Source organism: Dendropsophus ebraccatus, chromosome 15, assembly GCF_027789765.1.
Source record: "Dendropsophus ebraccatus isolate aDenEbr1 chromosome 15, aDenEbr1.pat, whole genome shotgun sequence".
Classification (NCBI taxonomy): domain Eukaryota; kingdom Metazoa; phylum Chordata; class Amphibia; order Anura; family Hylidae; genus Dendropsophus; species Dendropsophus ebraccatus.
In genome coordinates, this window is record NC_091468.1 from 1,826,807 (window position 1) to 1,970,985 (window position 144,179).

The 144,179-nt window shown below is 50.5% G+C and overlaps 2 protein-coding genes across 2 annotated transcripts; both read left to right on the top strand.

Annotated features, from left to right (window-relative positions):
* The first annotated feature begins 701 nt into the window (after window positions 1-701).
* Window positions 702-67,113, top strand: LOC138774495 (solute carrier family 22 member 7-like). Its single transcript, XM_069955416.1, has 10 exons — window positions 702-1,179; window positions 2,075-2,178; window positions 6,220-6,256; window positions 6,871-7,022; window positions 7,158-7,281; window positions 32,906-33,009; window positions 63,460-63,674; window positions 64,991-65,093; window positions 65,526-65,732; window positions 66,327-67,113. Exons 1-10 carry the CDS (start codon window positions 799-801, stop codon window positions 67,111-67,113), a joined length of 2,214 nt encoding a protein of 737 aa, XP_069811517.1. The 5' UTR covers window positions 702-798.
* A 31,864-nt stretch (window positions 67,114-98,977) lies between these two features.
* Window positions 98,978-113,960, top strand: LOC138773949 (solute carrier family 22 member 7-like). Its single transcript, XM_069954451.1, has 9 exons — window positions 98,978-99,608; window positions 103,538-103,641; window positions 105,927-106,081; window positions 107,096-107,264; window positions 108,180-108,303; window positions 110,504-110,616; window positions 110,700-110,914; window positions 112,049-112,157; window positions 112,746-113,960. The coding sequence occupies exons 1-9, from the start codon at window positions 99,180-99,182 to the stop codon at window positions 112,987-112,989; spliced, it is 1,662 nt and encodes a 553-aa protein (XP_069810552.1). The 5' UTR covers window positions 98,978-99,179; the 3' UTR covers window positions 112,990-113,960.
* Window positions 113,961-144,179: the final 30,219 nt, after the last annotated feature.

The following is a 144,179-nucleotide window of genomic DNA, read 5'->3' on the forward strand; positions in this document are numbered from 1 at the left end:
CCTCCTCAGTGTTCTCCTGGTTCTTGGTGACATTATTGATGATACCTTCCTCCTCAGTGTTCTCCTGGTTCTTGGTGACATTATTGATGATACGTTCCTCCTCAGAGTTCTCCTGGTTCTTGGTGACATTATTGATGATACCTTCCTCCTCAGTGTTCTCCTGGTTCTTGGTGACATTATTGATGATACGTTCCTCCTCAGTGTTCTCCTGGTTCTTGGTGACATTATTGATGATACGTTCCTCCTCAGTGTTCTCCTGGTTCTGATGGCGCTGAGGTGTCGTGATTCACATCTTTGTGACTCCATGGATAACAATTTCCTCATTGGTGTTCTCCTGGTTCTGATGAGGCGTTGTGATTCATGTCTTGGTGACTTTATTGATAATACGTTCCTCCACTTATCACTTCGTTCTTTCCTGGCAGACACTAGCCAGATCTGGCACCGGCAGACTCCTAATTGCTGTTTTACTACAGCTGTTCTCATGACCCTTTTGAGAACAGGTCTGAGGGGCGGATGATGAGAGTCTTTATTAAACGTTAATGAGCGTCTCTGATTGCTTGATGACATCGGTCATGGTGTGGTCACTCATTAACTACTTGATGAACAATGAGTTTTCTGTGCACTTGATGAATGTCTCATGATCCATCACTGGGGGACGCCAACAGTGGAGGGCAGGCAGCAGAGATTAATAGAGGGGCGTCTCAGACAACCCACCCAGCCACCAGTCCGGGCTTCGAGCCTCTGTCTCCTCCACCATCTGTTCTTGGTCACTTGAATTTCATCATCACAGTCATCAGGATGAGATTTGAGGATGTCCTCTCAGAAGTTGGAGTTTTTGGGAAATTCCAGATTTTGTCCCTTACAATCCTCTGCCTGCCAAGAGTCATCCTCCCACTCCACTTCTTACTGCACATCTTCATCTCTGCTGTGCCCCCCCATCACTGCCGCATCCCTGAGCGCAGGAACCCCGGAAACCTCAGCAAGGCGGACCTTGTCCTCATCAACCTCCCCCGAGAGCCTGATGGTGCCTTCAGCTCCTGTGAGATGTTCTCCGAGCCGCAGCCTCACCTGCTCCACAACAGATCCCAAAGGGCCATGGTGAACAGATCCTGGGTGCAGAGCTGTGATCAGGGCTGGGACTATGACCGCACTACATTCTACTCCACCACCGTCACCCAGGTACAGCATGACCGCACTACATTCTACTCCACCACCGACATACAGACAGAGCATGACCGCACTACATTCTACTCCACCACCGTCACCCAGGTACAGCATGACCGCACTACATTCTACTCCACCACCGTCACCCAGGTACAGCATGACCGCACTACATTCTACTCCACCACCGTCACCCAGGTACAGCATGACCGCACTACATTCTACTCCACCACCGTCACCCAGGTACAGCATGACCGCACTACATTCTACTCCACCACCGTCACCCAGGTACAGCATGACCGCACTACATTCTACTCCACCACCGTCACCCAGGTACAGCATGACCGCACTACATTCTACTCCACCACCGTCACCCAGGAACAGCATGACCGCACTACATTCTACTCCACCACCGTCACCCAGGTACAGCATGACCGCACTACATTCTACTCCACCACTGTCACCCAGGTACAGCATGACCGCACTACATTCTACTCCACCACCGTCACCCAGGAACAGCATGACCGCACTACATTCTACTCCACCACCGTCACCCAGGTACAGCATGACCGCACTACATTCTACTCCACCACTGTCACCCAGGTACAGCATGACCGCACTACATTCTACTCCACCACCGACATACAGACAGAGCATGACCGCACTATATTCTACTCCACCACCGTCACCCAGGTACAGCATGACCACACTACATTCTACTCCACCACCGTCAGACAGACAGAGCATGACCACACTATATCCTACTCCACCACCGTCACACAGGTACAGCATGACCGCACTACATTCTACTCCACCGTCACACAGGTACAGCATGACCGCACTATATTGTACTCCATCAGGAGGACCCCAGGAATTGAAGGAGTTGTTCAGACTCTTCCTCTGACTTTTACAGTGGGATCTGGTGTGTGACCGGAAGTGGATGAACCAGGCAGCTGCCACTTTCTTCTTCATGGGCCTCACAACTGGATCCCTCATCTGTGGATTCCTCTCAGACAGGTATGCTGTGAACCTTGGTATCTGTTTGAGGAGTCTCGTGACCTACACACCTGTTCTGTGATGTTATGTGATCTGCACACCTGTTCTGTGATGTTATGTGATCTGCACACCTGTACTGTGATGTTATGTGATCTGCACACCTGTTCTGTGATGTTATGTGATCTGCACACCTGTACTGTGATGTTATGTGATCTGCACACCTGTACTGTGATGTTATGTGATCTGCACACCTGTTCTGTGATGTTATGTGATCTGCACACCTGTTCTGTGATGTTATGTGATCTGCACAGGAGCACTTGTGTCTATAGAGATGTCCACCATAGATGTGTTACAACCGCTCCTTACCCAGGATTGTGTCTGTAGAGAGGTCCACCATAGATGTGTTACAGTCCTGGGTAAGGAGCGGTTGTGTCTGTAGAGAGGTCCACCATATATGTGTAACAGTGCCGGGTCAGGAGCGGTTGTGTCTATACAGAGGTCCACCATAGATGTGTTCTAGTCCTATGTAAGGAGCGGTTGTGTCTATAGAGATGTCCACCATAGATGTGTTACAGTCTTAGGTGATGAGCGGTTGTGTCTATAGAGAGGTCTACCATAGATGTGTTACAGTCCTGGGTAAGGAGCGGTTGTGTCTGTAGAGATGTCCACCATAGATGTGTTACAGTGCCGGGTCAGGAGCGGTTGTGTCTATAGAGAGGTCCACCATAGATGTGTTACAGTGCCGTGTCAAGAGCGGTTGTGTCTATAGAAATGTTTCCATAGAAATGTCCACCATAGATGTGTTACAGTCCTGGGTAAGGAGCGGTTGTGTCTATAGAGATGTCCACCATAGATGTGTTACAGTCCTGGGTAAGGAGCGGTTGTGTCTATAGAGAGGTCTACCATAGATGTGTTACAACCGCTCCTTACCCAGGATTGTGTCTGTAGAGAGGTCCACCATAGATGTGTTACAATCCTGGGTAAGGAGCGGTTGTGTCTGTAGAGATGTCCACCATAGATGTGTAACAGTGCCGGGTCAGGAGCGGTTGTGTCTATTCAGAGGTCCACCATAGATGTGTAACAGTGCCGGGTCAGGAGCGGTTGTGTCTATAGAGAGGTCCACCATAGCAGCGTTACAGTGCCGGGTCAGGAGCGGTTGTGTCTGTAGAGATGTCCACCATAGATGTGTTACAACCGCTCCTGACCCGGCACTGTTACACATCTATGATGGACCTCTCTACAGACACAACCGCTCCTGACCCAGCACTGTAACACATCTATGGTGGACATCTCTACAGACACAACCGCTCCTGACCCGGCACTGTGTCTGTAGAGATGTCCACCATAGCAGCGTTACAGTGCCGGGTCAGGAGCGGTTGTGTCTGTAGAGAGGTCCACCATAGATCTGTTACAGTCCCCAGTCAGGAGCGGTTGTGTCTGTAGAGATGTCCACCATAGATGTGTTACAGTCCCCAGTCAGGAGCGGTTGTGTCTGTAGAGATGTCCACCATAGCAGCGTTACAGTGCCGGGTCAGGAGCAGTTGTGTCTGTAGAGATGTCCATCATAGATCTGTTACAGTCCCCAGTCAGGAGCGGTTGTGTCTGTAGAGATGTCCACCATAGATGTGTTACAGTCCCCAGTCAGGAGCGGTTGTGTCTGTAGAGATGTCCACCATAGCAGGGTTACAGTGCCGGGTCAGGAGCAGTTGTGTCTGTAGAGATGTCCATCATAGATGTGTTACAGTCCCCAGTCAGGAGCAGTTGCGTCGGTAGAGAGGTCCACCATAGATGTGTTACAGTCTTAAATGCAGAAAATGCAACAGCTCACCACAACAGCAAGATACAGACCCACCACAGACATGAAAATAGTTAAAAGCAGCCGTTGGTTGTGCCCTCCACATGTCTCACCCAGGTGGTGCAATTATTTTTGCAGGTATTAGACAGATCTTGCATGCCCAGAGCATAGGCGTATTACACGCCATGGAGAGGCCATTACAGTGTAGGGTCTGCCTCGATATGAGTCCACCTTATTGTGGTGAGGCAGTTTACGCTGCTTGCAAATAGTAACCAAGAGAATTTTTTTTTGGCAGTTGGAGGGGCTGCTTTTAACTATTTTCATGTCTGTGGTGGGTCTGTATCTTGCTGTTGTGGTGAGCTGTTGTATTTTTCAGTGTTTTTGTGTTTGCAATTTTAGCCATGGCAACATGCTCCGGCCTAGTGTGAACGGTGTTCTAGGAGAGCTGACCAATTTTTTCTTTTTTTCTGTGTTACAGTCTTAGGTGAGAAGCAGTCGTGTTTGTAGAGATGTCCCCCATAGATGTGTTATAGTGTCAGGTCAGGAGCGGTTGTGTCTGTAGAGATGTCCACCATAGATGTGTTACAATCCTGGGTAAGGAGCGGTTGTGTCTGTAGAGATGTCCACCATAGATGTGTTACAATCCTGGGTAAGGAGCGGTTGTGTCTATAGAGATGTCCACCATAGATGTGTTACAGTCTTAGGTAAGGAGCGGTTGTGTCTATAGAGAGGTCCACCATAGATGTGTTACAGTCCTGGGTAAGGAGCGGTTGTGTCTGTAGAGAGGTCCACCATAGATGTGTTACAGTCCTGGGTAAGGAGCGGTTGTGTCTGTAGAGATGTCCACCATAGATGTGTTACAGTCCTGGGTAAGGAGCGGTTGTGTCTGTAGAGAGGTCCACCATAGATGTGTTACAGTCCTGGGTAAGGAGCGGTTGTGTCTGTAGAGAGGTCCACCATAGATGTGTTACAGTCCTGGGTAAAGAACAGTTGTGTCTGTAGAGATGTCCACCATAGATATGTTACAGTCCTGGGTAAAGAACAGTTGTGTCTGTAGAGATGTCCACCATAGATATGTTACAGTCCTAGGTAAAGAACAGTTGTGTCTGTAGAGATGTCCACCATAGATGTGTTACAGTCTTAGGTAAGGAGCGGTTGTGTCTATAGAGATGTCCACCATAGATGTGTTACAGTCTTGGGTAAGGAGCGGTTGTGTCTATAGAGAGGTCCACCATAGATGTGTTACAGTCCTGGGTAAGGAGCGGTTGTGTCTGTAGAGATGTCCACCATAGATGTGTTACAGTCCTGGGTAAGGAGCGGTTGTGTCTATAGAGAGGTCCACCATAGATGTGTTACAGTGCCGGGTCAGGAGCGGTTGTGTCTATAGAGAGGTCCACCATAGATGTGTTACAGTCTTGGGTAAGGAGCGGTTGTGTCTATAGAGATGTCCACCATAGATGTGTTACAGTCCTGGGTAAAGAACAGTTGTGTCTGTAGAGATGTCCACCATAGATATGTTACAGTCCTGGGTAAAGAACAGTTGTGTCTGTAGAGATGTCCACCATAGATATGTTACAGTCCTAGGTAAAGAACAGTTGTGTCTGTAGAGATGTCCACCATAGATGTGTTACAATCCTGGGTAAGGAGCGGTTGTGTCTATAGAGATGTCCACCATAGATGTGTTACAGTCTTGGGTAAGGAGCGGTTGTGTCTATAGAGATGTCCACCATAGATGTGTTACAGTCTTGGGTAAGGAGCGGTTGTGTCTATAGAGAGGTCCACCATAGATGTGTTACAGTCCTGGGTAAGGAGCGGTTGTGTCTGTAGAGATGTCCACCATAGATGTGTTACAGTCCTGGGTAAGGAGCGGTTGTGTCTATAGAGAGGTCCACCATAGATATGTTACAGTGCCGGGTCAGGAGCGGTTGTGTCTATAGAGAGGTCCACCATAGATGTGTTACAGTCTTGGGTAAGGAGCGGTTGTGTCTATAGAGATGTCCACCATAGATGTGTTACAGTCCTGGGTAAGGAGCGGTTGTGTCTGTAGAGATGTCCACCATAGATGTGTTACAGTCCTGGGTAAGGAGCGGTTGTGTCTATAGAGAGGTCCACCATAGATATGTTACAGTGCCGGGTCAGGAGCGGTTGTGTCTATAGAGAGGTCCACCATAGATGTGTTACAGTCTTAGGTGAGGAGCAGTTGCGTCTGTAGAGATGTCCGCAATGTCCGCTGCCATCAGATTCTGTGATGCTTTTTTCTTCTCCAGGTTCGGACGAAGAAGGATTCTACTGCTTTCCTTCCTGGTGAGCACGGTGTTCGGGGTGATGTCCGCCCTTGCCGTCTCCTATGTCATGTTCTGCATCTGTCGTATGATCTGCGGTGTGGGTCTCATGGGGATGACACTGATCTCCATTACCTTGGGTGCGTTACTGGGTATATGTATATATGGTACAGCGGAGTCATCCATAGGAGCGCCACTCAGCCTGGGGGGGGGGGGGTGGTAACCAGTTTGGGGAATCCATGGAGGCTGCTGCTGGTCCACCAATCTGTGTTCTCTCTCCACCTATGAGCAAAGAGAGAAATGGACTGAGCACTGGCAATAAATGACTGAGGGGTGCTCAGTAAGTGACAGAAGAACACTGTGTATGTGTATGTAAGGTAACCCCCACATCGACTGGTTAATGAAGAGTCAATGCTTTACAAAAATACACAAAGCAAGACCTAAAAACAATAAAAAAAGAACCTAATAAAAGACTGGATGGGACCGGCTGAGGTAGCAGACGGACCCGGACATCTACTGTATGAGACGCCTCTTGGGCTTCACCGTATAATGGTCCTTATAGGTGGGGGGCGGTGGGCTTCTCATTGCCCTGATCACCCCGCTGTATAACGTATTCGGACTGAATGTCTCCCACAGCCCTGGAGTGGACGGACGTCTCTCATCGCACTTTCTGCGGCACGGACGGCCGGGTACATGTTTCTCGCCTTGTTGGCGTACCTCATAAGGGACTGGCGTTGGCTCCTGCTGGCCACCACCTCACCGTGTCTACTCGCTATTGCCACCTGGTGGTGAGTGTGCAGTGCTGTTATCACTTACAATAAATGATCATTTCCCTGCAGAGCAACAGAGAGACATGGAGTGGTGACATGGGAGTGAGTCCTGCTCTATGTACCTTCCCTCATAGTACCTTCTATTCTCTGTAGGTGGGTCCCTGAGTCTGCTCGCTGGCTCCTTACCAAGCACGACGCCGGTGCAGCTCACAGGTACCTGTCCAGGTGTGCCACTATGAATGGGAGACCAGAGTTTAACCAGAAAATTTCACCAGAGGTAATAACCCAACCATCATTGTCTACTCACACTAGAGAGCGACCATGGCACTGCTAATGTGTCTAGCTGCCAGGCCATCAACATGACATGATCTCTATGTGACATGGAAGGAAGACTGACTGTTCTCTACTGCCTGCTGGTGGAAGTGTCCGTCCCTTTAACAAAACATCAGCCAAAAATAAATCTCCAAAAAAAAGAGCACTGCTAGCACAACCCCCCAGTGTCCCCCTTATAGAGGAAGCCAGGCATGTAAGACTCCCTACACTAGACTGGTGGTAAAACAGGACCCCCAAAGGGCGACAAAAGCCCTCAAGGGGGCCCAAGAGAGTTGGTTGCAGAGGAGTATAGCTGCCCCAAGGAGGCTGATGTTCTTAAAATGCCCAAACACATTAATGTGGCGGCCTGAGGAAGTGTGTGTGTGTGTGTGTGTGTGTGGGGGGGGGGGGGGGGGGGGGGGGAGGTCGCTCAGTGGCAGAGAGGTCACAGATGTCACGGGTGGTTTGGAGGATACAGATTATGCCAGTTATCCCCAGAGTTACAACAATTGGTTGTAGAGGGGCTACCCGGTCGATGATAGGCAGATGGTCCCCCAGGTTAATGGCACCGGGACTCATGGAGCACCATATAACAAGTAACGTCTCTGAACTTCCTCCAAGTAGTGGCAAAGATCTTACACAACTCCAATAATATTCCCGGTAATTGCAGATGGCACTGTAGTAGTTAACTGGTGTGGAGGGTAGTCACATGAGTAGTTCCTGGGGTGGAGAATGACCAGATAAGACACAAAGGAAGACTAAAGATGGGGGTCCGGCCTGACCACAAAGCCCGGTACAGCAAAGACACCCTAGAATTTGTTCTCCTCTCCAATTTGTCGTTGTAGAAGAAAGAAATAAGTCCCTGAGGTGAAATGGCGGCACTGGTTCAGCTGGGACGGTGGTGTGGTAGCTGAGTGGGTCTAGGGTCACTTGGGCACTTGTCATGGTAGCCTGGAGTGGTGTCGGACCCACCCCGGACAGTTGGCACAGCAGCACCACAGTACGGAGGAGGTAACCCAAGTGTACAGGTGTGTGTAGGTGCAGGTGTGCAAGGAGGAAGCCAGAGTCTAGTGCATTGCCAAAAGTAGGACAGTTTACTGGAGGTAACCGTAGTGCAATACAAGAAAACGAGTAGCCGGATACAGTCCAGTGCAATACAATCGGTACAGCTGGTAATAACTTAGGTGCTCACAGTTGAGGTAGAGGGCAGGTGCTTGAAGTAGTGAGTGCTTACAGTAGAGTGAGAGAGGAGAGGAGTTGCCAGAGGGGCCCTTCCCAATGTAGTAGTGTGCTCTGCCAGAACAGTTGGAGTGAAAAAAAGAGTTGGAAGAGAATACTCATACTCACAGATCACTTGTTAGTCCCTGACCGCCCTATGCACCTTATGTGGATGAGAACCTAATTATTGGAGGTAGGGGAGCCAGAAGGCACCAAAATTATCAATACAAATTGGGATGAGCGTTGACAAAAAATAAGTTGAGCCCTCCAAAATGGAGTTTAGGCCCTTGAGTTGAGCCCTCCAAAAATAGTTAGACAAGTTATAATTAAAACTTTCAAAAATATTACTTTGATGCCATTGAGGTGAGCCCTTTTAAAAGGTATTTTGATGCTCTTGAGGTGAGCACTTGAAAAAATGAGTTTGACTACATTACTTTTTAGGCCCTTAAGCTGAGCCCAATAAACATTTTGAGGCCCTTGAGGTAAGCACTCAAAAATTCCATGGATGGCCCTTGAGGTGAACACCCAGAAAAATTCTATGCTTGGCCCTTGAGATAAGCCCCCTTCTAAAATTAGCTTGAGGCAAAATCTCTCATATATTTCATAAGGCAATGGAAATCCAGCCTGGAATTTGTGGGAGCAGTCATCCCACCCAGACTGCTCCAGTGAAAGACCGCCCAAATCAGTTGTGCAAACAGCCATATTATTATTATTATTTTTGTCAGTAACCTAGGTTTACTGACAAAAGCTACCAGTTCACTTCAACAAGGCCAGGCACCTCGGTGACATGAATCTGTCATATACTGTGATACTTGTACTCAAGGTCCTTGAGTTGACCCTTTTAAAAGCGAAGTTATAGGCCCTTGAAGTGAGCCCTCCAAAAATTACTTTCGAGGCCCTAGAGGTAAGCCTTTTAACCCTTTAAGGACATGGCCCATTTTCGTTTTTACGTTTTCGTTTTTCCCTCCTTGTGTATATAAGGCCATACATACATACATAGCACTTGCATTTTTCCACCTAGAGACCCACATCAGCCCTTATCCTTATTTTTTGCGTCACTAATTGTACTTTGCAATTACAGGCTGAATTTTTGCATAAAGTACACTGTGAAACCAGAAAAAAATTCAAAGTGTGGTGAAATTGAAAAAAAAAACGCATTTCTTTTATTTGGGGGAAATGTGTTTTTACGCCATTCGCCCTGGGGTAAAACTGACTTGTTATGCATGTTCCTCAAGTCGTTACGATTAAAACGATATATAACATGTATAACTTATATTGTATCTGATGGCCTGTAAAAAATTCAAACCGTTGTTAACCAATATACGTTCCTTAAAATCGCTCCATTCCCAGGCTTATAGCGCTTTTACCCTTTGGTCTATGGGGCTGTGTGAGGTGTCATTTTTTGCGCCATGATGTGATCTTTCTATCGGTACCTTGATTGCACATATACGTCTTTTTGATCGCTTTTTATTACATTTTTTCTGGATTTGATGCGACCAAAAATGCGCAATTTTGCACTTTGGGATTTTTTTGCGCTGACGCCGTTTACCGTACGAGATCAGGAATGTGATTAATTAATAGTTCGGGCGATTACGCACGCGGCGATAGCAAACATGTTTATTTATTTATTTGTTTACTTTTATTTAAAACCTGGGAAAAGGGGGGTGATTCAGACTTTTATTAGGGGAGGGGGCTTTTTACTATAAACAACACTTTATTTATTTTTTTTACACATATACTAGAAGCCCCCCTGGGGTTAGGGTTATTCCCCCCCTGGGGTTAGGGTTATTCCCCTGGGGTTAGGGTTATTCCCCCTGGGGGACTTCTAGTATATACACTGTGATCTCTCATTGAGATCTCTGCAGCATAGATATGCTGCAGAGATCCATGAGATCGGCACTCGTTTGCTTTCGGCTGCTGCAGCCGAAAACGAACGAGTGCCGAGCCGAGGACGGCGCCATCTTGGACGCGTCCCCGGCCGGAATCAGTAACGGAGATCGCTCCTCCGGGACAAGGTCCCGGAGGAGCGATCTCCCCCACTAGACACCAGGGAAACGTTGCCTCCGGTAATCGGAGGCAGCTGTCAACTTTGACAGCTGCCTCCGATTAGCTAATTAGCGGGCACGGCGATCCGACCGTGCCCGCTAATAGCAGCGGTCCCGGGCTACTCGCGGCACCCGGGATCGCGGCACTTCAAAGCGGGGCCGCCGCGTGGCCCCGCTTTGAAGTGCAAGTGAGGACATAGGACGTACCGGTACGTCATATGTCCTTAAGAGGTTAAAAGTGCCCCCGTTTTCGTTCCAATCCCTTCACACTAGCCTTATGCATTGTATCTGTACAACGGTTTTTAATTGTGCACAGCTTGCAAAAGAGTAGTAATAAACTTCTATTTTTCGGCTTAGCACACAAGGAGAATACCATCTCTATGACGTATTAGAAGAATGCCCTACAGCAGGCGACAGGCATTAGACTTTATAATGTGGCACACAGCATGCAGAACAGTAGCGCCACAGTTATATTTTTGGCCTTGGCACACAAGAAGTACACAGCCATATACCCTATACTGACAGATACACTGCTGCCTATTCCTCACAGTGCACTCCAGCTGCCTGACTGATCACACTGATGTGCTGATAGCTGGTGTAATAGCTGTGTGTGTGATCAGTCTCTGCTATGTATAATTTTAGCCCTAACAAGGGCTTTTGGGGGTCCGTCCTGCCTAATATCACCTAACACCTGACTGTCCTTGCTACACACTGTCTCCCTAACCCCTGACTGTCCCTGCTACACACTGTCTCCCTAACCCCTGACTGTTCCTGCTTCACAGTCTCCCTTACCCCTGACTGTTCCTGCTACACAGTCTCCCTTACCCCTGACTGTTCCTGCTACACAGTCTCCCTTACCCCTGACTGTCCCTGCTCCACACTGTCTCCCTAACACCTGACTGTCTCTGCTACACACTGTCTCCCTAACACCTGACTGTCCCTGCTACACACTGTCTCCCAAACACCTGACTGTCCCTGCTACACACTGTCTCCCTAACACCTGAGTGTCCCTGCTACACACTGTCTTCCTATCTAACACCTGACTGTCCTTGCTACACACTGTCTTCCTAACCCGACTGTCCCTGTTACACACTGTCTCCTTAACCCCTGACTGTCCCTGCTACACACTGTGTCCCTTACCCCTGACTGTCCCTGCTCCACACTCTCTCCCTAACACCTGTCTCTGCTACACACTGTCTTCCTGTCTAACACCTGACTGTCCTTGCTACACACTGTCTCCCTAACCCCTGACTGTCCCTGCTCCACACTCTCTCCCTAACACCTGTCTCTGCTACACACTGTCTTCCTGTCTAACACCTGACTGTCCTTGCTACACACTGTCTCCCTAACCCCTGACTTGTCCCTGCTACACACTGTGTCCCTTACCCCTGACTGTCCCTGCTCCACACTCTCTCCCTAACACCTGTCTCTGCTACACACTGTCTTCCTGTCTAACACCTGACTGTCCTTGCTACACACTGTCTCCCTAACCCCTGACTGTCCCTGCTCCACACTCTCTCCCTAACACCTGTCTCTGCTACACACTGTCTTCCTGTCTAACACCTGACTGTCCTTGCTACACACTGTCTCCCTAACCCCTGACTTGTCCCTGCTACACACTGTCTCCGTCTAACACCTGACTGTCCCTGCTACACAGTCTCCCTGTCTAACACCTGACTGTCCCTGCTACACACTGTCTCCATAACACCTGACTGTCCCTGCTACACACTGTCTCCCTGTCTAACACCTGACTATTCCTTGTCAGCAACTTACCTGACCGCGCTCCAGCGACGTCTGTCCCGGCTGGAGCGCAGCCGGAGCCGCCGGCCAGAGCCGAGTGACGTCACGGAGACCCGACGGCGTCCCTAGCAACAGGGGACGCCGTGGGGTCACGTGACTGCCGGCCGGCCGACACTCAGCTGAGCTGACTTGTTACTCTGCCTGCAGTGCTGCAGCTGCTATGTGAGTGTTATCAGGAGGCCGGACCAATCAGCTCTGGTCCAGGACTCCTGCCACAGGTATTTAGTTCAGCTCTAGCCAGCACAACTTCGCTGGCTATTAGATTAGTTCTAGTCCCAGCTCCCCCTGTCCTATTCCTGTGAATCCCCGCCCTAATTCCTTTTTGCCTGACTTATTCGTGTTCTGACCTCCGCCTGACTTTTGACTATCCCTTGTGTTACTGATTCTGTACTTTGTTGCTCGTGTGGTTTGACCCGGATTGTTCCATTACTCTTTATTGTGTCTGTCTGTTCGTATTATTCTGTGTGTTCACTTACGTAGCGTAGGGAACGTCTTTGTGGTTGTCCGCGACCGCCTAGGGTCGATTGAGGCAAGTAGGCAGGTGACAGTGGGTGGGTGGGTTCAGACCTAGGGCCCACTGTCTTGTCGTGTCTGTATCACCTGATTCCTGACAGAATAGCCAGCCCCATACTGTCACTTGCCTTAACAGGACCGCCATGACTAACATTGTGGACCAGATGCAGAGGCTTAATACCATGGTCCAGGAGCTGGCGGTTAGGGTCCAAGACCAAGAGACGGCACCCCGACAGCTTACCGTGACCTCCCCAGTACCCCCAGAACCACCTGTTCAACTCCCGGACAAATTTTCTGGAGACAGGAGGAAGTTCCATGCCTTTAGGGAGGGGTGCAAATTGTTTTTTAGATTGCGCCCCCAATCCTCAGGAGATGAGACCCAGCGGGTGGGCATTGTTATGTCCCTTCTCCAGGGTCCTCCTCAGGAGTGGGCCTTTTCCCTACCTTCTCACTCGCCTGATTTGCTGACTACTGACCATTTTTTTGGTGCGCTGGGGTTATTATATGACGATCCTGACAGTGCCTCTAACGCAGAACGTCAGTTAACAAGCTTGAGACAGGGCCGTCGTCCAGTGGAAGAGTACTGCTCTGAGTTCAGACAGTGGAGCGGTCTCTCCACATGGAACGACTCTGTGCTCCGGTACCAGTTTCGTGTGGGTCTTTGTGACCGCCTGAAAGATATGTTAGTAGCGTACCCCACTCCTGAGTCACTGGAGGATAGTATGACCTTGGCCATCCGGGTTGACCGCAGACTGAGGGACCGACAGAAGGAAAGGAGTACCCCCGATCATTCCAGGTCCTCGAGCTCCCCACCTTCCCATCCCGTTTTTCCATCACCCGTAGAACCTATGCAGGTAGACGTCACTGATGCTAAAATCAGGCGAGCCCATCGGATGCAGAACAATCTGTGTTTCTACAGTGGGAAGACCGGTCACCAACTTTGACAATGCCCTTCTAGACCAAGCTCATCGCCGGGAAACTCCAGCGCCTGAGAGATTATCAAGGGGATCTCTCAGGCGCACAGGTACCCTTTAAAAATAAATTGTTATTACCTATCTGCTTGTCCGTGGGAAATAAAACTATAAATGGATATGCCCAGATCGATTCTGGATCCTCTGCTAATTTTATTAACTCCACGTTCTTTTCCAGTCTAGAGGTATGTCCCATTCTGCTTCAGCGTCCTGTAAACGTCCCAGGAGCTGATTCTGCGCCCTTTGTGCAAGGTGAAGTACGTTATGTCACCCCTTGTCTAGAGGTCAAGGTGGGCTCAATTCATGTTGAGAGACTTGATTTCCTTCTCATGCACAATTTGTCATCTGATGTGATATTGGGATTGCCTTGGTTGGAGACACACAACCCTGTGTTTGATTGGTCCAGCAGAGAACTTGTAAGATGGGGTTCAGCATGTGGGTCTCACTGTGTTACTGTTGCTTTGGCGGAATGTTCTCCAGGTAAGGAGGAGATTCCGGAATTTTTATGTGATTTTGCCGATGTCTTTGATGAAAGGGCTGTGGAGGGTCTCCCGCCTCACCGACCATATGATTGTTCTATTGATTTAGTTCCCGGTGTTAAATACCCTCGAGGGCGAATTTTTAACCTGTCCTGTCCTGAGAGAGAAGCCATGCGGGAATACATTAAGGACAGTTTACGTAAAGGTCACATACGCCCCTCCTCTTCTCCTATGGGGGCCGGATTCTTTTTTGTTGGTAAAAAGGATGGGGGTCTCCGGCCCTGTATTGACTACAGGGAACTAAACAAAATTACTGTAAAAGATCAGCATCCATTGCCATTGATACCTGATCTTTTTAATCAAATAAGTGGGGCTAAGTGGTTCTCAAAAATTGACCTCCGGGGAGCATATCATTTAATTTGTATCAAGGAAGGAGACGAATGTAAAACCGCATTTAATACCCCAGAGGGCCACTTTGAGTACCTGGTCATGCCCTTTGGGCTATGTAATGCCCCAGCAGTATTCCAGAGGTTTGTGAATGATGTTTTTCGTGAATATCTAGGACGTTTTTTGGTCTTATATCTGGATGATATTTTAATCTTTTCCCCTGATTGGGATTCGCATGTTAAGCACGAACGTACAGTGATGGAGCTTTTGAGACAACACAGTCTATGCGCCAAATTATCGAAATGTCATTTTGGTATCCAAGAGATTTCCTTTTTAGGTTACAACATAACCCCCAACTCCTTTAGTATGGATCCTATTAAAGTAGCGGCCATCGAAAAATGGGAAAGACCTAACAATATAAAAGCCCTTCAAAGGTTTCTGGGCTTTGCAAACTACTACAGAAAATTCATTAAGGTGTTCTCCCTCATTGCCAAACCCCTCACTGACCTGACTAGAAAGGGGGCGGATCTGGTACATTGGTCTCCCGAAGCCATGAGGGCATTTGATACTCTTAGACACTGTTTTTTAAAAGCTCCAGTACTGGTTCACCCAGATTTTGAGCGACCATTTGTGGTAGAGGTGGACGCATCCAAGGTGGGGGTTGGAGTAGTACTGACTCAAGGGTCAAGTACCCTGATCAATCTCCGACCCGTTGCGTTCTTCTCGAGAAAATTTTCTCCAGCTGAGTGCAACTATGATATTGGCAATAGAGAGCTATTGGCCATCAAGATGGCCTTTGATGAGTGGCGGCATTTTTTAGAAGGCGCTAAACATAAGGTTACTGTACTGACTGACCATAAAAACTTGGTCTACCTCGATACAGCTAAGCGTCTCTCTCCACGTCAGGCCAGATGGGCTCTATTTTTTTACTAGATTTTACTTTGAGATCACTTACCGACCTGGTTCTCGTAATATCAGGGCTGATGCTCTCTCCCGCAGCTTTAGCCCTGAAGATATCCCCGAAAGCCGGTGTGGTGGTGTCAGTGTTACAACCAGATCTGGTGACCCTTATTGCAGAGTCCCAAGATGTGGGCCCACCTAACACTCCCGAGTCTCTCCTGTTTGTGCCGCCGAATCTTCGCCTCCGTGTGTTGGAAGAAATTCATAGCTCTGTTTTGGCTGGTCATCCGGGTATTGCGGGCACTAAATATTTGCTCTCTCGCCACTTCTGGTGGCAATCCTGGGCCCGAGATGTCAAGGCATTTGTTGAGGCCTGCGAAATCTGTGCTCGGTCCAAGGTTCCTTGTAGGCCACCGGAGGGACTTCTTCATTCTCTGCCGGTCCCTACGAGACCTTGGGCGCACTTGTCTATGGATTTTATCACTGATTTACCTGTATCTAAGGGAAAGACGGTCATTTGGGTGGTGGTGGATCGCTTTTCTAAAATGTGCCCCCTTATTCCGCTGCGCAAACTCCCCAGTGCTCGCTTGCTAGCTACCTTGTTCATTAACCATATCCTACGACTGCATGGGGTTCCGGAAGACATTGTCTCAGATAGAGGTGTCCAGTTTGTTGCTGGTTTCTGGAGGGAATTTTGTGGTAAACTAGGTATCTCATTGTCCTTCTCTTCTGCGTTCCATCCCCAGACCAATGGGCAGACTGAGATGGTCAACCAGTCATTAGAACAGTTTTTAAGGTGTTTTGTATCTGATAACCAGAACAAATGGCGTGACTTCATTTTTCTCGCCGAATTTGCGATCAATAATCACGAACAACGTTTCATTAAAATGTTGCCGTTCTTCTGCAATTATGGCTTTAACCCCAGATACTCCTCGGTTCACTCCGCCGACTCTCTAAATCCTTCAGCTGAAGCCATATTCTCTAAACTGTGCACAGTTTGGGCCCAAGCTCATCAGAACTTGGTCAAAGCCCAAAACTCCTACCAAAAATTTTCTAACAAAAGACGCATATCTGGCCACCATTATACAGTAGGTGATAAGGTCTGGCTAGCTACTAAGAATCTTAAATTGAGGGTACAGTCAGGGAAGCTGGCCCCTAAATACATTGGGCCATATACCATTATAGAGGTTATAAATCCTGTTACGTTCAGACTCAAACTTCCTACGGCGTTAAAAATCCATTCTGTATTTCACAAAGCATTGTTGAAAAAATATATTCCACCTGTCTCTCCATCACCTCCTGCTCCAATCGTCATTCAGGGGGAGTTGGAGTATGAGGTGGAGAGAATTCTGGACTCCCGCTGGGTTCAGGGTTCATTACAATATTTGGTCCACTGGAGGGGCTACGGACCAGAAGAGCGTACCTGGGTGGCGACCAGGGACATGCATGCCCCTCATCTAGTCAGACGATAGCATACTCGGAACCCGTCCAAACCTGGTCCATGTAATAAGGGTCCTGAGGCCCCTCCTGAAGGGGGGGGGGTAATGTCAGCAACTTACCTGACCGCGCTCCAGTGACGTCTGCTCGTGTGGTTTGACCCGAATTGTTCCATTACTCTTTATTGTGTCTGTCTGTTCGTATTGTTCTGTGTGTTCACTTACGTAGCGTAGGGAACGTCTTCGTGGTTGTCCGCGACCATCTAGGGTCGATTGAGGCAAGTAGGCAGGTGACAGTGGGTGGGTTCAGACCTAGGGCCCACTGTCTTGTCGTGTCTGTATCACCTGATTCCTGACATCCCTGCTACACACTGTCTCCCTAACACCTGACTGTCCCTGCTACACAGTCTCCCTAACACCTGACTGTCCCTGCTACACACTGTCTCCCTAACACCTGACTGTCCCTGCTACACACTGTCTCCCTAACACCTGACTGTCCCTGCTACACACTGTCTCCCTAACACCTGACTGTCCCTGCTACACACTGTCTCCCTAACACCTGACTGTCCCTGCTACACACTGTCTCCCTAACACCTGACTGTCCCTGCTACACACTGTCTCCCTAACACCTGACTGTCCCTGCTACACACTGTCTCCCTAACACCTGACTGTCCCTGCTACACACTGTCTGTCTAAAGGCCCTACTACTACGGAGTGATTATCAGCCGTATTTGGCCGCTGCGGCCGATAATTGTCCCGTGGAATAAAAGCCAACGATCAGCCAACATCATTCATGTTGGCTGATCGTGCAGTCGTTTGTCTTTCAAGCATATTGAAAAACAAAAGACTGATACAGCAACGATCTGCTGCCGTCGCTCTGTGGAATATGAGCGGCGGCAGAAGACTGCTGCTGTATGCTATGGGCTGGCCGGACGATCTAGCTCCCCTCACCCCAACCTACCCCGCCCCCCCCCCCCTGGACTCACCGGCTTGCTGCTGCCGTGTGGAATAGTGGCGACCAGTGCCGCCATCAGGGCATTACTACTGGTACAGCTGTCAGGGGCCCCAGCTCAAATAAGGATCCAGGGGGGCCCGGCCATCCAGCCTCCCTGCATACAGGCTCCTGACGGCTGTACCGCACAGGCTGGAAGCAGTAGACACCGGGCCCCCTCCCCCACCCCTCACTATCTCCTCTTCCTGCTTTCACTTGTGCTGGGATGTCGGAGAAGGAGGGGGAGGGGCGGGGAGCCGCTGTGTGAGGAGAGGGACTGCAGCACTGGGACCTGGAGCTTCCCTGGTCAGAGTAAGGGTGGTATTACACGGGCCGATGGGGGCCCGATAATACCTGTAAACAAGCAGCGATCTGCTAAATCGCTGCTCGTTTACTGGACCTATTACACGGCCCGATAATCGTTAAACAAGGGCTGCAAGGACATCGTTACCGATGTCCTTGCAGCCCTTGCATAACGATATACATAACCCATCCACGTTCCAGGGCTGCTGCTGCGGTCTTCTTCTCCCCGGGTCCCGCGCGCTGTAACGTCAGAGTGGCCTGTCAGCTGATAGGCCACTCAGTCAATCACAGTCAATCACCGCGGCCTGTGATTGGCCGGACGGCCTGTCAGCTGACAGGCCACTCTGACGTTACAGCGCGCGGGACCCGGGGAGAAGAAGACCGCAGCAGCAGCCCTGGAACGTGGATGGGTAATGTATATCGTTAGTCGCCGCCCGCGCACCGCTACGTGTCTAAACCTATATCAACGATCAGCCAATGATCGTTGTCATCGGCTGATCGTTGTATTTATTACATGGAGCGATGATCGGGCCAATTCGGACGATTATCGTTCCATGTAATAGTACCCTTAGTGTGTGTCTGTGTGTTTACATATACATGTGTGCTGGTGTCTGTGTGTTTATATAAACATGTGTGCGGGTGTCTGTATACATGTGTGCTGATCTATGTGTGTGTATACATGTGTGCTGGTGTACAGTGTGTATACATGTGTGCTGGTGTCTGTATACATGTGTGCTGGTGCCTGTATACATGTGTGCTGGTGTCTGTGTGTTTATATAAACATGTGTGCGGGTGTCTGTATACATGTGTGCTGATCTATGTGTGTGTATACATGTGTGCTGGCATCTGTGTGTATACATGTGTGCTGGTGTCTGTATGTGTGTATACATGTGTGCTGGTGCCTGTATACATGTGTGCTGGTGTCTGTGTATGCATGTGTGCTGGTGTCTGTCTGTATACATGTGTGCTGGTGTCTGTATGTGTGTATACATGTGTGCTGGTGCTGTATACATGTGTGCTGGTATCTGTGTGTATACATGTGTGCTGGTATCTGTGTGTATACATGTGTGCTGGTGTCTGTGTATACATGTGTGCTGGTATCTGTGTGTATACATGTGTGCTGGTATCTGTGTGTATACATGTGTGCTGGTGTCTGTGTGTTTACATGTGTGCTGGTATCTGTGTGTATACATGTGTGCTGGTGTCTGTATACATGTGTATTGGTGCCTGTATACATGTGTGCTGGTGTCTGTATGTGTGTATACATGTGTGCTGGTGTCTATATACATGTGTGCTGGTGTCTGTATGTGTGTATACATGTGTGCTGGTGTCTGTATGTGTGTATACATGTGTGCTGGTGTCTGTATACATGTGTGCTGGTGTCTGTATACATGTTTGCTGGTGTCTGTATACATGTGTGCTGGTGTCTGTATGTGTCTATATATGTGTGCTGGTGTCTGTATACATGTGTTCTGGTGTCTGTCTGTATACATGTGTGCTGGTGTCTGTATATACATGTGTGCTGGTGTCTGTATACGTGTGTGCTGGTGTCTGTATACGTGTGTGCTGGTGTCTGTATACATATGTATACACACATGTATAGACACCAGCACACATGTATACAGACACCAGCACACATGTATACAGACACCAGCACACATGTATATACAGACACCAGCACACATGTATACAGACAGACACCAGAACACATGTATACAGACACCAGAACACATGTATACAGACACCAGCACACATGTATACACACATACAGACACCAGCACACATGTATACAGACACCAGCACACATGTATACAGACACCAGCACACATGTATACAGACACCAGCACACATGTATACAGACACCAGCACACATGTATACAGACACCAGCACACATGTATACAGACACCAGCACACATGTATACAGACACCAGCACACATGTATACAGACACCAGCACACATGTATACAGACACCAGCACACATGTATAGAGACACCAGCACACATGTATACAGACACCAGCACACATGTATACAGACACCAGCACACATGTATACAGACACCAGCACACATGTATACACACATACAGACACCAGCACACATGTATACAGACACCAGCACACATGTATACACACATGTATAGACACCAGCACACATGTATACAGTCACCAGCACACATGTATACAGACACCAGCACACATGTATACAGACACCAGCACACATGTATACAGACACCAGCACACATGTATACACACATGTATAGATACCAGCACTCATGTATACACACATGTATAGACACCAGCACACGAGTGCTGGTATCTATACATGTGTGTATACATGTGTGCTGGTGTCTGTATACATGTGTGCTGGTGTCTGTATACATGTTTGCTGGTGTCTGTATACATGTGTGCTGGTGTCTGTATGTGTGTATACATGTGTGCTGGTGTCTGTATACATGTGTTCTGGTGTCTGTCTGTATACATAAGTGCTGGTGTCTATACATGTGTGCTGGTGTCTGTATATACATGTGTGCTGGTGTCTGTATATACATGTGTGCTGGTGTCTGTATATACATGTGTGCTGGTGTCTGTATACATGTGTGCTGGTGTCTGTATACATGTGTGCTGGTGTCTATACATGTGTGTATACATGTGTGCTGGTGTCTATACATGTGTGTATACATGTGTGCTGGTGTCTGTATACATGTGTGCTGGTGTCTGTATACATGTGTGCTGGTGTCTGTATGTGTGTATACATGTGTTCTGGTGTCTGTATACATGTGTTCTGGTGTCTGTATACATGTGTGCTGGTGTCTATACATGTGTGCTGGTGTCTATACATGTGTGCTGGTGTCTGTATACATGTGTGCTGGTGTCTGTATACATGTGTGCTGGTGTCTGTATGTGTGTATACATGTGTGCTGGTGTCTGTATACATGTGTTCTGGTGTCTGTCTGTATACATGTGTGCTGGTGTCTGTATACATGTGTGCTGGTGTCTATACATGTGTGTATACATGTGTGCTGGTGTCTGTATACATGTGTGCTGGTGTCTGTATACATGTGTGCTGGTGTCTGTATGTGTGTATACATGTGTTCTGGTGTCTGTATACATGTAAGCTGGTGTCTGTATACATGTGTGCTGGTGTCTATACATGTGTGTATACATGTGTGCTGGTGTCTGTATACATGTAAGCTGGTGTCTGTATGTCTGTATACATGTGTGCTGGTGTCTATACATGTGTGCTGGTGTCTATACATGTGTGCTGGTGTCTGTATACATGTGTGCTGGTGTGTATACATGTGTGTATACATGTGTGCTGGTGTCTGTATACATGTGTTCTGGTGTCTGTATATATGTGTGCTGGTGTCTGTATACATGTGTGCTGGTGTCTGTATGTGTGTATACATGTGTTCTGGTGTCTGTATACATGTGTGCTGGTGTCTATACATGTGTCTATACATGTGTGCTGGTGTTTGTATACATGTGTGCTGGTGTGTATACATGTGTGTATACATGTGTGCTGGTGTCTGTATACATGTGTGCTGGTGTCTGTATATACATGTGTGCTGGTGTCTGTATATACGTGTGTGCTGGTGTGTATACATGTGTGTATACATGTGTGCTGGTGTCAGTATACATGTGTTCTGGTGTCTGTCTGTATACATGTGTGCTGGTGTCTGTATATACATGTGTTCTGGTGTCTGTATATACATGTGTGCTGGTGTCTGTATATACATGTGTGCTGGTGTCTGTATATACATGTGTGCTGGTGTCTATACATGTGCTGGTGTCTGTATACATGTGTTCTGGTGTCTGTATGTGTGTATACATGTGTGCTGGTGTCTGTATACATGTGTGCTGGTGTCTGTATGTGTGTATACATGTGTGCTGGTGTCTGTATACATGTGTGCTGGTGTCTATACATGTGTATACATGTGTGCTGGTGTCTGTATATACATGTGTGCTGGTGTCTGTATACATGTGTGCTGGTGTCTGTATGTGTGTATACATGTGTGCTGGTGTCTGTATATACATGTGTGCTGGTGTCTGTATACATGTGTGCTAGTGTCTATACATGTGTGTATACATGTGTGCTGGTGTCTGTATACATGTGTGCTGGTGTCTGTATACATGTGTGCTGGTGTCTATACATGTGTGCTGGTGTCTATACATGTGTGCTGGTGTCTGTATACATGTGCTGGTGTCTGTATACATGTGTGCTGGTGTCTGTATGTGTGTATATATGTGTGCTGGTGTCTGTATACATGTGTTCTGGTGTCTGTCTGTATACATGTGTGCTGGTGTCTATACATGTGTGTATACATGTGTGCTGGTGTCTGTATACATGTGTGCTGGTGTCTGTATACATGTGTGCTGGTGTCTGTATACATGTGTGCTGGTGTCTGTATACATGTGTGCTGGTGTCTGTATGTGTGTATACATGTGTTCTGGTGTCTGTATACATGTGTTCTGGTGTCTGTATACATGTGTGCTGGTGTCTATACATGTGTGTATACATGTGTGCTGGTGTCTGTATACATGTGAGCTGGTGTCTGTATGTGTGTATACATGTGTGCTGGTGTCTATACATGTGTGCTGGTGTCTATACATGTGTGCTGGTGTCTGTATACATGAGTGCTGGTGTGTATACATGTGTGCATACATGTGTGCTGGTGTCTGTATACATGTGTGCTGGTGTCTGTATATACATGTGTGCTGGTGTCTGTATATACATGTGTGCTAGTGTGTATACATGTGTGTATACATGTGTGCTGGTGTCTGTATACATGTGTTCTGGTGTCTGTCTGTATACATGTGTGCTGGTGTCTGTATATACATGTGTTCTGGTGTCTGTATATACATGTGTGCTGGTGTCTGTATATACATGTGTGCTGGTGTCTATACATGTGCTGGTGTCTGTATACATGTGTGCTGGTGTCTGTATGTGTGTAAACATGTGTGCTGGTGTCTGTATACATGTGTGCTGGTGTCTGTATACATGTGTGCTGGTGTCTATACATGTGTATACATGTGTGCTGGTGTCTGTATACATGTGTGCTGGTGTCTGTATACATGCGTGCTGGTGTCTGTATGTGTGTATACATGTGTGCTGGTGTCTGTATATACATGTGTGCTGGTGTCTGTATATACATGTGTGCTGGTGTCTGTATATACATGTGTGCTGGTGTCTGTATACATGTGTGCTGGTGTCTGTATACATGTGTGTATACATGTGTGCTGGTGTCTGTATACATGTGTGCTGGTGTCTATACATGTGTGCTGGTGTCCATACATGTGTGCTGGTGTCTGTATACATGTGTGCTGGTGTCTGTATGTGTGTATACATGTGTGCTGGTGTCTGTATACATGTGTGCTGGTGTCTGTATACATGTGTGCTGGTGTCTGTATACATGTGTGCTGGTGTCTATACATGTGTATACATGTGTGCTGGTGTCTGTATACATGTGTGCTGGTGTCTGTATACATGTGTGCTGGTGTCTGTATGTGTGTATACATGTGTGCTGGTGTCTGTATATACATGTGTGCTGGTGTCTGTATATACATGTGTGCTGGTGTCTGTATACATGTGTGCTGGTGTCTGTATACATGTGTGTATACATGTGTGCTGGTGTCTGTATACATGTGTGCTGGTGTCTGTATACATGTGTGCTGGTGTCTATACATGTGTGCTGGTGTCTATACATGTGTGCTGGTGTCTGTATACATGTGTGCTGGTGTCTGTATGTGTGTATACATGTGTGCTGGTGTCTGTATACATGTGTGCTGGTGTCTGTATACATGTGTGCTGGTGTCTGTATACATGTGTGCTGGTGTCTATACATGTGTATACATGTGTGCTGGTGTCTGTATACTTGTGTGCTGGTGTCTGTATACATGTGTGCTGGTGTCTGTATGTGTGTATACATATGTGCTGGTGTCTGTATATACATGTGTGCTGGTGTCTGTATACATGTGTGCTGGTGTCTGTATACATGTGTGCTGGTGTCTATACATGTGTGTATACATGTGTGCTTGTGTGTATACATGTGTGCTGGTGTCTGTATACATGTGTACTGTTGTGTGTATACATGTGTGCTGGTGTCTGTATACATGTGTTCTGGTGTCTGTCTGTATACATGTGTGCTGGTGTCTGTATATACATGTGTATCCAATTAGATGTTTTAGGACCCAGATACTGTACAATGAAGGACTAGACAATTAATGAAAAAGTAGAAGAATATTTATTATACTTAGCTTCGGTGATAAAGATGAGTTCAGGTCAGTCTGGGGAGCCTCGTCCACAAGGTCATGTGGCCCAGAAGTCGAATCAGCAGTCTGGCTGGACACAGCACTCTGGTAGCAGTTCTGTTCCAGTTGAGGCTGCTGACTGCACCCAACTAGGAGTTTTTATACTATTTTTTGCTTGGGGCAGGGGACTAACACATAACCATTTTTGGAAGTGGTAAAGTTTCCCAGGACTGACCATCTGGATAACTTGAGCAAAATAGATCCTGGTATTTAGACAGTTGTTACACCACCAACTGCATCCTCCAGTGTTGATGCTACTGGGGAGGTTCACAGCTGTTTGACACGAACATATTGACCATTACAAAAGGGAATGAGTATACATATGGGTTCCCACACACACAACTATAATGAGTTTCACACACATAGCCATACAAGGCCAGCTAATCTATACATATATACGATACACAGATATAAAGCAGTAATCAATAGATATAGGTAGGTCTGAATAAATATATATATATACACATGCATCCAAACAAAACATGTATCCAAACTGAAAAGAGACATTACAATTATGTCTCCCTGTTACAACATGTGTGCTGGTGTTTGTATAAACGTGTGCTGGTGTCTGCATACATGTGTGCTGGTGTCTGTATGTGTGTATACATGTGTACTGGTGTCTGTATGCATGTGTGCTGGTGTCTGTATGTGTGTATACATGTGTGCTGGTGTCTGTATATACATGTGTGCTGGTGTTTGTATAAACAGGTGTGCTGGTGTCTGTATACATGTGTGCTGGTGTCTATACATATGTGTATACATGTGTGCTGGTGTCTATACATGTGTGTATACATGTGTGCTGGTGTCTGTATACATGTGTGCTGGTGTCTATACATGTGTGCTGGTGTCTGTATGTGTGTATACATGTGTGCTGGTGTCTGTCTGTATACTTGTGTGCTGGTGTCTGTATACTTGTGTGCTGATGTCTGTACATGTGTGCTGGTGCCTGTATACATGTGTGCTGGTGTCTTTATACATGTGTGCTGGTGTCTTTATACATGTGTGCTGGTGTCTTTATACATGTGTGCTGGTGTCTGTATACATGTGTGCTGGTGTCTGTATACATGTGTGCTGGTGTCTGTATACATGTGTGCTGGTATCTGTGTGTATACATGTGTGCTGGGGTCTGTATGTCTGCTGGTCTGATGTGTATACATGTGTGCTGGTGTGTGTATACATGTGTGCTGGTGTCTGTATACATGTGTATTGGTGCTTGTATTCATGTGTGCTGGTGTCTGTATGTGTGTATACATGTGTGCTGGTGCCTGTATACATGTGTGCTTGTGTGTGTATACATGTGTGCTGGTGTCTGTATGTGTGTATACATGTGTGCTGGTGTCTGTATACATGTGTGCTGGTGTCTGTGTACATGTGTATTGGTGCCTGTATTCATGTTTGCTGGTGTCTGTATGTGTGTATACATGTGTGCTGGTGCCTGTATACATGTGTGCTGGTGTCTGTATACATGTGTGCTGGTGCCTGTATGTGTGTGTATACATGTGTGCTGGTTTCTGTATGTGTGTATACATGTGTGCTGGTGTCTGTATACATGTGTGCTGGTGTCTGTATGTGTGTATACATGTGTTCTGGTGTCTGTATACATGTGTGCTGGTGTCTGTATACATGTGTGCTAGTGCCTGTATACATGTGTGCTGGTGCCTGTATGTGTGTGTATACATTTGTGCTGGTGCCTGTATACATGTGTGCTGGTGTCTGTATGTGTGTATACATGTGTGCTGATGTCTGTGTGTGAGATTAATTCTACAGAACTGGCTCATATACCCCATTTTCCCCAGTGGCTTAAAATGTAACCTCTGTTATACAGTTATAAAATTGTAAAAACTAAATGTGAACAAGGTGCAATTTAAATGTCACCATACAGACACTTACTTGTATAGCTGCCTCTTGTGCTCTGTATGCAGTGCATTATATTCACCCCTGCAACGTACAATTTATAGCGTGTCTACAAGCCCATTTTAAACCACTGGGGAAAATGGGGTATATGAGCCAGTTCTTTAGAATTGATCTGAACCAAATTATACCTCCCAGCAAGGCGTGGGTCGAATACACAATTTTTTTTTTTATTAATGTGCTACACACTGTCTCCCTGTCTAATACCTGACTGTCCCTGCTACACACTGTCTCCCTATCTAACACCTGACTGTCCCTGCTACTGTGGTGAGAGCCCCCTATGATGTTATGTTGGAAGATTGGCTGATCACTTGCTAGATGGTGAAGTGTGACGCCACTCCAGTGGTGGTTGGCCGAGATACAGCCGGACCTTAAGATGTTACTTTGTGACGCCAGTGCCGGTTAGCCACACAGGTGTAATGGCACGCCTGCTTTTATTTTATAAGGCCGGTTGTACCTTTTTCCCCTGTGGTCAGTGTCCTGCCGGACTGCTACGGGGTCCCTTGGGTTTGTGAGCGGTGTGTTTATCCTCCCGGACTATTGGAACTGTCACACACAGAATAGGGAAATGTCCCAAGGATGTGATGTGTACTGTGTCGGTGTGGGGTGAAGAATCACAGAGTCTCTTTACCATAAATAAACTTGGTTTAACTTGAAAGATACTTGTCTGCAGCAAGTTATACAGCTTTAGTTTGACAAGATAGGTTACACTTGATAGTTCCCTTGATAAAGCACTTGATAAGACACTTGATAACACTGGTAGACATATACTTGACAATACATCGACAGATCTGCAATAGGAATGTAGTAGAGAGCACATTCGTGCCGACTGAGTAGAGTGTTTAGAGATACAAAGAAGCAGAGAGGAGGATTGACCTTGTAAGTCTTCACACCACCTAATGCCCACTAAATTTGGGAGACCCGTACTAGAGAGTGACACAAGGCCCAGACCCTGTTACCTGGGGTGAGCGGAATGCTGAGGATTTCCTGATGACAACCACACTGCGAGATAAAGTTCATAGGCCTTAGCAACTTTGTTCTATCTGGATCAGTTCCTAGCTTACTGCTGTCTGTGGATACTGTCCTGCTCTGTGACTCTCCTAGTCCTTGGCATGGGCTGAGTTTGTCTCTGACTTGTCCTCTCTTGAATGGAGTCTAACAATGCATAGAGAAGAAATTTGTTAGCTGTGTCCTGTCTTGTGTCCTACCTATACTGGCTCTAGTAGGGTGAGGGAACTTGGCAGAGGATCAGGGCCCGGAGAGGACCACTGTAGAGAGCTGTCTATCCTGTATCCTTCCTCTACAATGTCCAACACGAAAGACCTATGCACCTCCTCTACCCATGTCACTTCCTTTATCAGCGTATCTAAAGTGCGCTGTGAGTGGGTGTAGAGTGCAATAGAAGAAGAAAAGAGAGAGATAATAGGAGAGAAGAACAGATCCATGTCACACAACAATAACCCTTCACATACTTCAGCCGTGCAGCATCTGAGTACATACACACAATACAGTGACATCTAGTGGCAAAACTTTATCACTACCTTCATCACCACCTTTACACAATAAGTACAGACTTTTTCAAAGGGTGTAACCAACAGCAACACCCGTGCTGGAACATCACGCTACACACTGTCTCCCTGTCTAACACCTGACTACCTGACTGTCCCTGCTACACACTGCCTCCCTGTCTAACACCTGACTGTCCCTGCTACACACTGCCTCCCTGTTTAACACCTGACTGTCCCTGCTACACACTCGCACTTTCTAACGTCTCTGTTAGGAACCGGACAGCAGGACAAGACAAGACAGTGAGCCCTAAGCTTAGCCCCGCCCACTGTCCTCTACCTACTTGCCACAATCCGCCCTAAGATGGCGGCAAGCAACTTGGCGGGGTCCCTGCACTGGCTAGGTGGGACACACAGACAAGACAGACAGACAAAACACAATGAAGAATAGTCAACAGTCCGGGTAACAACAATCGGGCAGCACAGTACAAAATCACAATCCAATAAACGTAGTCAAAGTCCAGGCAATATGGTCAAAGGCCGGCGGCAAGCAAGGGAGGTCAAGGAATAAGGCAAAGATCAGGGATAGCAAATACACAGAACACACAAGCGGGCAGAGACTGAGTCAGAGATAGCAAATACACAGAAGATACAAGCGGGCAGAGACTGAGTCAGAGATAGCAAATACACAGAAGATACAAGCGGGCAGAGACTGAGTCAGAGATAGCAAATACACAGAAGATACAAGCGGGCAGAGACTGAGTCAGAGATAGCAAATACACAGAAGATACAAGCGGGCAGAGACTAAGTCAGAGATAGCAAATACACAGAAGATACAAGCGGGCAGAGACTGAGTCAGAGATAGCAAATACACAGAAGATACAAGCGGGCAGAGACTGAGTCAGAGATAGCAAATACACAGAAGATACAAGCGGGCAGAGACTGAGTCAGAGATAGCAAATACACACAAGATACAAGCGGGCAGAGACTGAGTCAGAGATAGCAAATACACACAAGATACAAGCGGGCAGAGACTGAGTCAGAGATAGCAAATACACAGAAGATACAAGCGGGCAGAGACTGAGTCAGAGATAGCAAATACACAGAAGATACAAGCGGGCAGAGACTGAGTCAGAGATAGCAAATACACAGAAGATACAAGCGGGCAGAGACTGAGTCAGAGATAGCAAATACACAGAAAATACAAGCGGGCAGAGACTAATGGTCCTTTTACACAGAACGATTGATCGTTTGTTTTTGCACGATAACGGTCGAATTCGAACGATAATCATACGTGTAAACGCAGCGAACGATCAAACAACGAGCAAAAAATCGTTCATTTTGATTTTTTAACATGTTCTCAAATCATCGTTGATCGTTCAGTGTAAACATTCTTTCAGCGATTTCACCTATGTGTGAGATAGGCTTAAACGATCGCATAGCGAATTTTCCGTACGATGTATTGTTCCGTCTAAACGCTGATCGTTCTAAAAAAAAAAATCGTTCATTCAAAATCATTAATCGTGCGATCGGGCGAATTATCGCTCCGTGTAAACGCACCATAAGTCAATAACCAGCAATAAGTGCACAGACTGAGGTAGTTATATAGGAGGCCAGGGCTCTGGTCCAGAATGTAATTGGACCAACCCCCTGATCTCCAAGCACAGACAGCTGAGAACAAGACAGATGACTGGCAGGATGACCTGTCAGAACACAGATTAACCCTGACATGGCCAGACAGAACTCAGCAGGTGAAGTCGGGTGTGTCTCCCAAAGAGAGCAAATAAACCAGTGTTCAGACACAGCAAAACAAAACACAGAACAGAATAAGAGAATATCAGCGCACAGCACGAGCCGAGGGACGCATAACGCTCCGCAAAGATACCATCCTGACAGCCTCCCTATCTAACACCTGACTGTCCCTGCTACACACTGTCTCCCTCTCAGCCAATGAATGCAGATGCTTTCCTATCACTTCCTGTGTGGTCCCCCCCCCCCCCCCCCCCCCGGAATAGTTATTGGTTAAAAAAACACGAGGGAAGGTGGGGGAATAAAACTGTGTTTTTGATTGAATATCTACTCGTAGTACTCGCTCATCACTAATATAGTCGGTCACTTCCCAGACTGGAAGGTTCTATCCGTACCTAATGTCTCCTGGGCCCTGATGCAAGAGGTGAACTTTGCCCCCCCCCCCCCCCTTTCACAACCAAGTGATGCTACATATATATATACACCCCAAGACAGATATTACCAATAACACCAGCATAAAGGAAGAGAAGATATTATCACCATACATATTACCGCCATACTGTTACTAAGAAAATCCTGTATACTGAGACCAATATTGCCAATATTACCTGTATAAAAGAAGGAAATATTACCGCCACAACCACAACCATCACCACCATATTGTTACTGACCAAATCCTGTATACTGAGACCAATAAAACACAATACCAGATAACAAGTAACAAGTAATATCACCACACACTGACTAACACCACCGCTGCTACTGACTAACACCACCACATACTGACTAACACCACCGCTGCTACTGAATAACATCCACTGTACACAGATCACTATCACCTCATACAGTCATATAGAGGTGGACGCAGCTGTACACAGGTTCTATACACCATATACATTACAGTGCAGTTATATCAGGTGACTCACAGGGGGCGTCTTCTCTGATCTGAGTTCTTCCCTTTTCATCTTCTCCATCTGCCCTGGGCCGTTATGAGAACTTCTCGGAGCCACAAATCCACAGAATCTGCCAGACAGACATATTAGGCTCCTCACACTGGCATCATCTCTATACACACTGCACATCTGTACTGTCCCCTTTACACCCTCATTTAGTGGGTAGGCTGACTGTGTTGTCCCCCTTATAGATAGCCCCCTCTCCCCCCCTAATAGATGGCCTACAGGGTGGAGGGGTATATGTGGGAGGTTGGGGTATAATGTACAGGGTGGAGGAGTATATGTGGGAGGTTGGGGTATAATGTACAGGGTGGAGGGGTATATGTGGGGCGTTGGGGTATAATGTACAGGGTGGAGGGTATATGTGGGGTGTTGGGGTATAATGTACAGGGTGGAGGGGTATATGTGGGGCGTTGGGGTATAATGTACAGGGTGGAGGGTATATGTGGGGCGTTGGGGTATAATGTACAGGGTGGGGGGTATATGTGGGAGGTTGGGGTATAATGTACAGGGTGGAGGGGTATATGTGGGAGGTTGGGGTATAATGTACAGGGTGGAGGGGTATATGTGGGGCGTTGGGGTATAATGTACAGGGTGGAGGGGTATATGTGGGGCGTTGGGGTATAATGTACAGGGTGGAGGCGTATATGTGGGAGGTTGGGGTATAATGTACAGGGTGGAGGGGTATATGTGGGGCGTTGGGGTATAATGTACAGGGTGGAGGGTATATGTGGGGCGTTGGGGTATAATGTACAGGGTGGAGGGTATATGTGGGGCGTTGGGGTATAATGTACAGGGTGGAGGGTATATGGGAGGCGTTGGGGTATAATGTACAGGGTGGAGGGTATATGTGGGGCGTTGGGGTATAATGTACAGGGTGGAGGGTATATGTGGGGTGTTGGGGTATAATGTACAGGGTGGAGGGGTACATGTGGGGCATTGGGGTATAATGTACAGGGTGGGGAGGTATATGGGAGGCGTTGGGGTATAATGTACAGGGTGGAGGGTATATGGGAGGCGTTGGGGTATAATGTACAGGGTGGAGGGTATATGTGGGGCATTGGGGTATAATGTACAGGGTGGGGAGGTATATGGGAGGCGTTGGGGTATAATGTACAGGGTGGAGGGTATATGGGAGGCGTTGGGGTATAATGTACAGGGTGGAGGGTATATGTGGGGCGTTGGGGTATAATGTACAGGGTGGAGGGTATATGTGGGGTGTTGGGGTATAATGTACAGGGTGGAGGGGTACATGTGGGGCATTGGGGTATAATGTACAGGGTGGGGAGGTATATGTGGGGCATTGGGGTATAATGTACAGGGTGGAGGGGTAAATGTGGGGCGTTGGGGTGTAATGTACAGGGTGGAGGGTATATGTGGGGCGTTGGGGTATAATGTACAGGGTGGAGGGTATATGTGGGAGGTTGGGGTATAATGTACAGGGTGGAGGGTATATGTGGGGCGTTGGAGTATAATGTACAGGGTGGAGGGTATATGTGGGGCGTTGGAGTATAATGTACAGGGTGGAGGGTATATGTGGGGCGTTGGGGTATAATGTACAGGGTGGAGGGTATATGTGGGGCGTTGGGGTATAATGTACAGGGTGGGGGGTATATGTGGGAGGTTGGGGTATAATGTACAGGGTGGGGGGTATATGTGGGAGGTTGGGGTATAATGTACAGGGTGGAGGGTATATGTGGGGCGTTGGAGTATAATGTACAGGGTGGAGGGTATATGTGGGGCGTTGGGGTATAATGTACAGGGTGGGGGGTATATGTGGGAGGTTGGGGTATAATGTACAGGGTGGAGGGTATATGTGGGGCGTTGGGGTATAATGTACAGGGTGGAGGGTATATGTGGGGCGTTGGGGTATAATGTACAGGGTGGGGGGTATATGTGGGAGGTTGGGGTATAATGTACAGGGTGGAGGGTATATGTGGGGCGTTGGAGTATAATGTACAGGGTGGAGGGTATATGTGGGGCGTTGGGGTATAATGTACAGGGTGGAGGGTATATGTGGGAGGTTGGGGTATAATGTACAGGGTGGAGGGTATATGTGGGAGGTTGGGGTATAATGTACAGGGTGGAGGATACTTATTATGTCCCCTTTATGCTCCAGGTTCTGCAGAAGACAATCTCAGTGGGAAGCAGGAAGTATAATTTCTGGGATTTGGTGAGGACCCGACAGCTGAGGAAGAACACCCTGTGTCTGGGGGTCATGTGGTAGGACGCCCTTCATGGTGCACCTGGTTATTGCTTCACTGGGGGGGCAAAGAGGGAATAGCAGGGTTTAAGGCAGCTGTTGCAAAACTACAATTCCCATCATGCCTGAACAACCAAAGGTATGGCTTTGGCTGCCAAGGCATGATGGGAGTTGTAGTTTTGCAACAGCTGGAGTGTCAAGGTTAGCCATCACTGGTTTAAGATGTCCATCAGAAGCCTCAAGGCAGAGAGAATCATACAGTTACAGCTGCACAGTCCTCTCTATCCCCTCCCTGCACTTATCTCTAAGATCATAGAGAGAACTGTGTGGTCATACAGTTACAGCTGCTCTCTGCTCCTCCTGCTCCCACCTGTTCTCTCTGCTCCTCCTGCTCCCAACTGTTCTCTCTGCTCCTCCTGCTCCCGCCTGTTCTCTCTGCTCCTCCTGCTCCCGTCTGTTCTCTCTGCTCCTCCTGCTCCCGTCTGTTCTCTCTGCTCCTCCTGCTCCCGTCTGTTCTCTCTGCTCCTCCTGCTCCCGTCTGTTCTCTCTGCTCCTCCTGCTCCCGTCTGTTCTCTCTGCTCCTCCTGCTCCCGTCTGTTCTCTCTGCTCCTCCTGCTCCCGTCTGTTCTCTCTGCTCCTCCTGCTCCCGTCTGTTCTCTCTGCTCCTCCTGCTCCCGTCTGTTCTCTCTGCTCCTCCTGCTCCCGTCTGTTCTCTCTGCTCCTCCTGCTCCCGTCTGTTCTCTCTGCTCCTCCTGCTCCCGCCTGTTCTCTCTGCTCCTCCTGCTCCCGCCTGTTCTCTCTGCTCCTCCTGCTCCCGCCTGTTCTCTCTGCTCCTCCTGCTCCCATATTTCCTGTGTTTCTCCTGTTCCCCTATTCCCTCTGGTCCTCGTGCTCCCTCTGCTCCCCTGTTTTCTCTGTCCCTCCATTTTCTTCTGCTCCTCCTAGCTCCTGCCTGTTCTCTCTGCTCCCGCCTGTTCTCTCTGCTCCCGCCTGTTCTCTCTGCTCCTCCTGTTCTCTCTGCTCCTCCTGTTCTCTCTGCTCCTCCTGCTCCCGCCTGTTCTCTCTGCTCCTCCTGCTCCCACCTGTTCTCTCTGCTCCTCCTGCTCCCATATTTCCTGTGTTTCTCCTGTTCCCTTATTCCTTCTGGTCCTCGTGCTCCCTCTGCTCCCCTGTTTTCTCTGTTCTCTCTGCTCCCGCCTGTTCTCTCTGCTCCCGCCTGTTCTCTCTGCTCCCGCCTGTTCTCTCTGCTCCCACCTGTTCTCTCTGCTCCTCCTGTTCTCTCTGCTCCCTCCTGTTCTCTCTGCTCCCGCCTGTTCTCTCTGCTCCCGCCTGTTCTCTCTGCTCCTCTTGTTCTCTCTGCTCCCGCCTGTTCTCTCTGCTCCCGCCTGTTCTCTCTGCTCCTCTTGTTCTCTCTGCTCCCGCCTGTTCTCTCTGCTCCCGCCTGTTCTCTCTGCTCCCGCCTGTTCTCTCTGCTCCCGCCTGTTCTCTCTGCTCCCGCCTGTCCTCTCTGCTCCCGCCTGTTCTCTCTGCTCCTCTTGTTCTCTCTGCTCCCGCCTGTTCTCTCTGCTCCCGCCTCTTCTCTCTGCTCCCGCCTCTTCTCTCTGCTCCCGCCTCTTCTCTCTGCTCCCGCCTGTTCCCTCTGCTCCTGCCTGTTCTCTCTGCTCCCGCCTCTTCTCTCTGCTCCCGCCTCTTCTCTCCGCTCCCGCCTCTTCTCTTCTCTCCGCTCCCGCCTCTTTTCTCCGCTCCCGCCTCTTTTCTCCGCTCCCGCCTGTTCTCTCTGCTCCCGCCTGTTCTCTCTGCTCCCGCCTGTTCTCTCTGCTCCCGCCTGTTCTCTCTGCTCCTCCTGCTCCCACCTGTTCTCTCTGCTCCTCCTGCTCCCGCCTGTTCTCTCTGCTCCTCCTGCTCCCGCCTGTTCTCTCTGCTCCTCCTGCTCCCACCTGTTCTCTCTGCTCCTCCTGCTCCCATATTTCCTGTGTTTCTTCTGTTCCCCTATTCCCTCTGGTCCTCGTGCTCCCTCTGCTCCCCTTTTTTCTCTGTTCCTCCATTTTCTTCTGCGCATGTTCTCTCTGCTCCCGCCTGTTCTCTCTGCTCCCGCCTGTTCTCTCTGCTCCCGCCTGTTCTCTCTGCTCCCGCCTGTCCTCTCTGCTACTCCTGTTCTCTCTGCTCCCGCCTGTTCTCTCTGCTCCTCCTGTCCTCTCTGCTCCCGCCTGTTCCCTCTGCTCCCATTTCCTCTGCTGCTCCTGTTCCCTCTGTCCCTTCATTTTCTTCTGCTCCTCTTGCTCCCCCATGTTTCCTCTGCTCCTCTGTTCCCTCTTGCTCCCACCTATTCCCTCTGGTCCTCCTGTTCTCTCTGCTACTCCCTGTTGCCTCTGTTTCTCCTGTTCTCCCTCTGCTCCTGTTCCTTCTGTCCCTCATTTTTTTCTTTGCTCCTCCTGCTCCCTTCATGCTCCTTCTGATGCCCTGTTCAATCTGCTCCTCCTGCTCCTCGTGCCTCCGCTCCCCCTGCCCCCCTTCTCCTGTTCCCCTCTGCTCCTCCTGTTTTTCATGCTCCCCCTATTCCCCTCTGCTCCTCCTGTTCCTTTTGCTCCTCCTGTTTCCTCAGCTCTTCAAGCTCCCAATTCCTTCTGCTCCTCCAGCTCTCTGTTACCTCTTCTCCTCCTGTTCCCTCTGCTCCTCCAGCTCTGTTACCTCTTCTCCTCCTGTTCCCTCTGCTCCTCCAGCTCTGTTACCTCTTCTCCTCCTGTTCCCTCTGCTCCTCCAGCTCTCTGTTACCTCTTCTCCTCCTGTTCCCTCTGCTCCTCCAGCTCTCTGTTACATCTTCTCCTCCTGTTCCCTCTGCTCCTCCAGCTCTGTTACCTCTTCTCCTCCTGTTCCCTCTGCTCCTCCAGCTCTGTTACCTCTTCTCCTCCTGTTCCCTCTGCTCCTCCAGCTCTGTTACCTCTTCTCCTCCTGTTCCCTCTGCTCCTCCAGCTCTCTGTTACCTCTTCTCCTCCTGTTCCCTCTGCTCCTCCAGCTCTCTGTTACATCTTCTCCTCCTGTTCCCTCTGCTCCTCCAGCTCTCTGTTACATCTTCTCCTCCTGTTACCTCTGCTCCTCCAGCTCTCTGTTACATCTTCTCCTCCTGTTACCTCTGCTCCTCCAGCTCACCGTTTCCTCTTCTCCTCCTGTTCCCTCTGCTCCTCCAGCTCACTGTTTCCTCTTCTCCTCCTGTTCCCTCTGCTCCTCCAGCTCACCGTTTCCTCTTCTCCTCCTGTTCCCTCTGCTGCTCCAGCTTCCTGTTCCCTTTGCTCCTCCTTTTCTCTCTGCGCTTCCAGCTCCCCCTGTTCCCTCTGCTCCTCCGTCACCTCCTGCTCCCCTCTTCTCCTTCAGCTCCCCATTCCCTCTGCTCCCCCTGTTACCTTCAGCTCCCCCAGCACCTCCTGCTTCCCTCTGCTCCTCCTGCTTCCCTCTGCTCCTCAGCTCCCCATTACCTCTGCTCCCCCGCCACCTCTTGTTTACTCTTCTCCTCTAGCTCCCCATTAACTCTGCTCCCCCGTTCCCTCTGCTCCTCCGTCACCTGCTCCCCTCTGCTCCTCCAGCTCCCCGTCACCTCCTGCTCCTCCGTTCCCTTTGATCCGCCGTCACCTTCTGCTCCCCCATTCCCTCTGCTCCCCCGTCACCTCCTGCTCCCCCGTCACCTCCTGCTCCTCCGTTCCCTCTGCTCCCCCGTTCCCTCTGCTCCCCCGTTCCCTCTGCTCCCCCGTCACCTTCTGCTCCCCCATCACCTCCTGCTCCCCGTCACCTCCTGCTCCCCTCTGCTCCTTCAGCTCCCCCGTCACCTCCTGCTCCCCCGTTCCCTCTGCTCCCCCGTCACCTTCTGCTCCCCCGTTCCCTATGCTCCCCGTCACCTCCTGCTCCCCCGTCACCTCCTGCTCCCCCGTCACCTCCTGCTCCCCCGTCACCTCCTGCTCCCCCGTCACCTCCTGCTCCCCCGTTCCCTCTGCTCCCCCATTCCCTCTGCTCCCCGTCACCTCCTGCTCCCCCGTTCCCTCTGCTCCAGCGTTCCCTCTGCTCCCCATCACATCCTGCTCCCCCGTCACCTCCTGCTCCCCCGTTCCCTCTGCTCCCCCGTCACCTCCTGCTCCCCCGTCACCTCCTGCTCCCCCGTCACCTCCTGTTCCCCCGTCACCTCCTGCTCCCCCGTTCCCTCTGCTCCCCCGTTTCCTCTGCTCCCCCGTCACCTCCTGCTCCCCCGTTCCCTCTGCTCCCCCGTTCCCTCTGCTCCCCCGTCACCTCCTGCTCCCCCGTCACCTTCTGCTCCCCCGTTCCCTCTGCTCCCCCGTCACCTCCTGCTCCCCCGTCACCTCCTGCTCCCCCGTTCCCTCTGCTCCCCCGTCACCTCCTGCTCCCCCGTTCCCTCTGCTCCCCCGTCACCTCCTGCTCCCCCGTCACCTCCTGCTCCCCCGTTCCCTCTGCTCCCCCATTCCCTCTGCTCCCCGTCACCTCCTGCTCCCCCGTTCCCTCTGCTCCAGCGTTCCCTCTGCTCCCCATCACATCCTGCTCCCCCGTCACCTCCTGCTCCCCCGTTCCCTCTGCTCCCCCGTCACCTCCTGCTCCCCCGTCACCTCCTGTTCCCCCGTCACCTCCTGCTCCCCCGTTCCCTCTGCTCCCCCGTTTCCTCTGCTCCCCCGTCACCTCCTGCTCCCCCGTTCCCTCTGCTCCCCCGTTCCCTCTGCTCCCCCGTTCCCTCTGCTCCCCCGTCACCTCCTGCTCCCCCGTCACCTCCTGCTCCCCCGTCACCTCCTGCTCCCCCGTCACCTTCTGCTCCCCCGTTCTCTCTGCTCCCCCGTCACCTTCTGCTCCCCCGTTCCCTCTGCTTCCCCGTCACCTCCTGCTCCCCCGTTCCCTCTGCTCCCCCGTCACCTCCTGCTCCCCCGTTCCCTCTGCTCCCCCGTCACCTTCTGCTCCCCCGTCACCTCCTGTTCCCCCGTCACCTTCTGCTCCCCCGTCACCTCCTGCTCCCCCGTCACCTCCTGTTCCCCCTTCTGCTCCCCCGTTCTCTCTGCTCCCCCGTCACCTCCTGCTCCCCCGTCACCTCCTGTTCCCCCTTCTGCTCCCCCGTCACCTCCTGTTCCCCCGTCACCTCCTGCTCCCCCGTCACCTCCTGTTCCCCCGTCACCTCCTGCTCCCCCGTTTCCTCTGCTCCCCCGTTTCCTCTGCTCCCCCGTCACCTCCTGCTCCCCCGTCACCTCTGCTCCCCCGTCCCCTCTGCTCCCCCGTCCCCTCTGCTCCCCCGTCCCCTCTGCTCCCCCGTCCCCTCTGCTCCCCCGTCACCTCCTGCTCCCCCGTCACCTCCTGCTCCCCCGTCACCTCCTGCTCCCCCGTCACCTCCTGCTCCCCCGTCACCTTCTGCTCCCCCGTTCCCTCTGCTCCCCCGTCACCTCCTGCTCCCCCGTTCCCTCTGCTCCCCCGTCACCTCCTGCTCCCCCGTCACCTCCTGTTCCCCCGTCACCTTCTGCTCCCCCGTCACCTTCTGCTCCCCCGTCACCTTCTGCTCCCCCGTCACCTTCTGCTCCCCCGTCACCTCCTGCTCCCCCTTCTGCTCCCCCGTTCTCTCTGCTCCCCCGTCACCTCCTGCTCCCCCGTTACCTTTGCTCCCCCATTCCCTTTGCTCCCCCTTCACCTCCTGCTCCCCCGTCACCTCCTGCTCCCCCGTCACCTCCTGCTCCCCCGTTCTCTCTGCTCCCCCATCACCTCCTGTTCCCCCTTCTGCTCCCCCGTTCTCTCTGCTCCCCCGTCACCTCCTGTTCCCCCTTCTGCTCCCCCGTTCTCTCTGCTCCCCCGTCACCTCCTGCTCCCCCGTCACCTCCTGCTCCCCCTTCTGCTCCCCCGTTCTCTCTGCTCCCCCGTCACCTCCTGCTCCCCCTTCTGCTCCCCCGTTCTCTCTGCTCCCCCGTCACCTCCTGCTCCCCCGTGTCCTCTGCTTCCCCGTCACCTCCTGCTCCCCCGTTTCCTCTGCTCCCCCGTTTCCTCTGCTCCCCCGTTCCCTCTGCTCCCCCGTTCCCTCTGCTCCCCCGTTCCCTCTGCTCCCCCGTCACCTCCTGCTCCCCCGTTTCCTCTGCTCCCCCGTTCCCTCTGCTCCCCCGTTCTCTCTGCTCCCCCGTTTCCTCTGCTCCCCCGTTTCCTCTGCTCCCCCGTTCCCTCTGCTCCCCCGTTCTCTCTGCTCCCCCGTCACCTCCTGCTCCCCCGTTCTCTCTGCTCCCCCGTCACCTCCTGCTCCCCCGTGTCCTCTGCTTCCTCGTCACCTCCTGCTCCCCCGTTTCCTCTGCTCCCCCGTCACCTCCTGCTCCCCCGCCACCTCCTGTTCCCCCGCCACCTCCTGCTCCCCCGTCACCTCCTGCTCCCCCGTGTCCTCCTGCTCCCCCGTGTCCTCCTGCTCCCCCGTCACCTCCTGCTCCCCCGTCCCCTCCTGCTCCCCCGTCCCCTCCTGCTCCCCCGTCACCTCCTGCTCCCCCGTCACCTCCTGCTCCCCCGTGTCCTCTGCTTCCCCGTCACCTCCTGCTCCCCCGTCACCTCCTGCTCCCCCGTTTCCTCTGCTCCCCCGTCACCTCCTGCTCCCCCGCCACCTCCTGCTCCCCCGCCACCTCCTGCTCCCCCGTCACCTCCTGCTCCCCCGTGTCCTCCTGCTCCCCCGTCACCTCCTGCTCCCCCGTCCCCTCCTGCTCCCCCGTCCCCTCCTGCTCCCCCGTCCCCTCCTACTCCCCCGTCACCTCCTGCTCCCCCGTCACCTCCTGCTCCCCCGTTTCCTCTGCTCCCCCGTCACCTCCTGCTCCCCCGTCACCTCCTGCTCCCCTCTGCTCCTTCAGCTCCCCGTTCCCTCTGCTCAGAGGTGTAGCTAGGCTCTCCTGCACCTGGGGCAAAGATTCAATCCCCCCCCCCTGAAGTTAAATTATAAAGTAATATAATTTCATAAATACAATGTATTCACAAAAAACAACAGCTGCCTTCTCTGGAGTAACCCTTTAACCTCTGGTTCCCATAGCAGCAGCTATTGTTCCCCCCATGCATATGTGTTTATTGTTTTCTACTTTCTGTTATGGATCGGGATGGCTTACATGCCAGGTAGGGTGTATGCAGCCGGGGAGGTCAGACAGTCTATGCAGGTGGATGGGCCGGGGGTCCAGGTATAAGAGGAGGAGACTGCAGGGAGGATGTACAGCAGCGGGAACTGACCTGGTGTGACCTCATAACCTCCTCACCTCAGGCCACACACCACTACTATCTGGGACTTAGGGGAGGACTGGAGGAGAGAAACCTGAAGTGCCTGAAGGGTGGAGCCAGGCTATTTCAATTCCTGGATAGAGGAACAAGCTCCCTGCCACTTCTCCCAGAATGCCCGGAAAAGATGGATACAATCCTGGAAAACTTCTCCCAGTCTCCCAGGATTAGATCCAGCTTTTCCCCGACACCTGGGGTGGAGCAGCGTTGAAGAGCAGGTGGCTTGATGAGCGAAGCGCTGATCCAAGAAAATACAATGTATGATGTTCACAACGTGAGATAAATAATGTCATATATACCAGCGCTTCTCAAACTATTTCTACTGGAGCCTCACCCAACAGACCAAGGCAATGCCTGGGCCTCACCAGACTGACCAAGAGGATGCTGGGCCTCCCCAGACTGACCAAGAGGATGCCGGGCCTCACCAGACTGACCAAGAGGATGCCGGGGCCTCACCAGACTGACCAAGAGGATGCCGGGCCTCACCAGACTGACCAAGAGGATGCCGGAGCCTCACCAGACTGACCAAGAGGATGCCGGGACCTCACCAGACTGACCAAGAGGGCGCCTGAGCCTCACCAGACTGACCAAGAGGATTCCGGAGCCTCACCAGACTGACCAAGAGGGCGCCTGAGCCTCACCAGACTGACCAAGAGGATTCCGGAGCCTCACCAGACTGACCAAGGCAATGCCTGGGCCTCTCCAGACTGACCAAGAGGATTCCTGGGCCTCACCAGACTGACCAAGAGGATGCCGGGCCTCACCAGACTGACCAAGAGGATGCCGGGCCTCACCAGACTGACCAAGAGGATGCCGGGGCCTCACCATCTGTGAAGGTCCATTTAAAAGCTGAAAATAATACTAGGACTACCTTTCACCCATCTCCCAAGCTCTATATGCTAATAAAGCAAGAATGAAATCAATTAGTAAGGTTGCTAAAATGGCGATTTTGGAGGATTGTGCAGATCATAGTTACCTTTCTGAAAACTTCCTCCCCAGCTGGGCCTCACCATTAACTAGGGGGCGCCTCACAGTTTGAGAAGCACTGATATATACTGTGCACCTGGAATGTTTTTATGATGAATGATGTTGTCTCTGCTCCCTGCTGCCTGTACCTGTGGAGAGGCGATTGTCTCCTCCCCCTGCTGTCTGTACCTGTGGAGGGGCCATTGTCTCCGCCCCCTGCTGTCTGTACCTGTGGAGGGGCCATTGTCTCTGCTCCCTGCTGCCTGTACCTGTGGAAGGGCCATTGTCTCCGCTCCCTGCTGTCTGTACCTGTGGAGGGGCCATTGTCTCCGCTCCCTGCTGCCTGTACCTGTGGAAGGGCCATTGTCTCCGCTCCCTGCTGTCTGTACCTGTGGAGGCTCCATTGTCTCCGCCCCCTGGTGTCTGTACCTGTGGAGGCTCCATTGTCTCCACCCCCTGCTGTCTGTACCTGTGGAGGCTCCATTGTCTCCGCCCCCTGCTGCCTGTACCAGTGGAAGGGCCATTGTCTCCGCTCCCTGCTGTCTGTACCTGTGGAGGGGCCATTGTCTCCGCCCCCTGCTGCCTAAACCTGTGGAGGGGCCATTGTCTCCGCCCCCTGGTGTCTGTACCTGTGGAGGCTCCATTGTCTCTGCTCCCCGCTGCCTGTACCTGTGGAGGCTTCATTGTCTCCGCCCCCTGCTGTCTGTACCTGTGGAGGCTCCATTGTCTCCGCCCCCTGCTGTCTGTACCTGTGGAGGCTCCATTGTCTCCGCTCCCTGCTGCCTGTACCTGTGGAGGCTATATTGTCTCCGCCTCCTGCTGTCTGTACCTGTGGAGGCTCCATTGTCTCCGCTCCCCGCTGTCTGTACCTGTGGAGGGGCCATTGTCTCCGCCCCCTGCTGCCTAAACTTGTGGAGGCTTCATTGTCTCCGCCCCCTGGTGTCTGTACCTGTGGAGGCTCCATTGTCTCCGCCCCCTGCTGTCTGTACCTGTGGAGGCTCCATTGTCCCCGCTCCCTGCTGTCTGTACCTGTGGAGGCTCCATTGTCTCCGCTCCCCGCTGTCTGTACCTGTGGAGGCTCCATTGTCTCCGCTCCCTGCTGCCTGTACCTGTGGAGGCTTCATTGTCTCCGCCTCCTGCTGTCTGTACCTGTGGAGGCTCCATTGTCTCCGCCTCCTGCTGTCTGTACCTGTGGAGGCTCCATTGTCTCTGCCCCCTGCTGTCTGTACCTGTGGAGGCTCCATTGTCTCCGCTCCCCGCTGTCTGTACCTGTGGAGGCTCCATTGTCTCCGCCCCCTGCTGTCTGTACCTGTGGAGGGGCCATTGTCTCCTCCCCCTGCTGTCTGTACCTGTGGAGGGGTGATTGTCCCCGCTCCCCGCTGTCTGTACCTGTGGAGGGGTGATTGTCTCCGCTCCCCGCTGTCTGTACCTGTGGAGGCTCCATTGTCTCCGCCCCCTGCTGTCTGTACCTGTGGAGGGGCCATTGTCTCCGCCCCCTGCTGTCTGTACCTGTGGAGGGGCCATTGTCTCCGCTCCCTGCTGTCTGTACCTGTGGAGGCTCCATTGTCTCCGCCCCCTGGTGTCTGTACCTGTGGAGGCTCCATTGTCTCTGCCTCCTCTGTCTGTACCTGTGGAGGCTCCATTGTCTCCGCTCCCCGCTGTCTGTACCTGTGGAGGCTCCATTGTCTCCGCCCCCTGCTGTCTGTACCTGTGGAGGCTCCATTGTCTCCGCTCCCTGCTGCCTGTACCTGTGGAGGCTATATTGTCTCCGCTCCCCGCTGTCTGTACCTGTGGAGGGGCCATTGTCTCCGCCCCCTGCTGCCTAAACCTGTGGAGGCTTCATTGTCTCCGCCCCCTGGTGTCTGTACCTGTGGAGGCTCCATTGTCTCCGCCCCCTGCTGTCTGTACCTGTGGAGGCTCCATTGTCCCCGCTCCCTGCTGTCTGTACCTGTGGAGGCTCCATTGTCTCCGCTCCCCGCTGTCTGTACCTGTGGAGGCTCCATTGTCTCCGCTCCCTGCTGCCTGTACCTGTGGAGGCTTCATTGTCTCCGCCTCCTGCTGTCTGTACCTGTGGAGGCTCCATTGTCTCCGCCTCCTGCTGTCTGTACCTGTGGAGGCTCCATTGTCTCTGCCCCCTGTTGTCTGTACCTGTGGAGGCTCCATTGTCTCCGCTCCCCGCTGTCTGTACCTGTGGAGGCTCCATTGTCTCCGCCCCCTGCTGTCTGTACCTGTGGAGGGGCCATTGTCTCCTCCCCCTGCTGTCTGTACCTGTGGAGGGGTGATTGTCCCCGCTCCCCGCTGTCTGTACCTGTGGAGGGGTGATTGTCCCCGCTCCCCGCTGTCTGTACCTGTGGAGGCTCCATTGTCTCCGCCCCCTGCTGTCTGTACCTGTGGAGGGGCCATTGTCTCCGCCCCCTGCTGTCTGTACCTGTGGAGGGGCCATTGTCTCCGCTCCCTGCTGTCTGTACCTGTGGAGGCTCCATTGTCTCCGCCCCCTGCTGTCTGTACCTGTGGAGGGGCCATTGTCTCCGCCCTCTGCTGTCTGTACCTGTGGAGGGGCCATTGTCTCCGCCCTCTGCTGTCTGTACCTGTGGAGGCTCCATTGTCTCCGCTCCCCGCTGTCTGTACTTGTGGAGGCTCCATTGTCTCCGCCCCCTGCTGTATTTACCTGTGGAGGCTCCATTGTCTCCGCCCCCTGCTGTCTGTACCTGTGGAGGGGCCATTGTCTCCGCTCCCCGCTGTCTGTACCTGTGGAGGGGCCATTGTCTCCGCTCCCTGCTGTCTGTACCTGTGGAGGCTCCATTGTCTCCGCTCACTGCTGTCTGTACCTGTGGAGGGGCCATTGTCTCCGCTCCCCGCTGTCTGTACCTGTGGAGGCTCCATTGTCTCCGCCCCCTGCTGTATTTACCTGTGGAGGGGCCATTGTCTTCGCTCCCTGCTGTCTGTACCTGTGGAGGCTCCATTGTCTCCGCTCCCTGCTGTCTGTACCTGTGGAGGGGCCATTGTCTCCGCCCCCTGCTGTCTGTACCTGTGGAGGGGCCACTGTCTCCACTCCCCGCTGTCTGTACTTGTGGAGGGGCCATTGTCTCCTCCCCCCGCTGTCTGTACCTGTGGAGGCTCCATTGTCTCCGCTCCCCGCTGCCTGTACCCAGGGCCGCTGATAGGGCAGTACAACTGGTACTGCCGTATGGGGCCCGGACCCTAAGAGACATGGGTGGGGGGGGCCCGCCGGGCCCTCCGCCCCCCTCCGCTACGCTAGGGGGGCCCGCACGGCCCCCCTTGCCACCTGTTTTTGAGCATCCCGAGAAGCTGTGGCCGCGCAGATTCTCGGGATGCACAGATCGCTTTGATGTTCCGCCCGCACAGTGAGCACATTGAGCGGGCGGAACATTAAAGCGATGAGAATACAGGAGCAGGACCTGTCAGCGTCCTCCTCCTGTATTCTCTCCCATAGGCTGCCGGCACTTCATACCAGCAGCCTATGGGAGGCCGGGACGTGACCTCTTCGGCAGGCGTGATCATGTGACGTCATCACGTCTGCCGGAAGTCCCGTCCCTGCGGCTCGCAAGATGGAGCCCGAAGAGGAGGAAGAGCTGCTGCCTGCACAGCGCGGATTAGGTGAGTAGGATGTTTGTTTTTTTAGGGGCACCTCTGGGGGCATTATTAGTATATGGGGGCACCTCTGGGGGCATTATTAGTTCATGGGGGGCACCTCTGGGGGCATTATTAGTATATGGGGGCACCTCTGGGGGCATTATTAGTATATGGGGGCACCTCTGGGGGCATTATTAGTGTATGGGGGCACCTCTGGGGGCATTATTAGTGTATGGGGGCACCTCTGGGGGCATTATTAGTGTATGGGGGCACCTCTGGGGGCATTATTAGTGTATGGGGGCACCTCTGGGGGCATTATTAGTATATGGGGGCACCTCTGGGGGCATTATTAGTATATGGGGGCACCTCTGGGGACATTATTAGTGTATGGGGGCACCTCTGGGGACATTATTAGTGTATGGGGGCACCTCTGGGGGCATTATTAGTGTATGGGGGCATCTCTGGGGGCATTATTAGTATATGGGGGCACCTCTGGGGGCATTATTAGTATATGGGGGCACCTCTGGGGGCATTATTAGTACATGGGGGCACCTCTGGGGGCATTATTAGTACATGGGGGCACCTCTGGGGGCATTATTAGTGTATGGGGGCACCTCTGGGGGCATTATTAGTGTATGGGGGCACCTCTGGGGGCATTATTAGTACATGGGGGCACCTCTGGGGGCATTATTAGTACATGGGGGCACCTCTGGGGGCATTATTAGTGTATGGGGGCACCTCTGGGGGCATTATTAGTATATGGGGGCACCTCTGGGGACATTATTAGTGTATGGGGGCACCTCTGGGGGCATTATTAGTGTATGGGGGCACCTCTGGGGGCATTATTAGTGTATGGGGGCACCTCTGGGGACATTATTAGTGTATGGGGGCACCTCTGGGGTCATTATTAGGGTATGGGGGCACCTCTGGGGGCATTATTAGTGTATGGTGGCACCTCTGGGGGCATTATTAGCTCATGGGGGTACCTCTGGGGGCATTATTAGTTCATGGGGGCACCTCTAGGGGCATTATTAGCTCATGGGGGCACAGCAGGGAATCCTACATACAGGGGGCACAGCAGGGGATCCTACATACAGGGGGCACAGCAGGGGATCCTACATACAGGGGGCACAGCAGGGGATCCTACATACAGGGGGCACAGCAGGGGATCCTACATACAGGGGGCACAGCAGGGGATCCTACATACAGGGGGCACAGCAGGGGATCCTACATACAGGGGGCACAGCAGGGGATCCTACATACAGGGGGCACAGCATGGGATCCTACATACAGGGGGCACAGCAGGGGATCCTACATACAGGGGGCACAGCAGGGGATCCTACATACAGGGGGCACAGCAGGGGATCCTACATACAGGGGGCACAGCAGGGGATCCTACATACAGGGGGCACAGCAGGGGATCCTACATACAGGGGGCACCCCACACAGCGCAGTTACTATGGGAGCCTACAGGAGGGAGAAGGGGAAGGAAGTTGCTAGAAATGTGCGGAGCCTAAATTGTTTGTCTCGCAGGTTCTAAGGGGATGAAACGTATCTGGAAGGAATCATCATGGAGGTCTGGGCCGGATGGAGAGGAAAAGGGAAAGTGACGCCTCAGATCAAAGAGGACGTCACCTGTGAGTCACTGTATGACACTTTGCTTATTTTGTAGAACATTATTTAGTAGGGGCGCCCCGAGGTGACAGCTACTACATTATCTGTACTCAGAGATATCACTGTGTTATCTGTGCTGTTACATAGGACTGCAGGTGACATCTACATTATCTGTACTCAGAGATATCACTGTGTTATCTGTGGTGTTACATAGGACTGCAGGTGACATCTACATTATCTGTACTCAGAGATACCACTGTGTTATGTGGTGTTACATAGGACTGCAGGTGATATCAGGTGATTTCTCCAGGTTGCAGAAGTTCAAACTTCATCGTGCCCTGGTGTGCTGGTGTCTGTATACATGTGTGCTGGTGTCTGTATGTGTGTATACATGTGTGCTGGTGTCCTGTATGTGTGTATACATGTGTGCTGGTGTCTGTATACATGTGTGCTGGTGTCTGTATACATGTGTGGGTGTGTAAAGTAGCAGAAGCCCGCACCGCGCCCGACTTGTGCACTTAACACTGTGTATGGAGTCCTCTTGCGTACTGGAGATACGGCTGCTGATCAGGGTGTGCTATCAACGGAGGGAAGATTCAACGATATGAAAAGGTAAGAAGACGAAGAAGCACTCACCCTTGAGATTTCAGCTTGGCGGCTTTATTGTATCTTGTACTGCGGGAGGGAATAGGGTAAGGTGTGGACGCGTACTGGGACGGCCGTTTCGGGGACACTCCCCCTTTGTCGACCAGTTGATGGCGTCATAGTGAAGGAAGGGGGGTTATATACACTCAATTCTGTGCACGTGATAAACAAACACAAATTATTAAAACAAATACAAATTGTCAGATGAACACACTTAGGTCATTCCTTTCATTCAGACCGAGTGGTCCGGTTGCATTGAGCCGGGAAATCCATGCCGATTCCCTTCTTAGTAGGGATTGGTGTCTGTCTGACCCGTCACTGGGGGTGTTAACCCTCTCTAATCCCATAAACTTCAGGGATGCGGTATCGCCTTTGTGAACCGTTTTTACGTGTTCAATTAGGCGAGGGACCCCTTTCCCTGTTTTGATGGAATAGACATGCTCCTTGAAGCGAATCCATAGTGCCCTCTTTGTTTTACCAATATAATAGCGACGGCAACTGCATATGATGGCATATACTACATGATTTGTCTTACATGTTATAAAGTCTCGTATATAGCAGTCGATCCCTCCAATGTGTATATATGCTACATTAAGCATATGTATACAGTATTTGCACTGCCCGCACTTCTTGTTCCCTTGTGGGAGGGTGGAAGTGAGCCAGTTGGCAGTTATGTTAGTGGTTCGCCCTGCATTTATGTTAGTGTTAAGATGATCTCCTATATTTTTATTTTTCCTATACGAGATACAAGGACCGGAGCTGGCTATTTCTTGCAAGTCGGGGTCATTTTCCAGGAGATGCCAGTGGCGGGTAATTGAATTTTTAAGGATGGAATTAAGGGGAGAGTTTTTAAGAATGAAGTTGAACTTTTTATTTTTTGTGGAGTTTTTGCGATGTGAGGGTTTTAGAAGATCATCTCTATTTTGGCTCTCTGCCCTCCGTTTAGCTTGCTGTATGACCTCGGGTGGATAGCCCCTGTTCAGAAAACGTGTTTCCATTTCTTGGACTTGCTGGTTATATTTTTCTCCATCATTGTTAACCCTACGTAACCTGAGCATCTGGCCATATGGAATGGCTTTCTTAGTGTGCTCGGGGTGGGAACTACTGTAATGGAGAATGTATACATGTGTGCTGGTGTCTGTATGTGTGTATACATGTGTGCTGGTGTCTGTATACATGTGTGCTGGTGTCTGTGTGTGAGATTAATTCTAGAGAACTGGCTCATGTACCCCATTTTCCCCAGTGGCTTAAAATGTAACCTCTGTTATACAGTTATATAATTGTAGAACCTAAATGTGAACAAGGTGCAATTCAAATAGACACTTACTTGTATAGCTGCCTCTTGTGCTCTGTATACAGTGCATTATATTCACCCCTGCAACGTACAATTTATAGCGTGTCTACAAGCCCAGCGGGGCTCATTATGATGGAGACTAAAACTTATACAAGAGTGGGGTAGGGGTTCCCCTGTATTCAGAATGCTGGTGAGTGCTAGGCAATTCCCCGTCTGGGATTATTGAATTTCGAGGGTCTATGCAGAGCAGGATACAGACACCTCTGCTGCACAAACAGGATCTCCTAGAAAGCGTTCTCACCGCCATGTATTCGCTATCACTGGCTTGGGTGAGCTAAACTAGTCTGCCTGGGGGGGGGGTGATTTGTATATGCTCACTAACATGGAACAGCCTCATTATATTAGCCTTATCAACATATTCTATGTTAGTGAGCATACCGGGGGGGGGGGATATTGGTGAACATATACAAATCACACAGCCCCCCAGACCCTCGAAACTCAACAGCATTCTGAATACAGGGGAACCCCTACCCCACTCTTGTGTAAGTTTTAGTCTCCATCATAATGAGCCCCGCTGGGCTTGTAGACACGCTATAAATTGTACGTTGCAGGGGTGAATATAATGCACTGCATACAGAGCACAAGAGGCAGCTATACAAGTAAGTGTCTGTATGGTGACATTTAAATTGCACCTTGTTCACATTTAGTTTCTACAATTTTATAACTGTATAACAGAGGTTACATTTTAAGCCACTGGGGAAAATGGGGAATATGAGCCAGTTCTCTAGAATTGATCTGAACCAAATTATACCTCCCAGCAAGGCGTGGGGCCGAACACACTATTTTTTTTTTTTATTAATGTGGGGGGCCCAGACACTTTGGTTGTATGGGGCCCCGAAATTCCTGATGGCGGCCCTGCCTGTACCTGTGGAGGCTCCATTGTCTCCGCCCCCTGCTGTCTGTACCTGTGGAGGCTCCATTGTCTCCACCCCCTGCTGTCTGTACCTGTGGAGGCTCCATTGTCTCCGCCCCCTGCTGTCTGTACCTGTGGAGGCTCCATTGTCTCCGCTTCCCGCTGCCTGTACCTGTGGAGGCTCCATTGTCTCCGCTCCCTGCTGTCTGTACCTGTGGAGGCTCCATTGTCTCTGCCCCCTGCTGTCTGTACCTGTGGAGGCTCCATTGTCTCCTCCCCCTGCTGTCTGTACCTGTGGAGGCTCCATTGTCTCCGCTCCCCGCTGTCTGTACCTGTGGAGGCTCCATTGTCTCCGCTCCCCGCTGTCTGTACCTGTGGAGGCTCCATTGTCTCCGCCCCCTGCTGTCTGTACCTGTGGAGGGGCGATTGTCCCCGCTCCCCGCTGTCTGTACCTGTGGAAGGGCCATTGTCTCCGCCCCCTGCTGTCTGTACCTGTGGAGGGGCCATTGTCTCCGCCCCCTGCTGTCTGTACCTGTTGAGGCTACATTGTCTCCGCTCCCCGCTGTCTGTATCTGTGGAGGCTCCATTGTCTCCGCCCCCTGCTGTCTGTACCTGTGGAGGCTCCATTGTCTCCGCCCCCTGCTGTCTGTACCTGTGGAGGGGCCATTGTCTCCGCCCCCTGCTGTCTGTACCTGTGGAGGGGCCATTGTCTCCGCTCCCTGCTGTCTGTACCTGTGGAGGCTCCATTGTCTCCGCCCCCTGCTGTCTGTACCTGTGGAGGGGCCATTGTCTCCGCCCTCTGCTGTCTGTACCTGTGGAGGGGCCATTGTCTCCGCCCTCTGCTGTCTGTACCTGTGGAGGCTCCATTGTCTCCGCTCCCCGCTGTCTGTACTTGTGGAGGCTCCATTGTCTCCGCCCCCTGCTGTATTTACCTGTGGAGGCTCCATTGTCTCCGCCCCCTGCTGTCTGTACCTGTGGAGGGGCCATTGTCTCCGCTCCCCGCTGTCTGTACCTGTGGAGGGGCCATTGTCTCCGCTCCCCGCTGTCTGTACCTGTGGAGGGTCCATTGTCTCCGCTCCCTGCTGTCTGTACCTGTGGAGGGGCCATTGTCTCCGCTCCCCGCTGTCTGTACCTGTGGAGGCTCCATTGTCTCCGCCCCCTGCTGTATTTACCTGTGGAGGGGCCATTGTCTTCGCTCCCTGCTGTCTGTACCTGTGGAGGCTCCATTGTCTCCGCTCCCTGCTGTCTGTACCTGTGGAGGGGCCATTGTCTCCGCCCCCTGCTGTCTGTACCTGTGGAGGGGCCACTGTCTCCACTCCCCGCTGTCTGTACTTGTGGAGGGGCCATTGTCTCCTCCCCCCGCTGTCTGTACCTGTGGAGGCTCCATTGTCTCCGCTCCCCGCTGCCTGTACCCAGGGCCGCTGATAGGGCAGTACAACTGGTACTGCCGTATGGGGCCCGGACCCTAAGAGACATGGGTGGGGGGGGCCCGCCGGGCCCTCCGCCCCCCTCCGCTACGCTAGGGGGGCCCGCACGGCCCCCCTTGCCACCTGTTTTTGAGCATCCCGAGAAGCTGTGGCCGCGCAGATTCTCGGGATGCACAGATCGCTTTGATGTTCCGCCCGCACAGTGAGCACATTGAGCGGGCGGAACATTAAAGCGATGAGAATACAGGAGCAGGACCTGTCAGCGTCCTCCTCCTGTATTCTCTCCCATAGGCTGCCGGCACTTCATACCAGCAGCCTATGGGAGGCCGGGACGTGACCTCTTCGGCAGGCGTGATCATGTGACGTCATCACGTCTGCCGGAAGTCCCGTCCCTGCGGCTCGCAAGATGGAGCCCGAAGAGGAGGAAGAGCTGCTGCCTGCACAGCGCGGATTAGGTGAGTAGGATGTTTGTTTTTTTAGGGGCACCTCTGGGGGCATTATTAGTATATGGGGGCACCTCTGGGGGCATTATTAGTTCATGGGGGGCACCTCTGGGGGCATTATTAGTATATGGGGGCACCTCTGGGGGCATTATTAGTATATGGGGGCACCTCTGGGGGCATTATTAGTGTATGGGGGCACCTCTGGGGGCATTATTAGTGTATGGGGGCACCTCTGGGGGCATTATTAGTGTATGGGGGCACCTCTGGGGGCATTATTAGTGTATGGGGGCACCTCTGGGGGCATTATTAGTATATGGGGGCACCTCTGGGGGCATTATTAGTATATGGGGGCACCTCTGGGGACATTATTAGTGTATGGGGGCACCTCTGGGGACATTATTAGTGTATGGGGGCACCTCTGGGGGCATTATTAGTGTATGGGGGCATCTCTGGGGGCATTATTAGTATATGGGGGCACCTCTGGGGGCATTATTAGTATATGGGGGCACCTCTGGGGGCATTATTAGTACATGGGGGCACCTCTGGGGGCATTATTAGTACATGGGGGCACCTCTGGGGGCATTATTAGTGTATGGGGGCACCTCTGGGGGCATTATTAGTGTATGGGGGCACCTCTGGGGGCATTATTAGTACATGGGGGCACCTCTGGGGGCATTATTAGTACATGGGGGCACCTCTGGGGGCATTATTAGTGTATGGGGGCACCTCTGGGGGCATTATTAGTATATGGGGGCACCTCTGGGGACATTATTAGTGTATGGGGGCACCTCTGGGGGCATTATTAGTGTATGGGGGCACCTCTGGGGGCATTATTAGTGTATGGGGGCACCTCTGGGGACATTATTAGTGTATGGGGGCACCTCTGGGGTCATTATTAGGGTATGGGGGCACCTCTGGGGGCATTATTAGTGTATGGTGGCACCTCTGGGGGCATTATTAGCTCATGGGGGTACCTCTGGGGGCATTATTAGTTCATGGGGGCACCTCTAGGGGCATTATTAGCTCATGGGGGCACAGCAGGGAATCCTACATACAGGGGGCACAGCAGGGGATCCTACATACAGGGGCACAGCAGGGGATCCTACATACAGGGGGCACAGCAGGGGATCCTACATACAGGGGGCACAGCAGGGGATCCTACATAAAGGGGGCACAGCAGGGGATCCTACATACAGGGGGCACAGCAGGGGATCCTACATACAGGGGGCACAGCAGGGGATCCTACATACAGGGGGCACAGCATGGGATCCTACATACAGGGGGCACAGCAGGGGATCCTACATACAGGGGGCACAGCAGGGGATCCTACATACAGGGGGCACAGCAGGGGATCCTACATACAGGGGGCACAGCAGGGGATCCTACATACAGGGGGCACAGCAGGGGATCCTACATACAGGGGGCACCCCACACAGCGCAGTTACTATGGGAGCCTACAGGAGGGAGAAGGGGAAGGAAGTTGCTAGAAATGTGCGGAGCCTAAATTGTTTGTCTCGCAGGTTCTAAGGGGATGAAACGTATCTGGAAGGAATCATCATGGAGGTCTGGGCCGGATGGAGAGGAAAAGGGAAAGTGACGCCTCAGATCAAAGAGGACGTCACCTGTGAGTCACTGTATGACACTTTGCTTATTTTGTAGAACATTATTTAGTAGGGGCGCCCCGAGGTGACAGCTACTACATTATCTGTACTCAGAGATATCACTGTGTTATCTGTGCTGTTACATAGGACTGCAGGTGACATCTACATTATCTGTACTCAGAGATATCACTGTGTTATCTGTGGTGTTACATAGGACTGCAGGTGACATCTACATTATCTGTACTCAGAGATACCACTGTGTTATGTGGTGTTACATAGGACTGCAGGTGATATCAGGTGATTTCTCCAGGTTGCAGAAGTTCAAACTTCATCGTGCCCTGGTGTGCTGGTGTCTGTATACATGTGTGCTGGTGTCTGTATGTGTGTATACATGTGTGCTGGTGTCCTGTATGTGTGTATACATGTGTGCTGGTGTCTGTATACATGTGTGCTGGTGTCTGTATACATGTGTGGGTGTGTAAAGTAGCAGAAGCCCGCACCGCGCCCGACTTGTGCACTTAACACTGTGTATGGAGTCCTCTTGCGTACTGGAGATACGGCTGCTGATCAGGGTGTGCTATCAACGGAGGGAAGATTCAACGATATGAAAAGGTAAGAAGACGAAGAAGCACTCACCCTTGAGATTTCAGCTTGGCGGCTTTATTGTATCTTGTACTGCGGGAGGGAATAGGGTAAGGTGTGGACGCGTACTGGGACGGCCGTTTCGGGGACACTCCCCCTTTGTCGACCAGTTGATGGCGTCATAGTGAAGGAAGGGGGGTTATATACACTCAATTCTGTGCACGTGATAAACAAACACAAATTATTAAAACAAATACAAATTGTCAGATGAACACACTTAGGTCATTCCTTTCATTCAGACCGAGTGGTCCGGTTGCATTGAGCCGGGAAATCCATGCCGATTCCCTTCTTAGTAGGGATTGGTGTCTGTCTGACCCGTCACTGGGGGTGTTAACCCTCTCTAATCCCATAAACTTCAGGGATGCGGTATCGCCTTTGTGAACCGTTTTTACGTGTTCAATTAGGCGAGGGACCCCTTTCCCTGTTTTGATGGAATAGACATGCTCCTTGAAGCGAATCCATAGTGCCCTCTTTGTTTTACCAATATAATAGCGACGGCAACTGCATATGATGGCATATACTACATGATTTGTCTTACATGTTATAAAGTCTCGTATATAGCAGTCGATCCCTCCAATGTGTATATATGCTACATTAAGCATATGTATACAGTATTTGCACTGCCCGCACTTCTTGTTCCCTTGTGGGAGGGTGGAAGTGAGCCAGTTGGCAGTTATGTTAGTGGTTCGCCCTGCATTTATGTTAGTGTTAAGATGATCTCCTATATTTTTATTTTTCCTATACGAGATACAAGGACCGGAGCTGGCTATTTCTTGCAAGTCGGGGTCATTTTCCAGGAGATGCCAGTGGCGGGTAATTGAATTTTTAAGGATGGAATTAAGGGGAGAGTTTTTAAGAATGAAGTTGAACTTTTTATTTTTTGTGGAGTTTTTGCGATGTGAGGGTTTTAGAAGATCATCTCTATTTTGGCTCTCTGCCCTCCGTTTAGCTTGCTGTATGACCTCGGGTGGATAGCCCCTGTTCAGAAAACGTGTTTCCATTTCTTGGACTTGCTGGTTATATTTTTCTCCATCATTGTTAACCCTACGTAACCTGAGCATCTGGCCATATGGAATGGCTTTCTTAGTGTGCTCGGGGTGGGAACTACTGTAATGGAGAATGTATACATGTGTGCTGGTGTCTGTATGTGTGTATACATGTGTGCTGGTGTCTGTATACATGTGTGCTGGTGTCTGTGTGTGAGATTAATTCTAGAGAACTGGCTCATGTACCCCATTTTCCCCAGTGGCTTAAAATGTAACCTCTGTTATACAGTTATATAATTGTAGAACCTAAATGTGAACAAGGTGCAATTCAAATAGACACTTACTTGTATAGCTGCCTCTTGTGCTCTGTATACAGTGCATTATATTCACCCCTGCAACGTACAATTTATAGCGTGTCTACAAGCCCAGCGGGGCTCATTATGATGGAGACTAAAACTTATACAAGAGTGGGGTAGGGGTTCCCCTGTATTCAGAATGCTGGTGAGTGCTAGGCAATTCCCCGTCTGGGATTATTGAATTTCGAGGGTCTATGCAGAGCAGGATAAAGACACCTCTGCTGCACACACAGGATCTCCTAGAAAGCGTTCTCACCGCCATGTATTCGCTATCACTGGCTTGGGTGAGCTAAACTAGTCTGCCTGGGGGGGGGGGTGATTTGTATATGCTCACTAACATGGAACAGCCTCATTATATTAGCCTTATCAACATATTCTATGTTAGTGAGCATACCGGGGGGGGGGGGGATATTGGTGAACATATACAAATCACACAGCCCCCCAGACCCTCGAAACTCAACAGCATTCTGAATACAGGGGAACCCCTACCCCACTCTTGTGTAAGTTTTAGTCTCCATCATAATGAGCCCCGCTGGGCTTGTAGACACGCTATAAATTGTACGTTGCAGGGGTGAATATAATGCACTGCATACAGAGCACAAGAGGCAGCTATACAAGTAAGTGTCTGTATGGTGACATTTAAATTGCACCTTGTTCACATTTAGTTTCTACAATTTTATAACTGTATAACAGAGGTTACATTTTAAGCCACTGGGGAAAATGGGGAATATGAGCCAGTTCTCTAGAATTGATCTGAACCAAATTATACCTCCCAGCAAGGCGTGGGGCCGAACACACTATTTTTTTTTTTTATTAATGTGGGGGGCCCAGACACTTTGGTTGTATGGGGCCCCGAAATTCCTGATGGCGGCCCTGCCTGTACCTGTGGAGGCTCCATTGTCTCCGCCCCCTGCTGTCTGTACCTGTGGAGGCTCCATTGTCTCCACCCCCTGCTGTCTGTACCTGTGGAGGCTCCATTGTCTCCGCCCCCTGCTGTCTGTACCTGTGGAGGCTCCATTGTCTCCGCTTCCCGCTGCCTGTACCTGTGGAGGCTCCATTGTCTCTGCCCCCTGCTGTCTGTACCTGTGGAGGCTCCATTGTCTCCTCCCCCTGCTGTCTGTACCTGTGGAGGCTCCATTGTCTCCGCTCCCCGCTGTCTGTACCTGTGGAGGCTCCATTGTCTCCGCTCCCCGCTGTCTGTACCTGTGGAGGCTCCATTGTCTCCGCCCCCTGCTGTCTGTACCTGTGGAGGGGCGATTGTCCCCGCTCCCCGCTGTCTGTACCTGTGGAAGGGCCATTGTCTCCGCCCCCTGCTGTCTGTACCTGTGGAGGGGCCATTGTCTCCGCCCCCTGCTGTCTGTACCTGTTGAGGCTACATTGTCTCCGCTCCCCGCTGCCTGTATCTGTGGAGGCTCCATTGTCTCCGCCCCCTGCTGTCTGTACCTGTGGAGGCTCCATTGTCTCCGCCCCCTGCTGTCTGTACCTGTGGAGGGGCCATTGTCTCCGCTCCCTGCTGCCTGTACCTGTGGAGGCTCCATTGTCTCCGCTCCCCGCTGTCTGTACCTGTGGAGGCTCCATTGTCTCCGCTCCCCGCTGTGTGTACCTGTGGAGGCTCCATTGTCTCCGCCCCCTGCTGTCTGTACCTGTGGAGGCTCCATTGTCTCCGTCCCCTGCTGTCTGCACCTGTGGAGGCTCCATTGTCTCCGCCCCCTGCTGTCTCTACCTGTGGAGGCTCCATTGTCTCCGCTCCCTGCTGTCTGTACCTGTGGAGTCTCCATTGTCTCTGCTCCCCGCTGTCTGTACCTGTGGAGGCTCCATTGTCTCCGCCCCCTGCTGTCTGTACCTGTGGAGGCTCCATTGTCTCCGCCCCCTGGTGTCTGTACCTATGGAGGCTCCATTGTCTCCGCCCCCTGCTGTCTGTACCTGTGGAGGGGCCATTGTCTCCGCTCCCCGCTGCCTGTACCTGTGGAGGGGCCCTTGTCTCCGCTCCCCGCTGTCTGTACTTGTGGAGGCTCCATTGTCTCCGCTCCCTGCTGTCTGTACCTGTGGAGGCTCCATTGTCTCTGCCCCCTGCTGTCTGTACCTGTGGAGGCTCCATTGTCTCCGCTCCCTGCTGTCTGTACCTGTGGAGGCTCCATTGTCTCCGCTCCCCGCTGTCTGTACCTGTGAAGGCTCCATTGTCTCAGCTCCCTGCTGCCTGTACCTGTGGAGGCTCCATTGTCTCCGCTCCCCGCTGTCTGTACCTGTGGAGGCTCCATTGTCTCTGCTCCCTGCTGCCTGTACCTGTGGAGGCTTCATTGTCTCCGCCTCCTGCTGTCTGTACCTGTGGAGGCTCCATTGTCTCTGCTTCCCGCTGTCTGTACCTGTGGAGGCTCCATTGTCTCCGCTCCCCGCTGTCTGTACCTGTGGAGGCTCCATTGTCTCCTCCCCCTGCTGTCTGTACCTGTGGAAGGGCCATTGTCTCCGCCCCCTGCTGTCTGTACCTGTGGAGGGGCCATTGTCTCCGCCCCCTGCTGTCTGTACCTGTCGAGGCTACATTGTCTCTGCTCCCCGCTGCCTGTATCTGTCGAGGCTCCATTGTCTCCGCTCCCCGCTGCCTGTATCTGTGGAGGCTCCATTGTCTCCGCCCCCTGCTGTCTGTACCTGTGGAGGCTCCATTGTCTCCGCCCCCTGCTGTCTGTACCTGTGGAGGGGCCATTGTCTCCGCTCCCCGCTGCCTGTACCTGTGGAGGCTCCATTGTCTCCGCTCCCCGCTGTCTGTACCTGTGGAGGCTCCATTGTCTCCGCTCCCCGCTGTTTGTACCTGTGGAGGCTCCATTGTCTCCGCCCCCTGCTGTCTGTACCTGTGGAGGCTCCATTGTCTACGCCCCCTGCTGTCTGTACCTGTGGAGGGGCCATTGTCTCCGCCCCCTGCTGTCTGCACCTGTGGAGGCTCCATTGTCTCCGCCCCCCGGTGTCTGTACCTGTGGAGGCTCCATTGTCTCCGCTCCCCACTGTCTGTACCTGTGGAAGGGCCATTGTCTCCGCCCCCTGCTGTCTGTACCTGTGGAGGGGTCATTGTCTCTGCCTCCTGCTGTCTGTACCTGTGGAGGGGCCATTGTCTCCGCTCCCCGCTGCCTGTACCTGTGGAGGGGCCATTGTCTCCGCTCCCTGCTGTCTGTACCTGTGGAGGCTCCATTGTCTCCGCTCCCCGCTGTCTGTACCTGTGAAAGGGCCATTGTCTCCGCCCCCTGCTGTCTGTACCTGTGGAGGCCCCATTGTCTCCGCCCCCTGGTGTCTGTACCTGTGGAGGCTCCATTGTCTCCGCCCCCTGGTGTCTGTACCTGTGGAGGGGTGATTGTCTCCGCCCCCTGCTGTCTGTACCTGTGGAAGGGCCATTGTCTCCTCCCCCTGCTGTCTGTACCTGTGGAGGGGCCATTGTCTCCGCTCCCCGCTGTCTGTACCTGTGGAGGGGCCATTGTCTCCGCTCCCTGCTGTCTGTACCTGTGGAGGCTCCATTGTCTCCGCTCCCTGCTGTCTGTACCTGTGGAGGGGCCATTGTCTCCGCTCCCTGCTGTCTGTACCTGTGGAGGCTCCATTGTCTCTGCCCCCTGCTGTCTGTACCTGTGAAAGGGCCATTGTCTCCGCCCCCTGCTGTCTGTACCTGTGGAGGGGCCATTGTCTCCGCTCCCCGCTGTCTGTACCTGTGGAGGGGCCATTGTCTCCGCTCCCTGCTGTCTGTACCTGTGAATTAGGAGGTGAAGCTTCCTGATCTATTTCCAGCGTGACACTCAGTTTAATATGATTCTATGGTGCCATCTTCTAATGCACAGGTACGCTCAGCAGCGAAGACAACAGCAGCAATACCTACAGTACGGTATTCCCTTCCCAGACTGTGCACCCTTCACTCCCCACCCAGAGTGGGCACCCTTCATCATCCTCCTCAGACTGGGCACCCTTAACCCTCTACCCCAGACAGAGCACCCTTTACCCTCTTTCCCAGACTGGGCACCCTTCTCCCTCCTCCCCAGACTGGACACCCTTCTCCCTCCTCCCCAGATTAGGCACCCTTCACCCCCCACCCCAGACTAGGCACCCTTTACCCTCTTTCCCAGATTTGGCACCCTTCGCCCTCCTCCCCAGACTGGGCACCCTTCACCCTCCACCCCAGACTGGGCACCCTTCACCCCCCCACCCCAGACTGGGCACCCTTCACTCCCCCACCCCAGACTGGGCACCCTTTACCCCCACCCCACCCCAGACTGGGCACCCTTCAATGACTGGGCACCCTTCAACCTCCACCCCAGAATGGGCACCCTTCACTCCCCCACCCCAGACTGGGCACCCTTCACCCTCCACCCCAGACTGGGCACCCTTCACCCCCCCACCCCAGACTGGGCACCCTTTACTCCCCCACCCCAGACTGGGCACCCTTCACTCCCCCACCCCAGACTGGGCACCCTTCACTCCCCCACCCCAGACTGGGCACCCTTCACTCCCCCACCCCAGACTGGGCACCCTTTACCCCCACCCCACCCCAGACTGGGCACCCTTCAATGACTGGGCACCCTTCAACCTCCACCCCAGAATGGGCACCCTTCACTCCCCCACCCCAGACTGGGCACCCTTCACTCCCCCACCCCAGACTGGGCACCCTTCACCCCCCCCCCTCCACCCCAGACTGGGCACCCTTCACCCCCCCACCCCCACCCTAGACTGGGCACCCTTCACCCCCCGCCCCAGACTGGGCACCCTGATTGTCCTTCCCTTCCCACCCACCTGTATTTTCTTTCTTCTTTCTCCATAGTGCAGTGTACATACAGGACCTGCGGTGACATCATAGTCACATGTCAAGGTCCTTCACCATCTACACAATACCTTTACTGTACTGTCTCCTGGCTGCTCTTTAGTTCTGATTTGAGCAAAATTGCGGTAAAAATGCAGCAATAGCTAAACAGCAGTCAGGAGAGAGTACAGTATGAGAAGTACCTGTGCTGCTCAGCTATACATCCTGCCTGCCTCCCCACACTGACAGAGGGCAGGAGGCTTCCAGGCTGCCTCATCCACTGCCATCCTGATCTCTGTGCTGGTGCCCCCCCCTCGCTACACCCCTGCCTCTGCTCCTCCTGTTTCTTCGGCTCCCCTCGTCACCTTCTGCTCCCCTCTGCTCCTCCTGCTCCCTATTTCCTCTGCTCCCCCCGTTTCCTCTGCTCCTCTAGCTCCCCCCGTTTCCTCTGCTCCTCTAGCTACCCCCGTTTCCTCTGCTCCTCTAGCTACCCCCGTTTCCTCTGCTCCCCTCTGCTCCTCTAGCTCCCCCCCGTTTCCTCTGCTCCTCTAGCTCCCCCCGTTTCCTCTGCTCCTCTAGCTTCCCCCGTTTCCTCTGCTCCCCTCTGCTCCTCTAGCTCCCCCTGTTTCCTCTGCTCCCCTCTGCTCCTCTAGCTCCCCCCGTTTCCTCTGCTCCCCTCTGCTCCTCTAGCTCCCCCCGTTTCCTCTGCTCCTCTAGCTCCCCCCGTTTCCTCTGCTCCTCTAGCTCCCCCATTTCCTCTGCTCCCCTCTGCTCCTCTAGCTCCCCCCGTTTCCTCTGCTCCTCTAGCTCCCCCTGTATCCTCTGCTCCTCTAGCTCCCCCCGTTTCCTCTGCTCCCCTCTGCTCCTCTAGCTCCCCCCGTTTCCTCTGCTCCTCTAGCTCCCCGTTTCCTCTGCTCCTCTAGCTCCCCCTGTTTCCTCTGCTCCTCTAGCTCCCCCCGTTTCCTCTGCTCCTCTAGCTCCCCCCGTTTCCTCTGCTCCTCTAGCTCCCCCTGTTTCCTCTGCTCCCCTTTGCTCCTCTAGCTCCCCCCGTTTCCTCTGCTCCTCTAGCTCCCCCCGTTTCCTCTGCTCCTCTAGCTTCCCCCGTTTCCTCTGCTCCTCTAGCTCCCCCCGTTTCCTCTGCTCCTCTAGCTCCCCCCGTTTCCTCTGCTCCTCTAGCTCCCCCCATTTCCTCTGCTCCTCTAGCTCCCCTCTGCTCCTCTAGCTCCCCCCGTTTCCTCTGCTCCCCTAGCTCCCCCCGTTTCCTCTGCTCCTTTAGCTCCCCCCGTTTCCTCTGCTCCCCTCTGCTCCTCTAGCTCCCCCCGTTTCCTCTGCTCCCCTTTGCTCCTCTAGCTCCCCCCATTTCCTCTGCTCCTCTAGCTCCCCCCGTTTCCTCTGCTCCTCTAGCTCCCCCCGTTTCCTCTGCTCCTCTAGCTCCCCCCGTTTCCTCTGCTCCTTTAGCTCCCCCCGTTTCCTCTGCTCCTCTAGCTCCCCCCATTTCCTCTGCTCCTCTAGCTCCCCCCGTTTCCTCTGCTCCTTTAGCTCCCCCCGTTTCCTCTGCTCCTCTAGCTCCCCCCGTTTCCTCTGCTCCTCTAACTCTCCCCGTTTCCTCTGCTCCTCTAGCTCCCCCCGTTTCCTCTGCTCCCCTCTGCTCCTCTAGCTCCCCTCTGCTCCTCTACCCCCCCCTGTTTCCTCTGCTCCCCTCTGCTCCTCTAGCTCCCCCCGTTTCCTCTGCTCCTTTAGCTCCCCCCGTTCCCTCTGCTCCCCTCTGCTCCTCTAGCTCCCCCCGTTTCCTCTGCTCCTCTAGCTCCCCCCGTTTCCTCTGCTCCCCTTTGCTCCTCTAGCTCCCCCCGTTTCCTCTGCTCCCCACTGCTCCTCTAGCTCCCCCCGTTTCCTCTGCTCCACTAGCTCCCCCTGTTTCCTCTGCTCCCCTCTGCTCCTCCTGCTCCCTATTTCCTCTGCTCCCCCCCGTTCCCTCTGCTCCTCTAGCTCCCCCCGTTCCCTCTGCTCCTCTAGCTCCCCCCGTTTCCTCTGCTCCTCTAGCTCCCCCGTTTCCTCTGCTCCTCTAGCTCCCCCCGTTTCCTCTGCTCCTCTAGCTCCCCCCGTTTCCTCTGCTCCTCTAGCTCCCCCCGTTTCCTCTGCTCCCCTCTGCTCCTCTAGCTCCCCCCGTTTCCTCTGCTCCCCTCTGCTCCTCTAGCTCCCCCCGTTTCCTCTGCTCCTCTAGCTCCCCCTGTTTCCTCTGCTCCTCTAGCTCCCCCCGTTTCCTCTGCTCCCCTTTGCTCCTCTAGCTCCCCCTGTTTCCTGTGCTCCTCTAGCTCCCCCCGTTTCCTCTGCTCCCCTTTGCTCCTCTAGCTCCCCCCGTTTCCTCTGCTCCTCTAGCTCCCCCCATTTCCTCTGCTCCTCTAGCTCCCCCGTTTCCTCTGCTCCCCTTTGCTCCTCTAGCTCCCCCCGTTTCCTCTGCTCCTCTAGCTCCCCCCGTTTCCTCTGCTCCTCTAGCTCCCCCCGTTTCCTCTGCTCCCCTTTGCTCCTCTAGCTCCCCCCGTTTCCTCTGCTCCTCTAGCTCCCCCCGTTTCCTCTGCTCCCCTTTGCTCCTCTAGCTCCCCCTGTATCCTCTGCTCCTCTAGCTCCCCCCGTTTCCTCTGCTCCTCTAGCTCCCCCCGTTTCCTCTGCTCCTCTAGCTCCCCCCGTTTCCTCTGCTCCTCTAGCTCCCCCCGTTTCCTCTGCTCCTCTAGCTCCCCCCGTTTCCTCTGCTCCTCTAGCTCCCCCCGTTTCCTCTGCTCCCCTTTGCTCCTCTAGCTCCCCCCGTTTCCTCTGCTCCTCTAGCTCCCCCCGTTTCCTCTGCTCCCCTTTGCTCCTCCAGCTCCCCCCGTTTCCTCTGCTCCTCCAGCTCCCCCCGTTTCCTCTGCTCCTCTAGCTCCCCCCGTTTCCTCTGCTCCTCTAGCTCCCCCCGTTTCCTCTGCTCCTCTAGCTCCCCCCGTTTCCTCTGCTCCTCTAGCTACCCCTGTTTCCTCTGCTCCCCTCTGCTCCTCCTGCTCCCTATTTCCCCTGCTCCCCCCCGTTCCCTCTGCTCCTCTAGCTCCCCCCGTTTCCTCTGCTCCTCTAGCTCCCTCCGTTTCCTCTGCTCCTCTAGCTCCCTCCGTTTTCTCTGCTCCTCTAGCTCCCCCCGTTTCCTCTGCTCCTCTAGCTCCCCCCGTTTCCTCTGCTCATCTAGATTCCCCCCTTTTCCTCTGCTCATCTAGATCCCCCCGTTTCCTCTGCTCCTCTAGCTCCCCCCGTTTCCTCTGCTCCCCTTTGCTCCTCTAGCTCCCCCCGTTTCCTCTGCTCCCCTCTGCTCCTCTAGCTCCCCCCGTTTCCTCTGCTCCTCTAGCTCCCCCCGTTTCCTCTGCTCCTCTAGCTCCCCCCGTTTCCTCTGCTCCCCTCTGCTCCTCTAGCTCCCCCTGTTTCCTCTGCTCCTCTAGCTCCCCCTGTATCCTCTGCTCCTCTAGCTCCCCCTGTTTCCTCTGCTCCTCTAGCTCCCCCCGTTTCCTCTGCTCCCCTCTGCTCCTCTAGCTCCCCCTGTTTCCTCTGCTCCTCTAGCTCCCCCTGTATCCTCTGCTCCTCTAGCTCCCCCCGTTTCCTCTGCTCCTCTAGCTCCCCCCGTTTCCTCTGCTCCTCTAGCTCCCCCCATTTCCTCTGCTCCTCTAGCTCCCCCCGTTTCCTCTGCTCCCCTCTAGCTCCCCCTGTTCCCTCTGCTCCTCTAGCTCCCCCCGTTTCCTCTGCTCCCCTCTGCTCCTCTAGCTCTCCCCGTTTCCTCTGCTCCTCTAGCTCCCCCCGTTTTCTCTGCTCCTCTAGCTCCCCCCGTTTCCTCTGCTCCTCTAGCTCCCCCCGTTTCCTCTGCTCCTCTAGCTCCCCCCGTTTCCTCTGCTCCCCCGTTTCCTTTGCTCCCCGTTCCCTGTGCTGCAGTGTCATAGTAACTTTCGACTCCCCACAGGTTTGGTGTTGCCTTCAGCTACTATGGCATCAGCTTTCACGTCACTGGATTCAGCCTCAGTCCATATCTCACCCACTTCATCTTTGGTGCCATAGAGATCCCAGCAAAGGTCGGTGTCTACCTCCTACTGGATCGCATTGGGCGCAAGCGATGCCAAGGATGGTCCCTGATTATCACCTCTGCATGTATAGGACTTACATGCCTCATACCTCTAGGTAACCTCATTACTATGGCTCCTTATATGCCTCATACCTCCTTATATACATCACTACTATGGCTCCTTATATACCTCATACCTACTTATATATATCACTACTATTGCTCCTTATATATATCACTACTATGGCTCCTTATATACCTTATACCTCCTTATATACATCACTACTATGGCTCCTTATATGCCTCATACCTCCTATATACATCACTACTATGGCTCCTTATATACCACATACCTCCAGGTAACCTCACTACTATGGCTCCTTATATACCTCATCCCTCCTATATACATCACTACTATGGCTCCTTATATGCCTCATACCTCCTATATACATCACTACTATGGCTCCTTATATACCACATACCTCCAGGTAACCTCACTACTATGGCTCCTTATATACCTCATCCCTCCTATATACATCACTACTATGGCTCCTTATATACCTCATCCCTCCTATATACATCACTACTATGGCTCCTTATATACCTCATACCTCCTTATATACATCACTACTATGGCTCCTTATATACCTCATACCTCCTATATACATCACTACTATGGCTCCTTATATACCTCATACCTCCTTATATATATCACTACTATGGCTCCTTATATACCTCATAAATCCTATATACATCACTACTATGGCTCCTTATATACCTCATACCTCCTAAATACATCACTACTATGGCTCCTTATATACCTCATACCTCCTATATACATCACTACTATGGCTCCTTATATACCTCATACCTCCTATATACATCACTACTATGGCTCCTTATATGCCTCATACCTCCTTATATATATCACTACTATGGCTCCTTATATGCCTCATACCTCCTTATATACATCATTACTATGGCTCCTTATATGCCTCATACCTCCTTATATACATCATTACTATGGCTCCTTATATGCCTCATACCTCCTTATATACATCATTACTATGGCTCCTTATATGCCTCATACCTCCTTATATACATCATTACTATGGCTCCTTATATGCCTCATACCTCCTTATATACATCATTACTATCGCTCCTTATATACCTCATACCTACTTATATAACTCTTGCTCCACTATACCTCATACCTCCTTATATACCTCACTATCACTCCTTATATGCCTTACACTTCCTTATATACCTCACTATCACTCCTTATATGCCTCATACCTCCTTAAGTACTATGGCTCCTTATATACCTCATACCTCCTTATATACATCACTACTATGGCTCCTTATATGCCTCACACCTCCTTATATACCTTACATGGCTTTAGTTGCTATAACCTTGTGTTTTTGGTGTCAGGACATTGGCGTTCCGTGGTGGCCATCCTTGGGAAAGGTTTTTCGGAGGCTTCGTTTACTACCGCGTTCCTTTTCACGGCTGAGCTGTATCCCACCGTCCTCAGGTGTGTTCCCTCCAATATTTTTGTTATTATGAGGCTGCACCATCTGTAGTGTGGCTTCCGCCAAACACCAATGGTGGCCATGTGTGGTGGACCCATGATGGGTGTCAGTCTTGTGTTACAGGGTGCTGTCCTTTTCTACCATACACTTAAGTCCATGTGTCAGTAGGCCCCCACCATGAAAAAAAGGTGGGTTCCTGTGAGTGCAGGAGGCGTATGGACGTTCTTCTAATTCCATACCATCCTTCACGTGTGTGTCACCTTACTGTTCTCATGGTGGAGGAAGCCTAGGAGGTTCAGCTGCACACCTGGTAGCCACGTTCTTCACCTGGGCCGTATTCTGTCCATACCTGTGATGTTGAGGGTTCTGACACCTAAGTTGTAGACACTTCTCCTCCAACATCCACCATAACAGTTGTCCTCTGGCTTCTGCAGACAGACCGGCCTTGGCTTCTGCTCCTTTATGACCAGACTGGGCAGCTCAGTGGCTCCGCTGGTCATTCTGCTGGACGACTTGTGGCCGCTCCTGCCCTCGGTGGTCTTCAGCTCCATGTCCCTGCTCTCTGGAGCTGCCGCTTTCTTCCTAACCGAGACCTGTAACATCCAGCTACGAGAAACCATCCAGGAGGTGGAGCGGCATCGGTAATGTATCTGAGGGAACTACTCTTCCTAAAAGCTGAGGGACAACAGACCCCATGAGACACTCAAGAGTATATAGATGGGATAGGCCCCACCCCTCTCTGTATCTCCCCCTAAGTACTGTATAATCTCAATGTAGAATGCTGCACCCTGATCCTGACACCACGTGCAGCCTGTAGGTAGGGATAGGCAGGCAATGTGTGTGTTAGGTAGGGATAGACAGGCAGTGTGGCAGGTAGGGATAGGCAGGCAGTGTGGCAGGTAGGGATAGGCAGGCAGTGTGGTAGGTAGGGATAGGCAGGCAGTGTGGTAGGTAGGGATAGGCAGGCAGTGTGGTAGGTAGGGATAGGCAGGCAGTGTGTCCGTGTTAGGTAAGCATAGATAGGCAGTGTTAAGTAGGGATAGGAAGGCAGTGTTAGGTATTGATAGGCAAGCAGTGTGGCAGTGTTAGGTAGGGATAGGCAGGTGATATGTCAGGGTTAGGTTAGTATGGGTACGCAGTGTCAGTTCAGCTGAACCAGAGGCTGACCAACAGCAGTTCCTGTGTCCTCACTTTATGGCTGCTTGTGGTGCCAATAATTTCCTGTTTCTCTGCAGAGATCTCGTTTTCCTGCGGGTGGCAGGAGGCAACATCTCTACTTATGGGAATGGCCAAGCCCCCCAGAGACAAGACCCTGCTGAGGATTCAATGCAGGAAGCCCTCCCCCAAGACTCTGCCCCAGGAGCCGAAGAGTCAGCGCAGGAAGCCCTCCCACAATACTCTGCCCCAGGAGCCGAGGAGTCAGCGCAGGAAGCCCTCCCACAATACTCTGCCCCAGGAGCCGAGGAGTCAGCGCAGGAAGCCCTCCCACAATACTCTGGCCCAGGAGCTGAGGAATCAGTGCAGGAAGCCCTCCCCCAAGACTGTGCCCCAGGAGCCGAGGAGTTAGCGCAGGAAGCCCTCCCCCAAGACTGTGCCCCAGGAGCCGAAGAGTCAGCGCAGGAAGCCCTCCCCCAAGACTCTCCCCCGGGAGCCGAGGAGTCAGCGCAGGAAGCCCTCCCCCAAGACTCTGCCCCAGGAGCCAAGGAGTCAGCGCAGGAAGCCCTCCCCCAAGACTCTGCCCCAGGAGCCGAGGAGTCAGCGCAGGAAGCCCTCCCCCAAGACTCTGCCCCAGGAGCCGAGGAGTCAGCGCAGGAAGCCCTCCCCCAAGACTCTGCCCCAGGAGCCGAGGAGTCAGCGCAGGAAGCCCTCCCCCAAGACTCTGCCCCAGGAGCCGAGGAGTCAGCGCAGGAAGCCCTCCCCCAAGACTCTGCCCCAGGAGCCGAGGAGTCAGCGCAGGAAGCCCTCCCCCAAGACTCTGCCCCAGGAGCCGAGGAGTCAGCACAGGAAGCCCTCCCCCAGTGACTGATCTCAGTAGTATGCCACAAATGTCATAACACAATAAACCGTCTGACACTTACAGTCTATTGTCTTTACTCGCCAACAATTAGTGTTAAGGGAACTTGCTGTAACGTTGGGGTCAGTAACATTCATCCCAACCCAAATGCTGGAGAAGCTGGATGCAGTCCTAGGGAGTCCAGCTGGATACAGCTTAGGAAGTTCCCCCAGCCACTGCCCCCTGGGATCTTTGGATGCATGTTACATTGCTGCCTGTGAGACCTCTATGCTCCCCTTTATTCTGCTGGAGCCCCCTTACTCACATGAGATTGGGGATCCCTGCACCACAATGATGTCCGCAGTGACCCCCTCATGCCCTCTCTATCTGGTTGTGACCCCTTATGCCCCTCTCTCTGATTGTGACTCCTTATGCCCCTTCTCTCTCTGATTTTGACCCCTTATACCCCCCTCTGGTTGTGACCCCTTATGCCCCCTCGCTTTCTCTGGTTGTGACCCCTTATGCCCCTTCTCTCTCTGGTTGTGACCCCTTATGCCGCCCTCTCTGGTTGTGACCCCTTATGCCCCTCTCTTTGGTTGTGACCCCTTATGCTCCCTCGTTTTCTCTGGTTGTGACCCCTTATGCCCCCCCCCCCTTCTTTTTGGCTGTGACTGTGGTGACCGGCCATGCTGGCGTCTCCGGGTCAGCAGTGGTGTGGTAGCTGAGTGGGTCTAGGGTCACTTGGGCACTTGTCATGGTAGCCTGGAGTGGTGTCGGACCCACCCCGGACAGTTGGCACAGCAGCACCACAGTACGGAGGAGGTAACCCAAGTGTACAGGTGTGTGTAGGTGCAGGTGTGCAAGGAGGAAGCCAGAGTCTAGTGCGTTGGCAAAAGTAGGACAGTTTACTGGAGGTAACCGTAGTGCAATACGAGAAAACGAGTAGCTGGATACAGTCCAGTGCAATACAATTGGTACAGCTGGTAATAACTTAGGTGCTCACAGAGCAGGTGCTTGAAGTAGTGAGTGCTTACAGTAGAGAGAGAGGAGTTGCCAGAGGGGCCCTGCCCTATGTACTTGTACTCACATATGACTTGATGTCCCTGACCACCTTATGCTCCCTAGTTGCGGGCAACCCGTCCTAGGTGTGTAGTATGAACATTTGTTATCTGGGTGAAGCAGACTCCCGGGGTTTCCTTTTTGTCCTGCACTGCACAGTGGGATACGTAGACGAACCGTAGCTTTGTCCCACTGGGGTCAATTCCTATAGCTTCAGGTAGATGCCCTGCATATTTTAGAGAGGTTCCTGGCGGGGGCAAGGTGTTCCCTCTTTGGCTTCTCTCCCCTGATGGTAGCTTAGCACTACATTGTAGTCTGAAGTCTCTCTAGAAGAACACTGTAGCTGAGCTGGTTCTCACACATCCACTCGCTCTGGGAACTAGAGCAGAACTCCCTGCTTCCTCCCACCAAGAACTAACTAACTCCTACAGGGCAGGGCCGTCTTAACAAAACTATGGGCCCCTGGGCAAAGCTATGAACTGGGCCCCCCGACCCAAGATCAAATCCCCGCATCCCCCTCCCCCCTAACCTTGTGCTGTGCAGCCCCATGTGGGTGTATATTGTACTGTATGGGTCTGTATGGGTGTATATTGTACTGTATGGGTGTATATTGTACTGTATGGCTCCGTATGGGTGTATATTGTACTGTATGGGTGTATATTGTACTGTACGGTTCTGTATGGGTGTATATTGTACTGTATGGGTGTATATTGTACTGTATGGGTCTGTATGGGTGTATATTGTACTGCATGGGTGTATATTGTACTGTATGGGTCTGTATGGGTGTATATTGTACTGTATGGGTGTATATTGTACTGTATGGGTCTGTATGGGTGTATATTGTACTGTTTGGCTCCGTATGGGTGTATATTGTACTGTATGGTTCTGTATAGGTGTATATTCTACTTATGGGTGTTTATGGTACTGTATGGCTCTGTATGGGTGTATATTGTACTGTATGGCTCTGTATGGGTGTATATGGTACTGTATGGGTGTATATTGTACTGTATGGCTCTGTATGGGTGTATATTGTACTATATGGCTCTGTATGGGTATATATTGTACTGTACGGTTCTGTATGGGTGTATATTGTACTGTATGGGTGTATATTGTACTGTGTGGGTCTGTATGGGTGTATATTGTACTGTATGGTTCTGTATGGGTGTATATTGTACTGTATGGGTGTATATTGTACTGTATGGCTCCGTATGGGTGTATATTGTACTGTATGGTTCTGTATAGGTGTATATTCTACTTATGGGTGTTTATGGTACTGTATGGCTCTGTATGGGTGTATATTGTACTGTATGGGTGTATATTGTACTGTATGGGTGTATATTGTACTGTATGGGTGTATATTGTACTGTATGGTTCTGTATGGGTGTATATTGTACTGTATGGCTCTGTATGGGTGTGTATTGTACTGTATGGTTCTGTATGGGTGTGTATTGTACTGTATGGTTCTGTATGGGTGTATATTGTACTGTATGGCTCTGTATGGGTGTATATGGTACTGTATGGCTCTGTATGGGTGTATATTGTACTATATGGCTCTGTATGGGTATATATTGTACTGTATGGCTCTGTATGGGTGTATATTGTACTGTACGGTTCTGTATGGGTGTATATTGTACTGTATGGGTGTATATTGTTCTGTATGGGTGTATATTGTACTGTATGGTTCTGTATGGGTGTATATTGTACTGTACGGTGCTGTATGGGTGTATATTGTACTGTATGGGTGTATATTGTACTGTGTGGGTCTGTATGGGTGTATATTGTACTGTATGGTTCTGTATGGGTGTATATTATACTGTACGGTTCTGTATGGGTGTATATTGTACTGTATGGTTCTGTATGGGTGTATATTGTACTGTATGGTTCTGTATAGGTTTATATGGTACTGTATGGGTCTGTATGGGTGTATACTGTACTGTACGGTTCTGTATGGGTGTATATTGCACTGTATTGTTCTGTATGGGTGTATATTGCACTGTATTGTTCTGTATGGGTGTATATTGTACTGTATTGTTCTGTATGGGTGTATATTGTAATGTATGGGTCTGTATGGGTGTATATTGTACTGTATGGTTCTGTATGGGTGTATATTGTACTGTACGGTTCTGTATGGGTGTATATTGTACTGTATGGTTCTGTATGGGTGTATATTGTACTATATGGCTCTGTATGGGTATATATTGTACTGTATGGCTCTGTATGGGTGTATATTGTACTGTACGGTTCTGTATGGGTGTATATTGTACTGTATGGGTGTATATTGTTCTGTATGGGTGTATATTGTACTGTATGGTTCTGTATGGGTGTATATTGTACTGTACAGTTCTGTATGGGTGTATATTGTACTGTATGGGTGTATATTGTACTGTGTGGGTCTGTATGGGTGTATATTGTACTGTATGGTTCTGTATGGGTGTATATTGTACTGTACGGTTCTGTATGGGTGTATATTGTACTGTATGGTTCTGTATGGGTGTATATTGTACTGTATGGTTCTGTATGGGTTTATATGGTACTGTATGGGTCTGTATGGGTGTATACTGTACTGTACGGTTCTGTATGGGTGTATATTGCACTGTATTGTTCTGTATGGGTGTATATTGTACTGTACGGTTCTGTATGGGTGTATATTGTACTGTATGGTTCTGTATGGCTTTATATGGTACTGTATGGGTGTATACTGTACTGTACGGTTCTGTATGGGTGTATATTGTACTATATGGTTCTGTATGGGTGTATATTGTACTGTATGGGTGTATATTGTTCTGTATGGGTGTATATTGTACTGTATGGTTCTGTATGGGTGTATATTGTACTGTATGGGTGTATATTGTACTGTATGGGTGTATATTGTACTGCATGGGTCTGTATGGTGTATATTGTACTGTATGGGTCTGTATGGGTGTATATTGTACTGTATGGTTCTGTATGGGTGTATATTGTACTGTATGGGTGTATATTGTACTGTATGGGTGTATATTGTACTGTATGGCTCTGTATGGGTGTATATTGTACTGTATGGTTCTGTATGGATGTATATTGTACTGTATGGGTGTATATTGTACTGTATGGCTCTGTATGGGTGTATATTGTACTGTATGGTTCTGTATGGGTGTATATTGTACTGTATGGATGTATATTGTACTGTATGGGTGTATATTGTACTGTATGGCTCTGTATGGGTGTATATTGTACTGTATGGTTCTGTATGGGTGTATATTGTACTGTATGGGTGTATATTGTACTGTATGGCTCTGTATGGGTGTATATTGTACTGTATGGTTCTGTATGGATGTATATTGTACTGTATGGGTGTATATTGTACTGTATGGCTCTGTATGGGTGTATATTGTACTGTATGGTTCTGTATGGGTGTATATTGTACTGTATGGGTGTATATTGTACTGTAAGGGTCTGTATGGGTGTATATTGTACTGTATGGGTGTATATGGTACTGTATGGCTCTGTATGAGTGTATATTGTACTGTATGGGTCTGTATGGGTGTATATTATATTATATTGTACTGTATGGGTGTATATTGTACTGTATGGGTGTATATTGTACTGTATGGTTCAGTATGGGTGTATATTGTACTGTATGGGTGTATATTGTACTGTGTGGGTCTGTATGGGTGTATATTGTACTGTATGGGTGTATATTGTACTGTATGGTTCTGTATGGGTGTATATTGTACTGTACGGTTCTGTATGGGTGTATATTGCACTGTATGGCTCTGTATGGGTGTATATTGTACTGTATGGGTGTATATTGTACTGTATGGTTCTGTATGGGTGTATATTGTACTGTACGGTTCTGTATGGGTGTATATTGCACTGTATGGTTCTGTATGGGTGTATATTGTACTGTATGGTTCTGTATGGGTGTATATTGTTCTGTATGGGTGTATATTGTTCTGTATGGTTCTGTATGGGTGTATATTGTACTGTATGGGTGTATATTGTACTGTATGGGTGTATATTGTACTGTATAGTACTATATGGGTGTATATTGGTGTATATTGTACTGTATGGGTGTATATTGCTCTGTATGGGTGTATATTGTACTGTACGGTTCTGTATGGGTTTGTATGGTACTGTATGGGTGTATATTGTACTGTATGGTTCTGTATGGGTGTATATTGTACTGTATGAGTGTATATTGTACTGTATGGGTCTGTATGGGTGTATATTGTACTGTATGGTTCTGTATGGGTGTATATTGTACTGTATGGGTCTGTATGGGTGTGTATTGTACTGTATGGTTCTGTATGGGTGTATATTGTACTGTATGGGTGTATATTGTACTGTATGGTTCTGTATGGGTGTATATTGTACTGTATGAGTGTATATTGTACTGTATGGTTCTGTATGGGTGTATATGGTACTGTATGGTTCTGTATGGGTGTATATGGTACTGTATGGTTCTGTATGGGTGTATATTGTACTGTATGAGTGTATATTGTACTGTATGGTTCTGTATGGGTGTATATTGCACTGTATGGTTCTGTATGGGTGTATATTGTACTGTATGAGTGTATATTGTACTGTATGGTTCTGTATGGGTGTATATTGTACTGTATGGTTCTGTATGGGTGTATATTGTACTATATGGTTCTGTATGGGTGTATATTGTACTATATGGGTGTATATTGTACTGTATGAGTGTATATTGTACTGTATGGGTCTGTATGGGTGTATATTGTACTGTACGGTTCTGTATGGGTGTATATTGTACTGTATGGGTGTATATTGTACTGTATGGGTCTGTATGGTGTATATTGTACTGTATGGGTGTATATTGTACTGTATGGGTGTATATTGTACTGTATGGTTCTGTATGGGTGTATATTGTACTATATGGTTCTGTATGGGTATATATTGTACTGTATGGGTCTGTATGGGTGTATATTGTACTGTATGGGTGTATATGGTACTCTACGGGTCTGTATGGGTGTATATTGTACTGTATGGCTGTATATTGTACTGTATGGGTCTGTATGGGTGTATATTGTACTGTATGGGTCTGTATGGGTGTATATGGTACTGTATGGTTCTGTATGGGTGTATATTGTACTGTATGGGTGTATATTGTACTGTATGGGTCTGTATGGGTGTGTATTGTACTGTATGGGTGTATATTGTACTGTATGGGTCTGTGTGGGTGTATATTGTACTGTATGGGTCTGTATGGGTGTGTATTGTACTGTATGGGTCTGTATGGGTGTATATTGTTCTGTATGGGTGTATATTGTACTGTATGGGTCTGTATGGGTGTATATTGTTCTGTATGGGTGTATATTGTACTGTATGGGTCTGTATGGGTGTATATTGTTCTGTATGGGTGTATATTGTACTATATGGTTCTGTATGGGTGTATATTGTACTGTATGGTTCTGTATGGGTGTATATTGTACTGTATGGGTGTATATGGTACTGTATGGTTCTGTATGGGTGTATATTGTACTGTATGGGTGTATATTGTACTGTATGGGTGTATATTGTACTGTATGGCTCTGTATGGGTGTATATTGTACTGTATGGGTGTATATTGTACTGTGTGGGTCTGTATGGATGTATATTGTACTGTATGGTTCTGTATGGGTGTATATTGTACTGTATGGTTCTGTATGGGTGTATATTGTACTGTATGGGTGTATATTGTACTGTATGGTTCTGTATGGGTGTATATTGTACTGTATGGTTCTGTATGGGTGTATATTGTACTGTATGGGTGTATATTGTACTGTACGGGTCTGTATGGGTGTATATTGTACTGTATGGGTCTGTATGGGTGTATATTGTACTGTATAGTTCTGTATGGGTGTATATTGTACTGTATGGTTCTGTATGGGTGTATATTGTACTGTATAGTTCTGTATGGGTGTATATTGTACTGTATGGCTCTGTCTGGGTGTATATTGTACTGTATGGGTGTATATTGTACTGTGCGGGTCTGTATGGGTGTATATGGTACTGTATGGGTCTGTATGGGTGTATATTGTACTGTACGGGTCTGTATGGGTGTATATTGTACTGTACGGGTCTATATGGGTGTATATGGTACTGTACGGGTCTGTATGGGTGTATATTGTACTGTATGGGTGTATATTGTACTGTATGGTTCTGTATGGGTGTGTATTGTACTGTATGGTTCTGTATGGGTGTGTATTGTACTGTATGGTTCTGTATGGGTGTATATTGTACTGTATGGTTCTGTATGGGTGTATATTGTACTGTATGGGTGTATATTGTACTGTATGGTTCTGTATGGGTGTGTATTGTACTGTATGGGTGTATATTGTACTGTATGGGTGTGTATGGGTGTATATTGTACTGTATGGTACTGTATGGGTGTATATTGTACTGTATGGCTCTGTATGGGTGTGTATTGTACTGTATGGTTCTGTATGGGTGTGTATTGTACTGTATGGTTCTGTATGGTTCTGTATGGGTGTATATTGTACTGTAAGGGTCTGTATGGATGTATATTGTACTGTATGGGTGTATATTGTACTGTATGGCTCTGTATGGGTGTATATTGTACTGTATAGTTCTGTATGGGTGTATATTGTACTGTATGGTTCTGTATGGGTGTATATTGTACTATATGGTTCTGTATGGGTGTATATTGTACTGTATGGGTGTATATGGTACTGTATGGGTCTGTATGGGTGTATATTGTACTGTATGGTTCTGTATGGGTGTATATTGTGCTGTATGGTTCTGTATGGGTGTATATTGTACTGTATGGGTGTATATTGTACTGTATGGTTCTGTATGGGTGTATATTGTACTGTATGGGTGTATATTGTACTGTATGGTTCTGTATGGGTGTATATTTTACTGTATGGGTCTGTATGGGTGTATATGGTACTGTATGGTTCTGTATGGGTGTATATTGTACTGTAAGGGTCTGTATGGGTGTATATTGTACTGTATGGGTGTATATTGTACTGTATGGCTCTGTATGGGTGTATATTGTACTGTATGGTTCTGTATGGGTGTATATTGTACTGTATGGGTGTATATTGTACTGTGTGGGTCTGTATAGGTGTATATTGTACTGTATGGTTCTGTATGGGTGTATATTGTACTGTATGGGTGTATATGGTACTGTACGGTTCTGTATGGGTGTATATTGCACTGTATGGCTCTGTATGGGTGTATATTGTACTGTATGGGTGTATATTGTACTGTATGGTTCTGTATGGGTGTATATTGTACTGTACGGTTCTGTCTGGGTGTATATTGTACTGTATGGGTGTATATTGTACTGTATGGTTCTGTATGGGTGTATATTGTACTGTATGGGTGTATATTGTAATGTATGGTTCTGTATGGGTGTATATTGTACTGTGCGGGTCTGTATGGGTGTATATGGTACTGTATGGGTCTGTATGGGTGTATATTGTACTGTACGGGTCTGTATGGGTGTATATTGTACTGTACGGGTCTATATGGGTGTATATGGTACTGTACGGGTCTGTATGGGTGTATATTGTACTGTATGGGTGTATATTGTACTGTATGGTTCTGTATGGGTGTGTATTGTACTGTATGGTTCTGTATGGGTGTGTATTGTACTGTATGGTTCTGTATGGGTGTATATTGTACTGTATGGTTCTGTATGGGTGTATATTGTACTGTATGGTTCTGTATGGGTGTGTATTGTACTGTATGGGTGTATATTGTACTGTATGGGTGTGTATGGGTGTATATTGTACTGTATGGTACTGTATGGGTGTATATTGTACTGTATGGCTCTGTATGGGTGTGTATTGTACTGTATGGTTCTGTATGGGTGTGTATTGTACTGTATGGTTCTGTATGGTTCTGTATGGGTGTATATTGTACTGTAAGGGTCTGTATGGATGTATATTGTACTGTATGGGTGTATATTGTACTGTAAGGGTCTGTATGGGTGTATATTGTACTGTAAGGGTCTGTATGGGTGTGTATTGTTCTGTAAGTGTTTATCTGGAGCAGTTTTACAGCATGTGCAGGGTTTTTTTTTTCATTCTTCTCCTTCAATGCTCAGGAGCAGGGAAAAAAACACAAATGGGAACCAAGCCTAACGTGTAAAGATAGATATATATATAATCTTTACACGTTAGGCTTGTGTCTGTGTGTGTGTGTCTGTATGTGTGTCTGTGTGTGTGTGTGTCTGTGTGTGTGTGTCTGTGTGTGTATGTGTGTGTGTGTCTTTCTGTGTCTGTGTGTTTTCTTCTCCCAGCCCAGCTCTGCAGACTCCCCCCTCCTCTCTGTCCCGACCTCCCTGCTATCTACAGCCCCAGGTACCTGACATATACAGCAGGGAGCCCAGGACAGCAGGGGGATGGTCAGGAAGCCCTGTAGCTGGAGGTTAGCAGCCTGTAGCCTCCTGCTCTCCACACTGCTGATCTCCTGCAGCTGCTGTGAGGCCCCACACATAACCATCCCAAGGCCTGCTGGGGGAAGACGTCCCGGGCCAGGAGGAACATGGGACCAGTACACAAGGGGCGGGGCTTAACAGAGGGGGAGGAGCTTCAGCCGCCCACATCACAGGCCGGCCCTGCAGCTTATTTATTTGAGGAGAGGAGAGCGCTGGGGCAGTGCGGCCTGTAATGTACTGAGGAGAGGAGAGCGCTGGGGCAGTGCGGCCCTGTAATGTACTGGGGAGAGGAGAGCGCTGGGGCAGTGCGGCCTGTAATGTACTGGGGAGAGGAGAGCGCTGGGGCAGTGCGGCCTGTAATGTACTGAGGAGAGGGGGGCAGTGCGGCCTGTAATGTACTGAGGAGAGGAGAGCGCTGGGGCAGTGCGGCCCTGTAATGTACTGAGGAGAGGAGAGCGCTGGGGCAGTGCGGCCTGTAATGTACTGAGGAGAGGAGAGCGCTGGGGCAGTGCGGCCTGTAATGTACTGAGGAGAGGAGAGCGCTGGGGCAGTGCTGCCTGTAATGTACTGAGGAGAGGAGAGCGCTGGGGCAGTGCGGCCTGTAATGTACTGAGGAGAGGAGAGCGCTGGGGCAGTGCGGCCCTGTAATGTACTGAGGAGAGGAGAGCGCTGGGGCAGTGCGGCCCTGTAATGTACTGAGGAGAGGAGAGCGCTGGGGCAGTGCGGCCTGTAATGTACTGAGGAGAGGAGAGCGCTGGGGCAGCCCTGTAATGTACTGAGGAGAGGAGAGCGCTGGGGCAGTGCGGCCTGTAATGTACTGGGGAGAGGAGAGCGCTGGGGCAGTGCGGCCTGTAATGTACTGAGGAGAGGAGAGCGCTGGGGCAGTGCGGCCTGTAATGTACTGGGGAGAGGAGAGCGCTGGGGCAGTGCGGCCTGTAATGTACTGAGGAGAGGAGAGCGCTGGGGCAGTGCGGCCTGTAATGTACTGAGGAGAGGAGAGCGCTGGGGCAGTGCGGCCCTGTAATGTACTGGGGAGAGGAGAGCGCTGGGGCAGTGCGGCCCTGTAATGTACTGAGGAGAGGAGAGCGCTGGGGCAGTGCGGCCCTGTAATGTACTGAGGAGAGGAGAGCGCTGGGGCAGTGCGGCCTGTAATGTACTGGGGAGAGGAGAGCGCTGGGGCAGTGCGGCCTGTAATGTACTGAGGAGAGGAGAGTGCTGGGGCAGTGCGGCCTGTAATGTACTGGGGAGAGGAGAGCGCTGGGGCAGTGCGGCCTGTAATGTACTGGGGAGAGGAGAGCGCTGGGGCAGTGCGGCCTGTAATGTACTGAGGAGAGGAGAGTGCTGGGGCAGTGCGGCCTGTAATGTACTGGGGAGGGAGAGCACTGGGGCAGTGCGGCCTGTAATGTACTGAGGAGAGAGAGCGCTGGGGCAGTGCGGCCTGTAATGTACTGGGGAGAGGAGAGCGCTGGGGCAGTGCGGCCTGTAATGTACTGGGGAGAGGAGAGCGCTGGGGCAGTGCGGCCTGTAATGTACTGAGGAGAGGAGAGCGCTGGGGCAGTGCGGCCTGTAATGTACTGAGGAGAGGAGAGGAGAGCGCTGGGGCAGTGCGGCCTGTAATGTACTGAGGAGAGGAGAGCGCTGGGGCAGTGCGGCCTGTAATGTACTGGGGAGAGGAGAGCGCTGGGGCAGTGCGGCCTGTAATGTACTGAGGAGAGGAGAGCGCTGGGGCAGTGCGGCCTGTAATGTACTGAGGAGAGCGCTGGGGCAGTGCGGCCCTGTAATGTACTGAGGAGAGGAGAGCGCTGGGGCAGTGCGGCCTGTAATGTACTGGGGAGAGGAGAGCGCTGGGGCAGTGCTGCCCTGTAATGTACTGAGGAGAGGAGAGCGCTGGGGCAGTGCGGCCCTGTAATGTACTGAGGAGAGGAGAGCGCTGGGGCAGTGCGGCCTGTAATGTACTGAGGAGAGGAGAGCGCTGGGGCAGTGCGGCCTGTAATGTACGGGGGAGAGGAGAGCGCTGGGGCAGTGCGGCCTGTAATGTACTGAGGAGAGGAGAGCGCTGGGGCAGTGCGGCCCTGTAATGTACTGGGGAGAGGAGAGCGCTGGGGCAGTGCGGCCTGTAATGTACTGGGGAGAGGAGAGCGCTGGGGCAGTGCGGCCTGTAATGTACTGGGGAGAGGAGAGCGCTGGGGCAGTGCGGCCTGTAATGTACTGAGGAGAGGAGAGCGCTGGGGCAGTGCAGCCTGTATGTACTGGGGAGAGGAGAGCGCTGGGGCAGTGCGGCCCTGTAATGTACTGAGGAGAGGAGAGCGCTGGGGCAGTGCGGCCCTGTAATGTACTGAGGAGAGGAGAGCGCTGGGGCAGTGCGGCCTGTAATGTACTGAGGAGAGGAGAGCGCTGGGGCAGTGCGGCCTGTAATGTACTGAGGAGAGGAGAGCGCTGGGGCAGTGCGGCCCTGTAATGTACTGGGGAGAGGAGAGCGCTGGGGCAGTGCGGCCCTGTAATGTTCTGAGGAGAGGAGAGCGCTGGGGCAGTGCGGCCCTGTAATGTACTGAGGAGAGGAGAGCGCTGGGGCAGTGCGGCCTGTAATGTACTGGGGAGAGGAGAGCGCTGGGGCAGTGCGGCCTGTAATGTACTGGGGAGAGGAGAGCGCTGGGGCAGTGCGGCCTGTAATGTACTGAGGAGAGGAGAGCGCTGGGGCAGTGCGGCCCTGTAATGTACTGGGGAGAGGAGAGCGCTGGGGCAGTGCGGCCCTGTAATGTACTGAGGAGAGGAGAGCGCTGGGCAGTGCGGCCCTGTAATGTACTGAGGAGAGGAGAGCGCTGGGGCAGTGCGGCCTGTAATGTACTGAGGAGAGGAGAGCGTTGGGGCAGTGCGGCCTGTAATGTACTGAGGAGAGGAGAGCGCTGGGGCAGTGCGGCCTGTAATGTACTGAGGAGAGGAGAGCGCTGGGCAGTGCGGCCTGTAATGTACTGAGGAGAGGAGAGCGCTGGGGCAGTGCGGCCCTGTAATGTACTGAGGAGAGGAGAGCGCTGGGGCAGTGCGGCCTGTAATGTACTGAGGAGAGGAGAGCGCTGGGGCAGTGCGGCCTGTAATGTACTGAGGAGAGGAGAGCGCTGGGGCAGTGCTGCCTGTAATGTACTGAGGAGAGGAGAGCGCTGGGGCAGTGCGGCCTGTAATGTACTGGGGAGAGGAGAGCGCTGGGGCAGTGCGGCCCTGTAATGTACTGAGGAGAGGAGAGCGCTGGGGCAGTGCGGCCTGTAATGTACTGAGGAGAGGAGAGCGCTGGGGCAGTGCGGCCGGTAATGTACTGGGGAGAGGAGAGCGCTGGGGCAGTGCGGCCCTGTAATGTACTGGAGGAGAGGAGAGCGCTGGGGCAGTGCGGCCCTGTAATGTACTGAGGAGAGGAGAGCGCTGGGGCAATGCGGCCTGTAATGTACTGAGGAGAGGAGAGCGCTGGGGCAGTGCGGCCCTGTAATGTACTGAGGAGAGGAGAGCGCTGGGGCAGTGCGGCCTGTAATGTACTGAGGAGAGGAGAGCGCTGGGGCAGTGCGGCCTGTAATGTACTGAGGAGAGGAGAGCGCTGGGGCAGTGCGGCCTGTAATGTACTGAGGAGAGGAGAGCGCTGGGGCAATGCGGCCTGTAATGTACTGAGGAGAGGAGAGCGCTGGGGCAGTGCGGCCTGTAATGTATTGGGGAGAGGAGAGCGCTGGGGCAGTGCGGCCTGTAATGTACTGAGGAGAGTAGAGCGCTGGGGCAGTGCGGCCCTGTAATGTACTGAGGAGAGGAGAGCGCTGGGGCAGTGCGGCCTGTAATGTACTGAGGAGAGGAGAGCGCTGGGGCAGTGCGGCCTGTAATGTACTGAGGAGAGGAGAGCGCTGGGGCAGTGCGGCCTGTAATGTACTGAGGAGAGGAGAGTGCTGGGGCAGTGCGGCCCTGTAATGTACTGGGGAGAGGAGAGCGCTGGGGCAGTGCGGCCCTGTAATGTACTGGGGAGAGGAGAGCGCTGGGGCAGTGCGGCCCTGTAATGTACTGGGGAGAGGAGAGCGCTGGGGCAGTGCGGCCTGTAATGTACTGAGGAGAGGAGAGCGCTGGGGCAGTGCGGCCCTGTAATGTACTGAGGAGAGGAGAGCGCTGGGGCAGTGCGGCCCAGTAATGTACTGAGGAGAGGAGAGCGCTGGGGCAGTGCGGCCCTGTAATGTACTGAGGAGAGGAGAGCGCTGGGGCAGTGCGGCCCTGTAATGTACTGAGGAGAGTGCTGGGGCAGTGCGGCCTGTAATGTACTGAGGAGAGGAGAGCGCTGGGGCAGTGCGGCCTGTAATGTACTGGGGAGAGGAGAGCGCTGGGGCAGTGCGGCCTGTAATGTACTGAGGAGAGGAGAGCACTGGGGCAGTGCGGCCTGTAATGTACTGAGGAGAGGAGAGCGCTGGGGCAGTGCGGCCTGTAATGTACTGGGGAGAGGAGAGCGCTGGGGCAGTGCGGCCTGTAATGTACTGAGGAGAGGAGAGCGCTGGGGCAGTGCGGCCCTGTAATGTACTGAGGAGAGGAGAGCGCTGGGGCAGTGCGGCCTGTAATGTACTGAGGAGAGGAGAGCGCTGGGGCAGTGCGGCCTGTAATGTACTGAGGAGAGGAGAGCGCTGGGGCAGTGCGGCCTGTAATGTATTGGGGAGAGGAGAGCGCTGGGGCAGTGCGGCCCTGTAATGTACTGAGGAGAGGAGAGCGCTGGGGCAGTGCGGCCCTGTAATGTACTGAGGAGAGGAGAGCGCTGGGGCAGTGCGGCCTGTAATGTACTGAGGAGAGGAGAGCGCTGGGGCAGTGCGGCCCTGTAATGTACTGAGGAGAGGAGAGCGCTGGGGCAGTGCGGCCCTGTAATGTACTGAGGAGAGGAGAGCGCTGGGGCAGTGCGGCCCTGTAATGTACTGGGGAGAGGAGAGCGCTGGGGCAGTGCGGCCCTGTAATGTACTGAGGAGAGGAGAGCGCTGGGGCAGTGCGGCCTGTAATGTACTGAGGAGAGGAGAGCGCTGGGGCAGTGCGGCCATTAATGTACTGAGGAGAGGAAGAGCGCTGGGGCAGTGCGGCCCTGTAATGTACTGAGGAGAGGAGAGCGCTGGGGCAGTGCGGCCCTGTAATGTACTGGGGAGAGGAGAGCGCTGGGGCAGTGCGGCCTGTAATGTACTGAGGAGAGGAGAGGAGAGCGCTGGGGCAGTGCGGCCTGTAATGTACTGAGGAGAGGAGAGCGCTGGGGCAGTGCGGCCTGTAATGTACTGAGGAGAGGAGAGTGCTGGGGCAGTGCGGCCTGTAATGTACTGAGGAGAGGAGAGCGCTGGGGCAGTGCGGCCTGTAATGTACTGGGGAGAGGAGAGCGCTGGGGCAGTGCGGCCCTGTAATGTACTGGGGAGAGGAGAGCGCTGGGGCAGTGCGGCCCTGTAATGTACTGAGGAGAGGAGAGCGCTGGGGCAGTGCGGCCCTGTAATGTACTGGGGAGAGGAGAGCGCTGGGGCAGTGCGGCCTGTAATGTACTGGGGAGAGGAGAGCGCTGGGGCAGGGCGGCCCTGTAATGTACTGGGGAGAGGAGAGTGCTGGGGCAGTGCGGCCTGTAATGTACTGAGGAGAAGAGAGCGCTGGGGCAGTGCGGCCTGTAATGTACTGAGGAGAGGAGAGGAGAGCGCTGGGGCAGTGCGGCCTGTAATGTACTGAGGAGAGGAGAGCGCTGGGGCAGTGCGGCCTGTAATGTACTGAGGAGAGGAGTGCGCTGGGGCAGTGCGGCCTGTAATGTACTGAGGAGAGGAGAGCGCTGGGGCAGTGCGGCCTGTAATGTACTGAGGAGAGGAGAGCGCTGGGGCAGTGCGGCCTGTAATGTACTGAGGAGAGGAGAGCGCTGGGGCAGTGCGGCCTGTAATGTACTGAGGAGAGGAGAGCGCAGGGGCAGTGCGGCCCTGTAATGTACTGAGGAGAGGAGAGCGCTGGGGCAGTGCTGCCTGTAATGTACTGAGGAGAGGAGAGCGCTGGGGCAGTGCGGCCTGTAATGTACTGAGGAGAGGAGAGCGCTGGGGCAGTGCGGCCTGTAATGTACTGAGGAGAGGAGAGCGCTGGGGTAGTGCGGCCTGTAATGTACTGGGGAGAGGAGAGCGCTGGGGCAGTGCGGCCCTGTAATGTACTGAGGAGAGGAGAGCGCTGGGGCAGTGCGGCCCTGTAATGTACTGAGGAGAGGAGAGCGCTGGGGCAGTGCGGCCCTGTAATGTACTGAGGAGAGGAGAGCGCTGGGGCAGTGCGGCCCTGTAATGTACTGAGGAGAGGAGAGCGCTGGGGCAGTGCGGCCCTGTAATGTACTGGGGAGAGGAGAGCGCTGGGGCAGTGCGGCCTGTAATGTACTGAGGAGAGGAGAGCGCTGGGGCAGTGCGGCCCTGTAATGTACTGAGGAGAGGAGAGCGCTGGGGCAGTGCGGCCTGTAATGTACTGAGGAGAGGAGAGCGCTGGGGCAGTGCGGCCTGTAATGTACTGAGGAGAGGAGAGCGCTGGGGCAGTGCGGCCTGTAATGTACTGAGGAGAGGAGAGCGCTGGGGCAGTGCGGCCTGTAATGTACTGGGGAGAGGAGAGCGCTGGGGCAGTGCGGCCCTGTAATGTACTGAGGAGAGGAGAGTGCTGGGGCAGTGCGGCCTGTAATGTACTGAGGAGAGGAGAGCGCTGGGGCAGTGCGGCCTGTAATGTACTGAGGAGAGGAGAGCGCTGGGGCAGTGCGGCCTGTAATGTACTGAGGAGAGGAGAGCGCTGGGGCAGTGCGGCCTGTAATGTACTGAGGAGAGGAGAGCGCTGGGGCAGTGCGGCCTGTAATGTACTGAGGAGAGGAGAGGGCTGGGGCAGTGCGGCCCTGTAATGTACTGGGGAGAGGAGAGCGCTGGGGCAGTGCGGCCTGTAATGTACTGAGGAGAGGAGAGGAGAGCGCTGGGGCAGTGCGGCCTGTAATGTACTGAGGAGAGGAGAGCGCTGGGGCAGTGCGGCCTGTAATGTACTGAGGAGAGGAGAGCGCTGGGGCAGTGCGGCCCTGTAATGTACTGAGGAGAGGAGAGCGCTGGGGCAGTGCGGCCCTGTAATGTACTGAGGAGAGGAGAGTGCTGGGGCAGTGCGGCCTGTAATGTACTGAGGAGAGGAGAGCGCTGGGGCAGTGCAGCCCTGTAATGTACTGAGGAGAGGAGAGCGCTGGGGCAGTGCGGCCTGTAATGTACTGAGGAGAGGAGAGCGCTGGGGCAGTGCGGGCTGTAATGTACTGGGGAGAGGAGAGCGCTGGGGCAGTGCGGCCTGTAATGTACTGGGGAGAGGAGAGCGCTGGGGCAGTGCGGCCCTGTAATGTACTGGGGAGAGGAGAGCGCTGGGGCAGTGCGGCCTGTAATGTACTGGGGAGAGGAGAGCGCTGGGGCAGTGCGGCCCTGTAATGTACTGGGGAGAGGAGAGCGCTGGGGCAGTGCGGCCCTGTAATGTACTGAGGAGAGGAGAGCGCTGGGGCAGTGCGGCCCTGTAATGTACTGGGGAGAGGAGAGCGCTGGGGCAGTGCGGCCCTGTAATGTACTGGGGAGAGGAGAGCGCTGGGGCAGTGCGGCCCTGTAATGTACTGGGGAGAGGAGAGTGCTGGGGCAGTGCGGCCTGTAATGTACTGAGGAGAAGAGAGCGCTGGGGCAGTGCGGCCTGTAATGTACTGAGGAGAGGAGAGGAGAGCGCTGGGGCAGTGCGGCCTGTTATGTACTGAGGAGAGGAGAGCGCTGGGGCAGTGCGGCCTGTAATGTACTGAGGAGAGGAGAGCGCTGGGGCAGTGCGGCCCTGTAATGTACTGAGGAGAGGAGAGCGCTGGGGCAGTGCGGCCTGTAATGTACTGGGGAGAGGAGAGCGCTGGGGCAGTGCGGCCTGTAATGTACTGAGGAGAGGAGAGCGCTGGGGCAGTGCGGCCTGTAATGTACTGGGGAGAGGAGAGCGCTGGGGCAGTGCGGCCTGCAATGTACTGAGGAGAGGAGAGCGCTGGGGCAGTGCGGCCCTGTAATGTACTGAGGAGAGGAGTGTGCTGGGGCAGTGCGGCCTGTAATGTACTGGGGAGAGGAGAGCGCTGGGGCAGTGCGGCCCTGTAATGTACTGAGGAGAGGAGAGCGCTGGGGCAGTGCGGCCCTGTAATGTACTGAGGAGAGGAGAGCGCTGGGGCAGTGCGGCCCTGTAATGTACTGAGGAGAGGAGAGCGCTGGGGCAGTGCGGCCCTGTAACCCCTAACCCCCCCCCCCCCCCTCCCCTCTAGTTGGGACCCCTCACCCTGATCTTTATGTTGGGACCCCTCACTTCCCCCCCCCCATCTGGTTGTGACCCCTCACCCCTCCCCCTCTGGTTGTGACCCCTTACCTGCCCCTTTCCTTTGGTTGTGACCCCTCACCCTCTGGTTGTGACCCCTCACCCTCTGGTTGTGACCCCTTAACCCCCTCCCTCTGGTTGGGACCCCTCACCCTCTGGTTGTGACCCCTCACCCTCTGGTTGTGGCCCCTAAAGCCCCTCCCCCTGGTTGTGACCCCTCACCCTGCTCTTTTGGTTGTGACCCCTCACCCCCCCCCCTGTGGTTGTGACCCCTCACCTCCCCTCTGGTTGGGACCCCTCACCTGCCCCCTCCTCTGGTTGGGACCCACACCTGCCCCCTCCTCTGGTTGGGACCCCTCCCCCCTTCCCCTCTGGTTGGGACCCCTCCCCCTCTGGTTGGGACCCCTCCCCCTCTGGTTGTGACCCCTCACCTGCCCCCTCCTCTGGTTGTGACCCCTCACCTGCCCCCCCCCCCTCTGGTTGTGACCCCTCACCCCTCCCCCTCTGGTTGTGACCCCTTACCTGCCCCCTCACCCCTCCCCCTCTGGTTGTGACCCCTCACCTGACCCCCTCCTCTGGTTGTGACCCCTCACCTGCCCCCCCCCCCCTCTGGTTGTGACCCCTCACCCGCCCCCCCCCCCCCCCTCTGGTTGTGACTCCTCACCTGCCCCCTCCTCTGGTTGGGACCCCTCACCTGCCCCCCCCCCCTCTGGTTGGGACCCCTCCCCTCTCCCCCTCTGGTTGTGTTCCCTCACCTGCCCCCCCCCCCCCTTCCCCCTCTGGTTGTGACCCCTCACCTGCCCCCCCCCCCCTCTGGTTGTGACCCCTCACCCGCCCCCCCCCCTCTGGTTGTGACTCCTCACCTGCCCCCTCCTCTGGTTGTGACCCCTCACCCGCCCCCCCCCCCCCTCTGGTTGTGACTCCTCACCTGCCCCCTCCTCTGGTTGGGACCCCTCACCTGCCCCCTCACCCTCTGGTTGGGACCCCTCACCTGCGCCCCCCCCCCCCTCTTGTTGGGACCCCTCATCTGCCCCCTCTGGTTTTTAGGGCATCTGAGGACTAATCTAGGACACTGTGTTAGGGAGGGGAGACTCAGGAGGGGGTAGAAGCGCTGCCCCTCGCTCTTGTCCTGTGACTACGGTCACGCTGCCTGAGGACGCGGCTCATGGCAATTGTTACAGTCTGATTTGTGTTTCCTGTCATGTACAGAACATTATACAAGCTGAGGATGTGTCTCTATCCTGTCCGTGACGCCAAGTGAAGCGCTATAGTAACTCAGGTCGCCAGGTGTTGGGGTAGTGCCTAGGTAGTGGTGCCGGGGGGCAGAAGCGGTATGCCTGGGTACACTGGCACTGGGCTCTGTGATGGTAGGTACAGAAAAGAGAAACCACCAAGTCTAAAACAAGTTACAGTTTTACTGAGCAACTATCAGTGTAATAGTCCTGCCTGCTGACGGACATCACACAGGGCTGACACTGGGCACTCCGGGTATAGGGCAGATTCTGTGTACTTTGCCTTAGTTTAGTAGGTTGAGGTTTGGTTTTAGGTATATGGGGGCGGCAGATGGGTGTATTACTGACATCATTCTGATCAGCTGTTCTCCTAATATGCAGGATAACAGGATTCATGCCGCACCCCTCCCCCGCCCTCCAGCTGCTGAGTGACAGGTGACTGCCTATACACAGCATGGATAGATAACTGCCAATCAGCAGCTGGTGGGCGGAGTTTTAAGCTTCTCATGAATATCCAGGACTACTGAGCACATGCACATAATGGAGAGGACTACTTATTGTCCATGTTATTCAGGAGGAGATCTCTGGATCAGCTGCACAGAGCAATGTAAGTGATATATCATCCTGCTCAGCTTCTCTCTCACTATTATATGCCACCCTGAGATAGGACGCCATAACCCTGCTGACCCTGAGATAGGACGCCATACACCTGCTGACCCTGAGATAGGACCCCATAACCTGCTGACCCTGAGATAGGACGCCGTACACCTGCTGACCCTGAGATAGGACGCCGTACACCTGCTGACCCTGAGATAGGACGCCATATACCTGCTGACCCTGAGATAGGAGGCCATACACCTGCTGACCCTGAGATAGGACGCCATACACCTGCTGACCCTGAGATAGGACGCCATACACCTGCTGACCCTGAGATAGGACGCCATACACCTGCTGACCCTGAGATAGGACCCCATAACCTGCTGACCCTGAGATAGGACGCCGTACACCTGCTGACCCTGAGATAGGACGCCGTACACCTGCTGACCCTGAGATAGGACGCCATATACCTGCTGACCCTGAGATAGGAGGCCATACACCTGCTGACCCTGAGATAGGACGCCATACACTTGCTGACCCTGAGATAGGACGCCATACACCTGCTGACCCTGAGATAGGACGCCATAACCCTGCTGACCCTGAGATAGGACCCCATACACCTGCTGACCCTGAGATAGGAGGCCATAACCCTGCTGACCCTGAGATAGGACGCCATACACCTGCTGACCCTGAGATAGGACGCCATAACCCTGCTGACCCTGAGATAGGACGCCATAACCCTGCTGACCCTGAGATAGGACCCCATACACCTGCTGACCCTGAGATAGGAGGCCATAACCCTGCTGACCCTGAGATAGGACGCCATACACCTGCTGACCCTGAGATAGGACGCCATAACCCTGCTGACAGAGTCTCTTTAAGGTAAAAGTTTTGACTTGTGAGACTGCATATACGCTCCATAGTGACAGCCTCCCAATGTCCCGTCAGGAATAAAGCACGAGACAAGAAGTAACTGCAGTGCTGGGTGGTGGTGCTGGTGTTGGGTGGTGGTGCTGGGTGGTTGGTGATGGTGGTGGTGCTGGGTGGTGATGGTGCTGGGTGATGGTGGTGGTGCTGGATGGTGCTGGGTGATGGTGGTGGTGCTGGATGGTGGTGGTGCTGGGTGGTTGGTAGTGGTGCTGGGTGCTGGGTGGTTGGTAGTGGTGCTGGGTGATGGTGGTGCTGGGTGATGGTGGTGCTGGGTGGTGGTGCTGGGTGGTTGTTGGTGGTGCTGGGTGCTGGTGCTGGTGGTGGTGCTGGGTGGTTGGTAGTGGTGCTGGGTGCGGGTGGTGGTGCTGGGTGATGGTGGTGCTGGGTGGTTGGTCGTGGTGCTGGGTGCTGCTGCTGGGTGGTGTTGCTGGGTGGTTGGTGGTGGTGCTGGGTGGTTGGTGGTGGTGCTGGGTGGTTGGTAGTGATGGTGGTGCTGGGTGATTGGTGGTGGTGCTGGGTGGTTGGTAGTGATGGTGGTGCTGGGTGATTGGTGGTGGTGCTGGGTGGTTGGTAGTGATGGTGGTGCTGGGTGATTGGTGGTGGTGCTGGGTGGTTGGTAGTGATGGTGGTGCTGGGTGATTGGTGGTGGTGCTGGGTGGTTGGTAGTGATGGTGGTGCTGGGTGGTTGGTAGTGGTGCTGGGTGGTTGGTAGTGGTGCTGGTGGTGGTGCTGGGTGATGGTGGTGCTGGGTGGTTGGTAGTGGTGCTGGTGGTGGTGCTGGGTGATGGTGGTGCTGGGTGGTTGGTCGTGGTGCTGGGTGCTGGTGGTGGTGCAGTGTCCCAGAACACGCTGTCTGTTTCCTTTTCAAAAGAGGCCCTCTACTCTTAGGCTATCTCTGTGACCTTTTGCTTACTCAGAGGAGGAACATACACGAATAACCTTGATACTACTGGAATATGATACTAGAAATAAGTGCAATACTGACACAAGAGCAATGACAACCTGTTGTTACCACATAATTGGACAAAAGTGCTTTAGGAAGGAATGGGTTAAGTGTCTCTGTTAGAGTCTCTTTTAGGCAATTGAAACCATCGTCCATGTAAAGGCTCTGGGACCGGCACTAGAGAACAGTTTTGTAATGTTCAGTGTCCATCAGCTCATGGCTGGTTAGTACAGGGAACTTGGTCAGGAGGACCAGGCACCAACCTTAAACGTTGCAGAGTAAGAACTAGAACAGCAACAGTCAAACAAAAAACAGTTTAAATACTTATTGGGAAGAGGCAGGAGGAACCTCATTAGGCCCCTTCTCTTTCTTCTGCTTCTTCTTCTCCCAGGGGTAATAGAAGCGTGGAGGGTCTGGAGCAGGAGCTTCACTGGGGCCAGTAGTGACCACGATGCTAGGCGTTACCGTGGTGATAGGGGAAATGATGGGAGCCACGTGGTAGGTCGTGGAGGTAGTCGAGCAGGCAGCTTTAGCCACAGCAGCAGAAGCAGCAGAGCAGGCTGCGGTGGTAGTGGACTCCGCAGCTCTGGAGGTAGCTTTTAGGGAGCCTAGGGGCTTGAAATCGTGCCAGTCCTCGTCCCAATCTTCTGAAGGGGTTGACAGAAAGGGCCTCTGTACAGCCTTTGTAGGACGGGTAACGGCAGCCGCCCATGGACCTTTTTGGGCTCCCACCAGGGTGTACTCCACGATTTCCCCGGGGGTGAGATTATTCAGATAGGCCGGCTGGTACTCCCTCATGACAGCCCGGCGGTTGACCAGTACAAGGAGACCGGTGTAAGAGTCCATCACCAAGCCGTAACCCCGTTTCTTGTCAAACTTGGTGACAGTACCCCTTCTTCTCTCCAGAGGGGCTGAGCCTGGCCTGGGTCATTTGAGCTTCTGGATAAAGAGCCGCTCGGATGCAGCGTTGGACTCCAGGTATGGAGTATAGGGGTGTCCCCAGAGTGGAGCATAATCTGGGTAAGGCACTGCGGGAGGCCGTTCCGGCACTAGGCCGGTCTTGGTGGAGCCAGCACCACCGTCAGGACGAGTAGTAGGTGTCTGCTGGGCAATAGTGGAGATGGAAGATGCGGTGGTAGCCATCGCAGGTGCAGTTTTGGTGACAGGCGGCAGCAGGGACAGCGCCTGCCGGATCTCCTCAGCTAACTTTAGGATGGCTGGCTCATCCCGAAACACCCACTGCGGTAAGGGAGGTGACTCAGGTTCCGGGAGCCGCCAGGGGCTTGTGAAGCAGGAGGCCTTAGGGCTTCTTCCCTTGCTAGGGACAGGGGCCCACGGAGTGTCAGTACTCACTCTCAAATCGCAGTCGGGCGAAGTGGATCCCCCAGTAGAGAAGGCCAAGTCCGAGTCGCTGGAGCGGCCTAGCTCCGGAGAGAGGCTGGGGTTCGGAGAGGAGTCCTCGCTTTGCTGGCCAGGATCCGGGCTGGAGGCTCGACTGGGGCCGGCAGTGTCTGATGCAGCGGATCCCCAGCTGGAGTAGTCATCGGACGGGAGCGGGACCAGCAGGCAGGCCGGATCCTGTTCGTGACGCCAAAATTTGCGATGCCCTGACCCGTGTGGGTCACTTCGCAGTGCAGATGTTGTGAGCGGGCAGGAACCGGGGCAGCTGCAGGGTATAGGATTGTCACAGTACAGGGCCTGAGGGTGGCACAGCTGAGGGACCGGTCTGCAGGTACTGCGGTATAATTGCTATTGGGCATGCGATTCTTCGCTGTACCTAGTCAGGGCACCATTAAACGGACACCAATGCCAGGGCTCAGTAACAGCGGTGGTTACACTTTTATTGTAACTAAGGTAACTGGTAGAAACAGTCTCTTCCGGATGCAACCGGGTATATAGCAGACTTATATAGACAGAGCTAAGGTGGTGCTGCATAGGCTGAGGTGAAACGTGCCGGATGATGGGAGTAGTAGTGAGAGAAGAATAGAGATGCTGGGTGGATTTAGAGTACTTGCGGTATGAATCTTGACTTGATGAGAAGATGAATAACAGGAACGACACCGAGGTGAGAGGATACTCCAGGCACCTGAGCAGACGGACAGCCAGGATCTGTACAGCAGAGCACCCGCCTCTCTTCTGAAGGTCAGAGAGACACAAACACATAACTTGTCTCCTGAAGGTGGAGGACAAGACTGCGGTAGAACAGGAAGTCACATGGTAACCCCTGGCCAAAGCTCGACGGCCATTGGAGGAACCATGGTTACAGGGCTTGGTCACGTGATCCTCAGCCTTTGCATACCACTGCACAGAGTTAAACACATATACAATATACAGGAACCTGAGAGTAATAGGGACTATATAGTCACAGCTGCAGTGCAAATAGTTTCCAGAACAGGCATGGCTGTAATAGCAAAAGTAAACTGACAGTGAGAAACAGACAGCCTGTTCTGGGACACTGCAGTGGTGCTGGGTGATGGTGGTGCTGGGTGGTGGTGCTGGGTGGTTGGTGGTGGTGCTGGGTGGTGGTGGTGCTGGGTGGTGGTGCTGGGTGATGGTGGTTCTGGGTGGTGGTGCTGGGTGGTTAGTGGTGGTGCTGGTGATGGTGCTGGGTGGTTGGTGGTGGTGCTGGGTGATGGTGGTTCTGGGTGGTGGTGCTGGGTGGTTGGTGGTGGTGCTGGTGATGGTGCTGGGTGGTTGGTGGTGGTGCTGGGTGATGGTGGTGCTGGGTGATGGTGGTGCTGGGTGGTTGGTGGTGGTGCTGGTGCTGGGTGGTTGTTGTTGGTGGTGCAAGTGGTGGTGCTGGGTGGTTGGTAGTGGTGCTGGGTGCTGGTGGTGCTGGGTGGTTGGTAGTGGTGCTGGGTGCTGGTGGTGCTGGGTGGTTGGTAGTGGTGCTGGGTGCTGGGTGGTTGGTAGTGGTGCTGGGTGGTTGGTAGTGGTGCTGGGTGCTGGTGGTGGTGCTGGGTGGTTGGTGCTGGTGGTGGTGCTGGGTGGTGGTGCTGGTGGTGCTGACGGCCAGTGTGAACCCTCTATAGTCAGTCAGATGCTGTCCAGGAGGCTAGGGGGCAACCAAGGGTCCTTGTACTCTGTCAGGGCAACTTGACTCAGTAGATAAATCTTGACAGAAGATACTCGTACTCACAGTTTGGAAAGATACCGCCTTCTGCCAGAAGAGATCACAGAGGGCCAGGTCTGGTAGCACGGGCCCCAGGATTGCACAAACTGGTGAAGCGATCCACTCAAGGTTCCCTAAAATGGCCGAGCGAAGATCAATGGAGTACTTCGGCTTAGTCGCACTTAGCTCCACTGCAGACGAACCCATAACGTCTCTGGAAGGTCGTGAGTGGTAAGGATTGTCACCCCTGTTGTAGACAAGGCTATGAGGTAGTAACCCCACCTTTGGCTTTAGCAGAGCAGAACACCTGGAACACCACTAGCTAGGACTCCTCTCTATAACCACCACTAGCTAAGACTCCTCTCTATAACCACCACTAGCTAGGACTCCTCTCTATAACCACCACTAGCTAGGACTCCTCTCTATAACCACCACTAGCTAGGACTCCTCTCTATAACCACCACTAGCTAGGACTCCTCTCTATAACCACCACTAGCTAGGACTCCTCTCTATAACCACCACTAGCTAGGACTCCTCTCTATAACCACCACTAGCTAGGACTCCTCCCTATAACCACTACTAGCTAGGACTCCTCTCTATAACCACCATTTGCTTGGACTTCTCTCTATAACCACCACTAGCTAGGACTCCTCTCTATAACCACCATTTGCTAGGACTCCTTTCTATAACCACAACTAGCTAGGACTCCTTTCTATAACCACCATTTGCTAGGACTCCTCTCTATAAACACCACTAGCTAGGACTCCTCTATATAACCACCACTAGCTAGGACTCCTCTCTATAAACACCACTAGCTAGGACTCCTCTCTATAACCACCACTAGACAAGTCTCTACCCAGGAACTAACAGCAAGTCTTATAGTAAAGGATGGGACGTGTCTCCCATTGGTGGGGAATCTTCTGGAAGGGACAAGACCTGAGTGTGTGATAGGCCAGTGTGGTGTGTGGGACCCAGTCTAAGGATTGGACAACACATAACGAATGCAACATTAACCCTTGTGATATCTTCAGTTGTGCAATACATACAGGAAAGTGAGACACCAAGTAAAGGCAAAGCAGTAGAAAACAACCTTCCGTCCAGAGCTTAGATACACATAGATACCTGACGGTTGTGCTAGGAAGTAGTGGCAGCTGCTCTGGGACACCGCACTATATCAGCTCACCGGTGCCCCCACATCAGCTCTCTGCATTGTCACACTGTACGTCAGATCACCGGCACATCCTACCTCACCTCCTCAGCATCAGCTCACCCTACCTCACCTCCTCAGCATCGGCTCACCCTACCTCACCTCCTCAGCATCAGCTCACCCTACCTCACCTCCTCAGCATCTGCTCACCCTACCTCACCTCCTCAGCATCGGCTCACCCTACCTCACCTCCTCGGCATCGGCTCACCCTACCTCACCTCCTAGGCATCGGCTCACCCTACCTCACCTCCTAGGCATCGGCTCACCCTACCTCACCTCCTCAGCATCGGCTCACCCTACCTCACCTCCTCAGCATCGGCTCACCCTACCTCACCTCCTCGGCATCGGCTCACCCTACCTCACCTCCTAGGCATCGACTCACCCTACCTCACCTCCTCGGCATCGGCTCACCCTACCTCACCTCCTCGGCATCGGCTCACCCTACCTCACCTCCTAGGCATCGGCTCACCCTACCTCACCTCCTAGGCATCGGCTCACCCTACCTCACCTCCTCAGCATCGGCTCACCCTACCTCACCTCCTCAGCATCGGCTCACCCTACCTCACCTCCTCAGCATCGGCTCACCCTACCTCACCTCCTAGGCATCGGCTCACCCTACCTCACCTCCTCAGCATCGGCTCACCCTACCTCACCTCCTCAGCATCGGCTCACCCTACCTCACCTCCTCAGCATCGGCTCACCCTACCTCACCTCCTCAGCATCGGCTCACCCTACCTCACCTCCTCAGCATCGGCTCACCCTACCTCACCTCCTCGGCATCGGCTCACCCTACCTCACCTCCTCGGCATCGGCTCACCCTACCTCACTTCCTAGGCATCGGCTCACCCTACCTCACCTCCTCAGCATCGGCTCACCCTACCTCACCTCCTAGGCATCGGCTCATCCTACCTCACCTCCTAGGCATCGGCTCATCCTACCTCACCTCCTCAGCATCGGCTCACCCTACCTCACCTCCTCAGCATCGGCTCACCCTACCTCACCTCCTAGGCATCGGCTCACCCTACCTCACCTCCTCGGCATCGGCTCACCCTACCTCACCTCCTAGGCATCGGCTCACCCTACCTCACCTCCTAGGCATCGGCTTACCCTACCTCACCTCCTCAGCATCGGCTCACCCTACCTCACCTCCTCGGCATCGGCTCACCCTACCTCACCTCCTCAGCATCGGCTCACCCTACCTCCTCAGTATTGGCTCATCCTACCTCACCTCCTCAGCATCGGCTCACCCTACCTCCTCAGTATTGGCTCATCCTACCTCACCTCCTCAGCATTGGCTCATCCTACCTCACCTCCTCAGCATCGGCTCACCCTACCTCACCTCCTCAGCATCGGCTCACCCTACCTCACCTCCTCAGCATCGGCTCACCCTACCTCCTCAGCATCAGCTCACCCTACCTCACCTCCTCAGCATCGGCTCATCCTACCTCACCTCCTCAGCATCGGCTCATCCTACCTCACCTCCTCAGTATTGGTGCACCCTACATCAGCTACCACCTACCAATATAGCTCCAACACACATAGTACATAGGTCCCCTGTGTACCCCAATATTGCTCTAACACATATAAGTTACCTGTGTTCCCCAATATAGCTCCAACACATATAGTAAGTAGGTCTCCTGTGTACCCCAATATAGCTCATACACATACAGTAGTTAAGCTCCTCTGTGACAGCCTATAATTCCGCTTTTGTGTCCCCATATAGAGATTATATTATATAGATGATAGAGAAATAGACTGTGGTCGGGAGGGATGATAGAGAAATAGACTGTGGTCGGGAGGGATGATGGAGGAATAGACTGTGGTCGGGAGGGATGATGGAGGGATAGACGCTGGTCGGGAGGGATGATGGAAGAATAGACTGTGGTCGGGAGGGATGATGGAGGAATAGATTGTGGTCGGGAGGGAGGATGGGAGGGAGGGAGGATAGAGAAATAGACTGTGGTCGGGAGGGATGATGGAGAAATAGACTGTGGTCGGGAGGGATGATGGAGGAATAGTCTGTGGTCGGGAGGGATGATGGAGGAATAGTCTGTGGTCGGGAGAGATGATGGAGGAATAGACTGTGGTCGGGAGGGATGATGGAAGAATAGACTGTGGTCGGGAGGGATGATGGAGGAATAGACTGTGGTCGGGAGAGATGATGGAGGAATAGACTGTGGTCGGGGGGGATGATGGAGGAATAGTCTGTGGTCGGGAGGGATGATGGAGGAATAGTCTGTGGTCGGGAGAGATGATAGAGGAATAGTCTGTGGTCGGGAGGGATGATGGAGGAATAGACTGTGGTCGGGAGGGATGATGGAAGAATAGACTGTGGTCGGGAGGGATGATGGAAGAATAGACTGTGGTCGGGAGGGATGATGGAAGAATAGACTGTGGTCGGGAGGGATGATGGAGGGATAGACGCTGGTTGGGAGGGATGATGGAAGAATAGACTGTGGTCGGGAGGGATGATGGAGGAATAGACTGTGGTCGGAAGAGATGATGGAGGAATAGTCTGTGGTCGGGAGGGATGATGGAGGAATAGACTGTGGTCGGGAGGGATGATAGAGAAATAGACTGTGGTCGGGAGGGATGATGGAGGAATAGACTGTGGTCGGGAGGGATGATGGAGGAATAGACTGTGGTCGGGAGGGATGATAGAGAAATAGACTGTGGTCGGGAGGGATGATGGAAGAATAGACTGTGGTCGGGAGGGATGATAGAGAAATAGACTGTGGTCTGGAGGGATGATAGAGAAATAGACTGTGGTCGGGAGGGATGATGGAAGAATAGTCTGTGGTCGGGAGAGATGATGGAGGGATAGACGCTGGTCGGGAGGGATGATGGAAGAATAGACTGTGGTCGGGGGGGATGATGGAGGAATAGACTGTGGTCGGGAGGGATGATGGAAGAATAGATTGTGGTCGGGAGGGATGATGGAAGAATAGACTGTGGTCGGGGGGGATGATGGAGGAATAGACTGGTCGGGAGGGATGATGGAGGAATAGACTGTGGTCGGGAGGGATGATGGAGGAATAGACTGTGGTCGGGAGGGATGATGGAGGAATAGACTGTGGTCGGGAGGGATGATGGAGGAATAGACTGTGGTCTGGAGGGATGATAGAGAAATAGACTGTGGTCGGGAGGGATGATGGAAGAATAGTCTGTGGTCGGGAGAGATGATGGAGGGATAGACGCTGGTCGGGAGGGATGATGGAAGAATAGACTGTGGTCGGGGGGGATGATGGAGGAATAGACTGTGGTCGGGAGGGATGATGGAAGAATAGATTGTGGTCGGGAGGGATGATGGAAGAATAGACTGTGGTCGGGAGGGATGATGGAAGAATAGACTGTGGTCGGGAGGGATGATGGAGGAATAGACTGTGGTCGGGAGGGATGATGGAGGAATAGACTGTGGTCGGGAGGGATGATGGAAGAATAGACTGTGGTCGGGAGGGATGATAGAGAAATAGACTGTGGTCTGGAGGGATGATAGAGAAATAGACTGTGGTCGGGAGGGATGATGGAAGAATAGTCTGTGGTCGGGAGAGATGATGGAGGGATAGACGCTGGTCGGGAGGGATGATGGAAGAATAGACTGTGGTCGGGAGGGATGATGGAGGAATAGACTGTGGTCGGGAGGGATGATGGAGGAATAGTCTGTGGTCGGGAGAGATGATGGAGGAATAGACTGTGGTCGGGAGGGATGATGGAAGAATAGACTGTGGTCGGGAGAGATGATGGAGGAATAGACTGTGGTCGGGGGGGATGATGGAGGAATAGTCTGTGGTCGGGAGGGATGATGGAGGAATAGTCTGTGGTCGGGAGAGATGATGGAGGAATAGTCTGTGGTCGGGAGGGATGATGGAGGAATAGACTGTGGTCGGGAGGGATGATGGAAGAATAGACTGTGGTCGGGAGGGATGATGGAAGAATAGACTGTGGTCGGGAGGGATGATGGAAGAATAGACTGTGGTCGGGAGGGATGATGGAGGGATAGACGCTGGTTGGGAGGGATGATGGAAGAATAGACTGTGGTCGGGAGGGATGATGGAGGAATAGACTGTGGTCGGAAGAGATGATGGAGGAATAGACTGGTCGGGAGGGATGATGGAGGAATAGACTGTGGTCGGGAGGGATGATAGAGAAATAGACTGTGGTCGGGAGGGATGATGGAGGAATAGATTGTGGTCGGGAGGGATGATGGAAGAATAGACTGTGGTCGGGGGGGATGATGGAGGAATAGACTGTTGTCGGGAGGGATGATGGAAGAATAGATTGTGGTCGGGAGGGATGATGGAAGAATAGACTGTGGTCGGGGGGGATGATGGAGGAATAGACTGTGGTCGGGAGGGATGATGGAAGAATAGACTGTGGTCGGGAGGGATGATGGAGGAATAGACTGTGGTCGGGAGGGATGATGGAGGAATAGACTGTGGTCGGGAGGGATGATGGAGGAATAGACTGTGGTCGGGAGGGATGATGGAGGAATAGACTGTGGTCGGGAGGGATGATGGAGGAATAGTCTGTGGTCGGGAGGGATGATGGAGGAATAGTCTGTGGTCGGGAGGGATGATGGAGGAATAGACTTTGGTCGGGAGGGATGATGGAGGAATAGACTGTGGTCGGGAGGGATGATGGAAGAATAGACTGTGGTCGGGAGGGATGATGGAGGAATAGTCTGTGGTCGGGAGGGATGATGGAAGAATAGACTGTGGTCGGGGGGGATGATGGAGGAATAGACTGTGGTCGGGAGGGATGATGGAGGAATAGACTGTGGTCGGGAGGGATGATGGAAGAATAGACTGTGGTTGGGAGGGATGATGGAGGAATAGTCTGTGGTCGGGGGGGATGATGGAGGAATAGACTGTGGTCGGGAGGGATGATGGAGGAATAGATTGTGGTCGGGAGGGATGATGGAGGGATAGTCTGTGGTCGGGAGGGATGATGGAAGAATAGACTGTGGTCGGGAGGGATGATGGAGGAATAGTCTGTGGTCGGGAGGGATGATGGAAGAATAGACTGTGGTCGGGAGGGATGATGGAAGAATAGACTGTGGTCGGGAGGGATGATGGAGGAATAGACTGTGGTCGGGAGGGATGATGGAGGAATAGACTGTGGTCGGGAGGGATGATGGAAGAATAGACTGTGGTCGGGAGGGATGATGGAAGAATAGACTGTGGTCGGGAGGGATGATGGAAGAATAGACTGTGGTTGGGAGGGATGATGGAGGAATAGTCTGTGGTCGGGAGGGATGATGGAAGAATAGACTGTGGTTGGGAGGGATGATAAGGGAATAGTCTGTGGTCGGGGGGGATGATGGAGGAATAGACTGTGGTCGGGAGAGATGATGGAGGAATAGTCTGTGGTCGGGAGGGATGATGGAGGAATAGACTGTGGTCGGGAGGGATGATGGAAGAATAGACTGTGGTTGGGAGGGATGATGGAGGAATAGACTGTGGTCGGAAGAGATGATGGAGGAATAGACTGTGGTCGGGAGAGATGATGGAGGAATAGTCTGTGGTCGGGAGGGATGATGGAGGAATAGACTGTGGTCGGGAGGGATGATAGAGAAATAGATTGTGGTCGGGAGGGATGATGGAGGGATAGTCTGTGGTTGGGAGGGATGATGGAGGAATAGACTGTGGTCGGCAGGGATGATGGAAGAATAGACTGTGGTCGGGAGGGATGATGGAGGAATAGTCTGTGGTCGGGAGGGATGATGGAGGAATAGACTGTGGTCGGGGGGGATGATGGAGGAATAGACTGTGGTCGGGAGGGATGATGGAAGAATTGACTGTGGTCGGGAGGGATGATGGAGGAATAGTCTGTGGTCGGGAGGGATGATGGAGGAATAGTCTGTGGTCGGGGGGGGATGATGGATGGCTGGATGTAATGAGGAGTATACAGAGGGACGGGATTGGCAGGGGGTGTATACGTGGTGTGACATTATGGAAGTCTTCTGCTGAGTTCTCGTCCTCCTGGATGAATCGTCACTCTTATACCTTCCATCACCTTATAACAAGATGTTAGTGTGACTCCGGTCAAATGACTGTGTGTACGGAGCCGAGACTGATGGATTCTTCCTGGCTGATGTGTGACCTGGTGACGTGTGGGCGGCCTGGCTCTGCCTGGTGGGAATGCCGCCCTGAGGAAGTCTGAGGAATAAGAGGCTTATAGGTCCAGGAATGTGTTGGCTGCTGAGGATCCGGAGGAGGTGACGGACAGGAGGTCTTGTACTTGTAGAAGAAAGCCACCAGTGAAGAGCTGCCCCAGGATCCTCAGTCTCTGATACAACTTCTTCATGGATTTCCTGCCTCTTGCCCCCAGCCCCATAGTCGCTCCTGTGAAGCTGACCTTTGATGAGGTTCTCCATGATGCTGGGGGATTCGGAAGATTCCAGGTCCTCACATTGTTAATTTTGTGCATTCCCCGGATCATCCTCCCTCTACATTTCCTCCAGCACATCTTCATCTCTGCTGTGCCCCCCCATCACTGCCGCATCCCTGAGCGCAGGAACCCCGGAAACCTCAGCCAGGCGGACCTTGTCCTCATCAACCTCCCCCGAGAGCCTGATGGTGCCTTCAGCTCCTGTGAGATGTTCTCCGAGCCGCAGCCTCACCTGCTCCACAACAGATCCCAAAGGGCCGTGGTGAACAGATCCTGGGTGCAGAGCTGTGATCAGGGCTGGGACTATGACCGCACTACATTCTACTCCACCACCGTCACCCAGGTACAGCATGACCGCACTATATTCTACTCCACCACCGTCACCCAGGTACAGCATGACCGCACTACATTCTACTCCACCACCGTCACCCAGGTACAGCATGACCGCACTACATTCTACTCCACCACCGTCACACAGGTACAGCATGACCGCACTACATTCTACTCCACCACCGTCACCCAGGTACAGCATGACCGCACTACATTCTACTCCACCACCGTCACCCAGGTACAGCATGACCGCACTATATTCTACTCCACCACCGACATACAGACAGAGCATGACCGCACTACATTCTACTCCACCACCGTCACCCAGGTACAGCATGACCGCACTACATTCTACTCCACCACCGTCACCCAGGTACAGCATGACCGCACTACATTCTACTCCACCACCGTCACACAAGTACAGCATGACCGCACTACATTCTACTCCACCACCGTCACCCAGGTACAGCATGACCGCACTACATTCTACTCCACCACCGTCACCCAGGTACAGCATGACCGCACTACATTCTACTCCACCACCGTCACCCAGACAGAGCATGACCGCACTACATTCTACTCCACCACCGTCACACAAGTACAGCATGACCGCACTACATTCTACTCCACCACCGTCACACAGAGCATGACCGCACTACATTCTACTCCACCACCGTCACCCAGGTACAGCATGACCGCACTACATTCTACTCCACCCCCGTCACACAGATACAGCATGACCGCACTACATTCTACTCCACCCCCGTCACACAGATACAGCATGACCGCACTACATTCTACTTCACCACCGTCACCCAGGTACAGCATGACCGCACTACATTCTACTCCACCACCGTCACCCAGGTAGAGCATGACCGCACTACATTCTACTCCACCCCCGTCACACAGGTACAGCATGACCGCACTACATTCTACTCCACTGTCACCCAGACAGAGCATGACCGCACTACATTCTACTCCACCACCATCACCCAGGTATAGCATGACCGCACTACATTCTACTCCACCACCGTCACCCAGGTACAGCATGACCGCACTACATTCTACTCCACCACCGTCACACAGACAGAGCATGACCGCACTACATTCTACTCCACTGTCACCCAGGTACAGCATGACCGCACTACATTCTACTCCACCACCGTCACCCAGGTACAGCATGACCGCACTACATTCTACTCCACCACCGTCACCCAGGTACAGCATGACCGCACTATATTCTACTCCACCACCGTCACACAGGTACAGCATGACCGCACTATATTCTACTCCACCACCGTCACCCAGACAGAGCATGACCACACTACATTCTACTCCACCACCGTCACCCAGACAGAGCATGACCGCACTACATTCTACTCCACCACCGTCACACAGGTACAGCATGACCGCACTACATTATACTCCACCACCGTCACCCAGGTACAGCATGACCGCACTACATTCTACTCCACCACCATCACACAGACGGAGTAGAATGTAGTGCGGTCATGCTCTTTCTGTGTGACGTTGGTGGAGTAGAATGTAGTGCGGTCATGCTGTACCTGTGTGACGGTGGTGGAGTAGAATGTAGTGTGGTCATACTCCACCACCATCACCCAGGTACACCATGACCGCACTACATTCTACTCCACCCCCGTCACACATACAGAGCATGACCACACTACATTCTACTCCACCACCGTCACACAGGTACAGCATAACCGCACTACATTCTACTCCACCACCGTCACACAGACAGAGCATGACCGCACTACATTCTACTTGACCGCCGTCACCCAGACAGAGCATGACCGCACTACATTCTACTCCACCACCGTCACCCAGACAGAGCATGGCCGCACTGCATTCTACTCCACCACCATCACACAGATACAGCATGACCGCACTACATTCTACTCCACCACCGTCACACAGACAGAGCATGACCGCACTACATTCTACTCCACCACCGTCACCCAGGTACAGCATGACCGCACTACATTCTACTCCACCACCGTCACCCAGGTACAGCATGACCGCACTACATTCTACTCCACCGTCACCCAGGTACAGTATGACCGCACTACATTCTACACCGCCGTCACACAGGTACAGCATGACCGCACTACATTCTACTCCACCACCGTCACACAGACAGAGCATGACCGCACTACATTCTACTCCACCACCGTCACACAGACAGAGCATGACCGCACTACATTCTACTCCACCACCGTCACCCAGGTACAGCATGACCGCACTACATTCTACACCGCCGTCACACAGGTACAGCATGACCGCACTACATTCTACTCCACCACCGTCACACAGACAGAGCATGACCGCACTACATTCTACTCCACCACCGTCACCCAGGTACAGCATGACCGCACTACATTCTACTCCACCACCGTCACCCAGACAGAGCATGACCGCACTACATTCTACTCCACCACCGTCACCCAGGTACAGCATGACCGCACTACATTTTACTCCACCACCGTCACCCAGGTACAGCATGACCGCACTACATTCTACTCCACCACTGTCACCCAGGTACAGCATGACCGCACTACATTCTACTCCACCACCGTTACACAGACAGAGCATGACCGCACTACATTCTACTCCACCACCGTTACACAGACAGAGCATGACCGTACTGAATGTACTTGACATCTTTGTGGTGAGCCTGGGACTAGTAGTGCCAGTGGAATATCGAATGTGGACAGATACCAAAGATACCTCATTAACTATAAAGTATAAAGTAATGTAATGTATAAGTATATAGCGGTGTAATATATATAGCAGTGTAATATATATAGTGATGTTATATATATAGCGGTGGAATATATGTATATAGCAGTGTAATATATAAGGATATAGCGGTGTAATATATAAGGATACTGGGATTTAATATATGTATATAGCAGTGTAATATATATAGCGGTGTAATATATAAGTATATAAGTATATAGCAGTGTAATATATATAGCGGTGTAATATATAAGTATATAGTGGTGTAATATATATAGCGGTCAAAGGAAGGTTCTGCCAGCTGGAGGTACAACCGTGCAGGAACATCCGGGACTTTTGGTGGCGCTGACGGCTTCAGATGGACATCACTCCTTTAATGATGGGAGTAGTAGTACTTGATGTGAATCTGATGAAGAGGTTGTGCCTTGAAACGCATAATTCTTGTAATAAAACTTCAATTTTACATTAAGCTTTGATTTTACATCAAGTACTACTACTCCCATCATTGAAGGAGTGATGTCCATCTGAAGCCGTCAGCGCCACTTAAAGTCCCGGACCTTCCTGCACGGTTGTACCTCCAGCTGGCAGAACCTTCCTTTGATTCTCCACCGGGATCTCCTGGCCCGCGGACTGGCTGCAAGAGGCTCGTTAATCTCTCTAGTTTCAATATATATAGCGGTAATATATAAGTATATAGCGGTGTAATATATAAGTATATAGCGGTAATATATAAGTATATAGCGGTGTAATATATAAGTATATAGCGGTAATATATAAGTATATAGCGGTGTCATATATAAGTATATAGCGGTGTCATATATAAGTATATAGCGGTAATATATAAGTATATAGCAGTGTCATATATAAGTATATAGTGGTGTAATATATAAGTATATAGCGGTGTAATATATAAGTATATAGCGGTGTAATATATAAGTATATAGCGGTGTAATATATAAGTATATAGCGGTGTAATATATAAGTATATAGCGGTGTAATATATAAGTATATAGCGGTGTCATATATAAGTATATAGCGGTGTAATATACATAATATATACATGTGTGTGCTATACTTACCAGAGTCTGTATCTACATCATGCCAGGGGTAATAGCATAGGGCAGATGATACCAAACTGCATGACATTGTGTAAAGTAAGTGAACCCCTTCCTTGTTACACAGTGGGATCTGGTGTGTGAGAAGAAAGGACTAAGCAACATTCTGGCCACCTTCTTCTTCATCGGAGTGACAATAGGGACCATCACCTTTGGATACCTGTCTGACAGGTGAGTAGGGGATGCAGAGGGGTGGGGCTCCAAAAACACTCAGCCATCTGTGATGATGGTCTCTGTGGGGGTGGGCTCTGTGATGGGGGTCTCTGTGATGATGGTCTCTGTGGGGGTGAGCTCTGTGATGGGGGTCTCTGTGATGGGGGTCTCTGTGATGGGCTCTATGATGATGGGCTCTATGATGATGGTCTCTGTGGGGGTGGGCTCTGCGATGGGGGTCTCTGTGATGGGGGTCTCTGTGATGGGGGGCTCTGTGGGAGTGAGCTCTGCGATGGGGGTCTCTGTGATGGGGGGCTCTGTGGGGGTGGGCTCTGCGATGGTGGGCTCTGCGATGGGGGTCTCTGTGATGATGGGCTCTGTGGGGGTGGGCTCTGCGATGGGGGTCTCTGTGATGGGGGGCTCTGTGGGAGTGAGCTCTGCGATGGGGGTCTCTGTGATGATGGGCTCTGTGGGGGTGGGCTCTGCGATGGTGGGCTCTGTGGGGGTGGGCTCTGAGATGGTGGGCTCTGTGGGGATAGGCTCTGTGATGGTGGGCTCTGTGGGGGTGGGCTCTGAGATGGTGGGCTCTGTGGGGATAGGTTCTGTGATGGTGGGCTCTGAGATGGTGGGCTCTGTGGGGGTGGGCTCTGAGATGGTGGGCTCTGAGATGGTGGGCTCTGTGGGGATAGGTTCTGTGATGGTGGGCTCTGTGGGGGTGGGCTCTGAGATGGTGGGCTCTGTGGGGATAGGGTATGTGGGGGTGGGCTCTGAGATGGGGGGTCTCTGTGGGGGTGGGCTCTGAGATGGGGGGTCTCTGTGATCATGGGCTCTGTGGGGGTGGGCTCTGTGATGGGGGTCTCTGTGATCATGTGCTCTGTAATGTAGGCTCTGTGATGATGGGCTCTATGATGATGGGCTCTATGATGATGGGCTCTATGATGATGGGCTCTGTGATGGGGGTCTCTATGATGGGCTCTATGATGATGGGCTCTATGATGATGGGCTCTGTGATGGGGGTCTCTGTGATGATGGGCTCTGTGATGGGGGTCTCTGTGATGATGGGCTCTGTGATGGGGGTCTCTGTGATAAGGGTCTCTGTGATGGGGGTCTCTGTGATGGGGGTCTCTGTGATGATGGGCTCTGTGATGATGGGCTCTGTGATGATGGGCTCTGTGATGATGGGCTCTGTGATGTTGGGCTCTGTGATGTTGGGCTCTGTGATGTTGGGCTCTGTGATGTTGGGCTCTGTGATTTTGGGCTCTGTGATGTTGGGCTCTGTGGGGGTGGGCTCTGATGATGGGCTCTGTGGGCGTGGGCTCTGCGATGTTGGGCTCTGCGATGGTGGGTTCTGTGGGGATAGGCTCTGTGATGTATGCTCTGTGGGGGTGGGCTCTGCGATAATGGGTTCTGTGGGGGTGGGCTTTGTGATGATGGGCTCTGTGGGGGTGGGCTCTGTGATGGTGGGCTCTGTGATGGTGGGCTCTGTGGGGGTGGGCTCTGTGGGCATGGGCTCTGCGATGTTGGGCTCTGTGATGTATGCTCTGCGGGGATGGGCTCTGTGATGTATGCTCTGTGGGGGTGGGCTCTGCGATAATGGGTTCTGTGGGGGTGGGCTCTGCGATGGTGGACTCTGTGATGGTAGGTTCTATCATGGTGGGCTCTGTGGGGTTGGGCAGATTACCTCAAAAACTGTGTCCGTATCACCTGTACCAATGTCTTAGCAGCCCCCCAAAGGTTAGTGGTAGCATCCACCATTGTCTCGAGCAGTGGGGGGTTACTGGTAATGTGTCTGGTGGTCTCAGGCAGTGGGGGAGGTTAGTGGTAATGTGTCTGGGGGTCTCGGGCAGTGGGGGGGTTACTGGTAATATGTCTTGTGGTCTAGGGCAGTTAAGGGGTTACTGGTAATGTGTCTGGGGGTCTCGGGCAGTGGGGGGTTTACTGGTAATGTGCCTGGGGGTCTCAGACAGTGGAAAGGTTACTGGTAATGTGCCTGGGGGTCTCAGACAGTGGAAAGGTTACTGGTAATGTGCCTGGGGGTCTCAGACAGTGGAAAGGTTACTGGTAATGTGTCTGGGGGTCTCGGGCAGTGAAGAGGTTACTGGTAATGTCTCTAGTAGTCTCAGGCAGTGGGGTGGGTTACTGGTAATGTGTCTGGGGGTCTCGGGCAGTGGAGAGGTTACTGGTAATGTCTCTGGTGGTCTCGGGCAGTGGGTGGGTTACTGGTAATGTCTCTGGTGGTCTTGGGCAGTGGGGAGGTTACTGGTGAGATTTCCTCTAATTCCCATATCTTCTCTTCCACTCAGGTTTGGCCGCAGAGCGATGCTCCTATTGGCCATGGTCCTGTCTCTGGTGTGCGGGGGCCTCTCTGCTGGATCCGTATCGTACCCAATGTTCGCTGTGAGTTTGACGCTGTCTGGATTCTCTCTATCTGGAATGACCATCACTGTGGTGGCATTAAGTAAGACTTCCTATACCTTGTGAGAGGGCACTCAGCTCAAACCAACACTGAGGGGTGAGACAGCACTCAGCTTACACCAACACCGAAAAGTGAGAAGGCACTCAGCTTACACCAACTGAACAGTGAGAGGGCACTCAGCTTAAACCAACACCGAACGGTGAGACGGCACTCAGCTTACACCAACACCGAGGGGTGAGACGGCACTCAGCTTACACCAACACCGAGGGGTGAGACGGCACTCGGCTTACACCAACACCGAGGGGTGAGACGGCACTCGGTTTACACCAACACCGAGGGGTGAGACGGCACTCAGCTTACACCAACACCGAGGGGTGAGACGGCACTCAACTTACACCAACACCGAGGGGTGATACGGCACTCGGCTTACACCAACACCGAGGGGTGAGACGGCACTCGGTTTACACCAACACCGAGGGGTTAGAGGGCACTCAGCTTACACCAACACCGAGGGGTGAGACGGCACTCAGCTTACACCAACACCGAGGGGTGAGACGGCACTCAGCTTACACCAACACCGAGGGGTGAGACGGCACTCAACTTACACCAACACCGAGGGGTGAGACGGCACTCAGCTTACACCAATAAAAAAAAAAGGGTTACAGGGCAATCAATGTACAACACTGAAGGGTTAAGCTGCACCTGACTTACACCAACACCAAGAGGTGTGTGGGGAGGGGCCCTTGGTAAAAACCGGAAAAGGGGCAGTATATGGGGTACAAAGGGGTAGTATATGAGAGTACATGGGGGTACACCGGGGTAGTATGTGAGAGTACATGGGGGTACACCGGGGTAGTATGTGAGGGTACATGGGGGTACACCGGGGTAGTATGTGAGGGTACATGGGGGTACACCGGGGTAGTACATAAGGGTACACAGCGGCAGGACCCAATCAAGGTACAGGATATACTATGTTATATATAATTAGGGTGGAGCAGAAGACACGGGGAACATCTGGGTTATAAGGCCCAGGGTACATGACTCCTCTCTCCCCAGGTCTGGAGTGGGTGAACATGGAGCATCGCACCACGGCCGGGGTCCTCACCAGTATCTGCTGGAGCATAGGAAGCGCACTCCTGGCACTGATCGCATATCTCATCAGAGACTGGCGTTGGCTGGTGGTGACCATCACCGCACCCTGTGCCCTGGGCGTGGTCAGTATGTGGTAAGGGCCGAACCAGCGACCTCACCGGAGCCGCACCAGCAAGGCTTCTCCTAGTCATCTCTTCTTCTCTGCTCTTTCCTCCTTATCTCTCTCCTACTTCTACCCTTTTTCCTCATCCTCCCTTCACTCTTTCCTACTCCTCTCCTCCTTTTCCCTACTCTTCTCCCCTCTCCTCCTCCCCTCCCTCTTTCCTCCTCCTTCTCTCCCTCTTTCCTCCCCCCCTTTCTTCCTCCTCCCCCCCTTTCTTCCTCCTCTCCCTCTTTCCTCCTCCTTCCCCTCCCTCTTTCCTCCTCCTCCTTCTCTCCCTCTTACCTCGTCCTCTACCTCTTTCCTTTTCCTTTCCCTCTTCCCTCCCTCCTTCTCTCCCTCTTTCCTCCTTCTCCCTCTTTCCTCCTCCTCTCCCTCCTCTCACTCTTTTCTCCCCCTCCTCTCACTCTTTCCTCCTCCTCTCCCCGTTTCCTCCCCCTCCTCTCACCTCCTCCTCCACTCCTTCTTTCTTAGGGTGGTATTACACGAAGCGATTATCGTTCGAATAATCGTTCAATCGGTCGTATTTGAACGATTATCTTTAAGTGTAATAGTAGACAACGATTAAACGACGAACGATTGGTCGTTGGTCGTTTAATAGGTTTTGGATCTATTTTTATCGTTTGTCTTTTACACATCGTTCGCACATCGTTCGTTTGAATAAGATGTCGTTAGCCGTTCCCTGTTCATTCGCAAATTGAAAGGGGAGTGTTCTTGAATTTTGTTGCTCCAATATAACCGATAATCTTTCCGTGTAGTAAAACGAACGATTATTAGGCAACCGCTATTGCGATCGTTGGAGATCGTTTATCGTTAATCGTTAATTGAAAAAAATCGCTTCGTGTAATACCACCCTTACTCCTCTCCTTCTGTCCTCCTCCTTTCCAGGTGGCTTTCTGAATCTCCGCGATGGTTGCTGACCAAGGGCCTGGCTGAGAGAGGGGAGAAAGAATTGGTGCGATGTGCTGCCATGAATGGACAAGATCTGGAATCTTTCAGTAAGAATAAAGAGGTGAGATAGTCTGCAGACCTTTCCATCAAGGTCTGTGTGCTAGGAGAAGCCTTTCCCCGTGCACTTCTCCCTAGAGCGTCCCGCACCTGTCATCACTTGGGGTGGACTTGGATCATTTATATTTAAATGTTTGCTGCAATGTGTCTAAAATTGTGAAAACAAAATATTTCACACATCTGTACACAGCTCGTGACCTCTGTGCCCCCTCCCCCGGTAATCATCTGGCGGTGCAGTCGTGTCCCCCTGGTCATTATCTGGCGGTGCGGTCATGTCCCCCCTGGTTATTATCTGGTGGGGTGGTCGTGTTGTCCTTGGTTATTATCTAGTCATGTCTAAAGATGATTGAACGCCGGAAAAAGTTAGGTGGTATCAAACTCGACCCTTCCGCATTTGATTCCCGATGCCTTCCCGTTCCGTGGGGAAGGAGGAGACAGCCCAAGTACTGCCTGGATTTCCTGGGATACAGCCTATTACCTAGGATTTATCCCGTAATTCCAGGCTGTACTCGGCAGTCTTATCTTTCCCCGCGGATCGGGAAGGCATCGGGAATCAAATGCGGAAGGTTCGAGAATGTTCGAGTTCAATCGAACCTGCAAAATCCCAAGGTTCGATCACCTCTAGACATGTCCTTCCCGGTTATCATCTGGCGATGCAGTCGTGTCCCCCCGGTTATCATCTGGTGGTGCAGTCGTGTCCCCCCGGTTATCATCTAGTGGTGCAGTCATGTCCCCCCAGTTATCTGGCGGTGCAGTCGTGTCCCCCTGGTTATCATCTGGCGGTGCAGTCGTGTCCCCCCGGCTATCATCTGGTGGTGCAGTCATGTCCCCCCGGTTATCTGGCGGTGCAGTCGTGTCCCCCTGGTTATCATCTGGCGGTGCAGTCGTGTTCCCCCCGGTTATCATCTGGCGATGCAGTCGTGTCCCCCCGGTTATCATCTGGCGATGCAGTCGTGTTCCCCCGGTTATCATCTGGCGATGCAGTCGTGTCCCCCCGGTTATCATCTGGTGATGCAGTCGTGTCCCCCCGGTTATCATCTGGTGGTGCAGTCATGTCCCCCCAGTTATCTGGCGGTGCAGTCGTGTCCCCCTGGTTATCATCTGGCGGTGCAGTCGTGTCCCCCCCGGCTATCATCTGGCGGTGCAGTCATGTCCCCCCCGGCTATCATCTGGCGATGCAGTCGTGTCCCCCCGGTTATCATCTGGCGATGCAGTCGTGTCCCCCCGGTTATCATCTAGTGGTGCAGTCATGTCCCCCCCGGCTATCATCTGGTGGTGCAGTCATGTCCCCCCCGGCTATCATCTGGCGGTGCAGTCATGTCCCCCCCGGCTATCATCTGGCGATGCAGTCGTGTCCCCCCGGTTATCATCTGGCGATGCAGTCATGTCCCCCCAGTTATCTGGCGGTGCAGTCGTGTCCCCCTGGTTATCATCTGGCGATGCAGTCGTGTCCCCCCGGTTATCATCTGGTGGTGCAGTCATGTCCCCCCCGGCTATCATCTGACGATGCAGTCACATCCCCCCGACTATCATCTGCCGGTGCAGTCACGTCCTCCCTGGTTATCATCTGGCGGTGCAGTCATGTTCCCCTGGTTATCATCTGGTGGTGCAGTCATGTCCCCCCTGGCTATCATCTGGTGGTGCAGTCATGTCCCCCCTGGCTATCATCTGGTGGTGCAGTCATGTCCCCCCTGGCTATCATCTGGTGGTGCAGTCATGTCCCCCCTGGCTATCATCTGGTGGTGCAGTCATGTCCCCCCTGGCTATCATCTGGTGGTGCAGTCATGTCCCCCCTGGCTATCATCTGGTGGTGCAGTCATGTCCCCCCGGTTATCATCTGGTGGTGCAGTCATGTCCCCCCTGGCTATCATCTGGCGGTGCAGTCACGTCCTCCCTTGTTATCATCTGGCGGTGCAGTCACGTCCCCCCAGCTATCATCTGGTGGTGCAGTCACGTCCTCCCTGGTTATCATCTGGTGGTGCAGTCACGTCCTCCCTGGTTATCATCTGGTGGTGCAGTCATGTCCCCCCCGGCTATCATCTGGTGGTGCAGTCATGTCCCCCCCCGGCTATCATCTGGTGGTGCAGTCATTACTACAGATTACTATGTGTCTGGCAGCCGCTAGGTCACAGAAAACGGATGGATGACGGGAGGGCCGCTGGTTTGTCGTTGCAGTCCTTATTCATCCATATGTTTTCTGACAGAATATTCAGAGACTGGCGCGGTCAATGGGATCATCCTCCATCAACTTCTCCTACGTTGACCTGTTCCGGACCCGACAAATGCGCAGGATCTCGCTCTGTTCCGGACTGGTGTGGTGAGAAGTGCTCCTTCTGCTGCCCCTTACCCTCCCTATGCTGGAGGGCTTCATTCTGGCAGTAACGTCTCCATCATCCACAGCTTCGGCGTTGCCTTCTCATATTACGGGATCAGTCTGGACATCTCTGGGTTCGGCCTCAGCCTATTCCTCACCCACTTCCTGTACGCCCTGGTGGAGGTGCCCGCCAAGCTCAGCATCTACTTCCTGCTCAACCACCTGGGACGTCGCAGAACACAAGTCCTCACCTTAGTCATGACCGGTGTGTGTATAGGAGCCAATGTGGTCATCCCCCGCGGTGAGAGTCCATTACACAGAGGAGTACACAGTGCAAGTAAATGTATAAGCACGTAAGAAAACAGGCACAACGCAACGTATGACGGACCACCATCACTAGGCAGAGAGGGGTAGAGGACCGGGTACAGTATAACAGGTGGGAATGTATGACGGACCACCATCACAAGGCAGAGAGGGGGGGAGACCGGCTACGGTATAACAGTTGGGAATGTATGACGGACCACCATCACTAGGCAGAGAGGGGGGGGGGAGACCGGCTACAGTATAACAGGTGGGAATGTATGACGGACCACCATCACAAGGCAGAGAGGGGGGGGAGACCGGCTACAGTATAACAGGTGGGAATGTATAACGGACCACCATCACTAGGCAGGGAGGGGTGGAGGACCGGCTACAGTATAACAGGTGGGAATGTATGACGGACCACCATCACTAGGCAGGGAGGGGTGGAGGACCGGCTACGGTATAACAGGTGGGAATGTATGACGGACCACCATCACTAGTCAGGGAGGGGTGGAGGACCGGCTACGGTATAACAGGTGGGAATGTATGACGGACCACCATCACTAGTCAGGGAGGGGTGGAGGACCGGCTACAGTATAACAGGTGGGAATGTATGACGGACCACCATCACTAGTCAGGGAGGGGTGGAGACCGGCTACGGTATAACAGGTGGGAATGTATGACGGACCACCATCACTAGGCAGAGGGGGGGGGGGGGAGACCGGCTACGGTATAACAGGTGGGAATGTATGACGGACCACCATCACTAGGCAGAGGGGGGGGGGGGAGACCGGCTACGGTATAACAGGTGGGAATGTATGACGGACCACCATCACTAGGCAGGGAGGGGTGGAGGACCGGCTACGGTATAACAGGTGGGAATGTATGACGGACCACCATCACTAGTCAGGGAGGGGTGGAGGACCGGCTACAGTATAACAGGTGGGAATGTATGACGGACCACCATCACTAGGCAGGGAGGGGTGGAGACCGGCTACAGTATAACAGGTGGGAATGTATGACATTTCGAGTAGGTGTATAGGGATGTACCTACTGGTCCCTGGGAGGTCTGCAGAACATCGCACTAGGCCTCATCCTCTGGGGCCCCAGATTTACACTCTTTCTTCCTCAGCACTGTGGCAGCTTCGCACAACAATCGCCATTATTGGGAAAGGCTTCTCGGAGGCGGCGTTTACTGTTGTTATCTTGTACACTGCTGAAATGTTCCCTACAGTGATCAGGTACAGCGCACAGCAAAATACCCCATGTGGCAGAAACCATCAGCACGGAGGGGGAGGGTCAGAGAGGGGAGCCCGAGAAGAAGGGGGGGGGAGGGTCAGGCAGTAGAGCCCGAGAAGAAGGGGGGGAGGGTCAGGCAGGAGAGCCCGAGAGGAAGGGGGGGGGGGAGGGTCAGGCAGGAGAGCCCAAGAAGGGGGGGGGGGGGGAAGGGTCAGGCGGGAGAGTCCAAAAAGAGTGTAAGGGGCAGGAAAGCCCCAGAGGAGGAAGATGGTCGGACGGAAAGCGCGAGCGGAGGGGGGCAAGGAGAGGAGTTAAGCAGAAAAAGCTTAAAGGTGCGTTCGTACCTACAGGATCTGCAGCAGATTTGATGCTGTGTTCAGTTATGTAAATGAAATCTGCGGCAGATCCTGTAGGTGTGAACGCACCATAAAGGAGGGAAGTGGACAGACAGAGAACCTGAGAGGAATGGAGGAGTCAGGAGTTACGGTAGGCCCATCACCCGCAGTGGACAGCAGCCATAAGGGAGTCCGCTCCATTTCCCCCATTGTTGAGTCCCTCATCTGTTCCGTTTCTCGTCTTTGCCCCCTCAGACAAAACGGCATTGGTTACACATCCTTTCTGGGGCGACTTGGAGTCTCGATTGCTCCCCTGATGAAGCTCCTGGATGACTTCTGGGAACCTCTGTCGCAGGTGATATTCTGCAGCATGGCGGTGATCTGTGGACTGACGGCCACTCTCCTCCCCGAGACCCTCAACGTCCCTCTGCCAGAGATCATCGGGGATGTAGAGCAAAGCCAGGTGGCGGGAGGAACTCCGGAGGAAGCACAAAAATAACAGATCCTGACATCAATTCCAGAGAAGTTATAGCATCAGCAGAGCCTAAACCCTCAGACTGAGATGTATATATACCGGAGGGGGGAGGGGGGGGGGAATAATACTCAACATCCATGTGACCCAGTGTCCTACAGCTGCGGGACATCCCTGTTATTAAGTATTAACCCCTGTGGGAAACCCACAACTGATCTCCTGGAGCTGAGTGCTGTGTGATAACCCCCCCCCCCCCAGGACTGACTGCAGGGTGCCTGCCCCAGAGGATCTGTATCCCCTAAAACCAAGTGCAGAGATGCTGAGAGATGACCCGCCCCCGAGGACAGAGTGCTGAGAGATGACCCGCCCCCGAGGACAGAGTGCTGAGAGATGACCCGCCCCCCGAGGACAGAGTGCTGAGAGATGACCCACCCCCCGAGGACAGAGTGCTGAGAGATGACCCGCCCCCGAGGACAGAGTGCTGAGAGATGACCCGCCCCCGAGGACAGAGTGCTGAGAGATGACCCGCCCCCGAGGACAGAGTGCTGAGAGATGACCCGCCCCCGAGGACAGAGTGCTGAGAGATGACCCGCCCCCCGAGGACAGAGTGCTGAGAGATGACCCACCCCCCGAGGACAGAGTGCTGAGAGATGACCCGCCCCCCAAGGGAAGACTGCTGAGAGATGTCACCCCCCCCCCCCCAGGACAGACTGCTGAGAGATGACCCGCCCCATAGAACTGACTACAGAGTGCCTGCCTGACAGAGTGCTGAGAGATGACGAACCACCCCCCCCCCATCCCCCCCGAGGGCCGACTGCTGAGAAATTACCCACCCCCCTGAGTGCAGACTGCTGTCACACCTCTTCTAGATACCATTCATTTGGGACATAAAATTATACCAAAATAGATTCCCATCATGTTCTTACACCAGTGTCATGTGACAGCGGATCAGGAGGGTGGCTGGGATAATGCTGATCCAGAGCAGCATGGCGGCACAACACACAGTAGGCTGCCAGGGGACAGGGAACTTTACTGAGTGACATTGTGTCATACATAGTGTGTGAGGCCGCAGTTGCCTGGGATATATGATATATTATATATATATATATATATATATACACATACATACATACACACATATATATATATATATATATATATACACATACACACACACACACATACACACACACACACACATACTATACAGCTATAAGGACAGCTTTAAGGACATATGACGTACCCGTACGTCATATATCCGCATTAGCGCTTCAAAGCGGGGTCGCCGCGATCCCGGGTGCCGCGTGTAGCCCGGGAACGCCGCTATTAGCGGGCACGGTCTGATCGCCGTGCCCGCTAATTAGCTAATCGGAGGAGGCTGTTAAAGTTGACATCTGCCTCCGATTACCGGAGGCAACCGTTCCCTGGTGTCTAGTGGGGGAGATCGCTCCTCCGGGACCTTGTCCCGGAGGAGCGATCTCCATTACTGATGCCGGCCGGGGACGCGTCCAAGATGGTGCAGCAGCCGAAAGCAAACGAGTGCCGATCTCATTGATCTCTGCAGCATATCTATGCTGCAGAGATCTCAATGAGAGATCAAAGTGTATATACTAGAAGTCCCCCAGGGGAAATAACCCTAACCCCAGGGGGGGAATAACCCTAACCCCAGGGAGGGAATAACCCTAACCCCAGGGGGGGAATAACCCTAACCCCAGGGAGGGAATAACCCTAACCCCAGGGGGAGAATAACCCTAACCCCCAGGGGGGGAACAACCCTAACCCCAGGGGGAGAATAACCCTAACCCCAGGGGCGGGGGGGGAATAACCCTAACCCCAGGGGGGGAATAACCCTAACCCCAGGGGGAGAATAACCCTAACCCCAGGGGCGGGGGGGGAATAACCCTAACCCCAGGGGGGAATAACCCTAACCCCAGGGGGGAATAACCCTAACCCCAGGGGGGGAATAACCCTAACCCCAGGGGGGGAATAACCCTAACCCCAGGGGGGCTTCTAGTATAAGTGTAAAAAAAAAAAAAAAGTGTTGTCATTAGTAAAAAGCCCCCTCCCCTAATAAAAGTCTGAATCACCCCCCTTTTCCCAGGTTTTAAATAAAAGTAAATAAATAAATAAATAAACATGTTTGGTATCGCCGCGTGCGTAATCGCCCGAACTATTAATTAATCACATTCCTGATCTCGTACGGTAAACGGCGTCAGCGCAAAAAAATTCCAAAGTGCAAAATTGCGCATTTTTGGTCGCATCAAATCCAGAAAAATTGTAATAAAAAGCGATCAAAAAGTCGTATATGCGCAATCAAGGTACCGATAGAAAGATCACATCATGGCGCAAAAAATGACACCTCGCACAGCCCCATAGACCAAAGGATAAAAGCGTTATAAGCCATTAGATACAATATAAGTTATACATGTTATATATCGCTGTAATCGTAACGACTTGAGGAACATATATAACAAGTCAGTTTTACCATAGGACGGACGGCGTAAAAACACATTCCCCCCAAATAAAAGAAATGCAGTGGTTTTTTTTTCAATTTCACCACACTTTGAATTTTTTCCTGGTTTCGCAGTGTAATTTATGGTAAAATTCAGCCGTCATTGCAAAGTACAATTAGTGACGCAAAAAATAAGGATAAGGGCTGATGTGGGTCTCTAGGTGGAAAAGGTTACTGCTATGTATGTATGGCCGTATATACACAAGGAGGGAAAACCGAAAACGCAAAAACGAAAATGGGCCCCGTCCTTAAGGGGATAAATAACAGCCTTCTCTCCGGGCCGTAAGGGCAGCGCGATAACTATAATACATCTCCAGAAGGACGAAACCGAAGAACAACATAATCCAGCCGGGAAGGTGACAAACAGGACAGAAGCTCCGAGGGGCGAAGATCTGCAAAACGTGACATCACCACATTATAATATACAGCAGTGACATCACCGCTCTCCAGATATATTATACACCAGTGACATCACCGCTCTCCAGATATCAGCTATATTATACAGCAGTGACATCACCGCTCTCCAAATATCAGATATATTATACAGCAGTGACATCACCGCTCTCCAGATATCAGCTATATTATACAGCAGTGACATCACCGCTCTCCAGATATCAGCTATATTATACAGCAGTGACATCACCGCTCTCCAGATATATTATACAGCAGTGACATCACTGTTCTCCAGATATCAGATATATTATACAGCAGTGACATCACCGCTCTCCAAATATCAGATATATTATACAGCAGTGACATCACCGCTCTCCAGATATCAGCTATATTATACAGCAGTGACATCACTGTTCTCCAGATATCAGCTATATTATACAGGAGGTGACATCACCGCTCTCCAGATATATTATACAGCAGTGACATCACCGCTCTCCAGATATCAGATATATTATACAGCAGTGACATCACCGCTCTCCAGATATATTATACAGCAGTGACATCACCGCTCTCCAGATATCAGCTATATTATACAGCAGTGACATCACCGCTCTCCAGATATATTATACAGCAGTGACATCACCGCTCTCCAGATATATTATACAGCAGTGACATCACCGCTCTCCAGATATCAGCTATATTGTACAGCAGTGACATCACCGCTCTCCAGATATATTATACAGCAGTGACATCACCGCTCTCCAGATATAAGATATATTATACAGCAGTGACATCACCGCTCTCCAGATATCAGATATATTATACAGCAGTGACATCACCGCTCTCCAGATATCAGATATATTATACAGCAGTGACATCACCGCTCTCCAGATATCAGATATATTATACAGCAGTGACATCACCGCTCTCCAGATATCAGCTATATTATACAGCAGTGACATCACCGCTCTCCAGATATCAGATATATTATACAGCAGTGACATCACCGCTCTCCAGATATATTATACAGCAGTGACATCACCGCTCTCCAGATATCAGCTATATTATACAGCAGTGACATCACCGCTCTCCAGATATATTATACAGCAGTGACATCACCGCTCTCCAGATATATTATACAGCAGTGACATCACCGCTCTCCAGATATCAGATATATTATACAGGAGGTGACATCACCGCTCTCCAGATATCAGATATATTATACAGCAGTGACATCACCGCTCTCCAGATATCAGCTATATTATACAGCAGTGACATCACCGCTCTCCAGATATCAGATATATTATACAGCAGTGACATCACCGCTCTCCAGATATCAGATATATTATACAGCAGTGACATCACCGCTCTCCAGATATATTATACAGCAGTGACATCACCGCTCTCCAGATATATTATACAGCAGTGACATCACCGCTCTCCAGATATCAGATATATTATACAGCAGTGACATCACCGCTCTCCAGATATCATATATATTATACAGCAGTGACATCACCGCTCTCCAGATATCAGATATATATACAGCAGTGACATCACCGCTCTCCAGATATCAGATATATTATACAGCAGTGACATCACCGCTCTCCAGATATCAGCTATATTATACAGCAGTGACATCACCGCTCTCCAGATATATTATACAGCAGTGACATCACCGCTCTCCAGATATCAGCTATATTATACAGCAGTGACATCACCGCTCTCCAGATATATTATACAGGAGGTGACATCACCGCTCTCCAGATATATTATACAGCAGTGACATCACCGCTCTCCAGATATCAGCTATATTATACAGCAGTGACATCACTGTTCTCCAGATATCAGATATATTATACAGGAGGTGACATCACCGCTCTCCAGATATCAGATATATTATACAGGAGGTGACATCACCGCTCTCCAGATATCAGATATATTATACAGCAGTGACATCACCGCTCTCCAGATATAAGATATATTATACAGCAGTGACATCACCGCTCTCCAGATATCAGATATATTATACAGCAGTGACATCACCGCTCTCCAGATATCAGCTATATTATACAGCAGTGACATCACCGCTCTCCAGATATCAGATATATTATACAGCAGTGACATCACCGCTCTCCAGATATCAGATATATTATACAGCAGTGACATCACCGCTCTCCAGATATCAGATATATTATACAGCAGTGACATCACCGCTCTCCAGATATATTATACAGGAGGTGACATCACTGCTCTCCAGATATCAGATATATTATACAGCAGTGACATCACCGCTCTCCAGATATCAGATATATTATACAGCAGTGACATCACCGCTCTCCAGATATCAGATATATTATACAGCAGTGACATCACCGCTCTCCAGATATCAGCTATATTATACAGCAGTGACATCACCGCTCTCCAGATATATTATACAGCAGTGACATCACCGCTCTCCAGATATCAGATATATTATACAGCAGTGACATCACCGCTCTCCAGATATCAGATATATTATACAGCAGTGACATCACCGCTCTCCAGATATCAGCTATATTATACAGCAGTGACATCACCGCTCTCCAGATATCAGATATATTATACAGCAGTGACATCACCGCTCTCCAGATATCAGATATATTATACAGCAGTGACATCACCGCTCTCCAGATATCAGATATATTATACAGCAGTGACATCACCGCTCTCCAGATATCAGATATATTATACAGGAGGTGACATCACCGCTCTCCAGATATCAGCTATATTATACAGCAGTGACATCACCGCTCTCCAGATATCAGCTATATTATACAGCAGTGACATCACCGCTCTCCAGATATCAGCTATATTATACAGCAGTGACACCACCGCTCTCCAGATATATTATACAGCAGTGACATCACCGCTCTCCAGATATATTATACAGCAGTGACATCACCGCTCTCCAGATATCAGCTATATTATACAGCAGTGACATCACCGCTCTCCAGATATATTATACAGCAGTGACATCACCGTTCTCCAGATATCAGCTATATTATACAGCAGTGACATCACCGCTTTCTGTGACCTCTCTATATCACTATGTGTGACCTCTCTATATCACTATGTGTGACCCCTCTCTATATCACTATGTGTGACCCCTCTCTATATCACTATGTGTGACCTCTCTATATCACTATGTGTGACCCCTCTCTCTATATCACTATGTGTGACCCCTCTGTATCACTATGTGTGACCCCTCTATATCACTATGTGTGACCCCTCTCTATATCACTATGTGTGACCCCTCTCTCTATATCACTATGTGTGACCTCTCTATATCACTATGTGTGACCTCTCTATATCACTATGTGTGACCCCTCTCCCTATATCACTATGTGTGACCCCTCTCTATATCACTATGTGTGACCCCTCTATATCACTATGTGTGACCCCTCTCTATATCACTATGTGTGACCCCTCTCTATATCACTATGTGTGACCCCTCTATATCACTATGTGTGACCCCTCTCTATATCACTATGTGTGACCCCTCTCTATATCACTATGTGTGACCCCTCTATATCACTATGTGTGACCCCTCTCTATATCACTATGTGTGACCCCTCTCTATATCACTATGTGTGACCTCTCTCTATATCACTATGTGTGACCCCTCTATATCACTATGTGTGACCCCTCTATATCACTATGTGTGACCCCTCTCTATATCACTATGTGTGACCCCTCTCTATATCACTATGTGTGACCCCTCTCTATATCACTATGTGTGACCTCTCTATATCACTATGTGTGACCTCTCTATATCACTATGTGTGACCTCTCTATATCACTATGTGTGACCCCTCTCTATATCACTATGTGTGACCCCTCTCTATATCACTATGTGTGACCCCTCTCTATATCACTATGTGTGACCCCTCTATATCACTATGTGTGACCCCTCTCTATATATCACTATGTGTGACCTCTCTATATCACTATGTGTGACCCCTCTATATCACTATGTGTGACCCCTCTCTATATATCACTATGTGTGACCTCTCTATATCACTATGTGTGACCCCTCTCTATATCACTATGTGTGACCTCTCTCTATATCACTATGTGTGACCCCTCTATATCACTATGTGTGACCCCCTCTATATCACTATGTGTGACCCCTCTCTATATCACTATGTGTGACCCCTCTCTATATCACTATGTGTGACCCCTCTCTATATCACTATGTGTGACCTCTCTATATCACTATGTGTGACCTCTCTATATCACTATGTGTGACCCCTCTCTATATCACTATGTGTGACCTCTCTCTATATCACTATGGTGACCCCTCTCTATATCACTATGTGTGACCCTCTCTATATCACTATGTGTGACCTCTCGATATATCACTATGTGTGACCCCTCTATATCACTATGTGTGACCTCTCTATATCACTATGTGTGACCCCTCTCTATATCACTATGTGTGACCCCTCTCTATATCACTATGTGTGACCTCTCTATATCACTATGTGTGACCCCTCTATATCACTATGTGTGACCCCTCTCTATATATCACTATGTGTGACCTCTCTATATCACTATGTGTGACCCCTCTATATCACTATGTGTGACCCCTCTCTATATCACTATGTGTGACCACTCTCTATATCACTATGTGTGACCCCTCTCTATATCACTATGTGTGACCTCTCTCTATATCACTATGTGTGACCCCTCTATATCACTATGTGTGAACCCCTCTATATCACTATGTGTGACCCCCTCTCTATATCACTATGTGTGACCCCTCTCTATATCACTATGTGTGACCCCTCTCTATATCACTATGTGTGACCTCTCTCTATATCACTATGTGTGACCTCTCTCTATATCACTATGTGTGACCTCTCTCTATATCACTATGTGTGACCCCTCTCTATATCACTATGTGTGACCCCCTCTCTATCACTATGTGTGACCTCTCTCTATATCACTATGTGTGACCTCTCTCTATATATCACTATGTGTGACCTCTCTCTATATATCACTATGTGTGACCCCCTCTCTATATCACTATGTGTGACCCCTCTCTATATCACTATGTGTGACCTCCTCTCTATATCACTATGTGTGACCCTCTCTCTATATCACTATGTGTGACCCTCTCTATATCACTATGTGTGACCCCTCTCTATATCACTATGTGTGACCCCTCTCTATATCACTATGTGTGACCCCTCTCTATATCACTATGTGTGACCCCTCTATATCACTATGTGTGACCCCTCTCTATATCACTATGTGTGACCCCTCTCTATATCACTATGTGTGACCCCTCTCTATATCACTATGTGTGACCTCTCTATATCACTATGTGTGACCTCTCTCTATATCACTATGTGTGTCCTCTCTCTATATCACTATGTGTGACCTCTCTCTATATCACTATGTGTGACCTCTCTCTATATCACTATGTGTGACCCCTCTCTATATCACTATGTGTGACCCCTCTCTATCACTATGTGTGACCTCTCTCTATATCACTATGTGTGACCTCTCTCTATATATCACTATGTGTGACCTCTCTCTATATATCACTATGTGTGACCTCTCTCTATATATCACTATGTGTGACCCCCTCTCTATATCACTATGTGTGACCCCCTCTCTATATCACTATGTGTGACCCCCTCTCTATATCACTATGTGTGACCCCTCTCTATATCACTATGTGTGACCCCTCTCTATATCACTATGTGTGACCCCTCTCTATATCACTATGTGTGACCTCTCTCTATATCACTATGTGTGACCTCTCTCTATATCACTATGTGTGACCTCTCTCTATATCACTATGTGTGACCCCTCTCTATATCACTATGTGTGACCCCTCTCTATCACTATGTGTGACCTCTCTCTATATCACTATGTGTGACCTCTCTCTATATATCACTATGTGTGACCTCTCTCTATATATCACTATGTGTGACCTCTCTCTATATATCACTATGTGTGACCCCTCTCTATATCACTATGTGTGACCCCCTCTCTATATCACTATGTGTGACCCCCTCTCTATATCACTATGTGTGACCCCTCTATATCACTATGTGTGACCCCTCTCTATATCACTATGTGTGACCCCTCTGTATCACTATGTGTGACCCCTCTCTATATCACTATGTGTGACCCCTCTCTATATCACTATGTGTGACCCCTCTCTATATCACTATGTGTGACCCCCCTCTATATCACTATGTGTGACCCCTCTCTATATCACTATGTGTGACCCCCCTCTATATCACTATGTGTGACCCCTCTCTATATCACTATGTGTGACCTCTCTCTATATCACTATGTGTGACCCCTCTCTATATCACTATGTGTGACCCCTCTCTATATCACTATGTGTGACCCCTCTCTATATCACTATGTGTGACCCCTCTCTCTATATCACTATGTGTGACCTCTCTATATCACTATGTGTGACCTCTCTATATCACTATGTGTGACCCCCCTCTATATCACTATGTGTGACCTCTCTATATCACTATGTGTGACCTCTCTCTATATCACTATGTGTGACCCCTCTCTATATCACTATGTGTGTCCTCTCTCTATATCACTATGTGTGACCTCTCTCTATATCACTATGTGTGACCCCTCTCTATATCACTATGTGTGACCCCTCTCTATATCACTATGTGTGACCTCTCTCTATATATCACTATGTGTGACCCCTCTCTATATCACTATGTGTGACCTCTCTATATCACTGTGTGACCTCTCTCTATATCACTATGTGTGACCTCCTGTATATCACTATGTGTGACCTCTCTATATCACTATGTGTGACCCCTCTCTATATCACTATGTGTGACCCCTCTCTATATCACTATGTGTGACCTCCTGTATATCACTATGTGTGACCTCTCTCTATATCACTGTGTGACCCCTCTATATATCACTATGTGTGACCCCTCTCTATATCACTATGTGTGACCCCCCTCTATATCACTATGTGTGACCCCCCTCTATATCACTATGTGTGACCCCTCTATATCACTATGTGTGACCTCTCTCTATATCACTATGTGTGACCTCTCTCTATATCACTATGTGTGACCCCTCTATATCACTATGTGTGACCCCTCTCTATATCACTATGTGTGACCTCTCTCTATATCACTATGTGTGACCTCTCTCTATATCACTATGTGTGACCCCTCTCTATATCACTATGTGTGACCTCTCTCTATATCACTATGTGTGACCTCTCTCTATATCACTATGTGTGACCTCTCTCTATATCACTATGTGTGACCCCTCTCTATATCACTATGTGTGACCTCTCTATATCACTATGTGTGACCCCTCTATATCACTATGTGTGACCTCTCTATATCACTATGTGTGACCCCTCTATATCACTATGTGTGACCTCTCTATATCACTATGTGTGACCTCTCTCTATATCACTATGTGTGACCCCTCTATATCACTATGTGACCTCTCTCTATATCACTATGTGTGACCTCCTGTATATCACTATGTGTGACCTCTCTATATCACTATGTGTGACCCCTCTCTATATCACTATGTGTGACCCCTCTCTATATCACTATGTGTGACCTCCTGTATATCACTATGTGTGACCTCTCTCTATATCACTGTGTGACCCCTCTATATATCACTATGTGTGACCCCTCTCTATATCACTATGTGTGACCCCCCTCTATATCACTATGTGTGACCCCCCTCTATATCACTATGTGTGACCCCTCTATATCACTATGTGTGACCTCTCTCTATATCACTATGTGTGACCTCTCTCTATATCACTATGTGTGACCCCTCTATATCACTATGTGTGACCCCTCTCTATATCACTATGTGTGACCTCTCTCTATATCACTATGTGTGACCTCTCTCTATATCACTATGTGTGACCCCTCTCTATATCACTATGTGTGACCTCTCTCTATATCACTATGTGTGACCTCTCTCTATATCACTATGTGTGACCTCTCTCTATATCACTATGTGTGACCTCTCTCTCTATATTACTATGTGTGACCCCTCTCTATATCACTATGTGTGACCTCTCTCTATATCACTATGTGTGACCCCTCTATATCACTATGTGTGACCCCTCTATATCACTATGTGTGACCCCTCTCTATATATCACTATGTGTGACCCCTCTCTATATCACTATATGTGACCCCCCTCTATATCACTATGTGTGACCCCTCTATATCACTATGTGTGACCTCTCTATATCACTATGTGTGACCTCTCTATATCACTATGTGTGACCCCTCTATATCACTGTGTGACCCCTCTCTATATCACTATGTGTGACCTCTCTCTATATCACTATGTGTGACCCCTCTCTATATCACTGTGTGTGACCCCTCTATATCACTATGTGTGACCTCTCTATATCACTATGTGTGACCTCTCTCTATATCACTATGTGTGACCCCTCTCTATATCACTATGTGTGACCCCTCTCTATATAACTATGTGTGACCCCTCTCTATATCACTATGTGTGACCTCTCTCTATATCACTATGTGTGACCCCTCTCTATATCACTAGGTGTGACCTCTCTATATCACTATGTGTGACCTCTCTATATCACTATGTGTGACCCCTCTCTATATCACTATGTGTGACCCCTCTCTATATCACTATGTGTGACCCCTCTCTATATCACTATGTGTGACCTCTCTATATCACTATGTGTGACCTCTCTATATCACTATGTGTGACCCCTCTCTATATCACTATGTGTGACCTCTCTATATCACTATGTGTGACCCCTCTCTATATCACTATGTGTGACCTCTCTATATCACTATGTGTGACCCCTCTCTATCACTATGTGTGACCTCTCTATATCACTATGTGTGACCCCTCTCTATATCACTATGTGTGACCTCTCTCTATATCACTATGTGTGACCCCTCTATATCACTATGTGTGACCCCTCTATATCACTATGTGTGACCCCTCTCTATATCACTATGTGTGACCCCTCTCTATATCACTGTGTGACCCCCCTCTATATCACTATGTGTGACCCCTCTCTATATCACTATGTGTGACCCCTCTATATCACTATGTGTGACCCCTCTCTATATCACTATGTGTGACCCCTCTATATCACTATGTGGGACCCCTCTCTATATCACTATGTGTGACCTCTCTCTATATCACTATGTGTGACCCCTCTCTATATCACTATGTGTGACCTCTCTATATCACTATGTGTGACCTCTCTCTATATCACTATGTGTGTCCTCTCTCTATATCACTATGTGTGACCTCTCTCTATATCACTATGTGTGACCTCTCTCTATATCACTATGTGTGACCCCTCTCTATATCACTATGTGTGACCTCTCTCTATATATCACTATGTGTGACCTCTCTCTATATATCACTATGTGTGACCTCTCTCTATATATCACTATGTGTGACCCCCTCTCTATATCACTATGTGTGACCTCTCTATATCACTATGTGTGACCCCCTCTCTATATCACTATGTGTGACCCCTCTCTATATCACTATGTGTGACCCCTCTCTATATCACTATGTGTGACCCCTCTCTATATCACTATGTGTGACCTCTCTCTATATCACTATGTGTGACCCCTCTATATCACTATGTGTGACCTCTCTATATCACTATGTGTGACCTCTCTATATCACTATGTGTGACCCCTCTGTATCACTATGTGTGACCCCTCTATATCACTATGTGTGACCCCTCTCTATATCACTATGTGTGACCCCTCTGTATCACTATGTGTGACCCCTCTCTATATCACTATGTGTGACCCCTCTCTATATCACTATGTGTGACCCCCTCTCTATATCACTATGTGTGACCCCCCTCTATATCACTATGTGTGACCCCTCTGTATCACTATGTGTGACCCCTCTATATCACTATGTGTGACCCCTCTCTATATCACTATGTGTGACCCCTCTGTATCACTATGTGTGACCCCTCTCTATATCACTATGTGTGACCCCTCTCTATATCACTATGTGTGACCCCTCTCTATATCACTATGTGTGACCCCCCCTCTATATCACTATGTGTGACCCCTCTCTATATCACTATGTGTGACCCCTCTCTATATCACTATGTGTGACCCCTCTCTATATCACTATGTGTGACCCCCCTCTATATCACTATGTGTGACCCCTCTCTATATCACTATGTGTGACCTCTCTCTATATCACTATGTGTGACCCCTCTCTATATCACTATGTGTGACCCCTCTCTATATCACTATGTGTGACCCCTCTCTATATCACTATGTGTGACCCCTCTCTCTATATCACTATGTGTGACCTCTCTATATCACTATGTGTGACCTCTCTATATCACTATGTGTGACCCCCCCTCTATATCACTATGTGTGACCTCTCTATATCACTATGTGTGACCTCTCTCTATATCACTATGTGTGACCCCTCTCTATATCACTATGTGTGTCCTCTCTCTATATCACTATGTGTGACCTCTCTCTATATCACTATGTGTGACCCCTCTCTATATCACTATGTGTGACCCCTCTCTATATCACTATGTGTGACCTCTCTCTATATATCACTATGTGTGACCTCTCTATATCACTATGTGTGACCTCTCTATATCACTGTGTGACCTCTCTCTATATCACTATGTGTGACCCCCCTCTCTATATCACTATGTGTGACCTCTCTATATCACTATGTGTGACCCCTCTCTATATCACTATGTGTGACCTCCTGTATATCACTATGTGTGACCTCTCTCTATATCACTGTGTGACCCCTCTATATATCACTATGTGTGACCCCTCTCTATATCACTATGTGTGACCCCCCTCTATATCACTATGTGTGACCCCCCTCTATATCACTATGTGTGACCCCTCTATATCACTATGTGTGACCTCTCTCTATATCACTATGTGTGACCCCTCTCTATATCACTATGTGTGTCCTCTCTCTATATCACTATGTGTGACCTCTCTCTATATCACTATGTGTGACCCCTCTCTATATCACTATGTGTGACCCCCCTCTATATCACTATGTGTGACCCCCCTCTATATCACTATGTGTGACCCCTCTATATCACTATGTGTGACCTCTCTCTATATCACTATGTGTGACCCCTCTCTATATCACTATGTGTGTCCTCTCTCTATATCACTATGTGTGACCCCTCTCTATATCACTATGTGTGACCCCTCTCTATATCACTATGTGTGACCTCTCTCTATATATCACTATGTGTGACCTCTCTATATCACTATGTGTGACCTCTCTATATCACTGTGTGACCTCTCTCTATATCACTATGTGTGACCTCCTGTATATCACTATGTGTGACCTCTCTATATCACTATGTGTGACCCCTCTCTATATCACTATGTGTGACCTCCTGTATATCACTATGTGTGACCTCTCTCTATATCACTGTGTGACCCCTCTATATATCACTATGTGTGACCCCTCTCTATATCACTATGTGTGACCCCCCTCTATATCACTATGTGTGACCCCCCTCTATATCACTATGTGTGACCTCTCTCTATATCACTATGTGTGACCTCTCTCTATATCACTATGTGTGACCCCTCTATATCACTATGTGTGACCCCTCTCTATATCACTATGTGTGACCTCTCTCTATATCACTATGTGTGACCTCTCTCTATATCACTGTGTGACCCCTCTATATATCACTATGTGTGACCCCCCTCTATATCACTATGTGTGACCCCTCTCTATATCACTATGTGTGACCCCTCTCTATATCACTATGTGTGACCCCTCTCTATATCACTATGTGTGACCTCTCTCTATATCACTATGTGTGACCTCTCTCTATATCACTATGTGTGACCTCTCTCTATATCACTATGTGTGACCTCTCTATATCACTATGTGTGACCTCTCTCTATATCACTATGTGTGACCCCTCTATATCACTATGTGTGACCCCTCTCTATATCACTATGTGTGACCCCTCTCTATATCACTATGTGTGACCCCTCTATATCACTATGTGTGACCCCTCTCTCTATATCACTATGTGTGACCTCTCTATATCACTATGTGTGACCCCTCTCTATATATCACTATGTGTGACCCCTCTCTATATCACTATATGTGACCCCCCTCTATATCACTATGTGTGACCCCTCTCTATATCACTGTGTGACCCCTCTCTATATCACTATGTGTGACCCTCTCTATATCACTATGTGTGACCCCTCTCTATATCACTATGTGTGACCTCTCTCTATATCACTATGTGTGACCCCTCTCTATATCACTGTGTGTGACCCCTCTATATCACTATGTGTGACCCCTCTCTATATCACTATGTGTGACCCCTCTCTATATAACTATGTGTGACCTCTCTCTATATCACTATGTGTGACCCCTCTCTATATCACTATGTGTGACCTCTCTATATCACTATGTGTGACCTCTCTCTATATCACTATGTGTGACCCCTCTATATCACTATGTGTGACCCCCCTCTATATCACTATGTGTGACCCCTCTATATCACTATGTGTGACCCCTCTATATCACTATGTGTGACCCCTCTCTATATCACTATGTGTGACCTCTCTATATCACTATGTGTGACCCCCCTCTATATCACTATGTGTGACCCCTCTCTATATCACTATGTGTGACCCCTCTATATCACTATGTGTGACCTCTCTATATCACTATGTGTGACCCCTCTCTATATCACTATGTGTGACCCCTCTCTATATCACTATGTGTGACCTCTCTATATCACTATGTGTGACCTCTCTCTATATCACTATGTGTGACCCCTCTCTATATCACTATGTGTGACCCCTCTCTATATATCACTATGTGTGACCCCTCTCTATATCACTGTGTGACCTCTCTATATCACTATGTGTGACCCCTCTCTATATCACTATGTGTGACCCCTCTCTATATCACTATGTGTGACCCCTCTCTATATATCACTATGTGTGACCCCTCTCTATATCACTGTGTGACCTCTCTATATCACTATGTGTGACACCTCTCTATATCACTATGTGTGACCCCTCTCTATATCACTATGTGTGACCCCTCTCTATATCACTATGTGTGACCTCTATATCACTATGTGTGACCCCTCTCTATATCACTATGTGTGACCTCTCTATATCACTATGTGTGACCCCTCTCTATATCACTATGTGTGACCTCTCTATATCACTATGTGTGACCTCTCTATATCACTATGTGTGACCCCTCTCTATATCACTATGTGTGACCCCTCTCTATATCACTATGTGTGACCTCTCTCTATATCACTATGTGTGACCCCTCTCTATATCACTATGTGTGACCTCTCTATATCACTATGTGTGACCCCTCTCTATATCACTATGTGTGACCTCTCTCTATATCACTATGTGTGACCTCTCTATATCACTATGTGACCCCTCTCTATATCACTATGTGTGACCCCTCTCTATATCACTATGTGTGACCCCCTCTCTATATCACTATGTGTGACCCCTCTCTATATCACTATGTGTGACCCCTCTCTATATCACTATGTGTGACCCCCCTCTATATCACTATGTGTGACCCCTCTATATCACTATGTGTGACCTCTCTCTATATCACTATGTGTGACCTCTCTCTATATCACGATGTGTGACCCCTCTCTATATCACTATGTGTGACCCCTCTCTATCACTATGTGTGACCCCTCTCTATATCACTATGTGTGACCCCTCTCTATATCACTATGTGTGACCCCTCTATATCACTATGTGTGACCCCTCTCTATATCACTATGTGTGACCTCTCTCTATATCACTATGTGTGACCCCTATATCACTATGTGTGACCCCTCTCTATATCACTATGTGTGACCCCTCTCTATATCACTATGTGTGACCTCTATATCACTATGTGTGACCCCTCTCTATATCACTATGTGTGACCTCTCTATATCACTATGTGTGACCCCTCTCTATATCACTATGTGTGACCTCTCTATATCACTATGTGTGACCTCTCTATATCACTATGTGTGACCCCTCTCTATATCACTATGTGTGACCCCTCTCTATATCACTATGTGTGACCTCTCTCTATATCACTATGTGTGACCCCTCTCTATATCACTATGTGTGACCTCTCTATATCACTATGTGTGACCCCTCTCTATATCACTATGTGTGACCTCTCTCTATATCACTATGTGTGACCTCTCTATATCACTATGTGACCCCTCTCTATATCACTATGTGTGACCCCTCTCTATATCACTATGTGTGACCCCCTCTCTATATCACTATGTGTGACCCCTCTCTATATCACTATGTGTGACCCCTCTCTATATCACTATGTGTGACCCCCCTCTATATCACTATGTGTGACCCCCCTCTATATCACTATGTGTGACCCCTCTATATCACTATGTGTGACCTCTCTCTATATCACTATGTGTGACCTCTCTCTATATCACGATGTGTGACCCCTCTCTATATCACTATGTGTGACCCCTCTATATCACTATGTGTGACCCCTCTCTATATCACTATGTGTGACCTCTCTATATCACTATGTGTGACCCCTCTCTATATCACTATGTGTGACCTCTCTCTATATCACTATGTGTGACCCCTATATCACTATGTGTGACCCCTCTCTATATCACTATGTGTGACCCCTCTCTATATCACTATGTGTGACCTCTATATCACTATGTGTGACCCCTCTCTATATCACTATGTGTGACCTCTCTATATCACTATGTGTGACCCCTCTCTATATCACTATGTGTGACCTCTCTATATCACTATGTGTGACCCCTCTATATCACTATGTGTGACCTCTCTATATCACTATGTGTGACCCCCTGTATATCACTATGTGTGACCCCTCTCTATATCACTATGTGTGACCTCTCTATATCACTATGTGTGACCTCTCTATATCACTATGTGTGACCCCTGTATATCACTATGTGTGACCCCCTGTATATCACTATATGTGACCCCTCTATATCACTATGTGTGACCCCTCTCTATATCACTATGTGTGACCCCTCTCTATATCACTATGTGTGACCTCTCTATATCACTATGTGTGACCTCTCTATATCACTATGTGTGACCTCTCTATATCACTATGTGTGACCCCTCTCTATATCACTATGTGTGACCCCTCTATATCACTATGTGTGACCTCTCTATATCACTATGTGTGACCCCCTGTATATCACTATGTGTGACCCCTCTCTATATCACTATGTGTGACCCCTCTCTATATCACTATGTGTGACCCCTCTATATCACTATGTGTGACCTCTCTATATCACTATGTGTGACCCCTCTCTATATCACTATGTGTGACCCCTCTATATCACTATGTGTGACCCCTCTCTATATCACTATGTGTGACCCCTCTATATCACTATGTGTGACCCCTCTCTATATCACTATGTGTGACCCCTCTCTATATCACTGTGTGACCCCTCTCTATATCACTATGTGTGACCCCCCTCTATATCACTATGTGTGACCCCCCTCTATATCACTATGTGTGACCTCTCTCTATATCACTATGTGTGACCTCTCTCTATATCACTATGTGTGACCCCTCTATATCACTATGTGTGACCCCTCTATATCACTATGTGTGACCTCTCTCTATATCACTATGTGTGACCCCTCTCTATATCACTATGTGTGACCCCTCTCTATATCACTATGTGTGACCCCTCTATATATCACTATGTGTGACCCCCTGTATATCACTATGTGTGACCCCCCTCTATATCACTATGTGTGACCCCTCTCTATATCACTATGTGTGACCCCTCTATATCACTGTGTGTGACCCCTCTCTATATCACTATGTGTGACCCCTCTATATCACTATGTGTGACCCCTCTCTATATCACTATGTGTGACCCCTCTATATCACTGTGTGTGACCCCTCTCTATATCACTATGTGTGACCCCTCTATATCACTATGTGTGACCTCTCTCTATATCACTATGTGTGACCTCTCTCTATATCACTATGTGTGACCTCTCTATATCACTATGTGTGACCTCTCTATATCACTATGTGTGACCCCTCTCTATATCACTATGTGTGACCCCTCTATATCACTATGTGTGACCCCTCTATATCACTATGTGTGACCCCTCTATATCACTATGTGTGACCCCTCTATATCACTATGTGTGACCCCTCTCTATATCACTATGTGTGACCCCTCTCTATATCACTATGTGTGACCCCTCTCTATATCACTATGTGTGACCTCTCTATATCACTATGTGTGACCTCTCTATATCACTATGTGTGACCCCTCTCTATATCACTATGTGTGACCCCTCTATATCACTATGTGTGACCCCTCTATATCACTATGTGTGACCCCTCTATATCACTATGTGTGACCCCTCTCTATATCACTATGTGTGACCCCTCTCTATATCACTATGTGTGACCCCTCTCTATATCACTATGTGTGACCTCTCTATATCACTATGTGTGACCTCTCTATATCACTATGTGTGACCCCCCTCTATATCACTATGTGTGACCCCTCTATATCACTATATGTGACCTCTCTATATCACTATGTGTGACCCCTCTATATCACTATGTGTGACCCCCTCTCTATATCACTATGTGTGACCCCCCTCTATATCACTATGTGTGACCCCCCTCTATATCACTATGTGTGACCTCTCTCTATATCACTATGTGTGACCTCTCTCTATATCACTATGTGTGACCCCTCTCTATATCACTATGTGTGACCCCTCTATATATCACTATGTGTGACCCCTCTCTATATAACTATGTGTGACCTCTCTATATCACTATGTGTGACCCCTCTCTATATCACTATGTGTGACCCCTCTATATCACTATATGTGACCTCTCTCTATATCACTATGTGTGACCTCTCTCTATATCACTATGTGTGACCCCTCTCTATATCACTATGTGTGACCCCTCTATATCACTATGTGTGACCCCCCTCTCTATATCACTATGTGTGACCTCTCTATATCACTATGTGTGACCTCTCTCTATATCACTATGTGTGACCCCCCTCTATATCACTATGTGTGACCCCCCTCTATATCACTATGTGTGACCTCTCTCTATATCACTATGTGTGACCTCTCTCTATATCACTATGTGTGACCCCTCTCTATATCACTATGTGTGACCCCTCTATATATCACTATGTGTGACCCCTCTCTATATAACTATGTGTGACCTCTCTATATCACTATGTGTGACCCCTCTCTATATCACTATGTGTGACCCCTCTATATCACTATATGTGACCTCTCTCTATATCACTATGTGTGACCTCTCTCTATATCACTATGTGTGACCCCTCTCTATATCACTATGTGTGACCCCTCTATATCACTATGTGTGACCCCCCTCTCTATATCACTATGTGTGACCTCTCTATATCACTATGTGTGACCCCTCTCTATATCACTATGTGTGACCCCTCTATATCACTATGTGTGACCCCCCCTCTCTATATCACTATGTGTGACCTCTCTATATCACTATGTGTGACCCCCCTCTCTATATCACTATGTGTGACCTCTCTATATCACTATGTGTGACCTCTCTATATCACTATGTGTGACCTCTCTCTATATCACTATGTGTGACCCCTCTCTATATCACTATGTGTGACCTCTCTATATCACTGTGTGACCCCTCTATATCACTATGTGTGACCCCTCTCTATATCACTATGTGTGACCTCTCTATATCACTGTGTGACCCCTCTATATCACTATGTGTGACCCCTCTCTATATCACTATATGTGACCCCTCTCTATATCACTATGTGTGACCTCTCTATATATCACTATGTGTGACCCCTCTCTATATCACTATGTGTGACCCCTCTCTCTATATCACTATGTGTGACCTCTCTATATATCACTATGTGTGACCCCCCTCTATATCACTATGTGTGACCCCTCTCTATATCACTATGTGTGACCCCTCTATATCACTATGTGTGACCTCTCTCTATATCACTATGTGTGACCTCTCTCTATATCACTGTGTGACCTCTCTATATCACTGTGTGTGACCTCTCTCTATATCACTATGTGTGACCCCTCTCTATATCACTATGTGTGACCCCTCTCTATATCACTATGTGTGACCCCCTGTATATCACTATGTGTGACCTCTCTCTATATCACTATGTGTGACCCCTCTCTATATCACTATGTGTGACCTCTCTATATCACTATGTGTGACCCCTCTCTATATCACTATGTGTGACCCCTCTCTATATCACTATGTGTGACCCCTCTCTATATCACTATGTGTGACCCCTCTCTATATCACTATGTGTGACCTCTATATATCACTATGTGTGACCCCTCTCTATATCACTATGTGTGACCCCTCTCTATATCACTATGTGTGACCTCTCTATATCACTATGTGTGACCCCTCTCTATATCACTATGTGTGACCCCTCTCTATATCACTATGTGTGACCCCTCTCTATATCACTATGTGTGACCCCTCTATATATCACTATGTGTGACCTCTCTATATCACTATGTGTGACCTCTCTATATCACTATGTGTGACCCCTCTCTATATCACTATGTGTGACCCCTCTCTATATCACTATGTGTGACCCCTCTCTATATCACTATGTGTGACCCCTCTCTATATCACTATGTGTGACCTCTATATATCACTATGTGTGACCCCTCTCTATATCACTATGTGTGACCCCTCTCTATATCACTATGTGTGACCTCTCTATATCACTATGTGTGACCCCTCTCTATATCACTATGTGTGACCCCTCTCTATATCACTATGTGTGACCCCTCTCTATATCACTATGTGTGACCCCTCTCTATATCACTATGTGTGACCCCTCTCTATATGACTATGTGTGACCTCTCTATATCACTATGTGTGACCTCTCTATATCACTATGTGTGACCCCTCTATATCACTATGTGTGACCCCTCTCTATATCACTATGTGTGACCCCTCTCTATATCACTATGTGTGACCTCTCCCTATATCACTGTGTGTGACCCCTCTATATCACTATATGTGACCCCTCTCTATATCACTGTGTGTGATCCCCTCTATATCACTATGTGTGACCTCTCTATATCACTATGTGTGACCCCTCTCTATATCACTATGTGTGACCCCTCTCTATATCACTATGTGTGACCCCTCTCTATATCACTATGTGTGACCTCTCTATATCACTATGTGTGACCTCTCTCTATATCACTATGTGTGACCCCTCTCTATATCACTATGTGTGACCCCTCTCTATATCACTATGTGTGACCCCCTCTCTATATCACTATGTGTGACCTCTCTCTATATCACTATGTGTGACCTCTCTATATCACTATGTGTGACCCCTCTCTATATCACTATGTGTGACCCCCTCTCTATATCACTATGTGTGACCTCTCTCTATATCACTATGTGTGACCTCTCTCTATATCACTATGTGTGACCTCTCTATATCACTATGTGTGACCCCTCTCTATATCACTATGTGTGACCCCCTCTCTATATCACTATGTGTGACCCCCTCTCTATATCACTATGTGTGACCCCCCTCTATATCACTGTGTGTGACCTCTCTATATCACTATGTGTGACCTCTCTATATCACTATGTGTGACCTCTCTATATCACTATGTGTGACCTCTCTATATCACTATGTGTGACCTCTCTCTATATCACTATGTGTGACCTCTCTCTATATCACTATGTGTGACCTCTCTATATCACTGTGTGACCCCTCTCTATATCACTATGTGTGACCTCTCTATATATCACTATGTGTGACCCCTCTCTATATCACTATGTGTGACCTCTCTCTATATCACTATGTGTGACCCCTCTCTATATCACTATGTGTGACCTCTCTCTATATCACTATGTGTGACCTCTCTATATCACTATGTGTGACCTCTCTATATCACTATGTGTGACCTCTCTATATCACTATGTGTGACCCCTCTCTATATCACTATGTGTGACCCCTCTCTATATCACTATGTGTGACCTCTCTATATCACTATGTGTGACCTCTCTCTATATCACTATGTGTGACCCCTCTCTATATCACTATGTGTGACCCCTCTCTCTATATCACTATGTGTGACCCCTCTCTATATCACTATGTGTGACCTCTCTCTATATCACTATGTGTGACCTCTCTATATCACTATGTGTGACCTCTCTATATCACTATGTGTGACCTCTCTATATCACTATGTGTGACCCCTCTCTATATCACTATGTGTGACCCCTCTCTATATCACTATGTGTGACCTCTCTATATCACTATGTGTGACCTCTCTCTATATCACTATGTGTGACCCCTCTCTATATCACTATGTGTGACCCCTCTCTCTATATCACTATGTGTGACCCCTCTCTATATCACTATGTGTGACCCCTCTCTATATCACTATGTGTGACCTCTCTATATCACTATGTGTGACCCCTCTCTCTATATCACTATGTGTGACCCCTCTATATCACTATGTGTGACCTCTCTATATCACTATGTGTGACCCCTCTCTATATCACTATGTGTGACCCCTCTCTATATCACTATGTGTGACCCCTCTCTATATCACTATGTGTGACCCCTCTCTATATCACTATGTGTGACCCCTCTCTATATGACTATGTGTGACCTCTCTCTATATCACTATGTGTGACCTCTCTATATCACTATGTGTGACCCCTCTATATCACTATGTGTGACCCCTCTCTATATCACTATGTGTGACCCCCCTCTATATCACTATGTGTGACCTCTCCCTATATCACTGTGTGTGACCCCTCTATATCACTATATGTGACCCCTCTCTATATCACTGTGTGTGATCCCCTCTATATCACTATGTGTGACCTCTCTATATCACTATGTGTGACCCCTCTCTATATCACTATGTGTGACCCATCTCTATATCACTATGTGTGACCCCTCTCTAATATCACTATGTGTGACCTCTCTATATCATCTATGTGGGACGCTCTCTCGATCACTATGTGTGACCCCTCTGCTATATCACTCTTTGACCCCTCTCTATATCACTATGTGTGACCCCTCTCTATATCACTATGTGTGACCTCTCTATATCACTATGTGTGACCTCTCTCTATATCACTATGTGTGACCCCCTCTATATCACTATGTGTGACCCCTCTCTATATCACTATGTGTGACCCCCTCTCTATATCACTATGTGTGACCTCTCTATATCACTATGTGTGACCCCTCTCTATATCACTATGTGTGACCTCTCTATATCACTATGTGTGACCCCTCTCTATATCACTATGTGTGACCCCCTCTCTATATCACTATGTGTGACCTCTCTATATCACTATGTGTGACCCCTCTCTATATCACTATGTGTGACCTCTCTCTATATCACTATGTGTGACCTCTCTATATCACTATGTGTGACCCCTCTCTATATCACTATGTGTGACCCCCTCTCTATATCACTATGTGTGACCTCTCTCTATATCACTATGTGTGACCTCTCTCTATATCACTATGTGTGACCTCTCTATATCACTATGTGTGACCCCTCTCTATATCACTATGTGTGACCCCCTCTCTATATCACTATGTGTGACCCCTCTCTATATCACTATGTGTGACCCCCCTCTATATCACTGTGTGTGACCTCTCTATATCACTATGTGTGACCTCTCTATATCACTATGTGTGACCTCTCTCTATATCACTATGTGTGACCTCTCTATATCACTATGTGTGACCCCTCTCTATATCACTGTGTGTGATCCCCTCTATATCACTATGTGTGACCTCTCTATATCACTATGTGTGACCCCTCTCTATATCACTATGTGTGACCCCTCTCTATATCACTATGTGTGACCCCTCTCTATATCACTATGTGTGACCTCTCTATATCACTATGTGTGACCTCTCTCTATATCACTATGTGTGACCTCTCTCTATATCACTATGTGTGACCTCTCTATATCACTGTGTGACCCCTCTCTATATCACTATGTGTGACCTCTCTATATATCACTATGTGTGACCCCTCTCTATATCACTATGTGTGACCTCTCTCTATATCACTATGTGTGACCCCTCTCTATATCACTATGTGTGACCTCTCTATATCACTATGTGTGACCCCTCTCTATATCACTATGTGTGACCTCTCTCTATATCACTATGTGTGACCTCTCTATATCACTATGTGTGACCTCTCTATATCACTATGTGTGACCTCTCTATATCACTATGTGTGACCCCTCTCTATATCACTATGTGTGACCCCTCTCTATATCACTATGTGTGACCTCTCTATATCACTATGTGTGACCTCTCTCTATATCACTATGTGTGACCCCTCTCTATATCACTATGTGTGACCTCTCTCTATATCACTATGTGTGACCTCTCTATATCACTATGTGTGACCTCTCTATATCACTATGTGTGACCTCTCTATATCACTATGTGTGACCCCTCTCTATATCACTATGTGTGACCCCTCTCTATATCACTATGTGTGACCTCTCTATATCACTATGTGTGACCTCTCTCTATATCACTATGTGTGACCCCTCTCTATATCACTATGTGTGACCCCTCTCTCTATATCACTATGTATGACCCCTCTCTATATCACTATGTGTGACCCCTCTCTATATCACTATGTGTGACCTCTCTATATCACTATGTGTGACCCCTCTCTCTATATCACTATGTGTGACCCCTCTATATCACTATGTGTGACCCCTCTCTATATCACTATGTGTGACCCCTCTCTATATCACTATGTGTGACCTCTCTATATCACTATGTGTGACCTCTCTATATATCACTATGTGTGACCTCTCTATATCACTATGTGTGACCTCTCTATATATCACTATGTGTGACCCCTCTCTATATCACTGTGTGACCCCTCTCTATATCACTATGTGTGACCCCTCTCTATATCACTATGTGTGACCCCTCTCTATATCACTATGTGTGACCCCTCTCTATATCACTATGTGTGACCCCTCTCTCTATATCACTATGTGTGACCCCTCTATATCACTATGTGTGACCTCTCTATATCACTATGTGTGACCCCTCTCTATATCACTGTGTGACCCCTCTCTATATCACTATGTGTGACCTCTCTATATCACTATGTGTGACCCCTCTCTATATCACTATGTGTGACCCCTCTCTATATCACTATGTGTGACCTCTCTATATCACTATGTGTGACCTCTCTATATCACTATGTGTGACCTCTCTATATCACTATGTGTGACCCCCCTCTATATCACTATGTGTGACCCCTCTATATATCACTGTGTGACCCCTCTATATATCACTATGTGTGACCCCTCTCTATATCACTATGTGTGACCCCTCTCTATATCACTATGTGTGACCCCTCTCTATATCACTATGTGTGACCCCTCTCTATATCACTATGTGTGACCCCTCTCTATATCACTATGTGTGACCTCTCTATATCACTGTGTGACCCCTCTATATCACTATGTGTGACCTCTCTATATCACTATGTGTGACCTCTCTCTATATCACTATGTGTGACCCCTCTATATCACTATGTGTGACCCCTCTCTATATCACTATGTGTGACCTCTCTATATCACTGTGTGACCCCTCTCTATATCACTATGTGTGACCCCTCTATATCACTATGTGTGACCTCTCTATATCACTGTGTGACCCCTCTATATCACTGTGTGTTACCCCTCTCTATATCACTATGTGTGACCCCCCCTCTATATCACTATGTGTGACCTCTCTATATCACTATGTGTGACCCCTCTATATCACTGTGTGACCCCTCTATATCACTGTGTGTTACCCCTCTCTATATCACTATGTGTGACCCCTCTATATCACTATGTGTGACCTCTCTATATCACTATGTGTGACCCCTCTATATCACTGTGTGACCCCTCTATATCACTGTGTGTTACCCCTCTCTATATCACTATGTGTGACCCCTCTCTATATCACTATGTGTGACCTCTCTCTATATCACTATGTGTGACCCCTCTATATCACTGTGTGACCCCTCTATATCACTGTGTGTTACCCCTCTCTATATCACTATGTGTGACCCCTCTCTATATCACTATGTGTGACCCCTCTATATCACTATGTGTGACCCCCTCTCTATATCACTATGTGTGACCCCCTGTATATCACTATGTGTGACCTCTCTCTATATCACTATGTGTGACCCCTCTCTATATCACTATGTGTGACCCCTCTCTCTATATCACTATGTGTGACCTCTCTATATCACTATGTGTGACCTCTCTATATCACTATGTGTGACCCCTCTATATCACTATGTGTGACCTCTCTATATCACTATGTGTGACCCCTCTATATCACTATGTGTGACCCCCCTCTATATCACTATGTGTGACCTTCCTCTCTATATCACTATGTGTGACCTCTCTCTATATCACTATGTGTGACCTTCCTCTCTATATCACTATGTGTGACCTCTCTCTATCACTATGTGTGACCTCTCTATATCACTATGTGTGACCCCTCTATATCACTATGTGTGACCCCTCTCTATATCACTATGTGTGACCCCTCTCTATATCACTATGTGTGACCCATCTCTATATCACTATGTGTGACCTCTCTCTATATCAATATGTGTGACCTCTCTATATCACTATGTGTGACCCCTCTATATCACTGTGTGACCCCCCTCTATATCACTATGTGTGACCCCCCTCTATATCACTATGTGTGACCTCTCTATATCACTATGTGTGACCTCTCTCTATATCACTATGTGTGACCCCTCTCTATATCACTATGTGTGACCTCTCTATATCACTGTGTGACCCCTCTCTATATCACTATGTGTGACCCCTCTATATCACTATGTGTGACCTCTCTATATCACTGTGTGACCCCTCTATATCACTGTGTGTTACCCCTCTCTATATCACTATGTGTGACCCCCCTCTATATCACTATGTGTGACCCCTCTATATCACTATGTGTGACCTCTCTATATCACTATGTGTGACCCCTCTCTATATCACTATGTGTGACCTCTCTCTATATCACTATGTGTGACCCCTCTATATCACTGTGTGACCCCTCTATATCACTGTGTGTTACCCCTCTCTATATCACTATGTGTGACCCCTCTCTATATCACTATGTGTGACCCCTCTATATCACTATGTGTGACCCCCTCTCTATATCACTATGTGTGACCCCCTGTATATCACTATGTGTGACCTCTCTCTATATCACTATGTGTGACCCCTCTCTATATCACTATGTGTGACCCCTCTCTCTATATCACTATGTGTGACCTCTCTATATCACTATGTGTGACCTCTCTATATCACTATGTGTGACCCCTCTATATCACTATGTGTGACCTCTCTATATCACTATGTGTGACCCCTCTATATCACTATGTGTGACCCCCCTCTATATCACTATGTGTGACCTCTCTCTATATCACTATGTGTGACCTTCCTCTCTATATCACTATGTGTGACCTCTCTCTATCACTATGTGTGACCTCTCTATATCACTATGTGTGACCCCTCTATATCACTATGTGTGACCCCTCTCTATATCACTATGTGTGACCCATCTCTATATCACTATGTGTGACCCCTCTCTATATCACTATGTGTGACCCATCTCTATATCACTATGTGTGACCTCTCTCTATATCAATATGTGTGACCTCTCTATATCACTATGTGTGACCCCTCTATATCACTGTGTGACCCCCCTCTATATCACTATGTGTGACCCCCCTCTATATCACTATGTGTGACCTCTCTATATCACTATGTGTGACCTCTCTCTATATCACTATGTGTGACCCCTCTATATCACTATGTGTGACCCCTCTATATCACTATGTGTGACCCCTCTATATCACTATGTGTGACCCCTCTATATCACTATATGTGACCCCTCTCTATATCACTATGTGTGACCCCTCTATATCACTATGTGTGACCTCTCTATATCACTATGTGTGACCTCTCTCTATATCACTATGTGTGACCTCTCTATATCACTATGTGTGACCCCTCTCTATATCACTATGTGTGACCTCTCTCTATATCACTATGTGTGACCTCTCTCTATATCACTATGTGTGACCCCTCTCTATATCACTGTGTGACCCCTCTATATCACTATGTGTGACCCCTCTCTATATCACTATGTGTGACCTCTCTCTATATCACTATGTGTGACCTCTCTATATCACTGTGTGTGACCTCTCTCTATATCACTATGTGTGACCCCTCTATATCACTATGTGTGACCTCTCTATATCACTATGTGTGACCTCTCTCTATATCACTATGTGTGACCCCTCTATATCACTATGTGTGACCCCTCTCTATATCACTATGTGTGACCCCTCTATATCACTATGTGTGACCTCTCTATATCACTATGTGTGACCTCTCTCTATATCACTATGTGTGACCTCTCTATATCACTATGTGTGACCTCTCTATATCACTATGTGTGACCTCTCTATATCACTATGTGTGACCTCTCTATATTACTATGTGTGACCCCTCTCTATATCACTATGTGTGACCTCTCTATATCACTATGTGTGACCCCTCTCTATATCACTATGTGTGACCTCTCTCTATATCACTGTGTGTGACCCCTCTCTATATCACTATGTGTGACCTCTCTCTATATCACTATGTGTGACCCCTCTATATCACTATGTGTGACCCCCCTGTATATCACTGTGTGACCCCTCTCTATATCACTATGTGTGACCCCTCTCTATATCACTATGTGTGACCCCTCTATATCACTATGTGTGACCTCTCTCTATATCCCTATGTGTGACCTCTCTCTATATCACTATGTGTGACCTCTCTATATCACTATGTGTGACCCCTCTCTATATCACTATGTGTGACCCCTCTCTATATCACTATGTGTGACCTCTCTATATCACTATGTGTGACCCCCCTCTATATCACTATGTGTGACCCCCCTCTATATCACTATGTGTGACCCCTCTCTATATCACTATGTGTGACCCCTCTCTATATCACTATGTGTGACCTCTCTATATCACTATGTGTGACCTCTCTCTATATCACTATGTGTGACCCCTCTCTATATCACTATGTGTGACCCCTCTCTATATCACTATGTGTGACCCCTCTCTATATCACTATGTGTGACCTCTCTCTATATCACTATGTGTGACCTCTCTATATATCACTATGTGTGACCCCTCTCTATATCACTATGTGTGACCCCTCTCTATATCACTATGTGTGACCCCTCTCTATATCACTATGTGTGACCCCTCTCTATATCACTATGTGTGACCCCTCTCTATATGACTATGTGTGACCCCTCTCTATATCACTATGTGTGACCTCTCTATATCACTATGTGTGACCTCTCTCTATATCACTATGTGTGACCCCTCTCTATATCACTATGTGTGACCTCTCTCTATATCACTATGTGTGACCTCTCTATATCACTATGTGTGACCTCTCTCTATATCACTATGTGTGACCCCTCTCTATATCACTATGTGTGACCTCTCTATATCACTATGTGTGACCTCTCTCTATATCACTATGTGTGACCCCTCTCTATATCACTATGTGTGACCCCTCTCTATATCACTATGTGTGACCCCTCTATATCACTATGTGTGACCCCTCTCTATATCACTATGTGTGACCCCTCTCTATATCACTATGTGTGACCTCTCTATATCACTATGTGTGACCCCTCTATATCACTATGTGTGACCCCTCTCTATATCACTATGTGTGACCTCTCTATATCACTATGTGTGACCTCTCTCTATATCACTATGTGTGACCCCTCTCTATATCACTATGTGTGACCCCTCTCTATATCACTATGTGTGACCCCTCTCTATATCACTATGTGTGACCTCTCTCTATATCACTATGTGTGACCTCTCTATATCACTATGTGTGACCCCTCTCTATATCACTATGTGTGACCCCTCTCTATATCACTATGTGTGACCTCTATATCACTATGTGTGACCCCTCTCTATATCACTATGTGTGACCTCTCTATATCACTATGTGTGACCTCTCTATATCACTATGTGTGACCCCTCTCTATATCACTATGTGTGACCCCTCT

Bases quoted from the DNA above. Each gene is read 5' to 3' on its own strand.
- LOC138774495 (XM_069955416.1), top strand. From the start codon at position 799: ATGAGATTTGAGGATGTCCTCTCAGAAGTTGGAGTTTTTGGGAAATTC. The intron at 33,010-63,459 runs GTAGGACGCCCT...GACTCCCCACAG, and splicing joins CTGTGTCTGGGGGTCATGTG to GTTTGGTGTTGCCTTCAGCT. The intron at 65,094-65,525 runs GTGTGTTCCCTC...TGGCTTCTGCAG, and splicing joins CTGTATCCCACCGTCCTCAG to ACAGACCGGCCTTGGCTTCT.
- LOC138773949 (XM_069954451.1), top strand. From the start codon at position 99,180: ATGGATTTCCTGCCTCTTGCCCCCAGCCCCATAGTCGCTCCTGTGAAG. The intron at 99,609-103,537 runs GTACAGCATGAC...CTTGTTACACAG, and splicing joins ACTCCACCACCGTCACCCAG to TGGGATCTGGTGTGTGAGAA. The intron at 107,265-108,179 runs GTAAGGGCCGAA...CCTCCTTTCCAG, and splicing joins CTGGGCGTGGTCAGTATGTG to GTGGCTTTCTGAATCTCCGC.